General features: G+C 41.8%; 2 protein-coding genes across 3 annotated transcripts; both read right to left on the bottom strand.

Annotated features, from left to right (window-relative positions):
* Window positions 1-12,648: 12,648 nt before the first annotated feature.
* LOC147459063 (cadmium/zinc-transporting ATPase HMA3-like) lies at window positions 12,649-19,194 on the bottom strand. 2 transcript variants are annotated; one of them, XM_086510421.1, is made up of 12 exons: window positions 19,042-19,194; window positions 17,784-18,011; window positions 17,018-17,693; window positions 16,677-16,934; window positions 16,497-16,594; window positions 16,164-16,419; window positions 15,935-16,072; window positions 15,522-15,849; window positions 15,225-15,424; window positions 14,615-14,763; window positions 14,480-14,548; window positions 12,649-14,363 (listed from the first exon to the last, which is right to left on the bottom strand). In XM_086510421.1, the coding sequence occupies exons 1-12, from the start codon at window positions 19,063-19,065 to the stop codon at window positions 12,819-12,821; spliced, it is 3,969 nt and encodes a 1,322-aa protein (XP_086366547.1). In that variant the 5' UTR covers window positions 19,066-19,194; the 3' UTR covers window positions 12,649-12,818. The 2 variants fall into 2 exon arrangements, with proteins under 2 accessions (XP_086366547.1, XP_086366546.1); XM_086510420.1 differs by lacking the exon at window positions 19,042-19,194 and adding an exon at window positions 18,119-18,944.
* Window positions 19,195-29,156: 9,962 nt separating this feature from the next.
* Window positions 29,157-82,771, bottom strand: LOC147459064 (uncharacterized). The gene is made up of 5 exons (XM_086511535.1): window positions 82,508-82,771; window positions 82,283-82,429; window positions 81,685-81,811; window positions 81,553-81,605; window positions 29,157-29,318 (listed from the first exon to the last, which is right to left on the bottom strand). Exons 1-5 carry the CDS (start codon window positions 82,769-82,771, stop codon window positions 29,157-29,159), a joined length of 753 nt encoding a protein of 250 aa, XP_086367661.1.
* Between the last annotated feature and the right edge of the window lie 61,408 nt (window positions 82,772-144,179).

The following is a 144,179-nucleotide window of genomic DNA, read 5'->3' on the forward strand; positions in this document are numbered from 1 at the left end:
CTAAAGTTGCCCCTGATTCTTGGCCGTGAAAATTTTGGTTTCCGGTGAGTGATTTTCCTTCATGTACGATGGCTTCTCCTCAAAATGGGGGCCTTACAAATGTGCGCTTTTACCACAAAAAATTACAAAGGGTAAATCAGAGCTCCATACTTAACACTTCTATGGTAGGAAGAATTATAAGCAAATTCCACTAAGGGTAAATATTTGATCCAAAGATGAGGTTGTTGAATGAAATATGATCTCAACATATCTTCTATGACTTGATTAACTCTTTCAGTTTGTCCATCTGTCTCTGGATGATAGGTTGAACTCAGGTTCAATTGATTGCCTAAGGATTGGAACATGGCCTTCCAAAACTTAGAGGTAAACTTGGCATCACGATCACTGATAATCCTAGCAGGTATTCCATGTAATCTGATAATTTCTTTTACAAAAATTTGAGCAATTTCTGTTGTAGAGGCAGTGGTTTTGACTGCGACAAGGTGAGCTATTTTGGTGAGTTTATCCACCACCACAAAAATTGAATCAAAATTTCCAGCAGTCTTGGGTAACCTTGTTACAAAATCCATATGGATGCACTCCCACTTCATTGCAGGTATATTCAATGGTTGTAGCTTCCCAGGAATCTTAACTCTTTCAGCCTTCAACTTTTGGCATACCAAACACTTCTTAACATACTCTAAGGTATCCTTTTTCATCTTAGGCCAGTAGAAATTTTGTTTAAGAGAAGAAAACATTTTGTGATAACCTGGGTGAGCTACAAGGGGAGTTTCATGAGCTTCCTTTAGTATTTGCATCCTTAATCATGTAGGAATGCACAATGGATTCTTGAAGAATAAGAGTCCATCTTGAATAGAGTAGTCTTCCAAATATCTTTTCTGAACTTGAGCTTGGATTCCTTGGATCAACGGACCAAATTGCTCATCAATTTGGAGGGCATTTTGAACTTCCTCGGGTGAAGTTGAATGGACTAGCGTGATGGCAAGGGCCACTACTCGTTGGCTCAGAGCATAGAAAGCTTGATTTTCCTTGCCTGGTCTAAATTTGATCTCAAAAGCGAACTCTTGTAGGAATTCAATTCAATCCATCTCCTTTGTCGCATATTGAGATCTGGCTGGGTGAAAATCCACTTGAGGCTTTTGGGGTCAATAACAAGCTCAAACATCTGACCTAGAAGATAGTGTCTCCACTTTTTGAGGTCATGGGTAGAGTAATTCTTCTCATGAATTCTGATCTGTCGTGATTCATAGGCTATGCGATGGCCTTCTTGCTATAGGATTCCACCTATACCTTGTATCCAAGCATCCACTATCACCTCAAAGGTTTTTTTAAAATCTGGAAGTTTGAGAACAGGTTCATTGGCCTCTAAGTTTTGGAAGGCCATGTTCCAATCCTTAGGTCTAAGTTTTGGAAGGCCAATTGAGTGCCTAAGGATTGGAACATGACCAAGATCTCCTTTAATTTGTTGAAGGATCTATCTCTTTGGTTGGACCATATAAAGGGTTTTTCTTTCTTAGTGAGTTCAGTGAGAGGACCTGTGATGAGTGCATAGTTTTTTATAAATACTCCACACCAGCCTGTGAGGCCAAGGAATCCTTGTACTTCCAAAACAGTCTTGGGGATGGGCCATTGAACTACACCTTCCACCTTAGGGTTGGGTTGGGAGAAAGACCATCCTTTGAAACTATGTATCCCAAATAGGCAACCTTCTCTACAAAGAAAAAGCATTTGCTCCGCTTGGCATAGAGTTGGGTTGTAGTGAGAATCTCCAAGACATGGCGTACATGCCGTTTGTAATCTTCTATAGTCCTTGAATATATAAGGATGTCATCAAAGAAGACTAGAATAAAATCATATAACTCTGAAAGAGGTCAGTCACATGAGACGGTTAAATGTGGCAGGGGCATTAGTTAGGCCAAAAGGCATGACGGTGAACTCATACTACCCAAACCTTGTGTTGAAAGCTGTTTTTGGAATATCCTCCCTTTTTATCTCAACTTGGTAATAGCCTGACCTGAGATCAATCTTGGTGAAAAATTTGGAACCATCAAGTCGATCAAGAAGCTCATCTATGCGAGGCAAGGGATACTTGTTCTTGACAGTGCGCTGATTTAGGCCTCAAAAATATGCAAAATCTGAACGTTCCATCTTTCTTCTTTTGGAAGAGCACATGAGCACCCCAGGGAGAGACACTCGGTTTGATGAAACCTTGTTCCAAAAGCTGAGTCAACTGATTCTTCAGCTCTATGGATTTGAAAGGTGACATCTTGTAGGGAGTCCTTGCTATTAATTGGGCACCAGGAATGAGCTCGATCTTGTGCACTAATTTCCTAGGCGGTGGAAGATTTGTCAACTCCTTTAGAAAAATATCTTGATATTTATTTAGCCATTGAGGCTCTGATTCTTCTGATTTGGTCTCTGGATTATTGAGTCTTATAACACAAATTGATAGCCCTTTATTTAACCCCTTAACCAAATGACTGGCTTTGACCACCTTCAGGGGACTTTTCGCTGTTCTGCCTTGCACTAAGACTTGTTCACCCTTTGACTTTGAAAAATCAATTGATGGATGCCCCAACTCCAAAATCTTGGCATTAGAATAAAAGGTTGGGTCCTTTCTGATGTCTGGTGGAGCTTGTGTAGAGAATGAGGTACTTAGGATGTTTCTTTATCTAATGCATCCTCCAAGCTGGGTGTTGATCATCATTATACATGGCTTGATTTTGATATGTCTTTCTTTTACCTTGAGGATTTCATACTTGATTAGTGGGTAGGGGAGAGACTGATGATGCCACGTCTCTGTGATATTCTTTGAAGTGAGTTGACCCACATTGGTGGAGTGGAGGATCCACTGCTCACCATACCATACCATGACCTCTTTCCATATGTCTTCTATCTCAAACTCTATATTGGCTTTAAGGGCTTTCTCTTCCGCAACCATATTTGTGAATAATCCTAATCCATGCATGTTTTCAAACCCTTAAGAATATACTAGGTCATTCGCTCATGCAAGAAGGGGCTCATTCTTGGAGCATTATGAAAATTCAACAAAAGGGAGGTCACTAAACACTTTTATAGTGAAGAAAAATAGGTATTTTGGTGGAGTGTTTTGCATCCACTTTCACTCCGACTTTGAAGAAGTGGTCTAAATGATAAATTTAGCCCACAAGATAAATATATCCTAAATTTTTCTTGTAATATTTAGAGCTACCACCTGTGAGATATGATTTTTCGGGTGGACCCTAGTCTACCCACTTTTCTCATGTCACTTCTAATCTCCTCTCACCTCCCTTCACACTTCTGCACACACACACACACTCATTTCTCTATCCCTCACTCAAACCTACACCTTCCATGAATTCTCTCACCCTCTTGACCATTGTCATCCCCTCTCACCTCCATAGCTCTCATATGAATCTTTACATACATACACTAGCTCTATGTCTCTCTATATCACTTCTAAGTTACAATTCTATCTTACCTCTTCTCAAAAGACATAAAAATTCAAAATATAAACCATGATTATTAATACCTCTAAATATTTGTGGTTCTCATCAAGAAGAATCCTCATTTTCATCGTTGGTGATCAACCTTGTCGTGGGCGGCGTAAAGAAGAGAGAAGAAGAAGAGGATCATCACTCATTTTTGACAGTCTACACAAGGTAGGTCTAGACTTCTTCAAGGATTCACCATTGCAAGGATTACCTCACTTCATTCGCCCATCTTCCTTAACCAATGAATGAGCAAGCTCCATTTCTATCTCTTTCCCTTTTGATCTACCTTTGTTCTTGCTCGACTTGATGTGTGTCTTTATGTGATATTGCTTATTTATATTTTGTTTTATCTCTTCTTGGTTGTGGAAAAATCTCTCGTGTGTCTTTGTTTGCATCCCTTAACTAGGTGGTGCCTCTTTTCTTATTTGAGTTTGGTTGTGCGTTTGTTGTTGTGTTTTATGCTTGAGGTTTTCCCAGTCCTCATTGAGCAACATGGGAGCCTTGAGGAGTGTTTAGAGGTCTCTTCTCTCGTTGCCCACCCTGGACCGCCTCAATTTTGGTGCCCCCACTAAGGAAGGCTTTTTGTTTTTTACTAGTTCATAGTGCATGAATGCTTGGCCTTTAGTATAATCAAGTAGGTTGTATGAATCAAGAATATTTGTATGTCCCTTTGATTCCTATTGCAAGGCAAAATGTAAAGATAGAGAGAGGGGTAGAAAAAGAGAGAGGGAGAGGGACAGAAAGAGAGAGTAGAGATAGAGAGAAAGAGAGAGGGAGAGAAAGAGATAGAGAGAGGGAGAGAGGGAGAGAGGGAGGGAAAGAGAGAGTAGAGATGGAAAGAGATAGAGAGAGGGAGAGAGGGAGAGAAAGAGAGAGTAGAGATAGAGAGAAAGAGAGTGGGAGAGAAATAGAGGAAAAGGGATAGAGATGGAGAGAAAGAGTATATAAATCTCCTATTGCTCTCTCACTACTCTGTTGCCCTCCTCCTACCTCTCTCTACATCTCTATAAAGAGAGTGCAGAGATAGATAGTTAGTGATTAGAGCTTAGGTTTCTTTTTCTCTACCTAAGAAAAGATGCACTCCTCTAATCTATAAAAGGTTGGAGTATTTCATTGCAATAGGATAAGTGGGATTGAGATTTATTATCTCAATTGGCATGCCAATTTACGGGGTTTGGTAGAAAGCATCAAACTATGGTCTTAATAATGGAGTCTTTTTAGACTTTCCTATGACTTGACCATTATTGAGCTATTAGCAAGCTTGATAGGAACCAGTGCCTAGGAGCCAGTGCAAACTTAGCACTATTAAACCCACTTCACTACTCTTTGCAATAAACAATATTCTAAACCATGGGTGTAGTTACTTGAGTGCATTTTTTTGAAGGCCAAGTAGTAACCGAATCTTTAATCTTTGTCTATCTCTATCTTCTCTATACATGAGAGAGAGAGAGAGAGAGAGAGAGACAGAGAGACAGAGACAGAGAGAGAGAGAGAGAGAGAGAGAGAGAGGAAAGAAGTAGATATAGAGAGAGATATAAAGGGGTAGATGAATATGTTTGTTTAAATGTCGAGATAGGATTGGATGTAGACATGTAGAGGTATGCAAATTAGTTATATCACTAGGTCCTAATACTTAGCAATCTTTAATGTAGATGTCAGATGAGAGACCATATGGTGGGGAGAAGCCATTGCATTCTTTTTCTGATTGGTTCACATTCCACGTGGGCTCCCATCCAGGGTGGACATCGCCTCCAGTGGACCCGAGTCTTGAGGTGGTGAGTCCAAGCATTGAAATTAAGCTTATATGCGGCTAGTTTTTCATAAGTATGAGTGTAGGTTTCTCTTTATTATTTGCAGGCATGGCCCTCCTACACATACGGAGGTAATGGTCCATCCATCCAGGTTCCTCCATCGATGGTAGATCCATACCTCCAATGGGCACTCTTTTTGAGAGGACTACTTCCGTTTGATGGAAGGATTGTTTGGCCTCTACACTCTGCAGCAGCTTGCAGCCTACAGTCTTTCTCAGCAAACCACGTCCTTGGGGGGTTCACCTCTTAGACATGTAAGTTACCATGTAAGTTCAAATGAATGGGTTTTCTAATTGTCAAACTTTTAACTTTTAACAGGATTACATTAACAAAAGGGGTTTTTTTAATTAATTTTAGAGAAAAAACCCATAAGTTTTTGAAGAAAAATGGATCATTTTATTACTTAAGCATGCAAGTAAAGGGGTTTTTTAATACCCTTTGGATGCACGTTATATAAATAGTTTCTTAAAGGTGCACCCCCCAAGACTACGTCGTGGGGGACCCAGAGAGGAACTCCTTACGTCCAGAGTCTCACACCAACGACACCTTGTTCTACGGTCCCTTCTTACCGATCTACTCTTCTTCCATTGCAAGTCCCCACTCCCCTTCCATTGTAGGGCCCCACGGCACTCTATTCCACTCCTGCTTCACCCAAGCATCATCGCTGTACTAGGCTTTGAGCCATTGTCAAGGAGTGCGCAGTGCGGCTAGGAAAGCGTCGAGCCTCTTGCTGTGAGAATTCGAACAAAATCAAGCAATGCGTAGATGATTGAAGCTAAAAACATACTCAAAAAGAAAAAAACTCCAACCATGAAGTCTCCACTTTGAAAAAGAACCAAGATTAACTTGAAACTCTTGTGTGTGTGAAGATTAGGTGTAGCCTCGCTCCCAATTGCACAAATGCAGTGCTCTTTCGATCTGTTACAAACCCTAAATTGACGCTTCGATTCCGACATCGTGAACATTTCATGGAAGCTTCAGAAATTCATTGGAGAAGCCCAAGTAGGTATTTGAAGAGGGAAAACCCTAATTGGAGGCCTCACAACTTCAAACATGTAGTGGAAGCAGCACGGGACTACACTAACACCCTGGATTGGAATGTATGTATCTCCTTGATTATCTGCCCAAATGAGCTCATTCTTGGCTCTAAAAATTCCCTTTTCACTTGATCAATGATAGCACCATCGCTGATGTGGCATTTTGTGTCATTTTGTGCTTTTTTTTTATTTTATGATCATTTTTAGCTCATAAAAAGCCCCTTTGTGTCCGTAAAATGCCCAAACGAGTTATGAAAAAATCCCTGTATCTGTAGGAAATTCCCTTTCATCCCGAATTTAATGTTGAACCTCATTTTTTCACTTGGTAAGCACTTTGGACATGTCTTTTACGCCCACGTATGAAACCTGCTATTTTTTGCCAAGATCGAATGCATTGAACTTTCTATGCAAAATGAGAGTGCCACGTCAAAACACTTGACATTTGTACATTCCTAGAGCAAATTAGACATGCTTTAATGTGGTAAAACATGCAATGGTGCCATGTCCTCGGTCTCGCTTTCCCAGCAAGGTATATATACTTCTACAACCATGGCATCCGTTTTTGCATATATCACACTATGTACATTGTAGCATTTGGTCCCACGCATCAAAAAAATTAGGAGTGAGGTAAATGTTTTTATTTTCACATTATGCACGTGTCATGGCACAACAGCGCGTCGACGTTCGTCTTAGGGCAACGAGCACCAAGAGAGACGGAGCGGCACGGGATCATGTGGCTTCGCTTGTTCTGGTAGTAGGGAGGATATAGAGTCTCCTATTTGAGAGCTTTGTGCCCCAAACTTAGAGGATGAGGATATTGACGCACATGTATCATACATGCATGGACGCTATTATAGAGTAAAGTATGACGACAAAGTAGACTTTTGGTATAGCACAAGACATGGCGTTTCGATGCCATCTTCAGATTCTTATACACTCAACATATAAGAATTGTTTTGTAAATTTCAGAGACCAGCAACCCAATCATGCACGATACATCGAGGAAGCGTTACATGCTCCATTCCCAAATGTCCCCAATGAGCGTTTTTTAGCACAATGGTTGGAGGGCTATATACTTTTATTAAAAAAACAACAAGATGTATACGGTACGCAAGGGCCAACAAGGTCGTAAATCCAGACAAAAGCTATCACGGAGGCAACATAGCAGATACCGAGTGGGAGTGGGTCATGCAAAAAAAAGGGCAAACAAGCTGCAACGGGCTCATCCTATACACAATAGTGCGAAGCTCTGGCGAGACAAACTCACACACACTATGGTTCGGGAGGCAAATGAGCTTGGAAGGATAAATATGTAAGTTTTTTTAAATTGAAGTCTAAGTTGATTAAAAAAGTTTTAGTTTAAGAATTTCTTTTGTTATTGCTAACTTATGAAAATATCACTCTGAGTCGCCTGACTAAAGAGATGGTCAAGTATCCAGAGAGACACACAAAATTCGATACTTGGCAATGGTTATTGGAGAATCATCACATCTCTAGCGAGCAATTTGACTCTGCAGTCAAATCTTTACAGACGATAAGTTTAAACAAATCATATTGTGATGTGTGGTCGTGCAGGTAGAGTCCGGCCACCTAGTGTGGTCGGACATGTTATGTTTGTAACTACCTCTCATGATAATATAAGGAGGTGCCGGATGCTAGGGAGGCACACTTAGTTTGGTCTTAGTTCCGTGTACACCACATTGGTGGAGGAGGCGGGCACTTAGGGAGCCTTCTTGATTTTCTTGGGAAAGCTCGAAGGCAACGATGACGTTCCTGCTTGACACTGGATAGAGAGAAAAAGCCATAGCGTGCACCTAACCCTAGCTTTCTCCCATGCTGTCGCTCATCATATGACTGCAGACGTTGGCTACTCGACACGTACGTGTGTTCCAGCAGAAGTAGGCAAGCCCGTTGCCAAAGCTGGTGTTCTTCTCTGAGCCGGAGCCAAGCCAGCAAGTTCTTGGCTGCAAGCGGATGTGCATGAACCCTCTCATAGCTGCTGCCCACAACAGGTGGAGCCTATTCGGTCAGGCAGTAGACCCACGTCATTAGTGAATCTATTAGCCGCACGGGATCAGCTTATTCCTCAAGTCCAAGAAAGATCGACATTTGGCTGGGAAATCAATGCAGATCAGAGGCTCCTCTTGTGCATGGCATGGTGGCGTGGTCGCAGCTACCAACAAGCACAACTGCTAATGCAGACAGGGCACCGTCTGCAACAAATTCTCGGTTGAGCCTTTTTGAATTACTAAGCAGATACCTCAGCCTGGGTCTCGAGCTAGTCAAGCAACAAAAACTAGTACAACTAATCTCCTCACTGCTGCAGCTCCTCTCCCTTGGCAGAAAACGAGCAAAGAAACTTGCACAAGTGATGACGTCGACGACGACCTTTGATGACACCTGGTGGTGGTGCAGAACATCAAATTTTGGCTCTCTTTGTCGCTTCTCCCTCAGTTGTAGCAACAAGTCCTTTCTGGCAATACACGCCTAATTCAGCTTCAGCATCGTGCTCCTCAACATTGTTTTCTTCCTGCCCTTTAGAGCCTTAGGTATTCTTTTTGAGGGTGCATTAATTCTTATGCTTCTTTCTCTCTCAATTGTTCTTGCTCCAATCCTCAAGGTCGACTCCTCATCGCGGTGTCTTGAGGATGTCATCGTTCCTGACATAAAAGGGTTGCTACGAGTACTGTGGAGGGCACAAGAGTTTGCTTTCAAAGAGTTTTAGTCCTTTTTTTTCCATTTGATCTCGCAATGGGTACAAGACTTCTCTAATCATAGGTCGCCGTGTAGATCAAAGGTCCTTCACAGCAGAACTAGAACAAAATATCTCGATCGGCCGGCTCAACGCTGCAAGATTCCTATGCAGCCAGTCAAGTCGGAGATCCTGCAAGTGAGCCAAGCAAAGGGAGTTACTGCAACCACGTTGCAGAGGTGCCCAACCTTCTAGTTTTGCTGGTCATGAAGCAATGCTACATCCTGAAGCTCAAACTTTCATTATGTGTTTAGTGATAGTCTTTTCATCTTTAGTTCATGTCGCAATTTAGTTTTTGTCGAATGACCATTATCATCACACCAAGCTCCTTCGGGAAGGGATGTATGTCGCAAAAAAATTATCTCTTCGTTATGATTTAGCCCTTAGTCCTTCCTCGTCTTGTCCATTTCATTGGGATAGCGACCTAATGTTTGCATGAGCGAGATGTATGAGTTCCATGCCTTGATGATGTCGGCATGATGACGAGTCTAGTCCCCCAAGCTCAGTCCCTTAGCCCCGAAGTCGTTGTATGATCACTCCCCCTGGATGAGGCGTTGGAGTTGATCCCTTCCTGTTGAGTCTATTCTCAGCCCAAATTGTAAAAAAGATGTCCATCTTTTTTCTCCCTAAGGGGGGAGGTGTGATGTGTGGTCGTGCAGGTAGAGTCCGGCCACCTAGTGTGGTCGGACATGTTATGTTTGTAACTACCTCTCATGATAATATAAGGAGGTGCCGGAGGCACACTCAGTTTGGTCTTACTCCCGTATACACCACAATATTGTTTTGATTATTTTGAGTTGTTAATTTGTTTAATTTTTTTTTGGTTAATGTAGAGTTAGGGTGATCAAACGTATGAACCTATAGACTATGACGAGGAGGAGGAGGACTTGAGCAGATAGAAAATTATTTTTAGTTTTTTGCTTGAAAATCCATCCATTGAGCATAGACGGATACAATTTTTTACCATTTCAAACCTCGTGAAGCAAGCGGAGCATGCGAAATTGAAAAATGCATGCAATAAAAGAAAAGAAATTGAAAAATGCATGCAATAGAAGAAAAGCGAAGAGGCACAACTTTGATGTCACAATAATGGTCCCCTTACTCCATTGCCATTAAAATTAAGTGGGCTTGACCCTTCACAACTTCAGACTTGATCCCCTTTGGGAATCTTTGGCATGCCTGCTCAGGATGTTCTCGGCCAACTCGACCAGGTTTCCTCCATTTTTAATGGCAAAAATCACGATATGTGACTATTGCAGTGGAGCACCTTTGGATTGCATGTACGGCTCTATCACCTATGATTGACTGACCTTTCTTACGTCCATTGCAAAGGCGTTGATGTAATCTACACCCTTGGCTGCGCCCCTCTAGAAAATCGAACAACAAGGAAGTCGCAAGCCGCTAACGTGCCGTGGATGGAGTAATTTGGTAGTGCAGATATGAGTTAGCATCTAAATTTCTTGAAACATGGGAACCGTATGCACGCGCGCGCACGCACACACACACACACACACACACACACACACACAATGTGGATTGCGACACCTTAGTTGTCGACACAAAACAACGTCAGAACGCAATGCCTTAGCAAACTTTCCGTCTTTACATCCATGGAGCAATTACCGCTTATCTCAAGATCAAGACCTGAATATGCCTTGCACATTATTGTCATGAAAAATGGTTTACAATATTGTCAACCCTTCATTTGAGAAAAAAATCTAGGGAAAATTACCAAAACACCCCTGAAATTTGTGGAGATTCCCAAAAATACCCCTCAAATTTCAAACATTCTCAGTATGTCCTCTCGATTTTGGGAAATTCACTATTAATAGAAATCTTACGAGGATTTCGAATCATTGATCGCAGCCTCATATTAGGTCTCTTTAATCTCAAAAAAATAAAAAGCTTTTTAAAACATCTTAAGTGCATAAATAAAGGGTGAGTTTAGGAAATGAAAAGACCTACGAAGTTGGAAAGTCAAAAAACTTTTTGTGTCCATGTAAAGAGGTGGTAGACTTCAAATTGGTACATTTGTGTTTTTTTGCTTTTTTATTTTCTTTTTTTTTCGACACACCAAAGGGCCCACAGGGGAAGGTGCTTATCCCTTCCAAATGTTAGCCATGTTACATGGTCGAGCAACAGTCGCGTAGCATCGGGCAAGAGCCACGCATAGGCATCACCCATGGGCACCTAATTGATGCAACACGTGCTAGGAACGACGAAGAGAACTTGTAGCAACCAACTAGGAACCTCCTCCTCGAGTGACCCACTCCAGGAGGAGGAGGCGCTCCAGTGTCCAAGGGCAAGAGCCCTAGTAGCAACGTGAACACCAAGTGAGCACAAGGTGTCCCTCTAGAGTGTGACCGAGTGGGGGATTTGAACCCACGACCCGTAGGTTGAGAGGCCAAAGCCTTACCGTTAGACCAACTCTTTGAAAGTGCCCTTGCACTATGTAGGTAGTGAATATCTATTTTTGAAGCCATTAGGAATAAGTCCTTCATATTTGACCAAAAGTTCTCAAAATGCCATCAACTCCTCACAAATTCCCAAAATACCCCTCATAACGTGTAAACATCTCTAAAGACAAATTTTTTTATAATTTTTCGTAGGAAAATTAGTTCTCCCTCAATAGAAGATGATAGAACTAGATTTTAAATTATCATGGCCTCTTAATTTGATGTGCAAGCGAAACAGTAAAGAGCTGGAGGAAGGCGTAAGATTAGAAGGAATCCGATGTGTTAATTGAATATAATAAAAGTGAAGGCGATAGACGTAAGCATTAGGTCTCCAATCTCGGAAAAATAAAAAGCTTTTCAAAACATCTTTAAGTGCTTAAGTGAAAGGTGAGTGTAGAAAATGAAAGTCAGATAAAGGTGGAAAGTCGAAGGACTTTTTGGGTCCATACAAACAGGTGTTAGGACTTCACACTGGTACATTCGTGTTCTCTTTTATTTTTCCTTTTAGCGCTTTGTTCTCTTTAAAGTGCACTATGTAGGTAGTGAAATGGCAAAAATTATTGTTACGGATTGTTGCATGCAACACTCAGCAAAGAAAAGCATTCGACGAGTGTGTTTATAGGCTGTTGGCACCACAAGAGAAGCATTAAGTGCTGTTTATTGAAAATCTTGTAAAACCATGAAATTCTAAATGGTGGGATAGGGGGGCACGTCCAATTAGAGGCCCAAAATGAACAGACTCTAAAACTATGAACTCCGTTCTAAAACTAATCTATTTGAGCCGGTTTCAAATCCTTCTCATTGTGTCTGAGAAGAAAAATGCCACATTGGTAAATTGATAACTACGTTTCGAAAAATTTGAGACGAGGGTAGTTCCAAATTTGAGAAGGGGCTTTGGGATTACCCAATTGCACACCCAAAAAAAGCTAGAGCACCATTGTATGCTACTACATTTTATAGACAATTGTGCATCTAAAATTTCAATTCTTCCAATGGATGCAAAAAAAGATAGCAAACATAAATTATTTAATCAGCACAAGCCACAAAAGGGGTACAATCAACGCCCCCCATCATCAAAGCCATCAAAAGAAAAGGGAAAATGGCAAGAAGACTCTCAATTAGTTATGCAATCCAGTAGCTGCTCTTTCTCCCAATTTTACAATGCAGGGTGTGGTTCTTCACCCATTACAGGCCAAAATCTTTATATTGAATAAATATTACAAGTGAGCTAAAGAGCTAGTACAAACTGTGATTGGATATCATACAACTTAGTGTGCTGCGTGTGCATTAGAGCAGCATTTGTCACGAATATGTGATTGGGAGGAAACAACATGGTAACTTTTAGTGTTTTGCAAAGCATCTTGACTACCCTCATTTTGGGTGGGAATTACACCATTGTTGCAGCCTTCAGCTTTGCCCTGGCTGTCGACAACACAGCATGAGCCATGTGGATCCCTACATTGCAAGCCACTTCCACTTTCCCTCTCATCCAGATACAATATAGCTGCTGATCCACTCTCTCCTTTGCTAAAATCTGTACAGCATGCCTCTTTGCTCTCGGCATGGCAGCACTTTGGCTGAGTTGGCACTGCCATTCTCTGGCAATTTTGAGGTAGTTGTAATTCTTCTGCCTGGGACTTTCCACCTTCACAGCCACTCTTGCAGCCGACATCCTTAGCTTCAGAGCTACATGAGGTTCTTCCTCCATTACAACAGCCAGAGGTCTGTCTTTTGTCATTCTCACATGAGCCTTTGCTTGCTGCATCGATTTTTGAGTGTGGCGCCTTGGTTGACTTGTGGGCATCCTCATGTTGATCGATACCTCTCTCACACCCTCTACTTAATGTCGAATGTATCTGTTCTTGGTGGCAGTTATCTTGGTGATGATTACTATGTCCAAAGCATCTGGAGAGGCTCAAGTATGTATGTTCGTGATGGTGGTGATTAGCTTTTGTGCTGCTCAAGTTTCTGCTATTACAACAATCCTTTATGCTCTCCTCCAGACAGCAGGAATGATGGGATCTATGACCGATTAGTCCTGCCAGAAACCCGGTTTTCTTTGTGTTTGTGCATGAACTTGCATGCTGCTCGGATGTATCAGTCAAAGAGCTTGGTCCCTCTGACACATTGACTACCACTGAAGCACAATCAGCTCCTTCACAATCCTTGGTACACGTCTCTTTGTGATTCACTCTCCGCCTGATACCATGATTGACACAACAGGACTTTGAAGCACAGCAGCTTTGGGTCTGACCTTCATCTGTGGCCAAACTCTCTGTGCTGCCTACCTCACAGCAGGAACCCCCCTTGGTGCATCTCTTGTTACCCTTCAGACTCTTTTGACACTCATTGTGAGTGTGCTTATGTCGATGCATGAATCCCACACAGGATCCATCTTTGCTTTTCTCAAGAATAAGCATACTGTTGAAGATAACAATCAGGCAGGTACCCACATCTGCAAGAACTGCGCCCCAGAGAGATGCATATCCCACTACGGCGAGGACAATGACTAAGATTTTGGTCGCAAAAGATATGATGACATTCTGTAAGATTTTCCTGCGTGCCTTTCGACCCAGTTTTATGGCAGTCGCCAGCTTCCTTAAATCATTTTTCATGAGAGCAATGTCAGCTGTTTCCATGGCAATCGCTGAACCAGCAACCCCCATTGCAATACCCACATCAGCAGCAGCCAAGGCAGGGGCATCATTGATGCCATCCCCAACCATACCAGTTACACCGACCTTTTTGAGTTTCTTGAGCACCTCAACTTTGTCTTCAGGAAACAATCGAGCATGAACTTCGATATGACCAAGCTGCAACAAAATTCCAAATACATAGTAACCAAAAATTGTGTATATCATTTAGCTTTGGATTGACAACATTCGAATGCAAAACGCAAAATAGAGATTCTGTTGGGGTTTAAACTCACATTTCTGTTCACAGTATTGGCTGTGTCTAGACTATCCCCAGTAAGCATGGCTAAATGAAGACCCAGATCCTGATACATAACCAAAAGGTATTAGTTGTATATCTCTAGTCAAACTCAAGCAAATCAAGGATGTACCTTCATCTCTCTCACAGCTTCTGGAGCTTCTCCTCTAAGCTGATCACCAGCACATAAAGTTAACTCAAGCTTTCCATCGACACCAACCCAACAGATGGTAAGTCCTTGACTCTTCCAATGCTTTATCAGAGAAGACTCAGAAAACCCACCTGCATGTAATAAGACTACATTTTAATTGCCCTGGACACTTTTATCCTCTATATATCAATGAACAAAAATAAATAAATAGATAAAAAGCCAGGACATAGCTGGACTCTGACATCTTGACAATCAACAAGCTACAACAAATCAAGTGCAACAGCACTAGAGCTACTTTATGTCATTCAGCATGGTTGTTGCAACATGTTTTGCAGAAGCTTGTTCCCAAATTTCTTTTGTGATTTGTAAGGCTAGCTTTTAGACATCCTAGTGCATGGTATATATTAGTACATATTGTTTGTTGCTCAAACTGTGGTTTGTAAGTTTCCAAAGGAGATACATCAGGACATGGCAAACATGGCCATCACCAATTTCAAACACCCAAGAAGCTTGACCTGGCTTAACTTAAATAGTTTCTATGAAAAATAGAAAAGAAAATGCCAAGGCTTGAAGTGAGTTACATCAACCTTACCTTCTCTCCAATGTAGCCGGTCAGCAAGTCGATCATTACCGATGACAATTTCATGGCCATCCACAAAACCACTGATACCCTCTCCGACGAGTATTCTAAAGTCATCTACCTCACCATTAGGCTCAGCACCTTGTGACTTTGCATACTCAACGACAGCAGAAGCAATTGGGTGGCTTGCTTTGCTCTCAATGCATGATACCCTAGTTGAGGTCAGAAGTTCAAACAAAGAATCAAAGCTACTTCTCACCTAGTCGCAGTTTAGAGCTAGTGAAATTGAGAAAACTTAAAAACCCGTACCAGTGCAGCAGCTGCTGTAAATCTGCGTTCTTGTTTACAGTCTGAACTTCTACCACTTGAAAGCAACCTTCAGTTAGAGTGCCTGTCTTGTCCATCGCAACAACCTTAATTCTGCCCAGTGCCTCCAGGTACTTTCCACCCTTCACAAGGAGGCCTGTTCGAGCAGCTTGAGCGATCGCACAAGTAGTGGTGACCGGTGTGGAGATAACCAAGGCACAAGGACAAGCCACCACCAGGAGAACAAGTGCCAAATACAACCAATGTCTAACGTGATGGGAATGCATGATCACAGGGATAACGGCGATTCCAAAGGCAATAGCAACTATAGCTGCACATGTGCAAGGATTCCGCTTTAGAAGAAAATTACTATCAGCTCATCCTCAAATAATCAAACACTATCCTGCTCCACTTACTGGGCGTGTAATATTTGGCAAAGGTTTCCACGAGCTGATCCATGTGAGACCGTTGAGTCTGCGCATCTTCAACAAGCCTCACCATCCTTGCTACTGCGGATTCTTCTGCCAAGGCAGATGTCTCAATGCACAGATATCCTGGTAACATAGCAGCCAATCAGGCATGAGATCCTCCTTGTTATGAATAGCAACGGACATTAGCAGAGATTTAGTTGTGTGATCACTCTACCAGTCAAATTGATTGTGCCTGCCCAAACACTTCCTCCAACCTCCTTCTCTACGGGAAAAGATTCGCCTGTCAAACTGCTCTCATCAACAGAACTCCTGCCAGAAACGACAATGCCATCTATAGGTATTGATTCTCCAGCTTTGACAGACAGCTTAGTCCCGACCTTAACTTCTGCCACAGAAATTTTCAATCCAGTATCTGCAAGAACTGCATGTTGGGGAGCCAGATTTGCCACAGAGGATATAGCCATACGGGCCTGCATGCACAAGGTGTAAGTTAAGACGTAGGTGAATTAGAGAGAACATTGGCATCAACATGAAGAGATCTACAAACCTTGTCAGTGGACCTTGATTCTAGCCAATCAGCCAGGGTGAAAAGAAACACTATGAAGCCTGCTTCAACATAGTCTCCAAGACCAATAGAGCCAGCAACTGTTCAAAGAATTTGACGACACCACATAATCATGGTGTTCGCGTTGTGTGAAAAGAGAAAACAGGAGATTATGCTACATACCTGCTATAAGCATCAAAATGTTGATATCTAATACAAAACGCCTCAATGATACAAAACTTTTAACCAGAATTGGTTTTAAACCCACTGCTACTGCCCCTAGGGCCACCCATTTCAGGGGACCAAAGACATAGTGGAACATTGAAATAATCACCAAGAGCCCTGATAAGATTGTATAGGGAGTTGGCCACTTGTGTGCTGCTTTCCACTCTCCTCTAATGTGAATGCTAGCTTCCAGCTGGGCATCATTCAGCAGCCGCACTAGATTTGCAAAGAGAGATGTTTTTCAAAGTCCATTTTAAAAGCATAGAGAAGAGATTGAATTTAATAAAAAGAAAAATCACCTAATTTTGCAGGTGAAGCTGCTACTGAATCATGATGCACTGTCACTATCTTGGACGCAACATTGACAGATACTTCCCGAACTCCAGGAACAGGTTCAAGTATTTTCTTTATAAGTGGGACCTCTGCAGGACAGCAAATTCCAAGGACATCTAGCATGGTTTTCTGTAGCTCAAGTGGTTGGCTATCACTAGCTATGTCTATGTTGACCTCTTCGTTTAACAATGATTGCACATCATCCATCTCATGCTCTCTCGTGCAACCACTGCCACAGAGTGCCTGCTGATAGCCAACAGAAGTACTAGAGCACAATTTCCGACCAGTTACAGGGCCCCAATCCTTACAACCAGGTGTATGTGGGCCTTCATACTTAAACAGATCAAACAAGCATTTTGAATGCTTCCTAAGCCTTCCTTGTGACTCCCCAACCTTCACCAGTCTACCATGCTGGGATGCTCCATCATCATGGCTAAGCACGTAAGATCCATCACTCATTGGCACCAGCCAATCAAAGTGATCTCCGTGCGTAATTTGCTCATGGCCACACCCCTCTTGATGCACATGATTGTCTATATAATGTCCTTTATGTGTATGTTTGTCAGCGGAATGGCCGTCATCCATGCAGGAGTTTGAAAAGTCCCACAGCAAAGGAAGAGTACAGCCTGCTTCATCCATGCACTGAACCACCGCCAATCACAAGTTAGCTAAGCAAAGAATGTAGTAAGGACTGTTTTATACAGAGAGAAGAAGAGCCAAATGAGACAAGACCTGCTCCAAAAGAACATCTTCAATAGAATCATCTACATGATGGACGTGTGCATGAACATGGCCATCCTCGCGAAGGCAACATTGCTGAGCTCTTGGATCCCACTTGCCATTCCCATGATCAGTGAAGCAAAGACTGGGCTCTTTATTTTGTGATGCCAGATAAGAAGGAATTAGCACATATGAAAACTTGCTGCCCTCTTTGATCAGCAGATGGTTGGCCCCCTTGTGCTGAAAAAACACAAAAGAAGTCAGAATTTTCCGGCTAAGTCTGAAGATTTTGTAGAGAGAGATTTATTTTGTAGGGGCTCTTTTAAATTAGTTTTGGGCAAAGTAACCTGATGGAGCACCATGTCTACTGTGGTTTGGGTTTGGGAGTTCGATACAGAAGAGCTTGGTGCGTCAGTACTGTGCATGATGAGAGCCACCTCGCAAAGCTAATTATACCTTAAAATGGACGAAAGTCCCGGGGAATATAAAGAGAGGTTTAAGTAGGATACTTGTCCCCAAAAGCAGGTTGCCACAATGCCAAGGGGCCGGCTCATGCGTGATGAATAAACAAATAAACTGCAATACTCTGAACATTCTCTAAGCTGCATACTCTTTTGGGGTGTAAAGCATGAAAGCATGCGTTTGGCTTTTTCTTTTTGAGATCCTGTACTGTGCGGTTACATGTGTTTCTTGCGCCTCTCTTAACTGCTTATTATAGGTCCCCACCGGCAATTTATACTAGAATACACAAAAAAAAGTTCAAAGCTCCAAGCATCCATCTTTATTATTCCCATTCCATTCATGCGCAAAGGAGCAGCATACTTGCATCTAATTCCAAATTCTAAAAGGCCTGCTGGCAACACAGGCTCTTGGCATGAGCATTGCAGCTACCCAGGCCAGTAACCAAACGCAGTGTTTCTTCTCCTCAACAAGGCACAAAATATATTACAGAAAACTAACAATCGGTTCCTATCAGAGCTTCTTATATGCGCCATCTACAGCGATAACTTGGGAAACAGAAGAGGCATAATGTCACTAATTTCTTGCGGAAGCGGAAGCATTACAAGCGGCGATATGAACACAAAGCACAATTGTAAGCGGATGGTTCAGTGCTCGCCATGAAAGCAAAGTGCTCAGCGACAAAAAGCAAGATCAACAACTCTTCTCTCTCTTTCTCTCTCTCTCTCTCTCTCTCTCTCTCTCTCTCACACACACACACACACAAACAGTATCTTCACAGGGCCATTGCAAGCAAGGAGGCGCAGGTGACCTGCAGAAGTGTGGAAGTCGCCATCGCCGCGATCAGCGAGACGCCTCGGATTACGTTTGAAAATCAAGTACCAAAGCATGCGACAATTTTCGATGCCGTCGTTAATAACAAACAACTCCTCTTGAGACTCATGTGCGTATTGGTAGGTCAGTGTCTTGTCGTGCACTATATATCCACTCAAAAAACACCTGAGAGAGTGCTTTTACAAAACTCCTGGTTTCCTGGAGACTACTTATTCTATTCAAATTCATGTAGATTCCTCCAGCATATTACTTCACATAGAGTCCTCCCAACCATTGTGCCTCGTCTGCAATGGCGAGCAAAATAACCAGCCATGAATAGGCTTTGAACTTTTCGCGCATCAGCAGCCTGACCTTGTTGAGCTAACCAACCCAACTCGATCGGCTTTCCGTCTATGATGACCGGCACCTCCTCCTTTTAGAAAAAAACTCGTGTCGTGGCCTGCGCTACTTTGCACAGCCCTGCCCTACGTTCAATCATGTCAAAAACCTTGCCTTGCATTGAGTCATGCCGGTGTCATTGCTGCCATGCAGGTGCTCAACCTTGCCTTGCGCTCAGTCGTGTCGGTGGCGTCACTGTCACGCAGGTGCTCATTCAACAAAGGTCCTTTCCTTTTTTGCAGCTCCAGAATCGGCACCCGTTGAAGATTCCCTATGTACTTTCTTTTTTGAAGAACGTTGGCACATACTCTTCAAAAAAGAAATAGCTTTTTTTCATAATAAAGCTTGTCTCAACCAATGAGATTCTCCAACCTTGACAAGGGGTATCCCTCGCACCGCCTCCTGCGACGATGCCCCAACGATCCTTTCATGCCATTTGTAAGGATCTGAGCAATAGCGAGAGAGGTGTAAGTTGTGGCCAAGGTCAACTTTATCTCTAGGAACATGTGTAGTTCATTGAAATGTGCCTTGTGTATTTATCAAGAGCAAATCCTCCCAACCATGCCTTCCAATATGTGTTTTGTGTGTGTGTGTGTGTGTGTGTGTGTGTGTGTGTGTGTGTTTTTAGAGAGAGAGAGAGAGAGAGAGAGAGAGAGTGTGTGTGTGTGTGTGTGTGAGAGAGAGAGAGAGAGAGAAGAAGAAGAAGAAGAAGAGAGTTTTAACGTCGTAGGAAACTATCCCAAGAGACCTTAAAAATCTAGCCGACGAGGAGTTGAACTCAAGACCTATTATTCAAGAGGGAAATGGCATAACCAATCTACCTTGCACTTGGGTGATAGAGGGAGGTATTACTACTATATCTCTCTATATATTTATTAATGTATTTATTATCTCTTTATTGTCCAATATTTTGACTTGCAATCTAACACCATTTTAGATAATTTGAAAAAATCCCGTTTCCCAAATTCTAAATGTGTATGCTAGGATTGTGTTATTTAATGATTTTTAAGCTTTAGTTGCCTTTAATTTAAATAAATTATCATGATTGTATGAGTCTATTTTAATTTCTCTACTATAAAATTTAAGAATAAACCTCCAATATAGTTTTTGGAAAGAGGATTTGTATGACATCAGTGCTTTTCAAAATTCAACAAATGCTTCTAGAAGTAGCTTCTCAAAAAATGAGGTGTCAAAAAAACCAATATATTGATATGATTTTAAAGCAGCATATAGATTGATTACAGCAATTAAAAAAGATAATATGTAAAGACAAATACTATTAAACACTCTTGTCATAATTTGGTGACTTTAATCCATGTATAACAAAATACTTGGTCATGGTTTTGTAGCATGCTATCAACTTTTAAATACACGATACTTTAAACAACATTCAACTAATATTTCACACTTAAAACGTCAAAACAATACTATATAGTATCATATGGCTATAAGACCATGAGATGCCATCTATTGCACCTATGGCCTTAAGGCCATATGGTGATGTTTGTAGACATGTCTATGACTTTAATATGTCTCTTTATGACCTCAAGGCCATAGGGTTAGGATTGTTAGCTGGTCCCAACGTATAAAGAGATCCAGTCCTTCAAAGCCATATGGGACTTTATTTATGTGCCACCCTATGTCCCTAAGGCTGTAGGTTGTCTTAGGGCCACAAGATGTTGTTTATGCCAATAAAAAACCCTTCTATGCTCTATGTTGGCACTCTATGTCCCAAAGCGCACAAGGTGTGCCTCGTATGCTAGTTAGAAACCCTTTATTCTATATGTTGTCACCATATGTCCTTAGACCATAGGGTGCCCTCTATGCTAGTAAGAACTCCTCTATACTCTGTGTTTGCACCCTATGGACCTAGGGCCACAAGGTACCCTCTATGCTAGTAAGAAATCCTCTACGCTCAACATTGAGACCATGTGGCCCCAAAGCCATAAGATATCCTCTATGGTAGTGAGAAAAACCCTCTATGATCTATGTTCACAAACAATTAAAAAATCTAAACAATACTATAGAGTATCCTATGGCCCTAAGACCATAAGATGTCATCTATTGCACCTATAATTCCATTTGGTATTTTATTTAACTATACAAAGTTAGATGAGGCTCTTACTTAGATAAACTATCATAATTCTAACTTTCAAATTATTTCTTAACATAAAACTACAATATAAAAACTCCTAATATAAGTTTGTGCCAAAGAATCAATGTTAAGATGAAGATTTTGTACATCAAGTACATGCTTTAAAACTTCACTCAAAGGTTTTAGAGATGGTGTCTCAAAAAAAGGAGGTGTTTAAAAACACCATTTGATGTGAATAATACGAATTGTATACATTGATTATGTCAAAATAGTATAAAGTATAAACATAAAGATTACCACCAACTTGACAGTTTCATAAAAATGATGGTCTTTATCGCATGTACAATAAAGTACTAACTAGAAAGAGTATGATATCTCCAAGATTGAGGGTGTTCAAAAAACACCGTTTTGTAACACTACCAAATGTCAAGAACATTCTGATTGTTTGGATCACTTAATAAAGACAATTAATAAGAAGAAAAAGTTAACAATACCATAGAAGCATCAAACAATGAAACCAAAGAACTTGAATGAGAGAAGTCTCCTGACAATAGGATGCACTTCATTAAAAAAACAGTTTAAAGATGTTTCAAGATATCCCACAACATTCCATCAAGTTTAAAATTTGAAAAGTACACATTGCCAAATACTTGGTAGATGGTATTTAGAATACTTAACTAGTACACTTAAAATGGCCTCCTTCTCTTGAGATTTTGAGTCCTTTGAGACATATAACATTGCATTACATAGTGAGTCTCAGGATCATCAGGATGGAACATTACAAAATTTCTTATGGTATATACTCTCTTGTCTTTAGCATACAACCATCCACATAACCATGGAACAATTTCATCTTTTAAAAAACTTTGAAGCAATTGAGTAGGTTGGTTCCAAAACTTTGGAAAAATCATATAAGTTCCTTGCATATTCCACATCACTCGATATGGACTATCATCAAATATTATAGTGTTGCCCCCATCTAAATAATCAAATAGCTTCCATATGGTCGAAAGATTTTTGTGATAGGCTCTTTTGTAACCGATCATGAAAGTTGAATTTTGGCAGCACCGGTTATCCATAATCATCTTGAATTTGTGACTTTGTGTAGGAAAACAGGTCTTGATTATGTGTTGAGCTTTTTGTAAACGATGACAGCTCCAAATCCAAACCTCAAAGAACTCAAAGCAAAATCTTAAGAAATACTCTGCATCTGGACGCACCGCATACACCTCATTGTTATCTTCTACAATGCACATGTACTTGGTCCAAGTTGGCCTTGATTGAAGTTCAAATGTTGCAAGAAGCACACCCTCTAAATCCAAGATAAGCGTTCTTTTGTCTTGTTTGAAAGATGTTGGTAGATAATGAAACCATTGCTCTTGGTTTGAATGTGATATTTGATGTAATATGAAAGGGAGCTCCTCTATTTTGTGATAATCTAATAGCAAAACATTTTTTCTTAGAAGCTCTGAAATGATTAAAAAAGAAAAGTTAATATAGAGATCTTAAGTGTGTTGAAGACCTTAGGGACATAGGGTGCTAATTTGTGGTTACACTTAGTAAGTCCTATGCAAGAACACATGCCAAACTATGACCCTATGGCCTTAGATTCATAGGGTGTTAAGACCATAAAGTGAAATTCCCCCAAGGTTATAGAGCAAGATTTGACCTTATGAGCATGTATATTGTCCTTGATGGCACAATGAACTCAAATTTCAAAGCAAACAACATACAAGCTTTTTAAAAAACGAGCATTTGGCACATGAAACTCAGAAGTTACTTATAGTATTGAAAGACAATTTAAAAAACTATTCATCATTTACATCTTCATATATCTTGAAACCCTAAGCACTCTAACAAAGTCTCTGAGTACATAAAGATCTTTGTAAATGACAAAATGTTACAAAACATTGCTCCATCATTTCTTGATATAGGGCTATTTGAGATCATACTGAATTTTTAGATGCTTTATATAATTCCTGGCTTCATGTACTTTGATCACAGGCTCTTTGTATCCCAATTTTTGGGCAAGCATGATTGCTTCTGTACCTTTCAAGGTTGATAATGATTTGATATTCTTTAAGACCCTTACTTTTTCTCGATCACGTGCTGAAAGTTTCTTGTCTTGACTTCGAGTGGACATTCCACTAGTGCTAGATGTTGTAACTTTCTCATCGTGAAGAGGACGAGAAACTTCTGGTAGCCTTCCCATGGAGTAGGTTTTTTCTAGAAAAATTAGATTTCTCTCCTCCCACTCTACAACAACCTTGTGTATACGGTTATAAAGCTCATGACCTTAAGCAATGGGTGCTTGTCCATATAAATGAGACCCTGTAACTGTGCGAATGTCATTAACATGATTGAGAGCTTTGATATATGGTAGCAGCTCCCCAAGGAGGATATTATCCTCCTCATCATCAACATTAAATGATGGTGGAAAAATACAATTCACTGCAGGATTCACACATCCCTTTAATGGTTCATCATCTACAAGAAGCAATCTTCTTGCATCAAGCCCAAATTTTGATGATGCAATAGCCAACGGTTTGAAAAGTGCTTCTACTCCTAGATTATCTAAGCGAGTGATCCTTGATTCTACGCATGGTTGACATTGGCTTTGCCCCCAGATCATAAAGAATGGAAATTTTTCTTTCGCTTCTTTTTCTAAAATCTTGATGATGTCCATAACATGCATGTCATTAGCAGCTGACCATATCCCTACATTGAAATTGCTAAATAGAGCCTTTAAAAACTCAATGCATCCTGGACGAAGAACAATATGCTCATGTCCAAACTTTAAGCTCTTCATTTTCTTGGACTTTTGCCAGCATCTCCTCAGGAACAATCCACACAAGCTCACTATTATAGTCAGCATTGGTTTGTTGGTGGATGAAAGGTCTGACTCACCATGCACTTCGATTTCCAAATCCTGGGGTGCGCGCTAAAATATTTGTGTTGGATTCTCCTTCTTGCGTTGCACATGTTCTAGAACTTCCATTGCCTTCTACTTCCATTATGATGTCATGCAATCCAATTCCCAACTCTTGGGCTACTAGAATATTTTCATTGGATTCTTCTTCTTCCCTTGCACATGTTCTGGAACTTTCACTGTCTTCTTCCATTGGATTACTCTTTAAATTTATCTCCAGTCGTTGTAGCAGTCGACCTTCAAAGACTTGTAGATTCTTGTCATCTTCGTCAGAAACTATTTGGTTGACATGGAGATTGATAGAATCTTTCTCAGTAGGGTCAATGGCATTAGCATCCTCTATACCAACAATCTTGAGTAAAACTTTGTCAGCCGCAATATCTTGTTGAAGGACTGCAAGTTTAAAGAACACCTAATTTTAGATTCCAAAGTATCTACATTTTGATAACTCTTTTTTGTCACACTCTTAGAAAAAACTAATCGCAAATAGAAAATTTACTAACTGACAACACATCTACAATGAATTTATTTTTATGTTCCTTATTGTCTAGAGATTTTTAATCTTTATCTAGCTACATTAGTTCTTTGTCCATGATGGTGGCGCCTAGAAGTATACTTGGAGAAACATTTATGCCTTTAAGTTCTAGAGCAGAAGTCTCATTTTCTATTGCCATGATCTTCTTGCATTGGATGATTTACTTGACTAAGTTTCTTATGGCCTTCAGGCCATACTGTTCTCTTTGTAGATATCTCTATGACTTTAAGATAATCCAAAATATGTCTCTTTATGGCCTCAAGGCCATAGGGTTAGGATTGTTGGGAGGTCTCAACATATAAATAGATATATGGATTCAAAGCCATATGGTACTTTATTTATGTGTCACCCTATGGTCCTAAGGCCATGGGTTGTCATAGGGCCACAAGATGCCCTCTATGAGCACTAGTAAGAAACCATATATGCTTTATGTTGGCACCCTATGACCCGAGGGCCACAAGGTCTGCCTCGTATGCTAGTAAGAAACCCTTTATGCTACGTGTTATCACTCTATGGCGTTTGGGCCATAGGGTGCCCTATGTGCTAGTAACAAATGATCCTCTATGCTCTATGTTTTCACCCTATGGACCTAGGGCCACAAGGTACCCTCTATGATAGTAAAAAATCCTCTATTCTCTATGTTTGCACCCTATGGACCTAGGGCCACAAGGTAGCCTCTATGCTAGTAAGAAATCCTCTATGCTCAATATTGAAACCCTATGGCCCCAAGGCCGTAGGATCTTCTACAGTCGGAAGCCTGGCTGCCCTGTCGACTCGCACAAATCCATAATACGAACAAAGAGAGATAGAGAGCGGGAGAGAGCGAAAGAACACGTGCAGGCGCACCTCCTAGAGCGGAGTGCTACGCGAGCACGGTGAGAGAGGAGGGAGGAGAGAAGAGAAGAAGACACAAGCATTGGGTGCAATCTCCCCCCATGCAAGAGTGACCATTTCCCTCTTGCACGTATTTGTTATATAGATTTTTTGAATGGTCAAATTGGTTACAAACTGGCTGGCCGGTCATAAATGGCCAAAGCTCATAAAAGAGCACTTGAATAATCAAATATATATAAAATGTAATATCCTTCTGCATAGTCCATTAGCTGCTGATGTTTTTGCCACATGTCACCTGCAATAGATAATTAAATATCAATCCTATAACATACCTCTCCGTTGAAAAGCAACTGTCCTCAGTTGCGAAGATAAAATCTGCAAACAATACTTGTCAAAAACAATGATTAGAAATCCGTATCAAATAGTAAAAGAAAAAAAATCCATAAAATTAGACACATTGGTTATGCCTGCCGTCATCCACATAGTACTTATTCTAGTGTCCCATACCACTAGAATAAGCAGTATATATCATATCCTGATCAATCAGGATATCATTGGTCACACTACTCATCAATATCATAAATGTCAAGTCCCATCACATGAACACTGCCGTGACAAAATAATCATCAGATACAAAATCCCAATCCAATTCCAATTCCACAATATAATCCAAATCCAAAATATCTTTCATTTTCTATACCCGGGTAACAAAATCATACCAGTTGCAGTGGTGGCCAGCCACTGCAGCATGATTTTGTGATTGGTGTTGCCTCATCCGGCGAGTCTACACCAATAAAGTGTGCTGCCTAAATCGGCGAATCTGCACTAATGCTGCCTAAATCGGCGGATCTGCATTGGATAAAAAAATAATAAATGTGAAGTTTGTGAATGTGCTGCCTAAATCGGCGAATCTGCATTTGGTATTGTTTTAAAAATGTGAATCTGTTATTTGTTGTTGGCTGCCTAAATCGGCGAATCTGCACCCAGAGGAGTATCTACACACTGCCTAAATCGGCGAATCTATGTGTCCGTGACCAATGGACTAGGCTAGGCATAAAAATATAACATTTATCACATGTGTGAGACCAATTTGGAAAATGTTTGAGTAGGAGGGTACTTACAAACTGTTGTTTAGTATCTCAGAGCACCTTAGGTCACACGAGTAGTTGCATAGCTTATAGAAAAATCATCTCAATAAAAATTCTTTCCAATATAATTAGAAGTGATGACCTTATCAGTGCTTGAATATTCAAGTTAGAACATTGTACAATGCATAGAAATGAAATACGAAAAGAGGAATGGGTACAAGTGCTGCAACTAGCGAACTTACACCAAATTATAGCTAATAGAGCCAAAATGTGTTAGTGTGGGATTAATAATTAGTCATAAACTTGCAATGACAACTACAAAGGGGATTAGTATACAACTGAGACAAATGTGATACAACTGAGCAGAAAGAAAAAAAAATTCGCAGTTCTAACTTAATAGCATAGATAAAGTAGAGCCATGAAGAAAAAATGTACGAACCAGATTCGATTTGAGTGTATAGCTCAATGTAAGAGTCAAAATTATACTGATTACTTACAAACATCTACTATGATTAGCCTTGGATCAGTTAGAAAGTGAGATGAAATTGATATATTGTCGATTGTTTTGTTGGAATAAATGAAGCAGTCCTCTTAATTCTTATTTTATTTATTGTGTAAAAGGCATTGACTAGTGTTTAGTCATAATATCACGAGGGTACATCTTGTATATCATGTAAAGACCAAAGGACAGATAGTATTGGTCCAATAAATACCGACGCAAAAGTAATTCCTAGAAGTCTCCAGTTACGACAGGTGGTTCCAGTTAGAATAGTAGAATAGTATTTATTATCATTATTTTTTTCAAGTTAAGCTAGTCCAAGTGTAGAATAGTGGTCTCATTTGTAAAATCTTATGCATCAGTAATCCTACCTACCCAATGTATGAAAGACATGTGGTGCTTACTGTGAGAAATCCTCATACTAGGATCAGATGTTGGGCTTCTAGCACCCAGGTCACCGGGAAGGCTAAGGTTAAAGGTCCAAGATCAAAGGAAAATTTGATTATCTACCATATAATGTACCCTTAAAAAGTAACTAGCATCTAATAGAAAATTTATCATTATTCTTCATGGTTAGACCATCATCTACTATCATGAGCTATAGATGACAGGAGAATGGAACATTAACTATAGACTAAAATGTCCATGAGTGAAAAATTAATATTTATTAATGTATTTTATGAGTATCATCAGATGTAAACAATTGAAAATTGTTGACACTTTGTGTGGAGTACGAAATATTATTCAACTAATGAGTAGTCCGTGATTTGGTAGCTCAACTAATATATATAATTTATTGTATTATCCACAGATACAGCAAAGTATCATTCAAATTGGTCCTCTATTTTGAATTCTCAGCATGCGTGGAAAGAGAAAGAACATGGATGTGAGTGTATGAGGGAGGAGCGACCTAGCCATTTTAAAGAAGTGTGTATAAGCGAACCTCCCTACACAACCAGTCTTGACCATGTTCCTATGGGACCAATTAATGCAGACACATCTTATGGATCGAATACAATGTCTTGGTACAAAAATAGAATGAAGTAAATTGTGAAACGAAACCTAAAAGCCAAAAATCAACATCATCATCGTCATTAATGCCAGAGGGTGCTAGGCCGCAGCCATTGTCAAAAGAAGTATGGCAAAAGTTGTTGAAGAGCGTCATCGATGTCTGCTTCTGTAAGTAGCCGTACTAGGAGCGGGAAGGTAGAGAGAGTAGGAACAATACCACAGTTGAATTGAAACAGCAGATTGAACTTGGTAGAACACCCGAGTCAAGACATAAAGGGGCGGAATCTCCTTTTGAGAAGCACTGGCCTGTCCATAGACAATTGTAACAAAGGGTAAGTACGAAGACCAAATACTGCTGCATCGCAAGGGTGAAGGTAAACTCTGCATGATGTTGTGACTGCTCACAAAACCATTTAAAGAGAAACAGTCACCTCCCAAAACATAATTGTGCATGGTAAAAGATTTGCAAGCATCTGCAGTGTCTTGACTGTCCCTTGAAATCACACGATTCTCAGTATTATGATTTCTTAGGTTTGGATGCGGCAAGTGCTCAACATACAGAAGAGCATGACAACAAAATGATAAGGAAGTCCAATGCCTGTATCGACGAGTCAACTTGGATACTAAGAAGACTTCCCAATTTAAACATGAGATGCCAATCAGGTGACCTTTTTAGCGAAGATAGATGTGTCTATGGCACACCCAAAATATCACAAAATATAATTACAAAAATGTTGCGATGACTAATGAGGTCGTTGTAACCACCTCAACGAAAATTGATGCCAAGAAAAGCGTGCTGGGGGCATCCAACCCGTCGACAACCCAGTCCTCCTGATTACAGGAGTCAATCGTCTCGCTGGAAGCACCCCCGAAGTGTGAAGGAAGCTGCAGATTTGATTACGAAGCATGATGATTCCTCATGCAGAGCCGGCAGACACTTGGTGCCGGGAGTCTGCATGGGATACAGAGAGAGTTGAGTGCATGGCGGCCTGCTCATGGATGAGAGATGTATCCGTACATGATCATCATCACCAGATGCGCTGTGTGTCCCAGGTCTGCTGCAGGTTATGCATGGTGTGAGCAACACCAGTTGCATGCGAAAGCAAACCATTAGTCGGTTGCGGGCGTCAGTGATGGCTGCCAATGACGACGAGAGGGGGGGTGGTTGATGATGAGACAATTGAACTGCAGTCAGCGCGAGAGAAAGAGATAAAGAGAGAGAGATGAAAGTGAGAGAGAGAGAGAGAGAGAGAGAGAGAGAGAGAGAGAGAGAGAGAGAGAGAGAGAGAGAGAGAGAGAGAGAGAGAGAGAGAGAGAGAGAGAGATGGAGAGAGTGAAACTGTGTGCGGTGGCTCGTGTTCTGCATGAGACCGAAGGTGATGATCAAGGAAGCAGGCGGCTGAGGAGAGAGAGACAAAAAAGGTTATCTTTGATGGGTTCTCAGTAGAGAGAGAGAGAGAGAGAGAGAGAGAGAGAGAGAGAGAGAGAGAGAGAGAGAGAGAGAGAGAGAGAGAGATGAAAGTGACGGCGCTGCATCTGGAGCTGAGCATTGCCGTCTTTTTTTTTTTTTTGGTGGCTAATACTACTGGCTATGGACTTATACGATAAGCAGCTGGTGGGCAGAGAGAAAAAAAACCATTGATAATTGCTTTTTTGGCACAGCGGCAGAGGCTGCATGTAGCCCACCTAAAACTGTAGGTGTGGTAGGCAGTGAACAAGGAGCTGTCTTTGTAGACGTCAGGCATTGTTCTTGGTGACACAACCATTGCATGAGTGGTTTAGAAGAGCGACGACGACCACTACATGAGGAGGGAGAGTCTCGGAGAGAGATCGTGAGCCGTTACGTGTGTGTGGTGAACTATTGGTTAGCAAGGGATGCCACAAACCAATGATTTGATTGCGGCTGTCATCACTCAAGACCGCTAATAAAAAGTTGGCGCCATGAGTGGAGTGGGTGAGTGGCGATCGGTGAAAAAGTTGAGAGGGATAATGAGCGTTGTGCGAGAGCCGCCATGCGCCCATGTACTGTTCCTTATTGCTGCGACGGTGTGAGGTTGTTGGCTGGACTTTGCGAAGCATTTGAGATCGTTAGTTGGTGCATGCAAAGGGTAGAGCAGGGGAATCCATTCCAGATCGTGGTGCACAATAATCAATGGGTGGTTACAATAGTCAAGCGCAAGACTAGCTGTAGGTACTCATAGTTATAGTCTTTGACGGCTCTGAACAGCATGCACTGGCTGTTAAGCGGCACAAGCTATTGTGGCTGGTGAGCTGCATGCACCAGCAGCTGGATAGTGGCATATGCATGCAATTCTGTGGCGGTTGTGGTCATCTAAAGGGTGACGGGTCGGGTCCAGCTAGCCGCAACCATTCCGGTTGAATGTGGGGCGGAGCTAGCTCATCGTGAGCTCTACACTCTGGCTATTGATGGTGATGCAAGCTATTGACGATTCCAGTTTTGCCCAAATTGCTCCCTTCTATTACCTATGCCCACCTTGCTACTACTGCATAGTGGTAATCTTTTGCCGGCTTAAGAGGCGGAGATATCACAAGCCTAGGGAGTGAGAAAAAGCGCAAGTCCTTGGGAATGATGGGCGGCTTTTGCTAGAGAGAATGTGGACAAGGTAATTGGTCAAGGGGAGAGATTCATGGTGGTTCACAGGTGAGCACATTAATCTTTGGCATCCGTTTCCCTTTATAATGGGTAGCGTGGTGTCATTCAAAAGCACTGAAGGTTTTTTTTTTTTGTTTTCGATTTTCATTTTCCGCAAATCTTAAAAATCAATCTCCTCGAACAATTCTCTAGTTTCTTCTTTCATCTATTATAGATACATCCAAAACATGCAAATTAATTCATAGCTATTTCTTGTACATGTACTCCTCGACATCTTCTTAAACAAGAGATTTGTTGAGCCTACTAATTTGAAATATGAACACGTACTCAAGGAAATAGGCACGCACGAATCACTTGATACATGCATCAAGATTTTTCCAGTAACAAGAGAGTTCTCTTAGTAAAAACAAATAAATAAATAAAATTAAAAATTGACAAGAATCATGGAAAGCACAACTTAGCTCCGTGTGGCATAGAAGCCTTTGTTGCTACATCCACATCTCACCAGGAGCGATGATCTATGCTCTGATACCACTGCTACAGCCGGAAGCCTGGCTGCCCTGTCGACTCGCACAAATCCATAATACGAACAGAGAGAGATAGAGAGCGGGAGAGAGCGAAAGAACACGTGCAGGCGCACCTCCTAGAGCGGAGTGCTACGCGAGCACGGTGAGAGAGGAGGGAGGAGAGAAGAGAAGAAGACACAAGCATTGGGTGCAATCTCCCCCCGTGCAAGAGTGACCATTTCCCTCTTGCACGTATTTGTTATATAGATTTCTTGAATGGACAAATTGGTTACAAACTGGCCGACCGGTCATAAATGGCCAAAGCTCATAAAAGAGCACTTGAATAATCAAATATATATAAAATGTAATATCCTTCTGCATAGTCCATTATCTGCTGATGTTTTTGCCACATGTCCCCTGCAATAGATAATTAAATATCAATCCTATAACAAGGATGTCCTCTATGCTAGTAAGAAAAACCCTCTACTCTCTATGTTGGCACCCTATGGAGACTTGAGGGCCACAAGGTACCCTTTATAATGCTACTAAGAAACCTTGTATGCTCTAGGGGAGCACCAAATAGCCCCTAGGCCACAAGGTTCCCTCTATGCTAGAAAGAAAACCTCTACGGTCTACATTGGCAACCTACGGCCCTCGGGCCATAGGGTGCATCAAATGGCTCCTAGGCCACATGGTGCCCTCTATGCTAGAAAGGAAACCTCTGCGCTCTACATTGTCACTCTATGGCCCCAAGGCCATAGGGTGCCCTTTACGCCTAGTATGAAACCATTGAAACTCTATATTAGCATCTAAAGACCGTAGGCCACAAGGTGAGCTCTATGTTAGTAAGAAACCATCTAAACTCTATGTTGGTAGCCAAAGGCCATAGGATAGCCAAGGAACCCTTTAGGAGCATTCCCCACAAAGACCACCTTATGGCCCCATGGTGATTTAGTGGCCTAGGTGCCCTTCTTAAGACTCTTTTATTTTTGTATCATATGGCCCCAGGGAAATAAGCTATCCTCTATGCTATCAAAAAACCGTTTATGCTCTTTGTTGGAATCATATGGCCCCAAGTCCATAGGGTGCTCTCTATGCTATCAAGAAACCCTCCATGCTATATGCTTGCACCCTATGGCACCAAGGACACAGGGTGTCCTCCATGATAGTAAGAAACCCTCTATGCTCTAATTTTACACCCCATTTGACTATGTTGACACCCTATGGCCCTGGGGCCATAGGGTTCTCCCTAGCGCCAAAGGTGCCCTTCAACCTAGGAAGAGACCCTTTATGCCCTAAATTGGTACTCTTTGGCCTCAGGGTCATAGGGTTCCCTCTATGCTAGTAGGATACATTATATGGTCCAGGTTTCCACTCTATTGCGTAGGGCTAAAAGGTTTTCTCTATGAAGAAACCATGTATACTATATGTTGGCAGTGTATGGCCCTAGGGATAGAAGGAAACCCTAGGGCTATAGGGTGTCCTCTATGCTACTATCATATGGTCCAAGGGCCAGTTAGTGACCAAGGTATCATGTGTGTCCTAAGGGTAACAAGGTGCTAATAAAAAGCTCTCTATGCTCTATGTTGGCACCTTATGGCCCCAAGGCCATAGGGTGATCTTTATGCTAGTAAAATTCCCTCTATTCACTATGTTTACGTGTATACTTATAAGAAGCCATTTATGCACTATGTTGGCGTCTTATGACCTTAGATCCATAAGATGTCCTCTATGGTAAAAGCGAAATTGTACATGGGATATGATGCCATGCTATGGTCCTAGGGCCATAGGGTGTCCTCTATGCTAGCAAAATGTGTAAGTTAATACTCTGAAATTGAAAGAGCTTTTCAGAAAAAAAAAGAAAAAAACAAACCTTCTACTTCCATTGTGGTGTCATGCAATCCAATTCCCAACTCTTGGGCTACTAGAATATTTTCATTAGATTCTTCTTCTTCCCTTGCACATGTTCTGGAACTTTCACTGTCTTCTTCCATTGGATTACTCTTTAAATTTATCTCCAATAGTTGTAGCAGTTGACCTTCAAGGACTTGTAGATTCTTGTCATCTTCGTCAGAAACTCTTTCGTTGACATGGAGATTGATAGAATATTTCTCAGTAGGGTCAATGGCATTAGCATCCTCTATACCAACAATCTCGAGTAAAACTTTGTCAGCCGCAATATCTTGTTGAAGGACTGCAAGTTTAAAGAACACCAAATTTTAGATTCCAAAGTATCTACATTTTGATAACTCTTTTTTGTCACACGCTTAGAAAAACTAATCGCAAATAGCAAATTTACTAACTGACAACACATCTACAATGAATTTATTTTTATGCTCCTTATTGTCTAGAGATTCCTAATCTTTATCTAGCTACATTAGTTCTTTGTCCATGATGGTGGCCCTAGAAGTATACTTGGAGAAACATTTATGCCTTTAAGCTCTAGAGCAGAAGTCTCATTTTCTATTTCCATGATCTTCTTGCATTGGATGATTTCCTTGACTAAGTTTCTTATGGCCTTCAGGCCATACTGTTCTCTTTGTAGATATCTCTATGACTTTAAGATAATCCAAAATATGTCTCGTTATGGCCTCAAGGCCATAGGGTTAGGATTGTTGGGAGGTCTCAACATATAAATAGATATATGGATTCAAAGCCATATGGTACTTTATTTATGTGTCACCCTACGGCTCTAAGGCCATGGGTTGTCATAGGGCCACAAGATGCCCTCTATGAGCACTAGTAAGAAACCATATATGCTTTATGTTGGCACCGACCGAGGGCCACAAGGTCTTCCTCTTATGCTAGTAAGAAACCCTTTATGCTACATGTTGTCACTCTATGGCCTTTGGGCCATAGGGTGCCCTCTGTGCTAGTAACAAATCCTCTATGCTCTATGTTTGCACCCTATGGACCTAGGGGCACAAGGTACCCTGTATGATAGTAAGAAATCCTCTATTCTCTATGTTTGCACCCTATGGACCTAGGGCCACAAGGTAGCCTCTATGCTAGTATGAAATCCTCTATGCTCAATATTGAAACCCAATGGCCCCAAGGCCATAGGATGTCCTCTATGCTAGTAAGAAAAACCTTCTACGCTCTATGTTGGCACCCTATGGAGACTTGAGGGCCACAAGGTACCCTTTATAATGCTACTAAGAAACCTTGTCTACATTGGCAACCTACAACCCTCGGGCCATAGGGTGTATCAAATGGCTCTTAGGCCACATGGTGCCCTCTATGTTAGAAAGGAAACCTCTACGCTCTACATTGACACTCTATGGCCCCAAGGCCATCGGGTGCCCCTTACGCCTAGTATGAAACCATTGGAGCTCTATATTAGAATCTAAAGACCGTAGGCCACAAGGTGAGCTCTATGTTAGTAAGAAACCATCTAAACTCTATGTTGGTAGCCAAAGGCCATAGGATAGCCAAGGAATCCTTTAGGAGCATTCCCCATAAAGACCACCTTATGGCCCCATGGTGATTTAGTGGCCTAGGTACCCTTCTTAAGACTCTTTTATTTTTGTATCATATGGCCCCAGGGAAATAAGCTATCCTCTATGCTATCAAAAAACCGTTTATGCTCTTTGTTGGAATCATATGGCCCCAAGGCCATAGGGTGCTCTCTATGCTAGCAAGAAACCCTCCATGCTATATGTTTGCACCCTATGGCACCAAGGACATAGGGTGTCCTCCATGATAGTAAGAAACCCTCTATGCTCTAAGTTTACACCCCATTTGACTATGTTGACACCCTATGGCCCTGGGGCCATAGGGTGCTGCCTAGGCCCACAAGGTGCCCTTCAACTTAGGAAAAGACCCTTTATGCCCTAAATTGGTACTCTTTGGCCTCAGGGTCATAGGGTGCCTTCTATGCTAGTATGATACATTATAGGTCTAGGTTTACACTCTATAGTGTAGGGCTAAAAGGTTTGCTCTATGAAGAAACCATGTATACTATATGTTGGCAGTGTATGGCGCTAGGGATAGAAGGAAATTCTAGGGCTATAGGGTGTTCTCTATGCTACTATCATATGGTCCAAGGGCTAGATAGTGACCAAGGTATCATGTGTGTGAGAATTCTCTACTATATATACAAAAACCACTTTATGGCACTATGGTGTCCCAAGGGCAACAAGATTCTAATAAAAAGCCCTCTATGCTCTATGTTGGCACTCTATGGTCCCAAGGCCATAGGGCGGTCTTTATGCTAGTAAAATTCCCTCTATGCACTATGTTTACGTGTATACTTATAAGAAGCCATTTATGCACTATGTTGGCGTCTTATGACCCTAGATCCATAACATGTCCTCTATGGTAAAAGAGAAATTGTACATGGGATATGATGGCATTCTATGGTCCTAGGGCCATAGGGTGTCCTCTATGCTAGCAAAATGTGTAAGTTAATACTGCGATAAATATGCAACACGATATACAAAATTGAATCATTATCATACATCATACATTTGTTGCTTTGCCACACAGTTGAAGGGGTCTTTGCCTTCAAATATCATCATAACATTCAAACATTTAAATCAAATTTGCAAGTACTGTAATTCACAAATGCATTGATCTGTTGGTGGATGGAAGGTCCGGCTCACCATGCACTTTGATTTACAAATCCTGAGGGGCAAAAGTATTTGTGTTGGATTCTCCTTATGGCATTGCACATGTTTTGGAACTTGCATTGCCTTCTACTTCTAATTCACAAACTTAAACAATGGTTATACATTATACAATCATTTCTTTGCAATAAACCTTGATACAATGTTCCGATTGCTACATGACAAGCTAAAAAATTCTACTAGTCCTAGCTTCCCTCTATTGAAAAAAATTTCAAGATATAAATTCCAATTCTCTGCATCATCTAGAAGAGAAACAAAATCATAGTTTGGAACAAAATACTCGCACTTTATATCTTTGAATAAAATCTTGTTACAATCAAAGAAATAAATATTCACATAATCCAAAGGACAAATTCTTTAATAACCATTTATACTCGATGTTTACTATCTAAGCAATCAATTGGCATTTACAAAAAATATTGAATATATGTTTAATCTAGTTAGTTTCAATACAAAGATAATTATTTCAAAGCGAATATGTTTAATCTAGTTAGTTGCAATACAAAGATGATTATTTCAAACGCTTACACCATCAATTCACAATAGAAGGACTTACACCCAACAAAAAATGATTATACATCAATTGTTCAAACTCTCATTTTGGAATTTTGAGGACTAAATACTTTTTAGTTTTTTCTAGCTTATTTCATTCTCAATAGACACCTAGATATGGACACAAGATATAAGGCCAAAAAAAAATGTTCTTGAAACACTTAAAGAGTCTTTAGGTGACCTATAATAACCAACCTATGGTCTAAAGGTTATAGGGTGTCATGTGATGTTTTATAAGATGTGTCCATAAGAGCTAGGTGATTTGTATCCATGGGGTGATTTAAGTGCCCCTGTGGAGATTCTATGTCACCACCTTATGGCCCTAAAGCCTTAGGGTATCCCAAATTCTCTTGGATAACTTATGTTTCCTTCTAGAATATCCCAAATACTCATGTGCCCGTTTGGAGACTTTATGTAATCTCTCTATATACATAAGATTGTAGGAGAGCTGTGTTGACACCCTATGGCCTTAAGGCTGTAGACTAGCCCAAATGCTTATGTACCCTTTTAAAGACTCTATATAATCACCCTATATCCGTAAGATTGTAGGGTAGACAAATTCTTTTGGGGGATTCTATGTTGACACCCTATGGGCCTAAGGCTATAGAGTAACCCAGATGCTTATGTGCCCTTTTAGAGACTCAGTGTAATCACCCTACATCTGTAAGGTTTTAGGGTATCCCATTTTCTTTTGGGGGATTCTATGGCCCTAGGGCCATAGGGTGTCTTGTCTACAAAGAACTCTATGATCCTCAAGTCTACAAAGAACTCTATGATCCTCAAGTCATAGTGTATTCTTCCCAAACCTCATATGATCAATTAACTTTAAAGTATTACATAATATATATCTTATGACCATATATAAATGTAGAATTCTATTTACCAAAACATGTCCATATAATATCATACACTTAAGTCTAATTCATTTATCGTGAAAAAACTCAAACTCACAAGTTCACATTTTTTCAAAGAAAATAAATTGAGAAAAATAACGAGCCAAACATCAATGTTTTTAACATCATGGGTAGATTTGAGATGGTACAAATAAAATAAAATGACAACAATAATAATCTAAATATCAGTAATCTAATATCATGGGTAGCTAGCTTAACCTGTTTCCTGTAGAATTTCTAGAATGGCCTCAGCACTTGCATCCAATGGTTCTTCAATTTCTTCTTCCTCTGAATCCTTGGCATTGACTTTCTCTGTGTTATCCACACCTTCCCACCTTCTAAGATCAAGGTCTTCTTCCACTATGGAATGGCAAAGAGATTCCAATTGCGTCATTTGATCACTACTACATGCAACTGATATCACCTTTCTCTGTTGTTGTAGTGCCTCTTTAGTCCCATAGCCTAATGAGAAGATGTCTATCACTTGATCATCTTCTTTGAGACAGATGCATTTGATTGCACGACGTACAAAAAAGGATTTGGCCGTGGTCACAGCATCATACTCGTTGTCATTGATGCAGAGAGTATGCATTGGCTCCAACAATGACTCTTTAACACTAGAGTAGTTGGTGTACTGCTCTCCTTGACTGAAAAATGCCCGAACCCCGAAAATTACTTCGCGAAGAGCACATGTTTGGATGGTCTCTGATCCCATTAAGGAGCTCAAAGGTAGAACGTGCATTTCATACCATTTAGCTTTTTTCAGAAATTGCCTTCTCTAGGGAAGCAGCATGCTGATACTTGACTAAGCCGGCAATTAAAAACTCTGATGGTTGATGTGCTACCCCACATACTCCATCAATTACTTTACCAAATTGGGCAGCACTCCAACCACTAGATGTAAGACTTTTGTGTGTTGTGTCTATGATGCAAACACCAACACGAATTTTAGAGCTATTCTCACTGCAGAGAAACTCAATGCCTTCCAGATTCTTTCCAACACACTTGATTGTCCATGGTAAAATGAATTCCAAACTAGAAGTCCCATTCTTTTGTGCAATGATCCACTGCACATATCCCCTAGTGATCTCAGGAATTGGCTCTTTCTCCTTTCCTTTTTGTAGTAGGAGATTTAGCCATTGCGTACAACTCGTGAAGAGAGATTTGTGAATCTCATCTGTAATGTTATAATGAGACTTACATTGATCCCATGAAGTAACTGCTATTGCTGATGGATCTATCTCTTTAAATGCAATCAACATTTGAGGCTCAAAAACCCTGGTCTTCTTTAAGACCGTTGCACGTGCAGTGAGGTCGAGCATGCCCGCTTGACCTGGTTGCTTCACTAAGCAGATCTTCTCATCTGCCAGCTCTTGTTGTAGTAGCTGGACATCATTATCTTCTAAACCATTTAGGCATCTAAAGGTTGTTATGCTTGGCTGTCGCCCACGAGCAGTTGATGTCTGATGCTTCTCCAAGATGTGTATCCACTGATCATAGATTTCATCATCGTACATGACCATGTGTGCTTCTTTGTTGGCAAATGATTTATGGTTGAACACGATGTTCGCCACATTTACAAAGGCCTTCAAAATAAAGAAAAGAAAATTAACTTTATTTCAAGACATATTTGTAACAAAAACAAGCATAGGGAAGTGGAACTTACATCCCAACCTGCTCGACTCGGATGACCGACAGGAACACCTGCCTTGGGTTTTGTTGGTTTAGAATATGCAAGCCATTGACTACGGCCATGCTTCAAGACCTCCACATAAGGCTGGTGTTTCATTGCTGTTATTCTCTCCATGTTCTCCATTCTGGAAATTCGAACAGCAACCTCTTTTGGAGCGTCTACCACTATCCTTGCAGTTCTAAACTTGTAGAACTCTTTTCTCAAAGCATACTTAGTGCTGTTGTTACGCAAAAAAGCTCTAGCCGCTATGATGGAATGCTGACCAGCTAGAATCCAGTAGTGGTATGTTGATAGCTTGTCTCCATGCACTTCAGCTGTTTGTAAAGGCATTTTTGTAATTGGGTTATACGGCATCAAGTCTGCTGCACTGGAGACTGGCCTAGAATGCCCTGCAAATTGCTTCAAGAGATATTTCACATATACATCTGACAATGGTCTGCATCTATAGCCATCTGGTGCAAGGTTGCATTGCTCAACTGGGATCAATTGGGTAAATTGTACACCAAATTTAAAATAGTGGTCAATTCCGACGTATCCATCTAGCCCACTCTTAGAAGTTTTGGCAACTTCTTTATCAAGATCTTTTTCTTTGGGCTGTATAATAGAGTCCAACACAGCTAAGGATGCTGAGTCCACAACCACTGCCACTGAGGGGGTTCCAACTGTTAGGGTTGCAAGTCCACTAGAATCTCCTGCTTCTTGAGTCTGTAAGGGTATAACTGAAAGATTTTCTTTCGCCACATTTCCACTATTTTCTCCAAGTGAGGGAGTCTGACTCTCCTTGAGCGTCTTAGATTGATTTATTGTACCTGTGTCTTCATTCTTTCGCTTCTTATTCTTCTTTGTGCTGCTCAATTTACCTAAATATTGATTGACTTTCTTAAAGCCCTCAATATATAAGTCTATAAAGTTCTCACTTGGAGTGTTGTCTTGAAGCTCCACCCACCCTGCTTTTGTCATTGTCACTCCTTCATAATCAACCTTCATCAATTTTTGAGCAAATGCCAGAGGCTCCAACAAGTAGGAGTCACCATTGAGTAGTTTTACTCCAAGGCATGGAGACATTTCAAAATCTGAACAATCTTTCTTTATGTCCTTGACAATACCACAGTCCTTGAAGGGCAATTGCTCTTTATCTTGAAAGAACAAGTGGACTTTCTCATCACTTCCACCATTTGGTAAGTGAAAATCTAGATACCAAGAACTTGGTGTTGAGCCTGTTGCATCAACTGACTTTGACTTTCTCTTCTGAGACATTTTCTATAAAAAGAATGACATGTATTTAGACAAGATGGATATTATTACATCCATATGGACCTAGGGCCATAGAGTCACCTCTATGTTAAACCATGTGGTCCTACGTCCAAAGGATGCCAACAAAATGGTTCTACAAGTGTACCTAGGCCACTCTATGGTAGTGTGATCACATGTTCCCTTATGACATTAGAGGACCCTCAAAGAAGTATTCCTTGAATGGCCTAAATACCCCTTTAGAGCCTCTACACCAACACCATATGGCATCATGTGGCCTGAAGGCCATAGGGTCCCCTGCATGCTAGTAAGAACCTCTCTATGCTCTACATTGGCATCCTATGGCCCCAAGGCCACAAGGTGGCCACAATGTTTTAAAGAAACGCTTCATGAGGGTTTTCGGGTAACCTATGACCCCAGGGCCATATGGTGCTCTCCATGCAAGTAAAAACCACTATTTGCTCTATATTGAGGAGACCTTGTGGGATGAAGTCCATAGGGTCCCCTCTATGCTAGTAAGAACCTCTGTTTACTCTATAATGGCACCCTGTGGCCTGAAGGTCATAGGGTTCCCTCTATGCTACTAAGAATCTCTTTGTGCTCTATGATCTATCGTCTATGCTCTATGATCTATATTGAATTCCTATGGACCCAAGACCACAAGGTGCCCTCATCATTTCCAAAAACACCTCATTGTTTTGCTATGGCCCTAGGGCCATAGCTCTCTATGCCGATAGAAAGCACCATGCTCTATATTAGCTCCCTAAGGCTTGAAGGCCATAGGGTTGGCCTCAAGGGCCCCAAGGGTGCTCTGTATGCCAATGAAAAATACTATTCGCTCTATATTGAGAAGACCTTGTGGGCTGAAGGCCATAGGAACCCTTCTATGATGGATTTTTGACAACCAATACCCCTAGGTCAGGATGTTCTATATGCTAGTAAAAACACTATTTTCTCTATATTGGCAGTATGTGACTTGAAAGCCATATGGTCCCCTATATTCTAGTAAGAGCCGCTCCATGCTCTATATTGGCACCCTTTGGCCTGAAGGCCATAGGGTCCGATCTTTGCTAGTAAGAACCATCTATGCTCTATATTGGCATCCTATGGCCTGAAGGCCATAGGGTCCCCTGTATGCTAGTAAGAACCTCTCTATGCTCTACACATCCGATGATCCCAAGGAAACAAGTTGCCCTCTATGTTTTGAAGAAACCCTTCAGGAGGGTTTTTTGGCAACCTATGGACCCAGGGCCATAGGGTGTTTATCTATGCCATTGAACAACCCTCATTGTTTTGGTACCCTATGGCCCCAGGTATAAAGCATTATTTGGTCTCTCTATGCTAATAAGAACTGATCTTTGTTCTATATTGGCACCCTTTGGCCTGAAGGCCATAGGGTCCGCTCTGTGCTAGTAAGAACCGATCTATTCTCTATATTGGCACCCTTTGGCCTGAAGGCCATAGGGTCCCCTGTATGTTAGTAAGAACCTCTCTATGCTCTACACATACTATGACCCCAAGGGCACAAGGTGCCCTCTATGTTTTTAAGAAACCCTTCATGATGGTTTTTTGGCAACCTATGGACCCACGGCCATAGGGTGCTCTCTATGCTAGTAAAAACACTATTTGCTCTATATTGAGGAGACTTTGTGGGCTGAAGGCCATAGGTTCCCCTCTATGCTAGTGAGAACCTCTATTTTCTCTACGTTGACACCCTGTGGCCTAAAGGCCATAGGGTTCCTTGTATGCTAGTAAGAAGCTCTCTATGCTCTATGATCTATGCTCTATATTGACATCCTATGGCCCCAAGGCCACAAGGTGCCCTCATTGTTTTGAAAAAACCCTCATTGTTGTTTTGGAACCCTACGGCCACATGTATAAAGCACTATTTGGTCTCTCTATGTTAGTAAGAACCGATCTATGCTCTATATTGGCACCCTATGGACTGAAGGCCATAGGTTCCCCCCTATGCTAGTAAGTAACTCTCTATGTTCTACACATCCTATATGTTTTAAAGAAACCCTTCATGAGGGTTTTTTGGCAACCTATGGACCCAGGGTCATATGATTCTCTCTATGCCATTGAGAAGACCTTGTGGGCTGAAGGCCATAGGGTCCCCTCTATGCTAGTAAGAACCTTTGTTTTCTCTACGTTGACACCCTGTGGCGTGAAGGCCATAGGGTTCCCTCTATGACAATAAGAAGCTCTCTATGCTCTATGCTCTATGCTCTATATTGACATCCTATGGCCCCAAGGCCACAAGGTGCCCTCATAGTTTTGTAAAAACCCTCATTGTTTTGGCACATTATGCTCCCAGGTATAAAGCACTATTTGGTCTCTCTATGCTAGCAAGAACTGATCTATGCTCCATATTGGGACCCTGTGGCCTTCAGGCCATAGAGTTCCCTGTATTCTAGTAAGAACCTCTCTATGCTCTACACATCTTATGACCCTAAGGGCACAAGGTGCCCTGTATGTTTTAAAGAAACCATTCATGACAGTTTTTTGGCAACCTATGGACCCAGGTCCATAGGGTGCTCTCTATGCTAGTACAAAACACTATTTTCTCTATATTGAGGAGACCTCATGGGCTGAAGGCCATAGGGTCCCCTCTATGCTAGTAAGAACCTCTGTTATCTCTATATTGACACCCTGTGGCCTTAAAGCCATAGGGTTCCCTCTATGGTAGTAAGAAGCTCTCTATGCACTATGCTCTATGCTCTATATTGACATCCTATGGCCCCAAGGCCACAAGGTGCCCTCATTGTTTTGAAAAAACCCTCATTGTTTTGACACCTTATGGCCCCATGTATAAAGCACTATTTGGTCTCTCTATGCTAGTAAGAACCGATCTATGCTCCATATTGGGAGCCTGTGGCCTTCAGGCCATAGAGTCCCCTGTATTCTAGTAAGAACCTCTCTATGCTCTACACATCTTATGACCCTAAGGACACAAGGTGCCCTGTATGTTTTAAAGAAACCTATGGACCCAAGTCCATAGGGTGCTCTCTATGCCAGTAAAAAATACTATTTTCTTTATATTGAGGAGACCTTGTCGGCTGAAGGCCATAGGGTCCCCTTTGTGCTAGTAAGTACCTCTGTTATCTCTATATTGACACCCTGTGGCCTGAAGGCCATAGGGTTCCCTCTATGGTAGTAAGAAGCTCTCTATGCTCTTTGCTCTATGCTCTACATAGAGATCCTATGGCCCGAAGGCCACAAGGTGCCCTCATTGTTTCAAATGGAAATTAGGGCACCTTGTGACCCTAGGGAACATAGGGAATCCTATGGCCCTTGAGATTGTAGATTGTCACCCTATGGCCCTTGGACCACAAGGTCTTTAGATGAGACAGAGGGCATCCAAGGTCCCAAGGGTGGCCTACGTACATAGGGTACACCATGGTGCATATTAACGGGCACCATGGCAGCCCCATGCACCTAGGGCTCTAGGGCCATAGGATCTCCAAAAGGAACATAGGGAATCATATGGCCCTTTCGATTGTACATTGCCACCCTATGGCACTTGGGCCATAGGGTCTTCGGATGGAACGTAGGGCACCTTGTGACCCTAGGGAACATAGGGAATTCTATGGCCCTTCAGATTGTAGATTGTCACCCTATGGCCCTTGGGCCACAAGGTCTCTAGATGGGACATAGGGCACCCTGTGATCCTATGGATATAGGGCCATAGGATCTCCAAAAAAAACATATGGAACCCTATGGCCCTTGAGATTGTACAAATACACCCTATGCCCCTTGGGCCGCAAGGTCTCAATATGGAACATAGGGCACCTTTTGATCCTATGGCCATAGGTTCCTTATGTTCCTTTTGGAGATTCTATGGCGCTAGGGCCATAGGATCTTCAAAAGGAACATATGGAACCATATGGACCTTGAGATTGTACATTGCCATCCTATGGCCCTTGGGCCATTGTGTCTCTTGATGGGATCCTATGTCGGTAGGGCCATATGTTCATTTTGTAGATTCTATGGCCCGAGGACCATAGGATCTCCAAAAGGAACATAGGGCACCCTGTGATCCTATGTCCGTAGGGCCATATGTTCATTTTGGAGATCCTATGGCCTGAGGACCATAGGATCTCCAAAAGGAACATAGGGAACCCTGTGATCCTATGTCCGTAGGGCCATATGTTCTTTTTGGAGATCCTATGGCCCGAGGACCATAGGATCTCCAAAAGGAACATACGGAAGCCTGTGATCCTACGTCCATAGGGCCATATGTTCATTTTGGAGATCCTATGGCCCGAGGACCATAGGATCTCCAAAAGGAACATAGGGAACCCTGTGATCCTATGTCCATAGGGCCATATGTTCATTTTGGAGATCCTATGGCTCGAGGACCATAGGATCTCCAAAAGGAACATAGGGAAGCCTATGGCCCTTGAGATTGTACATTCCCACACTATAGCCCTTGGGCCACAAGGTCTCCAATAGGTCACCCTTTGATCCTATGGCCCTGGGTTCTTTATGTTGCTTTTGGAGATTCTATGGCCCTAGTGCCACCCTATATCCAAAAGGAACATAGGGAACCCTATGGCCCTTGAGATTGTACATTGCCACCCTAAGGCCCTTGGGCCACAAGGTCTCTAGATTGGACATAGAGAACCATGTGATCCTATGGCCATAGTGCCATATATACGTTTTGGAGATCCTATGGCCCTATGGCCATAGGATCTTCAATAGGAACATAGGGAACTCTATGACCCTTGAGATTGTACATTGGCACCCTATGGCCAGATGGGACATTGGTCACCCTGTAGTACGATGTGAGACCACCCTATGGCCTTATGTTGATTGGGTGCCTTAGGGCCATATGTTACTCTTTAGTATGAGGTGAAACCCTATGTAGGCACACCCTATCTACCCTTCTAAAGATTTGATGTCTAGTTTTATATTAGTGACTACAAATGAATTTAAAGAAACTATATTACACCATATCTTACAAACACATATAGTGTACACTTTCTTTCCCACCTTTTTGCCTCTTTTTTTTTCCCATCCTCTTGCAATTGAACCCTTATCCATCCTCATACAACAACGCGCTCTACTCATCCTCTTACAACGTGTGCCCAACTCCCCACAACCCAATTACAGGTATCCATAGTTTCAACATTTTGTGTAGTTATTGTCTTTTGTATTTGCAGGTTTATAATTGTTTTTGTAATTAGAGATTTTTGCAGTTAGAGTTTTACAATTTTACAGTATTAGGTCACTTATGAGGAGTTTTTTGTTTTACAGATTTAAGTCCCTAATAAGAGTTTTTCGTTTTACAAATTTAGGTCCCTAATTAGTGTCTTTTGTTTTATATTTTTAGGTCTCTAATTAGAGTATTCTGTATTATAGTTTTAGATCTCTAATTAGAGATTTTTCTGTTTTATAGTTCTACAGTCTACAGTTTTACAGTTTTAGAGAGAGGTAATTAATGATTTTTGTTTATTGTTTTAGAGAGAGGTGATTCACAACTTAGCTAAAACGTAATTAGATTAAGAACACTTAAAACCGAATTAAGCAAAAAGATTAGGGTTTCTACATGTTACCTCTGAGTAAATCTGTGTTTGATGAAAACCGGCTGCAGCAGTAGCAAGCAGTCACTTAGGTGTGTTGAGGCCGCGACGATGATGGTAACAAATGTGTGTTTGGGAGGTCGCGACAACAGTCCTTCTGTTGAAGGTTGTGGCAATGGCTTCGCGTAGATCTGTGTGCGCGTAGCAACGATGGCGTAGAACTGTATGCGTAGGGAGAGAGGGAGAGAGAGACAGAGAAAGACAAGCTCTGTGCAGGTTTCTGTGTAGGTTTGGAGCAAGAAACCAGAGAGAGAAAGAGAGCGACAGTGCGAAAAAATTTGTGGTAGAGAGAGAAAGAGAGAGATAAGGTTAGTTAGGTTAGGTTAGAAATTCAAATTTCAAATTTTGAATGTAGGGGCTGTTCTCACGGGTTTGTAGTCAAGATTACTAGAGTTCTAGGCTTTGTTCAAAAATGAGACATAGCTCGTCGGCTCCGAAATTGAAAGAGCTTTATAAAAATTAAAAAAAAAAAAGAGTATGGAAAAAAAAAAAGTTGGTGCTAGGCTTTGTCAATGTCCATATCTTTGTAGTACGAGTGGAACGACACCCATGAAGCAAAATTTGACTTCGGAATCAAAATCTGCATAGTAAAAAATACACTAAAAATAGCTAAATTTTAAAAAAATTATCCCAAAAATTGTGCGCTATTTTTTTGTCCGATATCAATAAGTGTATTTGAAAAACCATTATGACAAAGTTTGTCGTAGCGTAATTTTTTTTAAAATTATTTTTTAAATTTATGCCACTTGCGGATATCCCTTGAATGGCCGAAATTATTATGAAGATACCTCAGCCACCCCTAGGCTCACACCATAGGACGACAATGTTAGAGGTCAAGGATCAAAGCGTGAAAATCCTATGTCCTAGGGTTTTCTTCTTCTATCTTGTGAGATCCTTGTGGCCCTACGGTGGCAATGTGAAAGCTTGTGGACCTAGGGCCATAGGGTGGCAATGTATAAGCTCAAGAGCCATAAGTTGCCCTATATTCCATTTGGAAATCCTATGGCCCTAGGGTTTAGGGGCAACAATGGATAAGCTCCAATACATAGCCTTATGTTCCAGTTGGAGATCCTATGGCCCTAGGTCCACGACAATGTATAAGCTCAAGAGCCATACGTTGCCCTACTTTCTAGCTGGAGATCCTATGGCCCTAGGGTCATGGGGTGGCAATATGTAAGCTCAAGGGCCATAGCATGCCACATGTCCCATATGGAGATCCTACGGCCCTAGGGCCATGGGGTGGAAATGTATAAGCTCAATGGCCATACATTGCCTATGTTCCATTCGGAAATCCTATGGCCCTTGGGTAATGGGGTGGCAATGTATAAGCTCAAGGGCCATACATTACCCATGTTCCATTTGGAAATCCTATGGCCCTAGGGTAATGGGGTGGCAATGTATAAGCTCAAGGTCCATAGGGTGCCACATGTCCCATATAGAGATCCTATGGCCCTAGGGCCATGGGGCTGCATTGATATCTTGGCCACCCTTACACCCGCACCCTTGAGCTTGGGGACCTTAGGTTCTCTTATTGTATGTTGTGAGATCTTGTGGCCCTAGGGCCATAGGGTGGCAATGTATAAGCTCAAGGCCGCATGTTCCATATAGAGATCCTATGGCCCTAGGGCCATGGGGCTGCATTGATATCTTGGCCACCTTTGACATCTTGGCCATAGGTTGTCTTTTTGTATGTTTTGAAGTCTTGTGGCCCTAGGGCCATAGGGTGTCAATGCTCACACCCTTGGCCTTAGGGCCATAGGTTGTCTTCTTGTATGTTTTGAAGTCTTGTGGCCCTAGGGCCATAGGGTGTCAATGTATAAGCTCAAGGGCCATACGTTGCCTTATGTTCCATTGGAAATCCTATAGCCCTAGGGTCATGGGGTTGCAATGTATAAGCTCAAGGGCCATACATTGCCGTATGTTTGATATGCCAATCCTATGGCCCTAGGGTCATGGGGTTGCAATGTATAAGCTCAAGGGCCATAGATTGCCGTATGTTCCGTTTGGAGATCTTATGGCCCTAGGGTCATGGGGTGCCATAGGATGTATATATACTTGACATGAAACTCCATGAGGTGATCTTGAGGACAACCCTATGGCCTTCAGGCCTTAGGGAGCTAATATAGAGCAAATATGCTTTATACCGGTATAGAGAGCTATGGCCCTGGGGCCATAGCAAAACAATGAGGGTTTTTTGGAAACAATGAGGGTGCCTTGTGGTCTAGGGGCCATAGGAAGTCAATATAGATCATAGAGCATAGACGATAGAGCATAGAGCACAAAGAGATTCTTAGTAGCATAGAGGGAACCCTATGACCTTAAGGCCACAGGGTGCTTGTCATGAAACACCCACATACATACTTGTTATGCTTTATGCTACGTAAATCAATATACTCTGCAAGCGGTTTGTTTAACAATTATTCTTGAAAATCTTCTTGCAGGTATGGCTAATTTCAATCATGGTGATAGAGTGTGCATGTTTGTAGCGACACAAAAGGTTGCCATTGGGACTGTATTTGAAATAAATCCAAGTGCATATTGTTCTGGCATGCTTATTGGGGAAGGCAATGTATCGGTGTCAGTTGATTTGTGTTTTGAAAAGAAAGTACTCATCCCTTTTCCAACAATGGATGCATTGACAGTGGGAGATGCTTTTCATAGTATTGTGAAATGGAGTAGTGGGTTGTTGCAACATATAAATGAGATGTAGTACAAAGGGGCTTCTATGCATGAGGCTAACAAAACAGAAGGAGCATTGGATGCACAATGTAATGGAATGAGCTACAGAGAGGTTTGGAAGGATAAGAGGGTTCAACTTTGGGATGAAAGCAAAACACATGTAGTAGCCGAAGGGGTTGTCATGTATGTGTGTCCGTTTGACTTTGTAAACTTTGGTGAGCTAGGTGAAGATAACATTGGTATTGGTATCGAAACATCCTATGCAGATGAGGCTACTATTTCTGCAGAAGCTAGTGTATGCAGCATTAATCTAGTTTGTTGGCCTATCAAGAGAGTGACAACTATGGATGGAAAAGAATTGTTATGCTATGAGGATCTACATGCTATGCATGCGTTACATGACACATGCATTGAATCAGCTTATTTGGTAGAGCCTATTTCAAAAAAGCGGAAATATTGCTTTGTAAATAGGAAGCCAAAAATGTCAGTGAAAGCTTCTAAGAGATCCAATCAAGCATCTCTAGCATCTGTCCAGCTTGTTTCAACCATAGATTGTTGTTCCAAAAGGTGTTGTCAATATGCCAATCGAGATAAGGTCATGGCTATGCGCAATGAATTTTGGGGACAGAGTTTGCAAAATAGATCAAACTATGTGTATGATACAATGTTGACTGCATGGCGTGAGAACAAAACAACTACAAAGACATGCTATGTGTTTTCTTTTAATGGCACTGAGGTTTGCAGTAGAGCTTGGTACAAAATTCATGGCATTCCAAAAACTTCATTTTATCGTTACCGTGAACATTTTGAGAATGGGGTTAAACGCTCAGTGCATGGTAATGATGGTGTCATGAGAAAAGGAAGAGACCATACAGAAATGGGAAGGGAATTGATGCGCTCTTTTGTTGATGAAAACTCGGAGAGAATGCCACATAAGAGTAGAACCATGGAAGATGGTACTAGGGAGAATTTGCTTGCAATACCAAACACGTACAAGCAAGTAGACATTTTACATGATGTCAATAAAACACTTGACAGTATGAGTCTCAAGCCAATGTTTAGCACGACATTCAATAGGATTTGGAATACAGAGTTTGCTAATGTGACATTGTCAAAAACAAGTGAGTTCTCCAAATGTGTTGTGTGTAGTCGGATAAAGTTTCAACTAGAGTCAACAAAGGATGACGAGATGATTGCACGTTTGAAGGATGAACGTCGAATTCACATGTTGCAACAACAAAGTTGTAGGAATGTGTACTACACCTGGCGTAAGTTCTCCCAATTGCAAAAGGATAAGTATTTATGCATTATACATGATAAAATGGATCAAAAAAAGACAACAATACCTAGGTTGCGTGTGAACTCAAAAGATTATGCAAATGCATATCAATTGCAAGTATCATTAACCGGTATGATAACACATGGACATGGTCATGGAATGTATGGTCACTTCTCACTTAATGGTCTATGGCCTTCAGATCCCAATGCTACAATTGGTTCCCTTGCATTATGCTTACAGAATCTGGAAAGAACAGAAAACCATGGACTAGGAGATTTATGCCATGACGGTATGCCACGCAACAATGTAACGTTATTCAATGCATTGAACTCAAGGAGAGCTCTAGACCTCCAAAACAAAATGAAGCAAGAGCATGAGAGGAATGCATCAACAATGACACCACCGTTGTCCATCCAAGGAAGTAATGAAGAGATTGTACACATACAATCAACTTCCTCTCAATGTGTTGTGGATACCATATCCACTCCTGTATTTCAAAAATTTCTTGAGAATCTTTTGCTACAGCTAGATAATTGTGCAGGAGAGAATAAAAATCAATATTTGTTTGCATACTTATCCTTGTTAGTAGCAAAAGGAGTTTTCAAAACCGTGCATTTGGGATTCTTAATGGTGGGTCATACACATGAGGACATAGATGCAATGTTTAGTAGGTTCTCAGAAAGATTGCGAACAGGAATGACATTCACTTTTCCACATCTGATGGAACATTTTCAAAAATGTGAAAGCTCAGCTCCAGCACCATTTTTGATGACACAAGTTCCCGACTTTAAATCCTTTGTGCAAGGGTACATGTGTGACGGACAAGATGCTCTAGTCGGACACTCTAAGCCACTTCAATTTCGTTTCTATATGCAAGGTGAAGTCCCAGTAATGCAGTACAAAATTCATCCCAAATCACCCGATTGGATGCCAAAGGAGTCAGGAATTGAGTTGTGGAAAAAATATGACCAGGGAAAACCAAAATTACCAACAGGCTGTCCAGATGTGGTGCCTATAGCAGACTATGTGAGAGATAGTCCGCTTGTTATTCAAGGGATTAAATCATATCTTGACTTTTGGAAAAGATGTTCTCTATTAAAGGGAAAGGACCATGACTCCACAAAATATATGGAGCCTGTTATCACTTATTGGCAAAACATAATCAATGAGCTTGAACAACCAACCAATAAACACATTGGTGAATATACAACATTTTGGCCAAAGACTATAGGGAGTCATCGAATGCAAGAGATAGAGGAAGACAAAGATGAGTTTCAAGGATATGAAGAATTGAATGATCACTATGTTGGTCCTCAAAGTGCAAGGCCACAAGAGGCCTTTAGGCCTCAAATTGATGTAAGAAAAGAGGATCTTGTTCTTGTGAGACCCGCAGATCCTGAATATCCAATATGGCTAGGAGTGGCAGAGTCAAACGTTGATGTAGACAAATCATCTCCTAACTACAAGAAAGTTCTGATTCAGTATTGGGCACCAAAACATCGAAAACGAAATCCCACAATCCAAGAACAGTATGAGGATTGTTGGAAAAAGAGTTGGTGTTGCAATCTTGCTGACCCAAAGCGCTGGGAGTGTGTTGATACAATTGTATGGTCATGGACTCCAAGGGGTGGAAGAATTGCGAAAACAATCAAGATCCCATCAAATGTCATGGAGAAGGCACAGGCTAGCTTAATAGGAGAAATTGAATAGCATTTCAATATCTTGCTCATTGTTTTATTTCCCCAGCTTATGTATGATTTTATGAAGTCTTTTTAAACACCCACATAAAAATAAAAATTCTAAAAGGTGTTTCTCAACACCACCATTTTCTTGGGAATCTATCTCTTTTATGAAGTGTTTTGAAACACCCACATAAAAATAAAAATTTTAAAAGGTGTTTCTCAACACCACCATTTTCTTGAGAATCTATCTCTTTTATGAAGTGTTTTGAAACATCCACATAAAAATAAAAAATTTAAAAGGTGTTTCTCAACACCATCATTTTCTTGAGAATCTATCTCTTTGTCACATTCTCAAATTAAATGAAATTTTTCCAAATTTAATGGGAAATAGGAATCCATAGGCGTTGAAATTAGTCCCAAAGTTGTGGGATTTTCCCATTTCATCTAAAATGGTGTTATCTCCTTTTACAACAATCAATTTATACTAGTATGTGACCCGCGCGTTGCTGCGGCCAAGAAAAGCACGGTTATTGGATCTCTCTCTCTCTCTCTCTCTCTCTCTCTCTCACACACACACACACACACACACACACACACACACACACACACACACACACACACACACACACACACACACACACACACACACATGCCTTGGGATAGATGTAACATCTACAGATTCTCCAAATATGTGACGGCAATGGCTCCTAGAAACTAAAACAACATTGCTAAGCATAGAAGAAGCCCAAATGCATCCAATGCTAAGATGCTATGCATCCTTCTTTTTGTATTCACCATTGCAAGAAAAGGACCCATTTTAACTTTTTGCTTCAATTATTACATCACCATCATAACCTGTAGATAAATATCTCTCAATACGTCAGCCCCCACAGTGCTAATGTACAGAGAAGTGTTATCACTACTGAGGGGGGAGGGGGGGGGGGGTGAGAGAGAGCATGGAGAAGAATGTGTTCCCCAAGTTTGGACAATGGAATGGGCTCCTACATCTCTCTCTCTCTCTCTCTCTCTCTCTCTCTCTCTTTCTCTCACACACACACAGAGTCTGTCCGAGTTGTGGCTACAACTGCCCCCACCTAAGCCATTAGCTCTTCACTCTCTTGCTACCAGACCAAACTCTTAGTGGCTCAAGAAAACCCATGTGATAGCGGGAAAAAGAGCAGTGCAATCGGGTGGCCTCTGTACTCGTGCACACTCCACAAACCATGCCTCATGCAAGCAAGAAAAGAATAAAACAAAGGGGGCACCACCCTAAATTAAAAGTTTTAGGGACCTCACACATAGTGCACATAGGCAAGTGAGACTTCTGGCATTATGATGGCATCAAAACATATGGAAAAACACATAGAAACGAAGCTTAGGGACCTTATGTAGCATGTATATACACAAGACATCAGCTTAACAATACAAAGGCATCTGATCATACATAACAAGGATATAGAGAAGCAAGCCAAGGATGGCATAATCCCTTGTCAAAAACAATCAACCTAGCAAGTAGGTATGATCCTACTAGCAACACATCAATACCTTAGAGAATGATGGCGAGGATGGTGGCCATGGAGCATGAGAGAAGACTCCTTATTTAGGTTTTAGGGCTAGTAATGTAGCATACTAGAGGGAGAGAGAGAGTAGCTCCATCCTTATTTAGGTTTTAGGGCTAGTAATGTAGCATACTAGAGAGAGAGTAGAGCTCCATCCATAGCTCCTCGTTGTGAGCAATGTCGTCATAGCTTCGTTGCTTGGTGAAGTGGGTGAAGTGTTGGTTTTGAGTGAGAGAAGGCCTCCTTATATAGGTTTCTGAGAGGGTTTAGGATTAGGGATAAACATGCTTAAATCCGCTGATTGGGGTTACTTTTTGCTTAGGGTGGTCAACAGATTGAGGTCACCTGATATGTCACCATCAAGATATTCTCTAGAGTGATGTGAGAGGGGAGGGTAAATGCTGATTTTTCTGATTGTGACTCATGGGGATAAGGCCTTGACCAGCATTTAAGAGCAGGTAAGGTGGCTGTTGAAACTGGAGGTTCTGAACATGTCAGGGGGGGACCTGCGGGGGGGAGGTGGCAGCTGGGTCCTCCTGAATATCAAATTCTCAAAAAATCCTCAACCATGGCTTCTTTTGACATGTGTTCTTTGAAAAAATCAGCATGTCTCTTTTCAACTCAAAAGTCTTTATCCCTGTTGACTCACCTTTACCATAAGATTTTCCCCTTTTCTCCTCCTGTAACTGCATTGTTGATGCCCAATCACTGCTTCTAGTAACAGTGAACTGTTACCTACCAAATACTTATGGTGTAGTAAAAAATATTTACCATGGGTAAAAAAAGTTACTGTAGGTAAAAAGTGATTTGTATTTACCATGTAGGTGAAAAATATTTACTGTAGGTAAAAAATATTTACTGTCGGTAAAAAAGTGAAAACGGAGTATGCTCTGCTGTGAGTCCACACGAACATCCTCGTGTAAATTTCACTAGAAATTCACACCTAGAATGGGCTATTCTGTAAGATATAGGTTGTAGGCATGCATAAGAGCTCGTTCCCACGTATCTTCTGTCCATGGCACTTTTTACTCTTTGGTGCTTGTGAAGTAGATGTTTCTTCTCTTTCGAGATCCCTTGGACTAGAGTATCCTCATCTCCCCAACAACTGACTGTGCCTTTATTGCATCTTCAGAAGGGGTCCTAAAAACCATGCATCATATAGCCGTCCCCCTTAAGCTAGAGGTATTTGATGCCTCTAGCTGTAGGTTGTGCTACAATAGGGTTCTCTTGAATACTTACCCACCTGGTACCAATTGAATTTGCCATGTTACTGCTTTCTTGGCTGATGCACCCTGTTTAGTCCTGTCTGATGAATAATTGTATCCATCCATGACTAACAATTGGTCTTTTAGACCCTTGAAAGCCATACCCCATCCATTGTCAATATCCGCTTTCATTGGTAGCATTCTCTTTTTTTCTTTTTTCTTCTCTTTTTTTCCTTTTTTTTTTTTTTTTTTTGAAACGACTATGTACATGATTGTTACCTTAGTTGGAGCTCGAATATGATGAGCTCTCCTCTGAACCATCCTTAGCATTGATTTCACCAGCATATGGCTGTGAAAGACGACATTGGTAGGCCTTCAATCGCCAACCATTTACCGGGGTCTAATGTACCTTACCATCTAGGTCACCTAGTTGGTAACTACCATTTGAGAACCTCTGTATCACTACAAAAGGGCCTTCCCACTTAAGCAAGAACTTACCATCCTTCCTGCGATCAAAGCGATTATCGTATCTGAGCACTAAAGAACCTTCCTTGATACCTTTCTTGACAAGGTTGCGATTGAACTTCTTTCGTTTCTTCTTTGCCTGGGCTGCATAGTACTTCACTGCTGACTTTCGATCTAGCCTTAACCTCTCCAAATCGATGATTCTTCCTTCCACCTGCTTCTCTTGACTATCCTCTTGATGTGCTTTTAGAATTCGGAGGCTCGCTAGCTCCACTTCTATAGGCAATAGTGCCTCTTGCCCGTAAACCAAGTGAAAAGGTGTATACCCCAAGGATGTTTTAAAGGATGTTCTGTAGGCCCAAAGTGCTGCATCTAGGTGTTTGTCCCATGCCTTAGGATGTAAATGCACTTGCTTAGTGATGAATTTACATATAAGACCATTTACCTTTTCCACAAGACCATTGCACTGAGGGTAGTATGGTGTAGAGTGCGTGCGCTTGATTTTTAACTTGCTCATCAATTGCCCGACTAAATCAGCTCGAAATCCCGGTCCCCTATCCGAGAGAATCTCCAAAGGTGTGCCAAAACGGCAACAAAGGCATTCAAAAATGAAATCACTCACGTCCTTGACTGTGATGCGCTTTGTGGGATGAGCTTCTGCCCATCTGGTCATGTACTCCACCCCCATAATGATGTATTCTTTCCTTGATTGAGTGCAAGGTAGTGGCCCTATTGCATCTATCCCCCATTTTTCAAATGGCCCATAGGTTTTGATTGGATGCTGATTTTCATGGGTAAGACGCCTTGGTCCAGCTTTTTGGCAAACCTCACATGTGCGGCACCAATGTTGTACATCTCGATGGAGGCTTGGCCACGTGAACCCTGCTTGTAAAATCTTTCTGCTAGTAATCTCTTGTACAAAGTGGCCACCACACACACCTTCATGACAACTAAACAAAATATCCTTTATCTCTTGGGATGCAGGAACTCTCCTTAAGACAACATCTTTCCCTCTACAATACAAGTCCTCATTCACTAAGCTATAGCTGGTAGCCTTTTTTGCCAACCACCTACGTTCACTTTTACTCATACCAGAGGGTGCTTCACAATGCTCAAGAAAGTAAAGTAAATCATGCAGCTCCTCCTTTCCCTAGTATAAAGGACTTTTCACAAGGATAGCACCTACTATGAGAGTTTGTAGTTCTTCACCTGCTAAGGCATCTACTTCTCGATTTTGATCTCTAGGTACAAAGTGCACTCGAACTTCTTTAAAACCCTTCAACAAGGCCTTTGCTTCCCTCATCTTAACAGACAATTTGTCATTTTTACAGGCCCATACACCAACCATTTGCTTAACAATCAACATGGAGTCACCAAAAACATTTAGCCCTGAGAAAGACAACATTGCAACCCTAAAACAAGGGCATGGTACTCTGCCTCATTGTTAGAATGAACCTCTTTTAGATGAAACCCTTTTGCAAAGATCTTCTCCTTCTCTGGACCTAATATTACTATGCCTGCTGATGCCATGTCTTTGGTCCTCTTGTAAGCCCCATCAAAATACAGACAGTGTGCTCCCAGTAGAACTTCAGGCTCCGGGATAGGCGGTACCTTACTAGGTGCCTCTTTCTTGGCCTTCTCATAACACCTTTGTGTGAGGACATCTGCCAAACAAGCACGGGTGGAATCCTCTACTTGTAGTGTGTAGTCAAACTCTTGAAGCTGCACCACCCACTTTGCTATTCTTTGAGACAATTCCATGTGTTGTAGGGCATATGGAAAAACCTCCTCAGTTGTGATCACCACAAATTTTCTCGGAAGTAAGTAAGCCCGAAACTTCTCCACTGCAAACTTAAGAGCTAGCACCAATTGCTCAGTTGCGCTGAAACCCTTTTAGCAGCTGTCATCACTCTAATAGAGAAGTAGACTGGTCTCATGAGAGATGTCTTTGGGTCTTTTTGCATCAAGACAGCTCCTAGAGCTTCTGGACCTACACTAGGATTTACATAGAATAATTCACCCCATGTGGGTTGTAGGACGACAGGCAATGAGCTCAAAATGGTTTTAACTTCTTGAAAGGACCTTTCACCCTCCTCACTCCATGTCAATGTAGTGTGTTTAGTGAGCTGCTGCAAAGGATAGATTGCCTGAGAAAGGAGATGTATGAATCGTCCCATGTAGCGAACCTTTTGAATGAAGGAGACTAGTTGCTTCACGTTTGAAGGAGTAGGTAAAGCTAACAATGTCTTTACCTTTTCAGGGTCAGCCTCAATACCATCTTGAGACACAACATGGCCTAGTAGAGTGACCTTGCTCTCACCTATGTGGCACTTGTCTTTATTCAATTGCCCACCCAATTGGGCCAGACGGGTGAAACCTTCATCAACCTTGGACAGATGTACTTCCCTAGAGCTGTAAATGCAAAAATCATCAATGAAGACTCGTATGGACTTACCAAAGTAAGGTTGAAACACCAAGTTCATAAACCTCTGGAAAGTAGTTGGGGCATTAGTTAAACCAAAAGGCATAACTCTATAAGCAAAACACCCCCAAGGTGTTATGAAGGTAGTCTTTCTTTGGTCTTCATCTGCAATTCTGATTTGGAAGTAGCCTGAGTACCCATCACACACTGTGTACCTTTCATGACCAGCCACTTCATTTAGTATTTCATCTTGAAAAGGCAAAGGAAAATGGTCCCTTTTTGTGGCTGCGTTTAGAGGCTTGTAATCCACACATACCCTCCACTTCCCATTTTTCTTTGGTGCTACCACAACTGGAGACACCCACTCAGAATCTTCCACTGGGTAGATAAATCCTGCCTTGAGTAATCTTTTTACTTCTTTTAAGAGTGCATCTTGTTGCACTAGCCCTAATCTCCTTAGCCTTTGCACCACTGGTTTGGCACCTTCCTTTAATTGGATATGGTGTTGGGTTACCGTCACTCCTTTAATGTGCTCATAATCAGTTATAAAGAGGGCAGCATGCTTCTTTAGTACCTGCAAATAGGGTTCTCTCTCTTCTTCTAGTAGGTCCTTATCTAGCATCTCCTCTAAGCCTGTGGCTTCCTCCTTGTTTAGAGAGTCTTGACCACCTTCTCCTTCTGGGTTTCGCAGTATTATACCCATGACTTCCAAAGAGCTAGCATCCTCCTCAGATGACTCATCCTCAGATGAAGAGCAACTGCTTGTGCTCCATTCATCCATAGAAGTCTCCATCTCTAGGTCTTGTTGTCTACCATGCTTCATGTCATACACAATTTTTTGTTGCTTGCCACCTACCTTATGATTTGGTCGCAACTCAAGGGAACCTGTCTCCCAATCTTGCCTAGCTTTCATAGCCATAAGCCAAGGTCTTCCAAGGATTAGCGGATAGCCCTCCCCCTTAGTTGGGATCACATAAGCATCAATTGAGATTGCCACACCAAAAGCTGAAACCTTCACTCCATTAACCTTTCCCACACAAGCCACCCTTACATTATTTGCCATCTTAGCTTGTAAGGAAGTTTGCTCGTTTACTTCCAAACCCAACCTGTGCATTAATTTCTCTGTCATAACACAAATCTCGGCTCCACCATCTACGTACACATTGGAGACTCGCTGACTCTTAATCTCTGCATCAATGATTGGCACGATATCCTTCATGCCTCTTGCACTAATAGACCCAACTGACTTTGCCTTAGCCCTCCTAGTGCTGACCATCTTAGACCAGGTCCTACGCATCTTTGGGGAAAGGTGGAGGAGTTGCTGCCATGAAATCTTTGGTCCTTGCTTACTCACATCTGCTACCAGGTCGTAAGGTATGGATCCTACCCCAAGTGGAAAGTCTTCTACTCCTATGTGCCTCCTTGACCTACTCTTCCTTTTCTTGTCTCCTATCACTTGGGAGGAACCCTCATTCCCTTTATCCGGCTCTGAAGCTTCCATTTCATCAGTTCTTTGTCTCCTAACTCTCTTTATTGGCATGGCAACAGCTTCCTCCATTTTTTCTTTCCCTTTATCCTTAACATTGTCAAGACTTATGACAGAGACAGCCCTGTCCTCCCCTCCCGATGGTAGTGGAGGGATCTCTGCTGGTGCTTGTGGTGGTGGAGGAGGGGGTCTCAATATTTGGATTGGTGGAGCCACGTGTGCATTTTGTCCATTTAGTGGCCTAGCTCGAGGAGGAATGACTTGCTGGCGAGGAGGCCGCCTTTGATTACCATTTCCTTGATAGCGTCGTGAATGGGGGCAATAATACATGCCGTGACCTACCTCTCCACAGTTGTAGCAAATGTACTCACGTGCTTGCCTTTGTCCTTCTTGTCTATTTCGTTCATTTCCTGGCTGGGGAGCCCTTACACCTTGAACCAGATTGATGGACAGGCTCTCTAGTTGATTGGTGATTTGTTGAAGTAATTCTTGTTGAGAGGACTCTTGGTCTGTTGCTCCTGTCCCTGCTACTACCCTTGCCGTAGGTTGAGCTAGCGGTGGAGGCTCCATTCCCCCTTGTAGTTGAGCTTGGAATTTTAACTTCCTATCCTTCTCCCTTGCATAAGTCATAGCTTTCTCAAAGGTATCTGGGAATTTACCTTTTATCTTTTCTCGAAGGATGGGGTAAATCCCTGCCAGGAAACAGTCCTTCTTTAGGCATTCTGGCGCCCTTTCTCCTTCACCTAGTGATGCACACCATTTCTCCCACAGGTTGGAAAACTTTCCTTCATAGCTTCTATAGTCATTGGGTGATGTTTGGCGTACCTCTAAGAGCTGTCTCCATATCTCCTCTGGAGGCTCATGGCGGCGAAATTCTTCGATGAAGGCCATCTTTAAGGACTCCCAGTCTCTTCTTTCTTCAGGTGCCAAAGTTTGATACCATAATTTTGCACCTTCCCTCAAGACCAAAGGAAAGGCCCTTAACTTAGTAGCTTCGTCATCCCTTCCCGATACCAGAAAGGCCATTTCCAAATTATCCAAAAAGTCTGGAGCAACCTCCCCAGGCTTACCATAAAAATTAGGGAAGGCCATAAGTGAGAGAGTAAACAATTACACAAACAGCTCCAATTTATTTTAAAATAGAGTATGGTAATTACAATTTGGAGCTTTAGCACAACTTAGCTCAAAATAGGATGAAGATCGACACATCAAAGGAATGGTAATAGTCTAGTAAGGGTAGAATGACAGGATGAGGAGAGCGCAAGATTTCCCCAAGTCTCTCGGCTCCAAACAACAGGGCTATTCTTTGCTGATAAAAGATTTTTCTATGAATACAAATATTCACACGGATATGACGCACAAAATGGAAAGGAAACATGCGGGGATCATCATTCTCATTATTGGCATCCATACTTACACACAAGAGCCTAGCTTAGTTGCACCACTTTGGGACCAATGAGCCTGATCAGCCACAGAAGGTCAGCACCTCGGATCACTTCGACTCTTTCTGATGCATCTGTGAAGACGTAAGGCGTGATGGCAACACTTTGTACAATGCTGAGCCTTTTAGCAAGCAACAATTGGATGCTATTACCATAATTAGCATGACGAATGAAAGTGACACCATTAATGTGCAGCACATCATCAACTAAGATAGTTTCCTTAGATTGAGATAACTTCTTGAAAATTAGCAGCAAAGGTAGGGCAGGGAGGCTTTTCACCCGGTCTTCAAAGCACTTTGGACAATATCCAAAGTGATCTTCACGCGGACAGGAGGTTGGCTTGGGATTGGTGGTGTCTGGATTCACAAAGTGCACTGGGAGCACTCGCAGACGGGCGGCAATCTTGTAGGCAAGCCTTCGCCTCTTTGCTTCAGGAGGATTTAGGGGTGAGAGTCGTGGTTGCAAGTTGGAGGTTGAAGTTGGTTGCTCACTAGCCTTTTTCTTGCCTGTAGTGGTCATGTAATCCATTATTAATGAGATTAAGCCAAATGTTACCTTACGCTTGAGCACGCGCTGCGGCCTTGGGACACTTAGGTGTAGAGGTGATCTTCCTCCTCTTAGTCGGCTCCTCAGGAAAGAGAGGTCTGGTGATGCTTTCTCTTCCCTTAATGTGTGTCACAGTACCTTTGTGTATGTTGATGTAGAATATTTCAAGCTCATGTGCGTTGGAGGTTTCTGGAGCACTCATAGGTTGAGAGGAGAGGTATATCAAGCTCTTCTTCTCACTCTCCTTCGTTGGCGACGATCACGAACAAGGCATGTCGAAGAACTTACTTCTTGAATTTCAATGACACTGCAACCTGGTAACAAGACCTCGATGAAAGCTTTTAAGGCCTCTAAAGCCTCCTCCTCTTCTGTTCTCCAATTTGCAAACTCCTCACGCCATTCGTCCATGTTGTAGATTGCACACCTTCATTGCTTGTGGACTGAAGGTCTGTGTAGCCCTCCTCCGTGGGGGCACCAAAATGATAGCGGGAAAAAGAGCAGTGCAATCGGGTGGCCTCTGTACTCGTGCACACTCCACAAACCACGCCTCATGCAAACAAGCAAAGAACAAAACAAAGGGGGCACCACCCTAAATTAAGAGGTTTAGGGACCTCACACATAGTGCACATAGGCAAGTGAAACTTCTGGCATTATGATGGCATCAAAACATATGGAAAAACACATAGAAACGAAGCTTAGGGACCTTATATAGCATGTATATACACAAGACATCAGCTTAACAATACAAAGGCATCTGATCATACATAACAAGGATATAGAGAAGCAAGCCAAGGATGGCATAATCCCTTGTCAAAAACAATCAACCCAGCAAGTAGGTATGATCCTACTAGCAACACATCAATACCTTAGAGAATGATGGCAAGGATGGTGGCCATGGAGCATGAGAGAAGACTCCTTATTTAGGTTTTAGGGCTAGTAATGTAGCATACTAGAGGGAGAGAGAGTGGAGCTCCATCCATAGCTCCTCATTGTGAGCAATGTCGTCATAGCTTCGTTGCTTGGTGAAGTGGGTGAAGTGTTGGTTTTGAGTGAGAGAAGGCCTCCTTATATAGGTTTCTGAGAGGGTTTAGGATTAGGGATAAACATGCTTAAATCCGTTGATTGGGGTTACTTTTTGCTTAGGGTGGTCAACAGATTGAGGTCACCTGATATGTCACCATCAAGATATTCTCTAGAGTGATGTGAGAGGGGAGGGTAAATGCTGATTTTTTTGATTGTGACACATGGGGATAAGGCCTTGACCAGCATTTAAGAGCAGGTAGGGTGGCTGTTGAAACTGGAGGTTCTGCACATGTCAGGGGGAGACCTGCGAGGGGGAGGTGGCAGCTAGGTCCTCCTGAATATCAAATTCTCAAAAAATCCTCAACCATGGCTTCTTTTGACATGTGTTCTTTGAAAAAATCAGCATGTCACTTTTCAACTCAAAAGTCTTTATCCCTGTTGACTTACCTTTAGCATAAGATTTTCCCCTTTTCTCCTCCTGTAACTGCATTGTTGATGCCCAATCACTGCTTCGAGTAACAGTGAACTGTTACCTACCAAATACTTATGGTGCAGTAAAAAATATTTACCATGGGTAAAAAAAGTTACTGTAGGTAAAAAGTGATTTGTATTTACCATGTAGGTGAAAAATATTTACTGTCGGTAAAAAAGTGAAAACGGAGTATGCTGTGCTGTGAGTCCACACGAACATCCTCGTGTAAATTTCACTAGAAATTCAGACCTAGAATGGGCTATTCCGTAAGATATAGGTTGTAGGCATGCATAAGAGCTCGTTCCCACGTATCTTCTGTCCATGGCACTTTTTACTCTTTGGTGCTTGTGAAGTAGATTTTTCTTCTCTTTCGAGATCCCTTGGACTAGAGTATCCTCATCTCCCCAACAACTGACTGTGCCTTTATTGCATCTTCAGAAGGGGTCCTAAAAACCATGCATCACCATGCACTCCTATTGCCTTGAGCACCCATCTTCTACTACCAAGCACTCCCTACCAATGCACAATGCTTGTCCTATGTTCGCCTCTACATGATCATTAATAGCTATCTTGATCAAGGTATTGGTCTTGGTCCCAATGACCCACCTCACTCTTTCTCTTTCTCTGTCTACTTGCTAGTGACAGAGCTCTCTCTCCCTCTCTCTCTCTCTCTCTCTCTCTCTCTCTCTCTCTCTCTCTCTCTCTCACACACACACACACACACACACACACACACACATAATTTTGACTACTACAGTCTACACATTGTCAAAAAAAGGTGATTTTCACAGCCTACGTGGTCTCTCTCTCACTCTCTCTCTCTCTCTCTCTCTCTCTCACACACACACACACACACACACACACACACACACACACACACACACACACACACACACACACACACACACACACACACACACATAGACTGACAACATGTTGTCAAGCAGACAATTTTGACTATTGCAGGTCATTGGAAAGGATGGAATTGCATAGAATATGAACTACTTCACTCAATTTTCAAAGCTTTTTAATGTGTCTATGATAAGGACGACAACCCAACACGGACTCAACAACTCAAATTTGGCGTTGATCCAATATGCCAAGCAAAATCACCCAAAAAACAACACGTGGAGGCCCCACTCCTTCCTCTAATTTTTCAAACTCCATTATAAAGAGCATAGACTTTGGAATATTTAATAATAGAAAAAATATATTGTGTACCCTAGTGCTCAAGAAAAACCTAGGTTTAGTATAATCCCACCTACAAATTTTCTCAACTATATCTAATGCACCTTGGAGGCCCTTGCCACGTGACATAAGGAAAGGGCTTGGAGGGGGGGGGGAGGGATGGCAAAGAAAGAAAGAGAGTAGACTGGGTGCCAATAAAAGGGTGTCTCTCTCTCTCTCTCTCTCTCTCTCTCTCTCTCTCTCTCTCTCTCTCCATAGGAAGGGCAACACACTCGTAAGATATAATTTGAATGTTAGGACATCCACAACCATTGGAGGAAAAAACTTAGGTTTCCTATAATCTCATATTAATTTTTTGAGATTTATCTCTAATTGCGAATGCCTTTTATCAAGCAGGAGGAAGCGGCTTGCCGAGAAGAAGAAGATAGAAATATAGTGTACTTGCAAAAATGTTCAGGTATGTTTTGGGTCACAATGTGCACATGTTGTATTGGTTAGAGACCCCTGTGCAAAGAATATGCCAAGGTCTGCGTGTATTTTTTTTAGTTAATTCAAATAAAGCTCTTAATAGCATTTTTTATATAAAAACACTACAAAGGTTAGAGAACATGAATTAAAGTTTAGAGAATCTACAAAGTATGCCCAAGGTAGGAGCAAACCTCAACAAATGGCAAAGGGGGATGACGAAAAGGAACTCTGATAATTCTCGGCTAGTTTTGAAGGTTTTTATGCTAGATTTCTTTGAGCTTTGTCTGTGCTCTTGCGTTTGGGTTGACTTGGAATTCAAAGGTGAATCTCAAAATTTGTAAGTGGGATTGCACTAAATCTAGGTTTTCGCGAGCGTTTAAAGGCAAATAAGAATTTTTGAGGCAAATCTCAAAATTTTGTAAGGGGGGTTACACTAAATTGAGTTAAGGCATAGTGCTTTCTCCTAAAAACTTAGAAAACTTGCATATGACAAATTTTAGAGGCAACTTAATTATATATGAAGGCGTTTATACTCAATTTCTCTATACTTTGTAGGTTTTCTCACCTCAAATCTATAATTTAGAGATAAGTTTTAAAATATGCAAGTGGGATTACACTAAATTGAGGTTTTTTCAAGCATTTGGCTATACCATACCCTTTTTCAAACATTTTTGAGGCAAATTTACTATATTTGAAGGTTTTGACTAAAATTTTATGCTGCACACCTTCTACCTTGAATTTGTCGGATTGAACTTTCCAAATTGCGTCAACTTTCAATTTTGTCAATTCTCAATTTCGTAGATATTGATGTCGATTTTTTTTTAATTCTCGATTGTGTATTCGTGGATTGTCGCTTTGTCAATTGCTGATTGTAAAACCAATGCTTATTCTCCCTCCCCTCTTTCTGTAGTGCCGGTGTGAGAGCCCTCTCACCTCTCCCCCTCCTCCTCCTCCTCCTCCTCTCTCTCTCTCTCACACACACATACACACACACACACACACACACACTGACTCACACAAGTTGTAGTGAATGGTGCTCTCTCTCTCTCTCTCTCTCTCTCTCTCTCTCTCACACACACACACACACACACACACACACACACACACACGCGTGCGCGCGCACGCACGCACACACACACACATAATCCGTATAGGGCATCCATAACAAATTGCTGGACTCCTATCGTTGAATTGTCGAGCTCGATGCACTTCATTTATGCAATGAAAATGTGGAAAGCCTTCGTGAAATGCGACAACATCTTGAGGAACGGCACGTCGACTTTGTCTCTTATATTCATACACATCAAGAGAATGGCTCTCTCTCTCTCTCTCTCTCTCTCTCTCTCTCTCTCTCACACACACACACACACACACACACACACACACACACACACACACACACCTCCAAAGCGAGGTTCATTGAGCAACACATGGAGAAAAATTCTTTATGGCCTTCAAAATGGAAATGAAAGCCACCCCAATGTTAGAAAAAAAACCAGGGTACAATGTATTTTAACCGGCTAAAATCATAAATCCCGATTAGATTTTGAGCTTGCCTTTAAAAAAACTGGCAAATTTACACAAGTTTTAGTGTAAATACCGGCAAAAGCTTAAAATTTTGACCTCAAAACCGACAAAATTTCAAGTTTGCCCTTATTTTCTTCGGTTAGGAAAAATGTATTTTTCTAGACCTAAGCTGCCACCCTTCAAATGATTTTCAAAATAAAAGTAGTTAGTGGTCATCCTTGAAATTGAGGGCTGGAGTGGAAAAGGCCTCCCAAAAATTATAGGTTTAAGTATCATAAATTTAGATAGAGTCCTAAGGTCTTTTTGACTTTCTGCTGCCTAGACTCATGAGAAGTCTTTTCACTTCTACCATAGTAGTACTTACCCTTCACTTTTGTATTTTCAATTAGCTATTTTTTAAAGGTTCTCTTTGGAATGAAGCAGAATGTGACACGTGGAGGGTCTCTCCTTCCTTGAAAATTTTAAGCTGTGTCATATATGGTATAGATGTTCATTTATCCTTTTATCTTTCAATCTTCTTGGCTTGCCGAATCATGCCTTAGTCTAGAGACCTCAAAGGTTAAGGATCTCTCTACGTTGAATCCTTGAAACTAAGGCATGCAAATCAAGAGTTGCATGAGTTGCCTCCCAGGTTCCACTTGTGATTTTTGGACTACATATTGGCCGTAGTAAAGCATTGAATTGTTGGGAGCAATGGGGGATAGTTGGATAAGGCTTATTGATTAGTACCATTGCTAGACGTGGTGATATGCAAAGCATAGAACACAGATCAGACACAAAAGATAGAGATGGAGTCGAAGAAGACGATGCACGAAATTTGATCCAACCCACCTCCATGCATAAGTGTGTTTCTCCTTGCGCATGTATTTGATTCTATTAGTTAACTCAAAAGGTCAAATACATTCTGTTTTGAATTAAGAGGGGGGTTTCCTACAAATTAAGAGCTAAATAGATTTTCCTCTTTATTATAGAAGTAGAGGCCACCTTGTAATCATCATCTACGAACACACATCAATTACATACTAGATCATATTTCTCATCAAAAAAATATTTCAAGCAAATTGAAACTAAAATACATTATTTAATTTATGGTTTCGTAACATACCCCCAAGTTTAAAAGCAATTGTCCTCAAATTGTATAGCTTCAATCAACGACTTGTACAACTTTGTTTCAAATTGCAATCTACACTAACCTGCTCCAATCAATGATCTATATGTAATGATTGTGATGCATTAGATCAGCTATGTACACAAGATTAAGCGTTGCCAGAGTCTGCGCTCTACACTTTATAATGACAAATTGGGGAATGTAAAAGCACAAACATGTGTTGCCTCAATCAACGCTCTACACAAGAAAAATCATATACTTCCTCACTTGGTGGTTTGTGTGCTTTCTGATTTGTATGATTGTGATAGGCATATGTGAATAATGAATATTGACAAGCAAGAAGAAATGCATGAATCCATCGAGCCTTCTCACTTGAATGTTAAGACACTTTACCAAATATCTATGGTATTGTTGTCCAATACATGTGGTAGTCACATCAAGATCCAAACTTCTTTATGGGGTTAAGACTTCTAAAAGCGGATATCATGATTATGAATCAAAACCTCAACATAAACAAACCACTTTATCACAAAATTTATATTATTATAGTAAGGGAAACATTGGCATGCCCATCCTGATGTTAGTCAATAACAGTAAACCTTTCTTAATCATGCATGAGTTATTTGGCAACATCCCCGGAGAGTACACTATGTAACGATTTCATATAGCATGTGCGAACAAGTGGTATTTAAATAATCCTTTATTTGTATATTTTCAAGTATTATATGTACCCCTTATGTATGCATTTTTGTATAAAAAAAGTAACCCTTATGTATGAAAATTTTCACTTGCTCAATTGAAAAACCCTTTATGTAAGTACATTTTTCTGTAAATATACCTAATTATAAATCTCTTATTTTTGTTCATTACATATTTTTGAGTGGACACCCGGGGCAACATCTCCTATGTGCAAGCCTTCCCTTTTGAAAAATGAAAGAGAGCGAAAGAAAAAGAGTTATATATATCTTCATATATATCAGGAAGAAATTAAATACATATTCTTTTCCCAAAACCAAATTTGCAACACAATAAATTTATCCAATAAACAAAGAAACATGAGCTATAAGTTAGAATAAAATTGAAACAAAAATGCAATACGAGTACAATGCTCCATCATGAGTCAAATCTACTTATCTTATCAAGCTAAGCATGTTTGCACAAGAGGAAAACAAGTTCGGGTGTGTCACAATATAATATTCTACTTGTTGGTTAGCAATCCTTTCCTTTGAAAAGAATGGAATAAAGAACATACAAAACTTGATGATCACACGGGAACATGATTAATCAGCTAGAGAATGGGCAAAAAACTTGGCTTCCAATGGGCTCCCAATGAGAATTGCATATATGGCCAAAGGCAAGCCAAAGGCAACTTTCAAAGGTCACCTTTGTGCTTCAAGTTATTTGGTACGCTACATGGGTTGCCCCCATACTGAAGATATTGAACATGGTTTGGCCACCCTTGCACCCCATCACCGAAAACTTATCTTTGTAGATTTTCACATATAGGCATCCCTAATTAAACAAATGGAGGTAGTATTGTATAGGTAGATGCCACATAACAATCCACACCAAAATAGGAAGCTCCTATGTTTGAAGATAGCAAACAGAGAGAATGCAAGAAACTTGGCTCCCCATGGTCATTGCTTACATAGCCAAAGACAGTTTGAAAGGCCACCTTTGTGCCATCATGGACTTTTTCAAGTTAGGCAATTCCCTAGTCTAGATTCCCTAATGCTTAATGTAGTGAAATAGAGACTCGAGCACTTGATACATTCACTATTCACACCCTTGGTCCGGTCTTCCCCTCATTGAAGATAAGTGAGCATCATGTGGCCACCTTGGCACCCTCGTGTTTCATTTTTTAGTTACCCTCGTGCTTGGGCTATTCTGCTCATGGATACCGACCCTTGTGCACCCCCTTGAGGATACGTTACCATGCAAGTAAGGCACTCTATGCTCCTATGACTTCAACGAGTGATGCTAGTAACCATGGAATCAGTCACCAAGGACCTTATGTGTAAATTAAGAAATGTGGTTAATGATGATGACGTTCAACAAGCTTGTGATGAGGCTGGAACCAGCACCAAAGCCTATCAGGCTATTTTTCAACTCCTAAAGGATGCCCTCAAAGAACATGGCATTGTGGAAAACCTATTTCCCGTTCCTCACAAGGTCAAGCTCGCAAAGAAGGCCACAAACGAAGATGTGTTCTCCCGCATTGGGACATACCTACACATTGAGGACACAATGCCAACTTCCCTTTATGCTTCGTGTGCAACAAAGACAAGGGGAAAAGGTAAGAAACAATCCATAAGACCTTCGAATAAGGGCTTTCCTTACACAATGTGGAATAATATTTTCGTGGATCTTAGAAGGCTTCAAGAAGCCATGCTTAGATTTTACGAGCTACCTGAAGAAGGTGACACACTTTACTTTTTTCTTTGGTATTATTCTTTTCATAGAAGCTGAAGTTTAAGGTCTTAGCACTATTTATTTTGTAGTGCTTGGCACAAAAGTCGCTTTTGTGCTGAAACTCGATGAGTGTCAAATAGTGAAAGGCCGAAGGTTAGAGAGGCTAAGTGTCACTCTAATGAACGAGGCCCTTCTGCAAACCAAGCGAAGGGATTCAGTCGAGCCATATCCCACCCTATCTTTTAGCGTGCAATCAGAGAAAGACATTTGGTGGTTGGGTGCTATTGAGGTGCCCAAAGAGACCAATGGAGTACTTTCGTGGATTTTTGAGATAACTCCATGGATCACAGAAGTAATACACTCCCAAATTGTAGGTCAGAAGTTGGAGATTGAGGGCTTTGGTAGTTATTATGTGGAGTGGCACTTAGGTGGGGATTTGAAGACCATAAAGTGTTTGCTTGGCTGCAAACAAGGGGCTTCTTCTCTCATGCCTTGTCCATTTTGCACTCGAGGGTACAAACCTAATGGACAAAAATCACATAAGAGCACTGCAAAGGCTAGTTACATGCTTCCATGGCAAGGGCATGGAGAACAAGGGTTAGATTGTCATGATGTCGGAGATGAAGGTAGAGAATGGGAAGCGTCTATTCTGAGATGTCCCATGCTCAATGCCCCAGACCATGATCAAAAGGACCACACTTGGAATCCAATCTTTCGATTTCCTCTATCGAATGTACATTTTTGTACATTACACGCATTCATGTGTATTTTTGATAGGCTATTGAAGCTCCACATTGACTATGCTTTCACAATGAAACCGTTGGAAAAGTCCCAGGAAGCGATCGAAAGAGTGGAGGTACTCTTGAATTCCATTGGCTGTCATGGTGGAAATGTGTCTATAGTTGCTGCAAAGAACACAGGGGAGGCCCATGAAATTGCTCAACAAGTGTAATGAGTGGACAAAAAGCTAGACACTTTTTGAAGAAAGTTTCCCAAGGAAAGCCAAGTCGATATGATGCTCAAAGCAGCTCCAACCAGCAGGCAGGTAACCTTTGGGAGCTTTGGAAGGAGTTATGCAAAGCTACTACTGACAATGATTCAAATGGCGAGCTTGCAAACAAGCGCAAGCAAGTTTGGGCCCATTTTGATAAAATGGTCAAGCTTATGAGCCTTAACAGCACAACAGAAGAACAACGGCAATCATTTCAAGAAGCTTTGGCGGATTTTACCAAGGTCTTCACCCTTTCTTGGGGTGAAAATAACATCACACATTACATGGTAAGTCATTCATGGTGTATTCATTACAAGGGATTGTTTTTATTTACTAATGTGGATCGTTTGCTCATGTGAACGGCATATCTTGTTTGCGCATGGTGCATTTTTTATGCACAAGTATGGATCGCTTGAAATTTTTAGCACTCAAGGCATGGAGAAGTCCCATTATCGAGCAAGGGGAGTGTACTTCAAAAATACTCGACATGGTGGTGGAATGGTGCAATCCAATTATTTGGAGGAGATGTTCAACTGGTTTTTTTGCACAACATTTGCTCGTAAGCTCACAATGGAGCGTGCACGACAATCCAAGATTGCTATTGAAGTGCGCAAATGGAGTCGTCAAGAGCATAGCAACAAGTGGCAAATGTCGCAAGGTCCCACCAAGCATGCTGCATGGCGGCGATGCAGAGTGTGACAAGGATCAAAGTGGATACTGCGCGAGTCACTAAACGTGAACGCAGGGTCCAACTCTTAGCGACATGTTTATTTAAAAAATAATACTTCTTTAAAAAAAATTAGTATGAACAGGACCCTTTTTAAATGGGCCCTTATAAATATTGCATGCTCTCATAAATCACTCATTTCTTAAGAATAGGTGAGCTCTTACCAACGAAATGGCGCGCACCAAACAAACCGCGAAAGAACATCCACCTGCCAACAAAAACACCCTCCAAAGATGTGAGAAGCCGTCATGGCTTAAAGGCACAAGAAAACGGCCACGAACACCTGGCCGTTCCAGGAACTCTTCTGGTAGTGGGCATGGTGGTAGGGCACGAGAGTCATCAAGGACTGTTGAATCTCCACCTCCTCAAGATATAACACCTAGAAAGAGAATGAAGCAACGTGCCCAGCGCTGGAGAGAAGCAGAGGGCCAGCAAACATCAGAGTCCGATAAGGAGCAGCCGTCGCGCCCCCAATCACAAGCAGGACCATCCAGGACTCGAGTGGTCAATACAGACACCGAATCAGAGAGTGAGCCACCATGGCTGCGAGAAAACATACCACGCACACACCGAGTGGCCGTTGGGGGGAAGACATTGCCTCAAGGCAAGGGAGCTCTCCCCACACGACAAGATCGGCAAACATCAGAGTCCGATAAGGAGCAGCCGTCGCGCCCCCAATCACAAGCAGGACCATCCAGGACTCGAGTGGTCAATACAGACACCGAATCAGAGAGTGAGCCACCATGGCTGCGAGAAAACATACCGCGCACACACCGGGTGGCCGTTGGGGGGAAGACATTGCCTCAAGGCAAGGGAGCTCTCCCCACACGACAAGATCAGCAACCAAGGGAAGAGGAAGAATCAGAACAGGCTGCAGAACCAGCCCCTAAGCATGTAAACAGATGCAAGTCTAAGTTTTTCAAGAAGCCTTCACGCCGCCCGCCAGCAAATGTGCAAGTGCCCCCAAGACAACCGCAGCGGCGCCGAAAAATAACAAGGGCATTTGCAGAAATCCGTCACTACCAGAAGACGATGGAGCTCTTGATTTGACGCGCCCCCTTTGCTCCCACTGTGAAGGAAGTGCTTCAAAGCTATGGAAATCAGTATAGAATGCAAGCAATAGCGCTAGAGGCTATTCAAGAAGCTGCAGAGGCCCACATCATTTCAGTGTTGGAAGATACCAACCTATGTGCCATTCATGCAAAGCGAGTGACAATACAACCAAAAGATATGCAGCTTGCACGACGATTGCGACGAAACTTCGAGCATTAGCCGAAGTTACCCCTCTTTTTGTATTGCACACCCTTATCTTTGTAATGATTTGACTTTCCAATGACAATATGATCAACAGTTGTGTCTACTCTGTCTATTATCTTTGTAATTTCAAGTTCTGTATGTAATTGTAGTCAATTTCAGTAAATTTGTGCATTTTAAGTAACCTTAGGGGTAGATAAGCCTACAAGGGGCAGAAAAAGGCCTGGCCACAAGGGCGCGCAAATGGCCCATCCAAAACTGATGGATGGGCCATTTGCGCGCCCTTGTGGCCAGGCCTTTTTCTGCCCCTTGTAGGCTTATCTACCCCCAAGGGTACTTAAAATAACCAAATTTACTAAAACCTATTGGTTTTGCATCAATATTTTATATGGATCCTTATGGACACCTTTTTTTGGTCATTTCAAGCTTTGAATTCCTTATAGGATATTAAAACTAATAACATATTGTGAAACCAAGTGTCCAATGTAATTTGACTTTTTGGTGCAAGGGTGTAGTAGGTAGAGCTAAAGCAAGTGATAGTTTGCTGGAAACTTCATTTCATAATTGATTTGAGCTTTTCTAGTGTCCTTGAGTGTGAACATATACTGGAATTTCCATAAAAAGGTTGCATTTAAATGAATGATGCAAAACCAATCCATTGCAATAAATTTGGCTTTTTAGGTACCCTAGGGGGTAGATTGGCCTATAAGGGGCAAAAAAATGCCTGGCCACAAGGGTGCGCAAATGGCCCATCCAAAACTGATGGATGGGCCATTTGCGCGCCTTTGTGGCCAGGCCTTTTTCTGCCCCTTGTAGGCTTATCTACCCCCAAGGGTACTTAAAACAACCAAATTTACTAAAACCTATTGGTTTTGCATCAATATTTTATATGGATCCTTATGGACACCTTTTTTTGGTCATTTCAAGCTTTGAATTCCTTATAGGATATCAAAACAAATAACATATTGGGAAACCAAGTGTCCAATGTAATTTGACTTTTTGGTGCAAGGGTGTAGTAGGTAGAACTAAAGCAAGTGATAGTTTGCTGGAAACTTCATTTCATAATTTATTTGAGCTTTTCTAGTGTCCTTGAGTGTGAACATATACTGGAATTGCCATAGAAAGGTTGCATTTAAATGAATGATGCAAAACCAACCCATTGCAATAAATTTATGCTTTTTAAGTACCCTAGGGGGTAGATTGGCCTATAAGGGGCAAAAAAATGCATGGCCACAAGGGCGCGCAAATGGCCCATCCAAAACTGATGGATGGGCCATTTGCGCGCCCTTGTGGCCAGGCATTTTTTGCCCCTTATAGGCTAATCTAACCCCCTAGGGTACTTAAAAATCACAATTATACTCAAATTGACTGCAATTACATACCTTGAAATAACAAAGTCAAAAAACAATTCATATCACCAATTGAAACAATTTTCAAGATTGACAAATCAGATTGAAAAGAATTTGCAATATAGAGAGACAATTTCAAATATTTTTTATTCCTTCTAGCACGGTGATTTTACATCATGTATCTGAGGAGTTCAGAATTTTTTTGACCATTTCCTGGTGCTTATTTTGCGCGTAAGGCAACTCCACAGTCAAGAGGGACTGCGCTATGGCATTTGGGTCAGTTGAGCCAATGGAAGCAAGTATCCCTATCTGGGCAAGCACTTTACCACGAAAGCCGGTGCCAAACGCTGTGCATACAAGGGATCTACGCACTAGGAACACTTGATGCGCAGTTTGAGCAATGGTACTCAAACACAAAAACTTGCTCAAAGCTTTTAACGACCAAGTCATAAAATGGGCTTGGGGAGTAAATTCATTATGGATAATGGCCACATCGCCAGGGGGGAGTTGTCCAAGGTAATGCGCAAGGGAAGCTTGAGGTCCAAAGCCCGTCCACTTGCCACCCGTCCTTGCAGCAAAATCATCAACCTCCACAACATCCTGTCATAAACCGATGAAGGTTGAGAAAAAAGACAACGAAGGATAAAATAGTAACATGAAAATTAGGATACAGTTTACCTCCTGCTCCTTGTCATCCTCCTCCCTGTTGCCCTTTGCATCCAAGTCAATGGTCCCATGCACCACAGATACAAGCTTTGGATCATCAGATGGGAGGTTGCATAATGGCATAGGCATCCTAGCAGCCTCAACCTTGGCTTGCGTGGCTTGGAAATCTTCATCAGCCACGTGCAACTGCTCTGCTGCCAGGACCTCCGCACATACAACTGCAATAGTGTCAGCAACAGAGTGCCCATCTGGCAAGAGCTTGCTTTCTAGGGCATCTGGCGTATTGTCTAAGGGACATTTGCTGCTGTTGCATAGCACGCTCAAGCATTCATCCATGCGCAGGCCAAATGCTTTTTCCAAATCATGGAGGAACACAAACTCCTCCCTATCCACTAACACTGAGGAGAAGCGGCTAATTTCTACCTCTGGGATAGCCACATCCGTCAGTGGTAGTGGCACTGGAGTGTCACTAGGGCCAGCCGCAACTATGGATTTCTCAACCACTTCCTCAAGACCCCTAGGGTACTCGAGCTGGTGTGCTTTTCCTTCCGCTGCAGGGTTCATGGGGATAACCTGCTGCTCCTTGGTGTCCTTGATAAAGGACCCAACTTGAAGGTGTGGTAAGCAGAGCTCCTCCAAATCAGGTTCCTAGCTCACCAAGAAGATAAATGTTGCGAGCCGAGAAAGGTACTCCACCCCCAACTTGCGCTTCTTGAGCGCTGACACCCAAGGGGCTTGCTCGTCCAAGTAATGGCCTGCATTGGTTGCAATTTCTTGGAATCGTTGCAACCGCTTGGCGAATGGGCGATCACCTTTGTGTATATAGCGCAAAAGATCGCAAGGCACCCAGATCCCTGCATGTGGGGGGATAGATACAGAATATTTTATGATGTGCTCCTCCATGAACGCAGAAATCTCCTCAAATGCATCCATGTGAAGGGCAACTGTGGCGTCAAGGTCAGGGAGACGAGTAAAAAAGGTGTGGAGGTTCAACTTCCCTTTGTATTTGGTGTCCTCGAGGAAGAGGATGAAGCGTGACAAAGGGGTGGATGTGGGTAGAGATGCAGAGGCTGTGGCAGCATCCATGTTTAGCCTGGGGTGTGGATAGAGAGTGAAGGAGCTCAGGAGTTGCAAAAGTGAAAATAGTGAATGAGTTAGGTGGCCCCCCTTTTATAATGTACCCTTTTTTTAAGACATTAAAAAAAAGGCACTTTCACCAAAAAATGATTTCTCATCCCAATGCAAAAAATTATATTCAAAGGCATGATTTGCTTCGCATGATTTGCCGAAGCAAATCATGTTGATTACAGCGGGGATCAATATGAAAATTGCAAGAGTTACAAAGTTATAAGATCGATAGCATAGTTCCATCTATCCCCCAGTCCTCCTCGACCTTCAATTTGTCTTCCATTCTCTTCCCAATCTGCGGACATTCATTACAATAAGCATCTAATGATCAACAAACCATGATGTATTGAAAATGTGGTGGAAGGATTCTCACCTTGTGACCTTGTAAACGAAATTGTGCTTGTTGAAGGGCCTCAAAACCCATAATAACCAAATGTTCTCGAACATTACTGAGAGTCCAATGCTTGTTCACTTGGACTGCCTCCAAAACATCGTTGGGCATCTTCACTACAATGTCAAAGCTTGCAATAGCGCCGTCTACACTCTGTAAGGGAGTCCACACTCCAAGCTTGCACATCCAACGATCATAGTGAAATCGTATGTACAAGGAGGTGCGGGATTTCAAATAGCGCATTCCAATACCTGAAGCTCCAACCTTACAACGGTACCGGTCCTCGTTGTGCATGCCCTCCACAAAACCCCAGTCCTCTTCTAAAAGCCTTCCTAATTCCTCGTAATGCGCATCTTTACATACAAGCATTGTGGTAGTCTCCACAAATCCAAACTCTTTAAAAATGTGCACAAAACAATGAATAGGCAAACACCAGCTCAAGCCCACAGACCTAGAAGCTTTAGAGTATTTCAAAGAGTTTTGGACATCCATTATCATATTTTGCTTGAAAGATGCTACCGACCACAAATCTGGGACCGGCCACTCCATACTTAATAAGGAAGTTACTTTGATGGGTTCAAGCGTTCCAAATGCTTGTGTAGAAGTAGGGACAATATAGGAGTGAGAATAGAAGAAAATCCTTCTTTGAACAAGTTTGGTTGGGCAAAGATGCGAAAACATTATTGCTCCAATATCCGCATGTATAGCATTGAATGTGCCGGAGAGACTATGTAGTGGCTGCTCCTCCACCAACGTGGATGGAAATATGACTATAAATGCATGACAAATGTTAAGTATGAATCCATAATAACATTACACTGTGATTTCACACCTAGCTTTGTATTCTCAAAACATGTACCTACAATGTGTTGGAAATCGAGGTGGTTGTTGCAAGTGCATAGTTGACATTGAGAAAACATGTTGCACAATGGCTATGGTCCCCTTGTCTTTGCGCTTTTTGAAGCCAAGGAGCTTTCCTTTCCAATGAAGATCCAAGTTTGCACGATTCCGCACACGATGAGGGCCAACAGCAGATGGTTGCATGTATACCCAAGCACCTTTGGTGAACTCTTGTGGCACCCACTCATCATCTACACCTCTAGTGTTGTGGCATGCAAGTGCTGTGACCTCATCCTTTGGTCGCCTTTGCGAAGTAGAGTTGGCCATGGTTGAGCAAAGCAAACTAGGAGGAGGAGAAGAACCTTGCTTGTTGCTACAATGTAGGTGTGATAAAGTGATATGAGAAAATGGTCAACCCTTGTGGCAGTGGGAGGAGAAGGTGGACAACCCTTGCTTGGTGTGGCACTGGGAGGAGAAGGTGGATAAGCCTTGCTTGGTATGGCAATGGAAGGTGGTAGGGGAGGAGAGAGGAGCTTCCTTGTTGCAGCAATGGAGATGGTGTAAAGAGAGAGAGTGTTGGAGTAGAGGATGAGTGTGATGGTTGCAACCAAGGAGGGGTTGGAAAAGGGGTTCTAGAGAGAGAAAATCTCTTTTTGCCTAATAACTAATTTTGGGGGAGCTCTGGATAGCAAAAAAAGATTTTTTAAAAGTTTTTTAGAATTTTTGAATTTTAGGGTTTTTGGATGCACATTTTGACTTTTTGAGATCAAAAAATGCTTTTTTGACCATAAAATAGTTTTAGGGGGGTTTTCATAAGATGAAATATGAGTTTTGAAATTTTTAAAAAGTTTCAAATTTTTGGGATTTTTTCAAAACCGGATCAAAAAGGAGGGAAGTTGGAGGTTGCATATGCCCCCCACCCCACCTTCTCACTAGGTAAGAGCCCATTTAAAAAGTGTAAGACTACTTTGTCCCCCTACATTTTTGAGGGCACAGAGTGTGTCCACCACCCTCTTCTCATTGGCTGGCCTCTAATTAACCTTAATCCCAAAGGGCCCCTAGAGGGTTCATATTTTTCCTAATGAGTCACTTTCCATAAAAAACAGGACTAGACAACGTGCAGTTGAACAGGCCTTTATTGCTTCTCAAAGAAAGGGTGGTAACAACAATGCAGCCACTTCTTATGGTTCTGCTGCGAGTGGCAAAAATTTTGTTCCTAATGCTTCTGGTGGCAGCACTTCATCTGGCAATTTTGGTGATAAGGGAAAAAAGAAGATGCGTTGCCATTATTGTAAAGCTAATGACCACTTGATCAAGCAGTGTCCTAAGTTGAAGGCAAAAGAGGCTAAGAAGAAAGAGGGTGGTTCCACTGCAAATGCTGGTTCCACTACAAATGCAGCCATTGTCGAGTCTTCTATAAAAGGAGACTGTAATGCTGATGTTGATGCAGAATGGGCTTTTAGCGCATAGTGCACTTACAATCCTGTTGTCCATGATGCATGCTTGTCAGTTGCTGCAGATTCACATGTGTGGTATTTTGACAGTGGTGCTACAAAGCACATTACCTCACATCGTGAATTGTTTACCTCTCTCGAGTCTGTCCCTCATGGGAATTCAGTCACTTGTGCCAACAATGCCTCTTATCCATTTCAGAGAGTTGGAAAGATTGTGCTTACTGCTGCAAATGGCAGTTCCTTCACACTTGTTGATGCACTTTATGTACCAAGGATCAAGAAGAATCTCTTGTCTATATCCGCACTTGCTAGACTTGGACTTGTAGTCAAATTTGTGGATGACACATGTACAGTTCATGATCTCAATTTTGGTGATGAAATTGTTGCATCTGGCCTTTTGTGCCGTGGGCTGTATAAGCTCACTTTGTATGACAAGTGTGGACAAAATTTTGCAAATGCTGTTGTAGATTCAAGGGCTATTTCAGATGCAAAACTTTGGCATGCACATTTTGGTCATCTGAATTTTTCCAGTTTGCTGCGTTTGGAGAAATCTGATATGGTTGCTTCTTTGCCGCCTCTTGAAGCACCTGTCAAACATGTTGTGAAGGCTGTATTTTGGGTAAGATACAACGTTCTAAGTTTCCAAAGGATGGTTCAGTTCGAGCCACATGCAGGTTGCAGCTTGTGCATAGTGATGTTTGTGGGCCCATGCAAACTCCATCCTTGCGCTTCGTGACTTTCATTGATGATTGCTCCAGGCATGCATGGGTATTTCCGCTTAAAGAGAAGTCCGAAGTTTTTATGTACTTCAAAAAATTTCTGGCTATGGCTGAAAATGTCTCGAAATGTACTATGGGCACCCTCCGTTCTGATCGAGGGGGGGAGTATATGTCTCATGAATTTAATGCATTTCTGGCTAGTCGTGGGATAAAACAGCAATGTACAGTGCCTTATACACTGTAGCAAAATGGTGTTGCTGAGAGGAAAAACAGGTCACTGACAAAAATGGCATGATGTATGGTCAAAAGTCAAGCTTTGCCGCATTCTTTTTGTCTTGAGGCCATCATGTGTGCCACTTATGTACTTAGCAGGTGTCCTACAAAATCTTGCAGTCTACTACTCCATATGAAGCATGGCATGATAGAAAGCCTTCTATTGATCACATGTGTGTTTTTGGCTGTTTGGCATATGCTTTGGTGCCACAAACACAACGCAGAAAATTGGATGATAAGGCTGTCAAATGTTTTTTTTTTGTTATAGTGATGAAAGCAAAGGTTACAGGTTATATCATCCGCAAACAAAGCGTATTCTGGTTTCACGGATGTAGTGTTTGTGGAAGATTCTGTTCAGCCCTTGCTGTCGTGTACTAGAGACAGTAATGTAAGCTAACAGGACATTTATGACACTTTGTTGCCTCTTTTCAGTGGTGGAAATACGAATGTAATTTCCAATGAGGCAAATGTACAGCCTATGGGGGTTTTTGAAAATGTTACAGATCAACCTATTACTGATGCAGATGTACATGATGTACTTGATGAGGAAAGGGCTGAAAATGAGCAGGCTAGAGGTATGCCAAAATGGTTGGTTCACACTTTGCGTGACAGTAAATTGGATGCACCTTTGTGTAGTCGTACTCGTTCAGGCTCTCACCATGCATCTTATGCATCTTATTCAATGCTAGGCAAATTCACTATCGTTCATTACATCACTATATGGAGGTTTATATACCCCTAGAAGGTGAGTAGTTTTTTCTTAGCCAGTGTCACTAAGCACAATTAACAACTGTTTATTTTGGGTTTCTCTAACTAGCTTGATAGGTCAGATTGTGAATGAAAATACTTTGTTCTTGCTCTAATATTGATAGCTTTGATCTTTGGCCAAATGTGGGTGTCTTACAAAACACGTCCTTTCTGTACTTTGGTCATTCATAGTAAGCCCTACACGATGAAAATCCGTACTCATCATGTTGATCCTTGCAATCATCATAAGTTCTGAGATTCCTTCAATTTGCATCATTCTAGTGACGGTCTATTATAATCTTTGTCTTGGTCATAGTTTCCTCTTCTTGTTATGCCTCCTTTTGATTCGACCATCGTTACTCAGATCCATGTGTCTAGGGCATGTAGAATAGCTAACAGCTTTTTCTCATAAATGCCTAAGACCCGTTCATCCGTGTTGAGCCTTCGGCTCTCATATGCTATGGCATGCCCTTCTTGAAGCAAGACTGCTCCAAGGCAATCACCACAAGAATCACATTGGACCTCAAATGGCTTTGAGAGATCCGGAAGCATAAGGACTGGTTGGGAGATAAGCTTCTCTTTGAGCTTGTCAAAAGCACTTTGCTCCTTAGCATTCCATGAATACTTAACGTTTTTCTTTGTTAAGTCATGTAATGGTCCTGCTATTTGAGAGAATTTCGCTATGAAGCGTCTATAGTATGCACACATACCAATAAAGCTTCTTAGCTCATGTAGATTCCTTGGATTAGGCCATGCTTTTATTACCTCCAACTTTGATGGATCCATACGCATACCATCTCGAGAGATAATATGACCTAAGTATTGAATCTCTTAAAGGAAAAATTCGCTTTTCTTTTGATTGAGAAAAAGCTTATTCTCCCTTAATGCTTGAAAAATCACTTGGAGATGTTGCTTGTTTTCCTCCAAGGAATTGGAGTAGATGATGATATCATCAAAGAACACTCCAGTGAATTTACGGTATGGTCTAAAAATTTTCTCCATTAATCGATTGAATGTAGCTGGTGCATTAGTCAAGTGAAAAGGCATGACTAGATATTCATAAAGGCCAAACGTTGTACGAAACGCGGTCTTTAGGATATCTTCATTCACTGTAACCTCATCTACTACATGGACGAGCAAGTGCATTTGGATAGTTAGGCAGCTCGTGGGTGGATACTTCTCAATCATGCAAACTGCCTCAATGGAGTTAGCCCTTGCGACTGCAATAGATTCCTCCCGTATCTCCTTGGAAGAGATCCACCGCACTAGCTCTGAAATCTTGTATATGCAGGTCCGCACTTCCTCCGTTAAACATCCCTTGATCGCAATTGGAAGAATGAATTGCAAGAACTTATGCCAGTCGTGCGATTTTAGTCCTGACAGTTGATCGTCACGGGTGAATGCTGCCTTGAGACATCGCATATATCTTGTTGGCGTCCTGAACTCTGAAATCACCCTTTTAACTTGTCGCTCTTTGTTTTTTAGCAATACCCATGGTGCTCTTGGAAGTTTTGTTTGGCCAGCTGCATTGGTGAAAGGCCACAGCTCTCGCATCTTTCCAACTAACTGCAAATCATCTCATGAAGCTCGATTGTCTTTCATTCCCATGATTGTCTTCCAGAGGAGCTCTCCCACATTCTTGAATATATGCATTGGATCCAGCAAATGGTTAATTAGTAGATCACCCCAGTACGGCAACGTATGGAGAATGGACAAACGTTTCATTCCTGGAACAGGTTGCCCCTCATGTTGCTCCCATCAGCGACGCCATTCACATGCATAGGATGACATTCCCGGACATGACCAAGCTGACCTTCGTGCAAGTGATGGCCATTTAGAAGATAACGATGGTGGCCTTGATAAATTGTCTTTCGAAGAGAGGCAGAATAACGCACATCCAAAGATTGCCCGCAAATTGGACATGCATTGTATCCCGAAGTTGTTAGCCCTGCATATATTAAAGCATGAATTAGGCCAAGGCAAAGTGCTTGCGAATAGCGAGAATTTTGTAAATCAAGAACCATTACCAGAAGCTTCTCCGTATCCTAGCCAATCATGCATAGTCCACATAAGAAGTCCATGGATCCTTGCATGCTGTTCTCCTACTGGCTCAACCGCATCTGCTATGTTGATCCCATGCCATAACTCCTGGAGCTCGTCAACTAGTGGAGCTAGATAAACATCCATGTTTTTTACCTTGAACTTACCAGGTACAATCAAGCTTAATATCAAATGACCCTTCTTGATGGGGGCAAGCCATAGCCGGAGGTTGTAATTGATAAGGCACACAGGCCAAGTGCTCCATGATGAGCTTCTCAAGCCAAATGGATTGACTTGATCCATTGCCATGCCCAAACGCAAATTGTATGGTTCACTCTTAAAGTGTGGCCAAGTAACTTCAATGTGCCTCCAGGCCTTTGAGTCAGCGGGCACCCTAAATGTTGCGTCATTGGATCTATTCGTAGAATGCCACCGCATCAACTTTGCAATGGAACCACAACGAAACATGCTTTTTATCCTAGTTATAATAGGGAAATGCCGCAACAGTTTAGCTGGCACTGTCTCCCCAACTGCATCTTGTTTGTAGCGCATTGCTCCGCACTTAGGACACGACAGACAATCTGCGAATTCATTGCGAAAAAGAATGCAATCATTTGGACATGCATGAATCTTGTTGTAGTCCAAGCGAGCTGAGGTCAATAGTTTCTTTGCGTCTGGCCTGCAGGGGGCCATTTCATTGCCAGCAGCCGGGAGAAGTTGCTCCCGCAACAACTTGTTTAAGCCACATTAAATTAAAAAGCTCTCCAAGCACGTCACCGTTGTAATCGAAAAATCTCTTTTGTAAATTACGTACCTAAACAAAGCAGTGATGCTTGCATCTGACCACCTGTACACTGACCGAAGATTCAAAAACGCCAGACAAGTACGAAGCGTCGATATTTTGGCGCCTTCATAGATTGGTTGACGTGCCAACTTTCTCAACATGTCTTCAGGAGATAGGCACACGGCTTCTGGTGCTGCTTCGTTAGCGTTCTCCTCACTTGTCTGGAAGAAGGCATCCAGCATCTCCTCCATGCCGTCGTCTTCTGTTTGTAAGTCCTTTTCTGCTTCCATCCTTGGCTCTATATTGGTCAGACCTTCACGCATAATCCTTTTTCTCTCTCTCAGATGTAGGTGCTATGTCGCGAAAATCAATGCCCGTTCCGTAGGAGTCGTATCGTAGATTCTGTACGGTTTCTTTAGCAAACTCTCCATACTTGTGCACATGCTCATTACATATCCTACGCTTGCGGAGGATTTGATACTTGTAGAGTGTGCACGAGCATGCAATCTTTTCCTCCATGTTAGTTGATGACGTTGCCATCTACAATGATTATGAATGTTGTTTTAATATATATACTCCTCACAATGTAAACTACCTCGCATTCTCTAGTCTTGCCCAATCTCCGTACACCTCGGTCCAGAGGTGTACAGAGATCAAGACCACCGGGAATCGCGTCTTTATTGGTCAAATCCTATATGGGTAGACATATACGTGCACTCCCAGGTGTACATGGCAATGCATGTAGTGGGCAAAACCCCTTTGCCTCTTTTAGTTCCATAGTTTCTTCTAGAGGGAGAGAGAAAGAGATAGAGAGAGTTTCTATCCTTTTCACACAAGCAATTGGTCAGCCAACCTAACTCTTTATCTATCTACTATCTATCTCTCTCTCTCTCTCTATCTCTGTAGCTATCTCTAGTTAATTCTCTCACTCTCTATCTCTTTATTTCTCTCTCTGTGTGTGTGTGTGTGTGTGTGTGTGTGTGTGTGTGTCTACGTACCGTATCTCTCATTCTTTCTCTCTCGATCTCGCTCTCGCTATCTCCCTTTCTCTCTCTCTCTCTCTCTCTCTCTCTCTCTCTCTCTCTCTCTCTCTCTCTCTCTCTCTCTCTCTCGCTATCTCTCTCTATTTCCTATTTCCCTATCTCTCTCTCTGTTTCGCTCTCCACTTCTCTCTCTCTCTCTCTCTCTCTCTCTCTCTCTCTCTCTATATATATATATATATATATATATATATATATATATATATATATCACTCTCTTTATCTCTCTCCCTCTCTCTATTCCCTATCTTTCTCTCTCTCTCTATTTCCCTATCTCTCTCTCTGTCTCGCTCTCCACTTCCCTCTCTCTCTCTCTCTCTCTCTCTCTCTCTCTCTATTTCCTATCTCTTTTTTCCTATATCTCTCTCTCTCTCTCTCTCTACTTCCCTATCTCTCTCTCTCTCTCTCTCTCTCTCTCTCTCTCACACACACACACACACACACAGCCGTTTTTTGACCTAGTAGACAGCAGTTCACTCTTTTGACCATAACTTGCTCATCCGAACTCCGATTTAGGTGATCTATAGCCTCAATCGAAGAGCACGAAGCCCTCTACGCATTGATGTAAAGACAGAATTTTTCTGTGTAATGGAAGGCTTTGCTGTAACAGCATCTCAGAACTGAAAAAACTGTCAAAACTTTGCGATTTTGTTGCCGACTTGAAGGCAATGTCAGACAAAACTCGCAAGGGTGGAAAAGCCACACTCGCCATGGAGAATGATGCAAAATCTCCAAGGAATTTGGATGCTAATCCAACCACATCGTCTACAACAACGGAAGCAATGATCATGGCTTACTTGATCTCGTTACAAGAAACCGTCAACAAGCAAGGTGAAGAGTTGCGCGCACTTGCAATGGAAAATGGTACTTTAAGAGTTCTCGTTGTGGAGAATGAGCACCTCAAGAAGGTTCTTGAAATGCAAACAACGCGCTTGATGCATCTTGAGAATGAAGTTCAAGAATGTAAACGCTCTCTTGTGGACATGAATGTAGTGAAAGAGCGCTTGAGCAAAGTTGAGAGTGATCATGTATTGAAAGAGGAAACGATAGATACAATACGACATGATGTATGTGAGATGAGAAATGCATCCAAATCATGGGCTGATATATGTAAGGATAATGTGGTTTCTACATCTCCTATCACGCAAGCCGTTGTCCAAGCAAAGAATGTAGAGAATGTGGACACTCAAGAATTGCAAGAACGACAAAAACGCTCAAAGAACATCGTCATTCGTGGAATCAAGGAGGAAAGCATGGAAACACCCCAATCTCTTGTGGTTGCTATTGAAGAGTTTTTTGCTACACACTTTGGCATGTCAGGAATCATGGCTTATGGTGCACATCGAGTTGGAAAACAAGGAGTCCCTCGCTCGGGAGAAAGACCTATTGTATGTACCATGGCTGATGAGGTAAAGAGAAAGATCATCCTTGACAATGGTTGGATCTACCTCAAAGGAACGGGTTGTAATGTATATGAGGATCGCACTCTTATGCAACAAAATGTACGTCGCAAAGCATACGAGGAAAGAAGCAAGAAGGTTAAGGTATCATCTCAAGAAGAAAAGGCACTTGAGGAGGATGCAAGTCCACCCAACAAATAGGGACACATGATCTATGAGACCAACTCACGCTTGCGAATAAGCTTTTGGAATTGTAACGGGTATCCATGGAATGCGGGAATTGGCATTGATGAGCTTACCAATGACTCCGATGTGATACTTCTTGTCGAAACATGGGAGCATGATGCGCAACGAATTCTTGGATTTGACAAATACGATGTACATTCTTTGATGTGGGCCAAAAATGCAAAGCAACGAAGAGGCCAAGGAGGCATAGCATGTATGACCAAAAAGGGTTTGAAAGATGTTTCCATTGTCAAAGAAGATAAGTATAAACGCTACTTATGGCTGAAAATCAGCCCACCAAATGGTCAAGTCATGTTTGTGGCCGGCTTCTACATTCCTCACTATGACTCCAACTTTTATGCTCGCTTGAATATGGATAGAGATCAGCCCTTTGTTGAACTAGAGGAAGACATTGCTTATTACAAGGATCAAGGTGAAGTCATTGTTTTTGGAGACATGAATGCTCGCACAAATATGTTACAACATGACACACAACAAGTCGACATGCCGCATGTATCAAGAAGAGTGGATGACTCATACATGTATAATCGAAGTTCTAATGATGCAAAAGAAGTGGATCACTATGGAAAGTCACTTCTACATATGTGCAATAGTACCGGAATGCTCATTGCAAATGGTGTATCTCTATGGCAAGGCACCAATGACTTTACATGTAGAAAGCACAATGGTGCTAGCGTGATTGACTATATGTTGTTCTCAGAAGCCACTCTAGAATGCATACAAAGCTTTACACTTGGTGAATGGAATCCGGAATCGGATCATAGGATGTTATGTATTGACCTCAAGTGTGGTAAACGGCCCGAGCATGTAGCCTCCAATCATGATGTGAATCATTTGTACCTACGTCTAGACTTCAAACGAGCACTTATATATGCTGATATGGTGGACCAAATGTTAAGCATGATAGAGCATCAAGGGAGCCCAACATTAGAATGCAAGTGGAAAGTTTTCAAAGAAGTAATTTTCTCTTGTGCGAAGGAATGCTTTTCGGCGAAACACATGTCTTGCAAAAGGTCTAAGAAGGGTAGCACCAAGAAGAAATGGTTTGACATGGAATGTAGTCAAGCCCGAAAACACTTGCTAAGATTGGATGCAATCAAAGACAAGGAAGTTTACTTGGAATGTTCACACACATACAAAGCACTTGTTCAAAAGAAGAGGAGAAGGTGGGAAGTCGAAAAACAACTTCTTTTAGCACAAGAGAAAGCACATGCATGTGGCAAGTTTTGGCAAAATCTAAAAGGCAAGCGCGTTGAGAGCTTTGGTGACTTGACTCTTGAGGATATGTATATGCATTGTAAGAACCTCTATGAGCAACCCAATGTTGATAAGATGGAGGGTTGTAGCTCCCTTCCATTTATGTCTCCCTTCTTTACCATTGAAGATGTATGCCGCGCGCTTGAGAAACTTGCTACTCGCAAGGCAGGTGACCTTCAAGGTGTCAAGGCTGAAATGATTAAATGGACAAGCAAGAAAACACGATATTGGATATGTGATATGTTTAACCTTGCACTTCAGTATGGCATGCCTCATGATTGGAGTGCAAATTGGATCAAACCTTTGCACAAAGGAGGAGATGTAAACAATGTGAACAACTATCGCACTATAATGGTTGGTTCTTTGATGGCAAAGTTATTTGGATGTATCATGGAGATGAAGATAAGTGAATGGGCTGAAAAGAATGGCAAACGTGCGCTTGGCCAAGCAGGTTTTCGAAAGCATCATAGCACTATTGATCACCTTGTCACTCTTCGAGTTCTTATGGAAGCGTCTCGATTGAAAGGAAAAAAGTTGTATTGTTGCTTTGTGGATTTCAAGAAAGCTTTTGACATGGTGCCGCGAGGAAATCTTTGGAGACGTATGCAAAGCCTTCAAGTGCCGAGAGAATTTATGCATGCAGTCTTTCGCATCTACCAAAAAGTGATATGTCGATTACGTATGGGAGATGGAATTTCAGAATTTTTTGCAAGCACTATTGGTGTCAAACAAGGATGCCCACTTTCCCCAACCCTCTTTGGGCTACTCATTGATGAATTGGAATACATGGTTCTTGATTTTATGCAGCAAGAAGGCATAGAAGAGGTTAAGATTGGAAATGCGGTGATCATGCTTTTGCTTTATGCCAATGATGTAGTGCTCTTGGCACATACCTTAGAAGATGCACAAAAGCTTATGAGTGTCTTGGAACGCTTTTGCCTACATAGCGGGCTGATCGTGAATGGATCCAAAACCAAGGTTATGCTTGTAAAGACCCTCAATGATGAAAATTCCATGCATTGTATTACAACAATGAGAAAACTTGAAGTGGTAGGATCACTTCAGGTACCTTGGCCTTGAGGTTCCATCCAATCATAAATGGAAGGATTGTGCAATGCGTCGCTTGGAAGCCGGAAAGAGGGCTTATTATGCATTTGAGAACATGTGCAATGCAGGAGAGATCAAGTGTTGGGCTCTCAAAAAGTACCTCTTTGACACTTGGTGACACCGGTGCTTCTTTATGGAGTGGAGGTGTGGGGTGGAAGCATCGGGAAGTCTACTTGAAAGAGTTTTGAGAATGTCCAAAAGCGTTTTCTCACCAACTTTCTCCAAGTCAAGACACAAACACCCTACATGCTCTTACTTCTTGAGTCCGGATCGCTTCCCATTGAGGTCTTGGGCATGGAAAGGGTTGTGGAGTACATGCGTAAGACACAACGTAGCCCTTTGCATCGACTTCCTAGAATCGCATATGAAGCAAGTAAAGGTTCAAAAGACATGCAAGAGCAAAATACTAAGTTCGGGGTGGATGCTTGATATCAAGAAATGGTTTGGAAGATGGGATGCATGTCACTTGGTCAAGGATGCGTCGATCGACTCCCAGTTAATGAGGCCTTCTTACAACGCAATGTATCATGGCTTGGGAGAAATCTGGAGGTTCTCGCTTCAGCCATTACACCACACACGTTGCCAAACAAAAATCTCTCTTCTTCTCGGAACGAGGTAACGAACCCATTCCTACATCCTGAGCCCATCCCGTTGAGTGCGATCCGCCATTGCCTCCATTCGTCTTAGCTCCATTCTCTACGCTGCGAGACATGACGTTGGGGCACTGGCGAGGAGTGTCATCGACTTTGCACCTTATGCCCTCGTCAAGTGCGAGAGGAGTGAGTACCACACACTCCTTGAGTGCTCAGCTTTTGACCACATTAGGTCCTCTTTTCCCCATATATTCAGCCATGAGCTCTCCTACATACCTTCCTCTCCAACCACGATGTGGACTCTCTATTGCGACGCTCATTTCAGCATTTTTTGAGCATCGAGAGTCACTTATGAACTCCACATCACACACGTGAATGTTCATTTGGTCCCATAGGTCATATTTGACCTCCCAGGACGATAATAGAACTATCTATTATTATCTATCTCTCTCTCTCGCTGTCTCTTCTATCTCTCTACGTACTGATCGAACGAGCGCTGAGCTAGGAGGATCCAGGCCGCCCAGGACTGCAGAGGCCAGACTACACAACATTGAAGAGGCTGCATCAGAAATCCGGTCACTTTGCTTCGACATGCACAACGCCCGGTCCGACTACTGACATGGAGCAGATTGATGAGGTCCGCCAACGAGACGACAGATGCAGGATTCCTATGATACTATACCAGCTAGCTGTTTTAGCTGCTTAGTCCACACCAGCCGTTTAGGATTCCATAATATTTTTTTTGTCATTTTGTCATCTTGTTATTCTGACTTTGTATAGATTCACACATTGTAACTTTTGGTCTCATAGGTCACTTTGGCCTTTTCCAAGAGTTATATAAATTTCATTTCATTTCTTCTTTAATTTTATTTTTTACGAAACATAATTATCTCTCTCTCTCTCTCTCTCTCTGTTTTTAAATATCCTACACATACTTTTTTCTCTCTCTATCTCTCTCTTTAATTCTACACGCCACCACACTTCTCTCCTTTCTCTCTCTCTCTCTTTCTCTCTCTCTCTCTCTCTCTCTCTCTCTCTCTCTCTCTCTCTCTCTCTCTCTCTCTGTGCGCTCCTTGCCGCACTGTCGAAGCAAGGGACTTGCCAATACACCGTATGCGAGCCACAAACGGCTCCAAGCACACAACAAGCCTAAACTAGCAAGCTCAAGAAAACAAAGGGTGTGTCACTCACCGCTCTACGCTCGCCTTCGTGGTGGATTCCTCGCCGCGATGAAGAAGAAGCTGCAGTCGTGCCGCGCTCAACCGCTTCGCCGCCGTCGTGCCTTCGTAATGCTCGATCGCACACACACTCTCCCTCTCTCTCTCTCTCTCACACACAACACACAAGGAGGTGAAGAAGAAGAAGATGATGGAGATGGAGCAAGAGCACTCTTCAATTGCACAAATGAGAGAATGAGTAAAAATTAGGTTTAGTTGGCTTTTATAGGAGCTCACCCCATTCACACTTGGGCGCCCATGCTTAACCAACTAATCCCTTGAATGTCCAAGTTAAAGTGCGCCTCTCATCGGCGATCACTCTACCTTTCCCTATTGGTCCGACAAGCCCGGTACCTGACTCTACCAAATACATAATACGCGTCCATCGTAGGTGATGGGTGTCCGGTGCCGTGAGGGTTAACATGCCCCCCTTCCTGATGTAGATTCCGTCCTCGGAAGCTATTGAGTTGAAGCTGGTTCGTCGAGGTGGAAGAGCATTTGAGATGAATGTCCTTAGCCTTCTTCAGTCACTGCAAAATCAAACAACATTGGACAGTAATTGCATTCTCTTAAAAAGCATATGCAGTTTTAGGTAGACAAATTGATTGGTCAAAGAATTTCAAACAATTTGTTAGCAATGAACATTAAATTGCAATGTAATCAAATGCATAAACAGATGTAAAGGTAAAAAATTAAACAAGTCTGGGGTCGCTAATTTGACGGTCGAAAGGCACTAGAGATCGAATATTAATACCATGGGTAAGCTTCTTAATTTTTGTGGTCAATTAAGTTGTTTAATCGCGAGAGCCAAGTATTCATGTTCGAGGGCTGACTAGAGGCTATATCTAGAAAATTTGTAGTTAAGCTACATAAAAGGAATTTCTCATGAAATCATCGCCTGACTGATTACTTTTTCTTTGACCCCCCAAGTCTTTTCACATTGATTCAATTATGATGTGTGTGCTTATTTTGTATGCCTTGGGTTTTTTGCTTTTCAAGGAAAAGCCCACACTGGGAACCTCTAGGGCTCTAGTACCATAGGCAATACATGTGAGTGAAGTACCAAATCAAGCTGAGATTTCTCTTCCAGCTTAAAATTTTACATTGTGGCACTTTGATTTTTTGTTTGTTCATTTTCAGCATTTTAATTTTGTAACTTTGGGGGGTCATATAACACTGTTACCTCCCAGGCTCATCACATTAGTAAACTCCCTTTATAATACTTAAGCTAAAGGTCCTAGGGTCAAGCTAAGCCACTAGAAAGCCCTAGTACATTTCACACAATGCTGCCTAAATCGGATTAAGAACCTAAGTAACCATTGCTTATTAGGAAGGCATTCCCCATGGTATTAAGAGAAGATTTCTAATACCTAGCTTGGTCAAACTAGCTTAGTCGGACTGCTTGATTTTTAAACCTAGACAAGTGATTATGACAAAACATTACATTGAATTAAATGTTTGATACTAAGCCAATGCGCTGAATATTATGCTACCAATCACAATCAAAGCAGACAAACATGGATGCAAAAAAGATAAGGGCAATGCTAATGGACAAGAACACCTGTTTGTGTTGATGGTCGCGCTTGATTTGAAGTGTGAACGAGAGAAAGGTTCCATGAAGGTCCAAATCCTATCAATAGCAACACGCTCCTGTACACACTAGGAAACACAAAGGAATACCTCCGGAGGCACATCAGTGGGAAAAATTAAAACTCCTAAAAAACAACTCAAAACACAATCTAGACCCCTAACCTACCTATCTGTCACCCCTTTTAGAATCAAGGAAAGAGGATATTATATAAACCGGGTGGCCACCCTAAGGCTAGGCCTCTATCCTCATCATCTAGATAATAAAATCGTTGTCCGTGAGGCCATAGTCTTCCTCGGTCTCTATTAGTTCCTCTTCATCATCCTCTTGTGCAAGCATGCTAATCAAGAACCTCGTGATGCGTGGATACTCATCTTGTGCAAAAGAATAAGCATGTGCCATTGGAGACACATTCGCTACTGGGTAGGGATCACTAGTTAGCCATAGACGTATCAGCCATTCTAACTCCTCAAAATTTCTCTCACATGCAAGGCTCTCTATCAAATCCCATTCGCAAGAAAGTATAGGGTAGCATACGTAGAACACTTGTTGAAAAGACAAGGGGTACCTTTCATCAAAAATAGAAGTGCATGCCTCTGGTGAAGTAGCCATTTCTGACAAGACAGATAGATTTGGTTAGCCTTTAAAACATAAGAGTTGTTTTTGTGTGTTGCTTGAATTGACACGGTGAATTTGGACTTATATGTAAGATCTGATAGGGTGCTCTCTCATTGCTAGGCGCTCTTGCTCTTTACTATTTTTGTTTTTTGTGAGTATAAGGCTATATATATACATTCCCTAAGATCGGAGATTGAGAGGTCAGGGAAAAGGTTGAGAGGGAAGCAAGTGAATGATGATGTCAGCAAACACTCCCCCTTCCTTGGGTAGATCATACCGTTTGAAATGAGCTTGTCACCCTTTGAAACCAATTGTTCCAGTTGGTAATAGGTGAGGATTTTGCCAGTAGTTTTCTATTACCCTAGGTGCCTCGTCAAGTTGCAAGGGTGGTAAGGTACTCTCCCAGGATTTTATTTGCAACGTTGTTGTAGGTGGTGAACTTACCCCGGAGGTGCAAACTCTTTCGTGCTTGGATGGATATGTACAGTGGTAGGTGGAGGTTGTGTCGAAGCTTCTATTTGCGTATAGGAACTACATGAAGAGCAAGAAGCTTCATTTGATTTTCCTGTTCCTGAGCTAGGTGGAACAAATCGTTCTTTCTTTGGTACCCAAACTAGCTCTAGAACGGGTGTGTAACATTCCATGATTTTTTCCTTTCCGCGATTTTCAATTGTTTTGGAGCCACAGGATTGGGTTTACATGGGCCAGGTGACAGGTAAGAGTACACTTTACGTTTGGGCACCCAGATTTGATCATTTCCTTCATAGTATCCTTGGGCTTCCAATAGTCGTTTAGGAATCCAACGCAGCGTTTCTTTACATTTCTTGGAGTGAGTGGTACGGTTCTTACTAGGTTTCCGTTTTTTTGCATCAACCATGCTCACTACAGAGGTTTAGGGACCCACTTGTATGTTTTCTCTGTTATATTAGGATGGTTCTTGTGTGTCTCAAGCTTTCTTTCAACTACATCAGTTGAAGCTCTAGAGAGTTGGGCTATGGGGACGTATGGTTCAACCTCCTGGACATGCAATGTCTTGGGTTTTATTTCCTTGGGCAATATCTCAGGGACTATGGCTTGAGTGGTAGGGCTAAGAGTTGGTTTTTGCGTTGTAACACCCCCAGTCCCCCAATCAATAGTGCATTTGGTGGCTATCATCCACGTGCGGCCTAGGTTTATATTACCCTCCATAGTTCCAGTAGGCATGACCAAAAAGTCTTGAGCTACAATTCCATTGTCATAACTGACAGAAGTGTGCCAGATTCCAAAAACCGTAGTTTTTTTCTTGTTGACACCCTTGACTTGGATAATACTCTCAGATAGAGGTGGCTTCCCTAACTGACACCACACCCCATAGGATAGCAGATTGTATTTAGCACCCGTGTCCAATAAGGCGTTATATAGCACTTTTCCATAGGCACTATTTAACTCAATGGGGTATCGTAGAGGTGTGTCAGAGTCCAACCCATCCTCTTCGATTTCCACGTGGAATGCATTTGTGACCCAAGGTTAGCCTCTCGTTTTTGTCTTATACGTTGTTGTCGCTCCTTAGCCTCAGCTTGAGCTTGTATCTTGTTTAACTCGGTTTGTGCTTTGGCGGCCTTCTTTTGATGAATGGCCCGTAGTTCTTCTTGGCTTAAAGGATCATAATATCTTTTGAATTTACTCCCATTGAGGAATCCAATGGTTTCAACTCCATCAAGAGTTTCCACACGAAGGGTACCTTGTGGGGTAATTTCACATACTCTATATGGTCCTTTACCAGCATATTTCAACTTTTTCTTCTCTTTACGTACTCCATACATAAGGACTTTATCACCAACTTTGATACCTTGTCCTTCACATGGCGATCAAACCACTTCTTTCTCCTATCCTTTTCCACAAGAGCATTTTGCACAGCCAACTGTCTCTCTTCGTCTAGTTTTTCTAAGATAAACAAACGCTCGGTTAAGGGGTTACCATTCCATCCTTCTTGCGAAGCTACCCTAAGACTAGGAATGACAAACTCCCAAGGCATAACCGCTTCTTGGCCGTATACCATTTTGAATGGCGTACAATTAATAGCCACTTTATAAGCAGTACGATAAGCCCATAGAGCAGATGTCAACTTCAAATCCCAATCAGTGCGATGAGCTTCTACCGTCTTGGTTAAAATAGAGATTAGAGTCTTGTTGGTGCTCTCGGCTTGTCCATTAGCTTGCGGGTAATAAGGTGTAGACTTATGGTGGGATATCATAAAGGTCGTGGTAAGCTCTCTTATTACCTCATTTATAAAATGGGTACCATTATCACTAACAATTTCAAAAGGGCAACCAAATCTTGTGATAATGTTCTCAAAAAGAAACTTAGCTGTTGTCCTCGCGTCAGCTTTTTGTGAAGCCTTAGCTTCAGCCCACTTTGTTACATAGTCCGTAGCAACTAGAATATATCGAGATTGAGTGTTGCGAGCTGCGGGACTAATTGGACCTACAAAGTCTAAGCCCCATTTTTCAAATGGTTGGGTTACTTTAATAGGATGTAAGGGCATTCTGTCCTTGCGCTGTGTGGTCTTGTAACGTTGGCACTCATCACACCCTTTTGTAAAAAGTGATGCATCCTTAAATAAAGTTGGCCACCAATAGCCTGATTGCAGCACCTTTCTAGCAGTCAGGTCCCCTGAAAAATGTCCTCCTGCTATGCCCATATGTGCTTCTTGCAAGATATACAAATATTCATCCTCGCGGGCACAACGCCTAAGAATATCGTCCTTGCCTAATCTATACAGGGTTCCGGCAATCAAACAATAGGGTTCACATTCTTTTACTAGCCTTCGAGCGATATCCTTACGAAGTTCCTTGGGTGGAAAACCATTAACTAAAAAGTTAACAATGTTCTCACTCCATTCAGGCATAGTCTCAACTATGAATAAGTATCGGGTAATTCATCATCAACTCCTGTAGGGGCTTCACCATTGGGTATGCGAGACAAATGATCAGCCATGACGTGCCTTTTACCGGGTCTCACTACAATCGTGAAATCAAACTCCAGAAGAATTAACAACCATCGTGTGATTCTTCCTGTGGAGCATGGCTTGTTTACCAGATACAGCAACGCTTGATGATCCACATAAAATACAAACTTGTTTGCCAGAAGGTAGTAGCGAAATTTCTTTACTGCATAAACCATTGCCAAACCTTCTCGCTCTGTAGTGGTGTAGTTCCTTTCAGCATCGTTCAATTGACGGCTTGCAAAGCTAATGGGATAGTCCAATTTATGTTCTCCTGGTTGAGTGAGAACACACCCAATAGCAAAGTTTGATGCATCAATATGCACATGGAAAATGACATCCCAGTTAGGTGTCCTTAAAATCGGAGCACTTGCTAGTGTTTTCTTCAATTGTTCATAGGCCTGGTCACACTCTTCAGTCCATTTAAATTCAATGAGAAGCTTGTACAAAGGACGTGCTATCTCAGCGAAAAATAAAATAAACCGTCGATAATAACCCACGTGTCCCATGAACCTTTGAACTCCCTTGTAATTGGTTGGTGGTGGTAACTCTAGAATCACTTTAATTTTGCTCTCATCGGTTGAGATACCATTCTTGGATACTATATGCCCTAAAATAACTCCATGCTTGACCCAAAATTGGCATTTGAACGGGTTCAATGAGATACGATATAACCTACATTTTTCAAACACCTTCCGCAAACATGATAGATGTTCTTTCCAAGAAGAGTAAACACAAAGGTCGTCTAAGAAAGCTTCACAAAACTTCTACAATTATCTTTGAAAGATTTTATGTGCAGTGTTTATTAATCGTTGGATGTAAGGGGAATTTGTTAAGCCAAAAGCCATCACAACGAAATGCAAACACGCCAAATTCTGTGATGAAGGCAGTTTTAGCTTAGTCCTCTAGCGCTATCGTGATTTGGTTGTAGCCTGAGTACCCATCTAGAAAGCTATAAGCTTCCTTGCCTGCAACTCTTTCGAGTACATGTTCGGAATATGGTAGGGGTAATGGTCTCTTCTAGTAGCTGCATTAACTTTTTTGAGGTCCACGCACACCCTGAGTTTCCCATTCTTTTGGCACGATAACTATTGGCGACACCCATTCAGAGTGTTCAATAGGATATATGAACCCACATTTGATAAGCTTTTCTAGTTCTTCTTGAATGATCTTTGCGTACTTAGGATTCATCGGTAGGGTCTTTGTTGTACGGGCTTCGCAGTGCTAATCATAGGGATTGTATGTTGGACCACAGAAGGCGGAACACCTTTCATATCATGGTATGTCCAAGCAAATACGTCCTTGAATTCCTTGAGAAGCTCTTTGAGGACCGCCTCTTCAACTTCTGTGAGGTCTTGGGCAATAAAAACAGGTTTTGATTCTTCACCGGGGTCAGCTAATTCTATTTCTTTAACTATTGCCGGACCATCATAGATTCCATTATTCCCATCGATAGGTATTCTTTGGGATTTTGTGTACACAACCTTTGCTTCCCTGTGGTGTAAGATTTGAAAAGTTCTGGTGCAGGATGCAAGTCTGTGGATTCTGGTTGTGCGTTGGTCTTGTGCTTCCTTTTCTGCTTTCTTGTGTTGTCGAGCTAACTCTTGGTTTTGACGCCTCCTTGCAGTGCGCTCAACTTTGGCTTGTCTATGATCTCTAATTGGGCTATGTCATGGGGTCGTGGTCTACACCACATAACATTTTGGAGATATTCACCCCAATTGTCTACCAATTTTCGATGAGCATCACATGCTCCTATATAACTGAGCCATTCTGCTGAGGATCTCTTCTTGTTTATCCTAGCACGTACATTGGCTCGATATCGACGCCTCTTAAGGTTTTTCTTTTTCTTATTTGAGACCTGCTTTTGATTTAGATCTGGCTCACTAAAGGAGTCCTCGTTGGTGTCCTCTTCACTCTCGGAGGAGCTATCATCGGTTGATGTGCTCGGTCCTTCCGAATGTTTTGACTCTGAACTTGCCCCACTCTCTAATTCATGAGATTCAGAATCCGTTTCACTCTGGGAGTCAGTGTCCAAGTCGTGTTGGTCAAAGTCTTTTATTGAGCTATAGGTGTCACTGTCAGATTGGTCCACAATTGCCTTGCCCTTAGAAGATGCATGTATGGCACTTATCATGTTCAGAGGTGCAATTTGTGGTACCTCTTCCCCCTCTGGTGTGACCCAAGTGGTTCCTCTATTTCCCCAGGTATCTATGGTTGATGCTAGGTGGACCCAATCCACATTGTCTGATTCCGTCATACCGGTAACACATCCATATAAGGAGAATCTTGGCCAATGTCTGTATCCTTCTTACAAGTGTAACAATATTGTAGTGGGGCCGAGTGAACCTGTGGTGTCAGAGCGATGATCAATAATGGTTTTACTCCCTAAGGGGTGTACCTTACCAGTCACCAAATCCACTCTAAGGACAGAGTCTTGGAATTGCAAATAGACATGATTTTTAGACCAATCATGAACCATTTGTGCTTCCCTCATGAATGGTCGTCCTAAAATCATTTCATATGACATAAGGTGTTTAGAGAAATCCATTACAATGAACGTATGTCGTACCTTGTGTCCTAGAACTTTGATCTTAAGATCCTTGAGCATCCCCATAGGTTTGGCTATGGTACCATTTGCCATCTTTACCACAATGTTAGTAACACTGAGGCGGGGTTTTCCCATGGATTCCCAACAATCTTTTGTAACGATGCTAACTCCCGCACCACCATCAAGAATTCCCTTTATAGTTAATCCCTTGGTAGTGATGGGTAGGGTCGCATTAGACTCGTCGCCTTCAAAATACTGCCCTAATTCGTTAATGGGTACCTCGATCACAGACTCGTGTCCATCTAAGTCAAGTGATTGCACATGATTTTCCTCATCAATCATAATCGAGTCAGGCCTATTTGGTTGCGCAAACTGCGGTAATCCCGTTCGTAGCTCTCCGTTAAGGAATGCTCGAAGTGCAAGGAATAACTCAGGATCTCCATACAGCTTTGCTATGATCGTGGTTCGGACCTCAGAAGACATGAAGTCCACTAGTTTGGCAACATTCATTGGCGTTTTGCAGGGTGTAGGTCCTTGACTAGGAACTGGTGAGGATGGAATCTCATATTCCTCAATGGGATCAGGTATTCCTTCGTTAAACATCCTTTCCAACAAGAAGGGTGTATGCTCACTTTCTGATGTCCCGTCCTCACTCCCTTCTTGGATGATACTAGATATGGCTAACGGTCTATGGTTCATGTGGGGTGGATGAACTTGCGTGGGAAACACTGTGTCATGAATTTTGACATGCATGGGTTCTGGTTCTAGTTTCCTTTGAGTCTCCTCCACTAAACCTCTTAGATGTTTCACCTGCTCAATCTCGTCTACTGGGTTTGGGTACGTCCCAATCTTCTTTTTACGATTCTTCCCTTTTTGCCCCTGCGGTTTATCTTGGGGGTCTTGGATTGGATTTGGAAACACTTGTGGTGTTTTCAGAGGCTCTTTATGGTTTTCTCTTATTCGGTTTTCATTTGGTTCCATGTTACGGTTTTCTTTGTCGGTCTTTCCCTTTGTGGTATTGGTTCTAGTCTCCATTGTCTCGACTGAATCTGAATCATCCTCGAGGTCATTCATATACACGGGGTCATCTCCTGTTCCTATGTTTGTTTTGGAACTTGGCTTTGAATTTTCCGTATTCTGCGACTTCTTCCTTCGTGTCTTCTTTTTCTTTGCTTGGATAACTGACGCGGTATCTCTCTCTTCGAGGATATGTCCTGGCCCTTGAAGCATGGACCGTGTAATCGCATAAGCGGGTGCGACGGGTGGTATTGGCGATGTCACACTAGCAATTTCGACCAAATTCAGGGGTGTGATTTTAGGCGCATTTGGGTTATAGGGGCATTGGGCAATCAAGTGATCTATGCCACAACGATTACATGTGAGTATTGGCATTGCAGACGTGCTCCCTTGATTCATTTGCATCTGTGCAGCATTCTTTTGCAGCCTAATAGGGCACTCCGCTACTCGATGTGGTCCACCACACTCGTAGCATTGAAGAGGTGGCCTCCTAGCCTGGGTGTTGATATTTTGACCTCTGGATGCGAGAGCAGCAGCTTGATAAACCGGCTTGACTTGTCCCCAACAATCTTCCATGTAGTATATAGGACACTCTTCCAATGTATCAAGTCCGTAGGCAATACTAGTGTCTATTTCCTCCTCACAACCATCTGCATAAGCATTTGATGGCTCGCAACCCACTTGGTTCATAGGGGCGACTCTTGGATGCGGGGGCTGCGGTCCTAGCACAGGAGGTGGTAGCGGTGTAGCTTGTACAACATTTTGAGATCTAGGGACCATGTGTTGCGGTAGTTGCTCAACAGGTGGAGTAGGCATCAATACAGGAGCTCGAGGCGCATCCGTCCAGGCTACAGGTGGTCTATTTGCCATCATACGTTTGATCATTAAACAATCCTTAGCTTGGTGACCATACCTACCACATGCGTTGCAAGTTCCATTAAATTTTACTCTAAACGTAGGGCACTCACTAGTGCTATGTGGACCTAAGCAAATGGAACACCATTGTTGCTCCCTTCTTGGATACATGTGACTATTTTGAGGGGGTCGATTATCCTTAAGAGACTCTTGGATTGCCTTGGTGAGGTCTGTCAAGAATGTCTCAAATACCTTTGGCTCATTGGCAATGGGCTTTGCAGTCATGGGTTCATACTCAATGGCTTGTGAGCTAGTGGATCTCGTGTCAGTAGACACCCTCATGCCTGCTATCATCAAGTTGTCCTCTAATTGGATTGCATTGGCAGTGACATCTTCCCAGGTTGTGATACCTCTAATCACTAGTCCATTATAGATTCCTTCATTCCTCAACCCTCGAATGAATCGATCAAGCAGTTGGTTATTGTTGAAGCACTCATTTACAGGGCAACGAGAGTTTAAGTGCTTTAGACGACTAATGAAGTCCCTTACTGACTCTCCTTCCTTACGTTCGGCCTTCTGTAGCTGAGATGCTACACCCCAAAGCACACCTTCTCGTATGTACTCCTTTAGAAACAACCTTCGAAGGGTAGGTAGATTGTTTTCTCGTCCACCCTTAGGGTCCTATACCAATCTCCAGCCTTCCCACTTAATGTCAAGCTTAAGGCATTGCACTTATGTAGTTCGTTGCGTTCCCCTAAGGAATCACATACTTGTTCAAACACTTCAATGTGTTTCCTAGCATCTTCGTCCCCATTGAATTTTTGCGTGAGTTTGGCAATTTGTACTGCCTTACTTCTAGGCTCTCTATCAGATGCATGACACATATTTTCCGCGATAGATCGACCTATGGTTTGAGCAAACGCTGCCAAGTCACCTATGTGAGGAGGTAGGGCCGGTGGAGGTACTCTTGGAATCATATGTGGGAGAGGAACGGGTACCGGTCTTGGCATATGTGTGGATGATGCAGGATATGGAACATAACCGGGCATAGGTCCACTCGGATAAGAGCTAGGGAGCGGCACTCGAGGAGCATAAGCAAGTGGTACAATTGGAGGTGTGGGGGCCATGTGTGCATAAGGGGATAGAGGCACATATAGTCGAGGCCCCATATTAGGTACTACGACACTAGGTAGTGGCACTGCGCTAACCGTAGATGTCATCGGTACATTCTCTGTCAGGCTTATCCCTGGAGTGAGCACTGTGTTTTCCTTAATAGAGGGTTGAGCCAAGTTAGGGAAGCTAAAGTTTTCGCTCGGAGGCTCAGATTGCATAGAGACCCCAGGTGAAATGACGTAAGATGGGTCCATGGGACTCATTAGAGGAGTCTCCATTTGTGATAGAGTAGGCTGTTGAGCCTTGCTCGTATCCAGAAATCTCATGGGGCCAGTTGAGAGTATATTTACCCCTCGGTTTTGCCTTTCTGATTGAATAATGCCATGGATAACATTACATATCATTTTCTGTTGATCTTCGATGCTCGTGGCACTAGAGGTGGATTGTACAATCTCTATCCATCCTACATGGTAGGCGTGGCCAGAGTGTAGATCCGTCAACACCTCAGTGTGGAGGTCGTATGTCCAATGATCATTAATGAACAATCCTTCTAGAGTCGACGTGTTAACGGTTTCTTGTGAGGTAGTAGCAATGTTGCTCCCCGTGGTTTTACTTGTCACCAACGGTACTCTAGAGGGAACTTCTGAAGGAGGCAGCTCAACAGGGCCTTCTTGGTAAGAAGTTGGCAGGATATCCACATGGACACTCTTTGGGGGTGTGGGGTCCACGTGCGATGTGAAAGGAGAGTCCACTTCCCCACCCCCTTCGTGTGCTTCATTTGCATCAGGTTCCGAGCGAGTAGCTCTACCTAATGTTTCCATGAAACGGCTAAACATACTAGTACTAGGCTGTGGAGCTTCGGGAGGTGCATGGCCTTCTCTCTCAGTGTTTTGGTTAGGGTATGCTTCCATGATTTCTGAGTCGGAGGAGGAATCACTAGCGGCTATTTTAGGGTCTTGGGTGGTGCTACCTTGTGTCCCCGCTGAGGGTCTAGAGCTTATCGTGGATGGGTAATGGGTGTCCGTATGAACAGAGGCACCCTCAATATGCTTGTGTTCTAGCACCCGCCCAGAGCGTAAGTGCATGTGCTTTTGATACCCTAAGGTGTCAAAAAGCTGCTCTAGGAGGCCTTGTGACTAGTTTTTAGCGTGTTTTTTGTTTGTCTTTTTGCTAGATTTTTTAGAGCGTGTCGTGGAATGGGCTGTGTGATAGCTCGAAACGAGCGTATCGGTCAGAGGGTCGTGCCGTGCTTTACAGCCCTCCGTTTGGTCACTCTATGCCCTCGGAATCCCTAAAACTGTCAATTTCCAGTAGGGAACTAGGCCCAAACTAGAAAGTCTAAGGGTGCAAGTGGGAAGAGAAAGGAGGAGAGTGGAGGACTTGTCCCACATGCTCTCATTCTCTCTTGAGGGAGTAGGGTATATATATAAGAGTGAGTCTAGTATATATCATAAGACTGAGGACTGAGGCCTGGGCCTGGGCTTGGGCTTGGGCTTGGGAAAATCATCCCGATCTATCTTTTATACAAACCAACCCGTCCGTTTTAAGAGTCACGTTTTTTATTTTCGAAAAATTTCGCCGCCCGCTCGCTCGCGTTTTTAATTTCCGAATTTTTTTCCTTTTTAATTTTTTTTTTTTTCAACATTATTTTTTTTTTCTCAAAAAACTTTTTTTTTTCCATTTTTTTTAATTTTTTTTTGTTGATGCAGAAAATACAGAAATTGAAAAAAATGCAGAAAAAACGCAGAAAATGCAGAAAATGCAGAAAAAACGCAGAAATTGCAGCAAATTGACAAAAATGCAGAAAATTGCAGAAATTGAAAACGCCGAACTTGAAAATGCAGAAATTGAAAAAACGCAGACAATAGCAGAAATTGAAACTTGACAGCAATTGCAGAAAACGCAAAAAACAGAAATCTTCCACACACTCCTTCCCTGTCTTTCCTATGATAGAAATTGCACCACAAGGAAGCGTAAAGTGCTAACCGAGCTTAGTGTAGGGCATATCCCCGGCAGCGGCGCCAAAAATGTGCGCTCCTTGCCGCACTGTCGAAGCAAGGGACTTGCCAATACACCGTATGCGAGCCACAAACGGCTCCAAGCACACAACAAGCCTAAACTAGCAAGCTCAAGAAAACAAAGGGTGTGTCACTCAGCGCTCTACGCTCGCCTTCGTGGTGGATTCCTCGCCGCGATGAAGAAGAAGCTGCAGTCGTGCCGCGCTCAACCGCTTCGCCGCCGTCGTGCCTTCGTAATGCTCGATCGCACACACACTCTCCCTCTCTCTCTCTCTCTCACACACACACACAAGGAGGTGAAGAAGAAGAAGATGGAGATGGAGCAAGAGCACTCTTCAATTGCACAAATGAGAGAATGAGTAAAAATTAGGTTTAGTTGGCTTTTATAGGAGCTCACCCCATTCACACTTGGGCGCCCATGCTTAACCAACTAATCCCTTGAATGTCCAAGTTAAAGTGCGCCTCTCATCGGCGATCACTCTACCTTTCCCTATTGGTCCGACAAGCCCGGTACCTGACTCTACCAAATACATAATACGCGTCCATCGTAGGTGATGGGTGTCCGTGTGCCGTGAGGGTTAACACTCTCTTTCCTACACACACACACACACCCTTCTCTCTCTCTCTCTCTCTCTCTCTCTCTCTCTCTCTATCTTTCCTACACACACACACACACACCTCTCTCTCTCTCTCTCTCTCGCTCTCTCTCTCTCTCTCTCTCTCTCTCTCTCTCTCTTTCCTACATATGCACACACACACACACACCGCTTTGTCTCTCTCTCTCTCTCTCTCTCTCTCCTACACACACACACACACACGATGTGGAGAGCTCTCTTTCCTACACACACACACACACGATGTGGAGAGAGAGAGAGAGAGAGAGAGAGAGAGAGAGAGAGAGAGAGAGAGTCTCTTTCCTACACACACACACACACACACGATGTGGAGAGCTCTCTTTCCTACACACACACACACACGATGTGGAGAGAGAGAGAGAGAGAGAGAGAGAGAGAGAGAGAGAGAGAGAGAGAGAGAGAGAGAGAGAGAGAAAGCGGTGTGTGTGTGTGTGTGCATATGTAGGAAAGAGAGAAAGAGAGAGAGAGAGAGAGAGAGAGGTGTTGGGGGGGGGGTGGGGGGGGGGGGGGAGGGGGGAAGGGTGCCATAATACCTGCTGCGCAGGTTCGGCCAAGATTTGAGCGCATGCATTGAGGGCAAAAATGGCCCCTGCACGCGGGTTCCCCTTTCCCCCCCCCAATTTTTTAGCATTGATATGCGCGTCGATATGTGCGTTGATATACTCCTAGAAAAGTTTGCCTTTCCACGCGTATTTCCACATCCATATCGATGCACTTATCGACACGCATATCGACGGAGTGTAAGAACGTCGATATCCGCGTGGAAAGGTACTGGCGTCGATAACTTTGGGTTATGTTGTAGTGGTAAAAGACCTTGTATTCAAATGTGTTTTGAGTAATTACACCGCAAAATATTCTCGATAGTACATAGTTTGTCACGATATTACATAGTTTTTCGATCTCAATTGTGTTGCCTTGAAGCAGCATCTTGCTCATCAAACAGATTTCTAATTGTGCTAGGGGTATCTGGGCGTGATTGCTTGAATTTATATTCGTTTGCCATGCCAAACATAATATATATATACCTTGTGGAATATCTTGTGAACATATTGTGCATCGCCTATTGTTTTGCATCAAACGAATAAGACAAACTAAATGATAATAGTGACCACATGTCAATGTATAGTACCCACTCCATCCATCAAAATTCTTGTAGCACACTGGACATTGGGAAGATGAGGATGCATCTGAAGTAGATGAGGGGACCAACTCCGGATGCAAGACAAGGTGGCTGATGTGTGTCCCTTGTACAGGTGTTGGATTCACTCGGTGTGTTACGGTTTGAACGTCCTGACTTAAGCAGGGAATGCTTTTCTCCATCCGGACTTGTGAGGGTTGCGGTGTCTGGGTGGCTATAGAAAGACGTGTCATTTTTTCATCTTTCTCTGCCAACTCTGTCATGTAAATATCCTTCTCTCTCTTTAATTGTAAGTCGGCGCCTTCCACTATCAATGCCAGCTCATCTCGAGTGAAAGTGACACAACTCTCCCTTAAATCATGAGTGGCAACAATTGTCTCCTTTGACGAGAAGTCTACTGATCGCTGTTGCACAAAGTGAACATATAACCTTTTGGCAAAATATAGCGCACAATCTGCATTGTGTAGGGGATGGCCATAAACCTCCAAATAAATCCTCTCAGCATTATCTTTGATACCATCATGGGCGCACTTCGAAACCTTCCACCTTCCTTTCTTGATCTCTGCGTCCTCACATGGCCATATTGTCTTGATCACGTCCTTTGTCACTTCTTTATTGATCTCTTTCCACTACATATGGTTTGGATTTGCCCACTTTGAGAGTCGGCGAGCAGTACGCGTCGCTTGTTGTGCCGACATGCCATGTGCGAGAGACTTCATGCATTGAAATGCATTAACAACCGCTTGTTATTGATCATCAGGCAATGATTGGGTGCCAATATCTTGTTCTTGATTGGCCATTTTCTGTTAGAGTTGCAGTCAACAGAGTTGCAAATATTTAATATCATTGGCAAATATATATTCTCACTCATTGGGACACTGCGCAGAATCCACTAAAAACCACCACTTCAAATGCGACTAATTGAACCACAAGGCAAATTTGAAATATTGACAGTTAAATGAAAAATTTGAAATGATTAAAGATAATTGACTAAAGATAATTGACTCAATTAGGTGAACCACTTCAAACCAGATAAATTGATAATACACTTCAATAAGAAAAAGAATACACTTGACAAGACATGTATATCATAGAAATGTTTAAATCGGATAAAATGATGGCGCAAGTTCAACAAGTGGACGTTGCACAAGGTTAGGGTCTGTCTTTAAATGTTTTTTGAAAAATATCAACACGTCAGAAGCATTCCTTCTTTGGTCCCGCTCTTTTAACTTCATCCAACAATCTACTTTAATTCGAATAGCCCTCATAACATCTTCGTCCGGGTGGTGAAAAACTTCGTATGGAAAATAATTTTTTTTGGCTACACTCCAAAAGTCTGCCAGCATGTCGAACATGTAGCCCAATGCATAAATGTCGCTGGCTTTAGTGTATGCATCTGCGCACCGTGGATCGTATAGTTCGAGAGCAATCCACGGTCACTTAGCCATCTCGACGTTCCCTGCTCTCTGTGCATTCAAAACTGCTTCGTTCAACTGTGCGCTTGGAGACAAATAATTATTTGCTACACGCTTAGCAGGTGTTCTCAGCATCATACCCCAATCAATGATATCGACGCGAGTAAAGTCCAACATTACGTTGAACGGGTGCAGGTCACTGTGCACTATACCAATCGAGTGGGCAGTTGCAACGCCGTCCATTAAGGCATGACAAATTGCCGGCATCTGCTCGACCGGTGCTTTGATCCGCACCGTGCCTATCTTGCTTAGAGGGTTGTTTTCTAGAGGCAATGACCTCCAGCCGTGTTGACATAGCCTGTGCATGTGTCGTTTGAATAATCCATGAGCGAACGATAAGCGACACATCATGTCGCCCACGGTACCCCCATTGTAGTATGGGAATATCGTGATCCAAAGAGCTTCTGTAGTAAACCCAATGCACCTTACAATGGAGGAGTGAAGCGTTTGTATTCCTTGCTCTGTCAGAAAGCTGTCAAATTTTGCCTCACTCCCTCCCTTGTAACATTTTCCCACATATGAAATGTGGTCTGGAAGAAATGAGATGCCTTTGATAGTATACAATGTACACACACTGAAGGAGCCTACTCAATTCTCATACCTTCTACCAAGGCTTTGTGATGGATGCCGACAAGATGAGCGCACTTTGCATTCAAAGCAGTGCGCATGATTGTGCCGGTGCCGCTGGCATCGGATCGACCTCTCAAAGCTGCTTGAACATCTTGGGCCATCTTCAATCTCTTGGGTAAAGCTGCTTGGTCCTGTGCTTTCACACGCTTCATCTTTACCTTTTGTTCTTCCCACAATTTATCCCATAGCTCTAATTTTGACATGTCGCAAGCAGGTGGGATATCTTCCTTTAAGTCTCTGTAACATACTTTCATATTGCCCAATACTGTCTAGACCTTGTGGTGGGGGTCAAATTCTCATATCCCAGTTGGACTCAACAACTCGTATTGTCCTTCAAGTCACAACCTGCACTCTATGTTCTTCCATATAGCGCTAGTGATGTCTTTGATGTAGACATCGCTTTCACTAATCTGCTCTATGCGATCAGCTACACATGATGAGATTGCCAAAATACATTCTTTACGAATGGCATGCATGATACATTTCTTTTGATTTGGCGTCATATTTGCACTGGACAATACAAAAACAGCATATCAAACAGAAATTCATGGTTGCGAATGACACTAACACTCTCACACTATCTCAGGTAAACTCTTAACCACCACTTGAAGACTTTAACAAATGTTTTGGAAATATTGATAAACATTGAATATAATCTTCACTTAAAATTGTAATCCGTTACACGTGTAAAGTGCAGTTCAAACGAATGGTTTATAAGAACTTAATTCATACCAAACAATACATTTTTCTCCGTGCGCACATACTAATTCAAACAAAGCACACACCGACTTAAAATCTTCAAAAACATTTAAAACATTGGAAGTATACAAATTGGACTAGCAAATTGTGTTCAAACACTTTTTTACACAGAATTTATGTAAATGTAGCAATCAAAAGCGATGATAATTGATGCTCTTTAAAAGTTACAAAAGAATATTTAACATGCAAATTGTATGTATTTAGATTTTTTGAAGAGAATTTATGTAAATGAAGCATTAAAACTAGGGATAATGCTTGAGAGTCCTTTAAAAAGATTAAAAACAAATATTAAACATGCAATTTGTGTGCAAATATTTTTTTACATGTAATTTATATAAATGGACATTTAAAATAGCGATGATTGATAAATAAAGTATTCTATATAAATGAAACATTTAAAATAGCGATAATTGATGAATAAAGTATTCTATATAAATGGAACATTTAAAATAGTGATGATTGATGAATAAAGTATTTTATATAAATGGAACATTTAAAATAGCAATAATTGATGAATAAAGTATTCTTTTGAATATGATTAGCTAGTATATAATTTCAAATGGACAGTTAAAAAATACGAAATCAAACAATTCATACATTTTGTATATGAAATACTCTTCACAGCCGCGTTACCGACCAAGTATTTCATATACTTAATACTTAAAAAATTAACTGCACATGCACATACAAATTATATGACGTTCGTACGGTCGGGTTAACGACCTGAATGCCACATTTATGCAAAAACATATGCTTCTAACAAACGACACTCTATTAGCCACGTTACCGACCGAGTGCCGCCTGAATCTAAGGAAAAACAATGGCCTACATACGAACATCATATAGCCGCGTTACAACCGATGCCCATATGTTTTTTGGGAACGGGGAATGTAAGTTGACTTACCATCAAGATACTAGATTTGTCATAAAATGTAATATCTAATATCTAACCAACCCAAATTATTTTCTCATATTAAATTGATCACTTAATGTGGGAGAATAAACGGGAACAAGTGTTAAGATATAGACATGTGCTTATAGATCTATCTCAACACGGGGCCAATGATAAAGGGGCCCAAACGAGAGATGGTCTATCAAAGAGCAAGGCTAACAAATGGAGCATAAGACCTTAGGGTTAGCTTCATTGAAGACCTCCAATAATGTGTGTAAAAGGACTTTGACCTTAGGTAAGCTAGGGCTGAGCTTGAGGCGCGGGAACCCGACCCAGCTCGAGGTGCTTGTCTTGCTTGTCATGCTTGAGGTGCTTGATGATTGAGGTGCTTGAGATGCTTGAAGTGCTTAATTATTGAGATACTTGAGGTGCTTGTGCATGCTTGAGATGCTAGGGTTGCACTTGAGGTGAGAACCCAGCCCAAGCTTAAAGTGCTTATGAGCCAAGCTTGTGGTGGGAACTGGGCCTATGCATGAGGGGCTTGAGGTGTCAAAACGTCAAAGATTCAATCCCTACAAGAAGGGGGCAATCCCTACATGAGGGGGGATGAGAGAGAACACCCACACACTCACACAAGGCATGCATGGTACAAAGAAAGAAAAAGGGACACTTGTCAAGTTCCTCCTCATGTTGCCCTCATGGTGTGCCTGAAGCCTATTGGTTGGCCACCCAAGGGGTCCAATAATAATTTAGGAGATTGAATTAATTGATTTAGCATTTATCTAGCCCTCTCTCTCAAAGGGGAAAGGGGGACACTTGTCTCAAGGCTACCCTTGTTGCTTGTAATGCCTCCTGTTTGTGATTGGCTAGGCCTGGAGGGGTCCAATGAGCTTCAAGCATGAGCTACAAGGGGGGGGTCGACCCAAGCAAGCTAGGGGGTTGCTTAGGGGGTATACTCACCCACACACACTCACAAACACTCTCATTGTGTGCTATGCAAAGTGCAAGAGCTCCCTCTCCTTCTCCAAGCAAGTAGAGGTTGACAGGCTACACCAACACTCTTGGATATGGAGTGCAAATCCAACCAAGAGCCATTCTTCAATGCTTAATCTTGTCATATACTTCTTCTTCATTACTATGTTATTATGTATGTTAGCAACAAGAGTTATGATAAGTGAGGAACTAATTCTTTCTCCTACGAAATGTTTCTTCTTCCTGTTCCCTACCCTCATTCCCTGCTAGCTCTCTCCACCTTCGAAGGTGTTTGAGGTCTTGGGATTGAGGCTTGGGATAGTTAAAGCTTTCTTCAAGTTTATGTTATGTTTGTGATGCATGAAGCTTTCCATGTTCATTGCATCGCCTAGGTCACAAGGAACACAAAGATTGTATTGTAACAAGTCTCTCTTAATGGGAGAAATCATAATACAAATGCCTATTGGAGGAGGGACCGGCTCCACATAAATCCGGTCCTCAACTGTTGTCATGTTCTCTAAATTATCTCTCTTGCAAAAGTATTGTTCATGCCAAGTTAAATAATTGCTATGATTATGTTGCTATCTTCACCTATGTTCACCCGCTATGCTCACAAAGTCATTTCTCAAAAGTACTTTCATTAATTTCCGCTACTCTCAAGTTAAATAGGCCAATTCCATTACATTGGTATCAGAGCATTTGGTTTCTCATTTCTTGCTTAAGAAGAGATGTCCTTAAGTAGCCTATAAATGGTTGATGTTGTTAATTATATTAGGGTATTTGGAACTCGGATCTATTATCAGTTTTGTTGAGCCCACTATGTGGGGGATGGTGCACACCTCGGGAGCTTTGGACTTAATAACGGAGTCTTTTTAGACTTGCCTATGGCTTTACCATTATTGAGCCATAAGAAGTCTGAAAGGAGCTAGCCCTTGGCAACTTTGCTATGTTAGACCTACTCTTCTACTCTCTATAATTAACCACTTCGAGCTATGGGTGTAGATACTTAAGAGCCGATTTTCAAAGGCTAAAAGGAGTGGCAACTAAGGTTTTGAATTGCCAAAGCATACACTAAGTACATACATAAATTTTGTTAAGATGGCTGACAATAATCAAGAGAGTAGAATGAACGTTGATAGCTTTGATTTTGCACATGAAGGTGCTAATGATGATGCTCCCATGTTTGTGAATTATCTCATCACTAGGTTACAGCAAGCTATGGGCAACCCTACTTTGCAAGCCGAAGTTACTCAACAACTTCGTGCTTATGGAATTTCCATTCCTCTCCAAGAGGAGAGAGAGCTTAGGAGACCTCTTGAAGAGACCCCCAAAAGAAGACTCTCTCCCATTCGAGAGGAGGAATCCAAAGAGCAAGAAAGCAATGAAAGTTTAAGTTCCTCTAAAGATGTGGCTCCATGAAGACGGCGGTCTAGACAATCTCCCACTCCCCTGAAGAGGAAAAGATCAACACATAGTCCTTCTCCTCATCACTCTGAAAGGCAAGGGAGGAAACAAAGGAAGAAAAGGACTAGGAAGAGCTGACCCTCTTCTCCTTCTTCTTCACCTTCCTCCTCTTCTGACGAAAGTTATGGTTATTCTCTTAGAGAATACAAGAGAAGAGGACATCGCAAATCATTTCCTGCATGGCGAAGGTCACAAAAGCTAAAGAAGTTCAAGGAGGGAGGAAAGAGTATCTCTTTTCTCACCTATGATGGCACCTTCGGTGCTACTGACAAAGTGTTGGCCTTCATCCAACAATTTGATGCGGCCTTTGGAGATGAGGGCTTCACAGAGTCCTCTAAGCTACGCCATGTAGATATGCACTTCCAAAAATCATCTCGTCAATGGTGGGCTAGCCTTCGTGGAAATGGTGAAGCCCCAAAGACATGGAAAACTCTACGAGTTTCCATCATGAAGCAATTCCTTGCAAGCGATGCAAAGGACAAAGTGCTTACGGAATGGCGCAGCTTGAAGCTCCTCTCCCATGAGTCTATCCACAAATATGTAGATAAGTTTTGGGATTTACATCTCAAGGCTACTGTCTTTCAAAAAATAGACTTTGCCAAGCAAAGGCAGCAATTCTGTGCGGGATTACCTGAAAAGATGGCCGAATACATCAACTCTCAACGGCCTAGTACTATTAACAAAGTAATCCATCACACAATGGTTTCTTCATGCATCAATTTCCATCAAGGGGCTAGACGTAATGTCAAACCCATGGAAAACAAAGACAAAAATGATGCAAAGGGGAAAACCAATGTTCAAAATACTTCCCAAGTCAATTCCAACAACAACAACAATCGTTCCAAGGAGAAGGGAGTTTACAAAGGTAAAAACAGACTCTCTCCTGAAGAGCTTGAAGACTTTCACAAGGACCATAAGTGTTTCAAGTGTGGGGAGCAAGGACATGGCTATTGTTCTTTCCCCAAGAAGAATACTCGCAATGAGACTCCTAGGGCTTCCACCATCGAAGCTCCAAAAGAGGATGCTCATTGCAAAGGATCATCACTTTCCTATGCTTGGGGAAAGGTAAGAGAGCATGATGTCTTCATCTTGTTTGACCCTGGCTCTACTCTTAACTTCATATCAATGGAGTTGGCCACCAAGTTGGGCATTCAAGCTTTTGAGATGGGAGATATAGTAGTGGGTTGATGCATCTTTCAAGGGACACCAAGCCTCCGTTACTCCCTTGATTGGGAAGTTGAGGCTTCATGTCCAAAGCTATGTCAACAAGGAAGACTTCTTCATCTCTCCTCTCCAACATGAGGATGTTATCCTAGGGGCACCATGGTTTGATCGCATGGCTGCCAACATGAAGTTCCCTGAAAGGAGGATCTACTTCACCTACAAGGGAAAGAACATGTATATAGATGCTAGTGAGCGTGGTCTCACTATTCCACTTGTAAATCCTCTTGCTTTTGATAAGTCAATGAAGAGCTCAGTTTCTGCGTACATGATTTTTGTCAAAGAGTTTCTAAAAGATACTAATGTTTCATCAAATGTAAATGGTAGGAATCAAGAAGAGTTAGACTTGTCTAATTTTCTAAAAGGATTCCAAGATGTGTTCATCTATGATATCCCTATGGACTTACCTCCAAAACGAGGGGATGATGACCATCGTATTGAGCTCCTTCCTGGAAGCTCACCACCTAACAAGCCTCCTTATCGTGTCTCACAAGCTCAACAAGAGGAGATAATGAGGCAAGTACAAGAGTTGGTAGACAAAGGGACGATGAGGCCTAGTTCCTCTCCCTTTTGTTCTCCAGTCCTTTTAGTGCAAAAGAAAGATGGTACATACCGTATGTGTGTGGACTATCGAGCACTAAACCATATCACTATCAAAAACAGATTTCCCGTACCTCGGGTAGAAGATCTATTTGATAAGCTACAAGGCTCGACCTACTTCAGTATGATTGACCTTAAGAGTGGCTATCATCAAATAAGGATAGTGGATGAAGATACGTTAAAGACCGCGTTTCGCACAACGTTTGGTCTTTATGAATATCTAGTCATGCCTTTTGGCTTGACTAATGCACCAGCTACGTTCAATCGTTTGATGGAGAAAATTTTTAGACCATACCGCAAATTCACTGGAGTGTTCTTTGATGATATCATCATCTACTCCATGTCTTTGGAGGAACATAAGAAACATCTCCAAGTGATTTTTCAAGCATTGAGGGAGAACAAGCTTTTTCTCAACCAAAAGAAAAGTGAATTCTTCCTACAAGAGATTCAATACCTAGGTCATATTATCTCTAAAGATGGTATCCAAATGGATCCATCAAAGTTAGAGGTAATAAAAGCATGGCCTAACCCAAGAAATCTACATGAGCTAAGAAGCTTTGTTGGTATGTGCGCATACTATAGACACTTCATAGCAAAATTCTCTCAAGTAGTAGGACCACTACACGACTTAACTAAGAAGAACGTTAAGTTTGTGTGGACTGCTAAGGAGCAAAATGCTTTTGAAAAGCTCAAAGAGAAGCTTAGTTCCCAACCAGTCCTCGTGCTTCCGGATCTCTCAAAGCCATTTGAGGTCCAATGTGATGCTTGTGGTGATTGCCTTGGAGTAGTTTTGCTTCAAGAATGGCATGGCATAGCATATGAGAGCCGAAGGCTCAATATTGATGAATGAGTCTTGGGCATTTATGAGAAAGAGATTTTAGCTTAAAATTATTTGATTGCTTAATGCATGTCAAAACGTTGCTAGGAGTTTTTTGGAAGAAGTGATTGCACATATGTACATACACATGCATGGTGCATCAAATAAAGGATTGCCCATTTTCTAGAGTCAGGTGGTTGCGTGGGGCCCACATGTGTACAGGTAGGACAACGTGTACATAGTGCATCGATTTTCATCGTCACCAGTACTAGTGTGGTTTTTCTATAATAATGAGGAGTTGGTAGCTTGTAAAACTTCTCAAGGAAGCTATCCACGGGCCGACGACATGAGGTAAGCAAGTGCATCAGATGGCATCTAGTGGTGTCAGGAGGTCAAATGGGATCAAGTCTTGCACGTCGATAAGTGAAGACACAACGAGGCTGTTTTTTTGTGATGATTTATGCAAAATGTCATCATGAGTAGCATATTTTGGGTCTACTTCACGTGGTTGAGGGACCAAAGCTATGGCCTTATTGAGAAAAGTTGAGTGCCAGGTGTGCGGATGGATGTAGAAGGGTGACAAAAATGCACTGCATGGCCAGTTTTTGGCATGTTCAGGCTCCGTTTGAGGTCAACTAAAAGGCCAAAAGGTGCCCAAGGGATAAAGTGGAGGGTGGAAAACCTGAGAAAAAGAATAGAAAAAACGTGGAGAAGAGAAGCAATACCCGCAGCTCAGTTTTTGCTCATTTTGGAGCTTTTTTTGGCCCTAAACAGCTCATCCAAGGTCTGATTTGAGCACTGTGACATTATAGGGTGGGGTTTTTGGCCATTCCGGACGTAATGGCTCTGTCCATTTTGCCAAATTCCTCACTTTTTACTGCTGTTTTGGCTGTGTAAGTTTCTCTTGTGAGCGAAGTCTCTATTCAAATTTGTGATTGTATCTGGCATATTTCATCCAAATTATGTGAGCTATTTGCCCCATTGGTATTGGACCAAGTTCAATTGTATCTAAACATCAAGAATTCTCCTCTTTTGAGTTGAGTTTTTTGGGTGCTTGTGTGTGTCTCTGTGTTGAGTGAGCAAATGGATAGTCTTTCTTCTCTCACTCCATCGGTGTGTTCCTTGTCTTGGCCAGGTGGGCTGTGTAAGCCGAGTAGTGCCCCATAGTGTGTGTGTGTGTGTGTGTGTGTGTGTTTGTATCATTCCAAGAGTGTGTGTCGGGTGATCATAGAGGCATTGTGTGTGTTTCCATCCTGCTCACATTCTTTTGGTGCCCCCACTGAGGATCTTCTTCAAGTACCTTCAGCTTCGGGATTACAAGTTGTAGATCAGAGATTATAGGTACATGTGATTCACATAGGTACAGGCAGCTCAAGTAGAGTGATATATTGATAGCGGAGTCACTTGCAGTCGCTGTGGGTATGCATCATTTGGTGCCTGTTTGAGCGCATTGTCTTGTATTGTACGTTACTTGTGGATATTGCCATTGTACGAATTTCTGGAGCCATACTTGGTTTTATTTGGCAGTCCCAGCCATTTCTCAGACGTGGTCTGGAACATAGTCATTTTTGAGACTTGACTATATGATATTTGCATAAGCTTTCATGAGAGGGTCGATAGCGTGAGGTTTTATTGAGCTGGGGGATTCTCAAATGTGAGATCCTTTCGGTGATACAGGTGGCTTGAGCACCCTTTTCATGACCTCACCATAGACTATGTACTAGTGATTCGTACTTGATGCTCGGGTTCTATTGTTGACAGGTTATAAATACATATATAGTCTATATTTTGATTTCTTATTGCTCTACTTCTAGGGAAACTCTGCCAAAATTTTTCCAAGTTGTGATGGCTAGTTTTTTGATCTTTTGAGCTATTTATGCTGTTATGCTGCTAAAATTCTGGCAAAATCAGAGGATAAGTCAGGTGTCCCTTCTTGGGAGCTGCATGGTTGGCTTTAATGGATGATCAAAACGGACCTCAATTCACTCCTTTTTGTATAACACAAAGTATCCAAATAAATGTTCATGTGTCCAGGAAGATTTTTTTTCCAGCAGCGCATAGTCTTTATGTTCGGGCCAAGAAGATTAAGAGAGATATTGGAATGCCCTTTGCCTGTTGTAATTCCGATGATTAACTATGAAAACTCATTTGATGTGCATGTGTTTGTCCTTATCTAAAGTTGAGCTCCATTGAAGTTTTTGGGGATTCGGTTAGTAAAAAATTTGGGTTCTTGCACGTGTGTTAGAAGGGGATCTCAACGCATTAAAACTTGGGTAGCCATGGCTTTCTCTTATCCGGAGTTTCATGGAAGAAGTGATGAAGATGTGGAAGACTTTTTGGAGAATATGGAGGTTGCTTGCATTAGCAATCAGATTCACGATCCTGCACAAAAATTACGTCGTCTCCAAATCTGTTTGAAGAGTGATGCACGAGTGTGGTTTAAAGCATTTGATAGGAGTTTCCTGCAACGGATCCACCTGTGAGATTAAGTTGGGACAATCTAAGGCATGGTTTGGAAGTGAATTTTGTGAAGACAAAAGATCCTAACAAAGTGTAGCAAGAAGTACAGGGTTTGGTGCAAAGGGAAGGTGAGCCAGTAGATGCATACATACGTAAGTTTTCAATGGCATGGGAGAGGATGGGCGAGGTCTTAGCACCACAGGTACCGCCACCTGACATGATGAAGAAGGGCAGGTTCTTGGCTGGTCTTTGGGAGAATATACGTTGGAGAGTGGAGCTAAAGAAGCCTAGAACATATGAAGATGCATTGGAGGTGGCAAGGAACAAAAAGTGGAAGATGAGGAAAATGAGTCAGTTAGGGGTGGAATCTTTGCCCAAGAGTTCTGAGTTTCAGCCTATGGACTCTTTACAAGGTCGCATGCTAGGGGTTCATCATGAACCAGTGGTTTCTATTACTCCTCAAGTCATGCCAGCAGTGGTCACTACAACAGTGCAAGATGATGGGCTAAGGCAAGACATGAGGCAAGTGGTAAATTTTATGAAGAATCTCAACCTAAACATGCTAGGTAATGTGGGAAATAATCGAGGTCAGGTGAGGTTTGCAAATCAACCAGGAGGTGAAGAAAGACCAAGAAATGGTGTTGGACAAAGCAATGGTAGAGTCTAGAGGTAGACACCCACATGTTATAATTGTGGAGAGTTGGGACACATCAACCCGCAATGTGATAAGCCACCAAGGATGGGGGAGACATGTATCCATCGCCAAGACAGGTGCTAACTAGGTCCAATGATTATGGCATTGAAATTAAGGGAGAAGAAGGAACCAGTGGATTAACCCAAGAGGAAAACGGAAAGACAAAAGTGATAAATCTGGTCACTTTGGAGAAGACAACAAAGTTAGAGGATACATTAGTGATGCCTATTGGGATGAGGACCACACAGGATAAGGAAGGAAGACGTGCCCCATGTCCTAGCAAGAAGAAGGGAAAGAGCCATGAAGACGAAGATGTCAAGGCCAAAAGGAAAGAAGGGCTCGTCAGAAGTTTCATGTTTCAGATTTTCCACTAGGGGATGGGCAATTAAGCTATTACTTGAAGGAGGATCTGACAAGCAGGAAAGCAAATGTTACTTTTGGGCAGCTTATAGAGATGGTGCTTAAGCTAAAGCGACAGTGAAAGAGGATGGTTAACCCAATTGAGAAAGAGACAGAGAGAGATTCAACGAAGGTGTTGGCAATGGATGAGCTACTAGACATTGGCACAAAACAAAAAAATTGGGACAAGGTTATGTTGATGGCGGAGCCCAAATATATGTCATAACACATTCATGTGTTGAGAAGATGGGTCTTACAGTGACCGGGGTGTCAGGCATTCAGATTAGATTGGAAAACCATCAAAAAGTAAAATGTTTGGGTGTTGTAAAAAAATTAGAAGTGGAGGCGTATGATGCAAAGGCAGTGGTTGATTTTCATGTGATGCTAGCGGGGTTGGGAGCATATCCTATTATACTGGGTAGACCATGGTTACGTTGTCGAGAAATTTGCAGTCTTGCCAGGAAAGCACCAGGCTATGGATGTGAGAGTTTGTGAGAGAACTCAACAAAAACTATATGAAGGAGTTAAACCATAGATGCCATGAAGACTAGGGTTTGGAAAAAAGTGAAATCAAAGAAGACTCACTCTTTCTCTCTTGCACTCACACACACAAAGAAAGAACACAAAAGAGAATGTCAAAACAATACGAAGATGAAAACATCAAGGCTATGGTCATATCGTATCATGGGTAATATGAAAGGGTTAATGGATGAGTTAATGGCATTCAATCTTGGCTGACCAAATAGGCTACGAATTGTTCTTTGGAATTGTAGTTTTGTGCTTACCATAATATATATATTTTGTCTAGTGATTGGGATTAATTGTGTGTACAAATCCTCTTGGTTCATAGCAAGATAACTACGCTTACATCAAAACAAAAATTATCTTCTATGAGAGGTAGAATGATGGGATCCGGTGATAGAAGTATTTCATTGAGCCTTTCAGGGCCGAAGAGAAACACTATACGTTGTTGAAAGTGTATTTTACGGCTAATCCATACGTTAATTCTAATAGATCGTACAGAGTGAAAGCGATAGAAATGATCATCATGTGGGTTATTCATCTAGGATAGTATGTGAGAAATGTAGATATGAGAGAAGTGAAGAGATGAGAAGTTTCCCTCCCAAGCCCTATTCTTGCCCGTAGGCAATAAGGATACTACGGGGAGAGATGTACCTGTAGCAAAGAGAACCTAGAGAGGATGAATTACTAAGAATGACTGAGATAGGTTTGGTTAAGGAGAAGAGATTAGATACATATATATATGTTGGATTAGAGATGTAAATGAAAACAACAAGAAATCAAGAAAACATCAATGTAGAACACATCTTACTTGAAACCCTTCGGCACCATTATTGATGGGAGAGAGAAGAAGAGGGGAGAATTCAACGTTGATTGATACGCCAAGTACAACACCTTCTTTGATTAGAGTTGATCTTCCAAGGATAGCATACAAGAATGGCTAGTCTTCCTCTAGGAGAAAGTGTAGGCTTGGGCTTATGTTAATGGGGCTAAGTACAATTAGGCATTACTACTCACTCCCTCAAGAATTCCTCTCATCAATGGCTTGAATGCTTGAGTTCCTTTTCAAGGAAGAAGAGGTCCCCTTTTATAGGTGAAGGGAACCCCCAAGGGTTTACAAAAGAAGAGAGAAGCCAGTGTGAATAGGAATTGGAAAAGTTGAAAATGAGCTGTCCCTGCATGCTGTGGGTAGGCTGGGGTCCAGTATTTTCATCATATCTCCTCAACCGTGGCTCCAAATAAAAAAGTAAAAATATGGGCAAAAACTTCAGCTCATTAGCTACGATTTTCATTTTAAAATTATTTTCCAATTCAGATTGGAACCTTGTGTAAAAAATTCATCAAAATAGGGTCCATTTCTGGCAGCAAAAGTCTTCCCGTGGTCCCCTTAGCCTAGACTTTCATTTAATTTCAAAGGACACCTCATACCATATGAAAGCATGACATTGCTCCTTGACAAAGTTTTGTAATCATGCTTGCAATAATGCATTAAAATAAGTGTATCTTTGAAATCATGCCACCTAGTGTCCCACTAGGATTTGATTCCCTCCTAGTAGCTATTTAAAAAGAAAAATAAGAAAAGTATAAAAAATACATAGAATATATATATATATATATATTGGAGTTTACCCTAGATATAGGATCTAGCTAGGGTGTGAGATGATAATGAGATAGTAGAAATAAAGAATCAATGCTTTTTGCCCCAAGTTAAAGAGGCGGAACTATTGAGCTTTTCCCATAGTATTTTCTGATGGTAAAGTAAGGATAGGTTACCCTTGAGAAAAATAATAGGATGAGATAGAAGGCTTATTATTATACTTAAATATGCATATGTACATTATAGGAAAGAAAATTATGTATCTAAAAAGTTACAAGATAGATCTTGTAGCATGCGTTCCCACTATGTACATGTCACAGCACGACATCCACCCCCTCTAAACCTGCACATCCTCCGGTATGTGCCACATTATTTCTTTGTAAGATCAGCCCTCTTGTACATCTTCCTTGCTTTCTTCTTCACTGGATGATTCCAAATCTTCATCTTCACTTTGATCTTTACCTGTGGTTTGCTCTTCTTCCTCATCAACATCTTCTTGATCATTGTCTCCTCTTCTCTTAAACATTTTGATCCTTTTTCCTGCAATGGGAATCTTTACTTCTGTACCATCTAGTTCAGACAAGCTGTAAGTAGCATTTTCTTGCACATGATTTACAACATACGGTCCAAACCATCTTTTTGAAAACTTACGCATGATTGTGTGTTGGTTATCAAGGCTACTATCATACACTAAAACCCAGTCACCTTTGTCAATTGCTTTGCCCCTGAGTCGATGTCGCTTATCAAAGTAGTACTTGTTTTTCAACCTTTCATTTTTGAGTCGTTCTTTTGCAGCTTCAATGTCTCCAGGTCTTCTCTGTAGTTGCCTTATACGCAGTGCAAGGAGATCTTCCCTGCTAAGCCCCTCTTGCCAAGGTAGTACATTCCATGTGGGAATTGTATCTTCAATCGGCATCACTGGCTTTTGACCATACATTAGCTCCGCAGGCATGTAGCCAGTTACTGAGCTATGTGTTGTACGATCAACCCATAAAGCCTATGGTAACAGTTTTGGCCAATCACCAACTCTTCCTTCACAAGCCTTGGCCAAAGCTTTGATGATAGGAGGATGCCCTCTTTCACTCTTTCCATTGCCTTCAGGGTTGTAAGTTGTGGTAAGAGAAAGCTTGATTCCTAATCTAGAAAAGAACTCCCTTGCTTCTTCGGCATCCAACTCACCTCTATCTGCAGTGATCTTTCCCACACAACCATAACGGCAAATCACCTCATCAAGAAGGAATCTGCACACAGCTTTTGTGGTTTTAGCTCTTAATGCTCTTCCTTCAACCTGATTAGTTAGGTCTTCTCATGCAAGAACCAAGTATCTCATCTGCCAGAGTTCTAAAGGCATTGTGACTAGATCCACAACCCATTTATAGTGCATGGCTAGTGGATATGTAGGGTGCAATCCATCACGATGTCGAACATTTGAATACATTTGACAAGTTACACATGACTCTACAAACTGAGATACATCTTTATACATACCCTTCCACCAGTATTTTTCTTTCAACTTGGAGAAGGTTGCCCACACACCCCTGTGTCCAGCCCATAGACTCTTATGAAACTCTTGCATGAGCTTTACTTGAGTCTCTTTTTTGCATATAACCCGTTGTGGTGTAGCACCCTTTTGTTTAGGATGCTTCCACAAGTAACCATCCCTCAAAAAGTACCCATATGCTATCCTGCGTATCCTCTTGAATTCTTGTTCAGACCAATCATCCTGTTTTGTTAGAGTACTCAAGTAGCTTCCATTAAGAAGCCAATCACCTTCATAAAGCTCTTTCAAGAATGATTCAAGTAGATTAGTCATGCAGACATTGTTACCTTTGACATGAGAGATAGAATAGAACTTTGTACCTACATCATCTCCCTCAAATCATTTGTGACTCATCTTCATACCTTGCCCTTGATAGCATATCTGCCACTGTATTGTCTTTACCTGCAATGTGCTTAAACTCGAGATTTAAGGACTTAATGTAGGCAATTCACCGCAACATAGCAATGTCAAGTGTTGAGCAGCTTGTAATCATCCCAAGAAGTGGTAGACAATCTGTTTTTACAACCACACATGCACCAATTAGGTACTCTTTCCCACTGAGTAGCGTTAAATGGTAACCTTGCATTTGCACTACATTTCTACTTAAATGTATATATTTTTGATCAAAGTTTTAACCTAGTGTTCATTCTCTCTTTCCGTAATAGCCTTTTTCCATACAAACACCTTACCCTTCTCAGATCTTTAAGCATTTACATCATATTTCTCTCTTCATGCTAAATGTAAATAGTAAACTTAATTCTACTCTCCTAGTTTTTTACTGCACATTATTTTAACTAATTACCTTTACTAATTTAAATATCTATCTACATCCCATAACTTGTAAATAAATAATTTATGGGCACTTATCTTACCCATCTTCTCTCAAGGGTAGGGTTAACCTTGTAGGCCTTCCCTTCCCCACCACTATGTGACCCAAGTCTTGGATCATTTACTTGTGTTGATCAAAAAATCTTAAATATAATGTATATCCCCAATAAAGTAAACTTTATTGGAGCCTACCTCATTTGTTTAAGGTGGATTCTCTTTTGAAAAAGCATGCTACACCTTGGATGCATGCTAAAGGGCCCCCTACAAGGAGACTTGGTTCAAAAGGTGTTTTGGATGCATCTTGAACGCCTTAGCTCGTGGGTATACTTGAGGAACACTCCAAAATCAGCTTAAAAAATTTGAGAAGGTCATCTTTGCTTTTTACAGCACCCAATTCTGAGTTACAGGCTGAAAGTTATGGTGAAAACAAGGTGATGCGGACACTGTTACTGCAGGTCAAAGTTACAATCAGGTAAACCACAAAGGTGAAAAGTTTTCTTGACTTCTCCAACATTCTAAAATACCAATGGGGAGTTAAAAACCACTTGCATGTGGAGGGGTCGGCTCAAGATGCTTCCAGAGACACAACAAACAGGATGGGGACACTCTGCAGGAGCCACTAGAGGGACATCATGGTGGAGCCCACATACATTATCAACCCTTATGGAGCCTCCACGACCTAAAAGGCTATTTTTAATGAAAAAATAAGTCCCTTATTTGCATAATTTAAGGAATGGTCAAAAGGGAACCTAACTATGGTTAATCACCTACCCTAGTCAAGTTTAACCTAACCCAAGGTCTGGTACAACTATAAAAAGGCCCTTTGGCAAGCACAAAAATACACACACCTACTCCATTGCTGCAAATAAGCTCCTCTAAGGCTAGGGAAGCCCTAATATCTCTCTCCTCTTGTCTCCCTATCCATTTCCTAAGTTCGCTATCATAAGCGGCACCATAGAGAGAGCATCAATATGCTATTGCTACCATTTTCTTGCAAACATTTCTCTTACCATACTCATCCCTAAATAAGGATTTAAGATTCTATATGAGAGCAAGGATATCAAGTTCAATGATCTATCTCATGGTTTGATCAACAAATTGTTGCAATTGGGGTGTCGTCGTCACACTTTTGCTCTAAACTCATGTAAAGTTGGTAAGCATATCTTGGTAGCTTCTCATATTTTGTGCTCATTGGGTTGCTTGTTTGTTGAGAAAGTTTTTGTGCACCATGGTGTCTATTTGCTTGGCTTCTCTCTTTATGTTGTGTGTAAGTAAGTCTTGGGGCTGCATAGATGGAGAAGAGCTCTCTATGCATGCCGCCTTATGTGTGTAAGTAGTCTCTTCTTTTGGGAAAGGAAAGGAGTTGTCAAGTATTTGTGCATTATGGTGTTTTTAGTTTTGAGGTTTTGTGCTTGCTTTTCTTAGAAGTATATGAGCACTAATATGGTGAAGGTCAATCTTTGCATGAGAGTTTGTGCAGTGTTCAAAGGGATTGCTTAAGGAGTGTGTGTTGAATGGTTGAAGGGCATTTTGTGTTGAAGCACATAAGGAAGGTGTGTGTGTGTGTGTGTGTTGTATATGGTTTGTTTTGGTTTTCTTCTTTCTCCATAAAAGAGGGTGGTGCCCCTAAGAAATATGCGTGTGTAGGGTCTCACGGAGTGGTTGTTTGGTGGGAGCCTTGAGTTGAGCCCCATCTCAAAAAATCCGCTCTCATAAAAGTGGTGCCCCCACTGAGGAACTTTCCTAATTGCCTTCTATTCTCCGCATGAACAATAGAGTTGCACCATATGCTTTTCATTTTTCACAACGCATCAGAATTAACATTTGTGTAGATCGCAAATTTTTTTACCAACAACGCATTGTTTTTATGTTTGGAGCAGAAAGACTTGGTGAAATCTTGGCATCTCCAAATCGCATCATTCTTCCATTCATTAATTATGATGATTCATTTGATGTCCATGTTTTTATTTTGTTTTGAGGCAGGGACAAGAGGCGCTTAGATAGCGATCCACTCAAAGGAAACTTTCTTCAAGAGAAAGAAAAAGGAGAACACATTGTCAAATGAACCAACTTGGAGCTCCTTCTTCTTTTACACCCATAGCTCGTCAATCTGTGCACATCATAATTGCTACAAAATTTAGATTTCAAGCAACCATTAGGAGAATTTTTGGACCCACTCGCCTTATTGAAATTAATGCCTCAATCAACCCTTTTATTTTGCCTATGATAAATTATGAACTAACACTTGATGTATATATTTTCATTTTGATGTGATCACTCATCGTAGTCAAAACTTTGTGGTACACAAACCTCCTTGTATTGTAAAAATGTCAAGCACTTTTCCTACCTTTCATTCTAAAAATGGTGAGGATGCACAAGAATTTCTAGATAATTTGGAGATGGCACACCTCATCTCTGGGAGAGATCAAGAAGAGGTAAAGCTGCGTGCTTTTCCACTCGTTCTCAAAGGGGAGGCTAAGGCATGGTACGAGGCCTTGCAACCTCAAAACAAAACCAATTGGGAGAGGCTACGTACAATTTTTCTTGCCAAATTTGGACAAGGAGATACTCCAGAGGGTCTTTGGAATTGTCTACTTCAACATAAACAGGTATTCCTTGAAGACTACCCATCTTATGAGGCCGTTTTCCTTAACCTATGGGATAGATGGGAGGCTACCTTACAAAACCAAGGTGGTGCACCAAACTTTCTAAACAAAGATAGGTTCATGGCTAGCTTGTATCCAATTTTTAAGACCAAGGTAGAGTTAAAATTCCCATCAACATTTGAGGAAGCACATGAGGTGGCCATGGTCAAATTCAAGAAGTTAAATTTTCAAGCACATAGAACAAGGGACCTAAATGAAGTCATTGAGAGGGATTCTTCACCAAGCATGGGAGCACAAGTTAGGGGCTCTCTTGCCCAAACTTCACAAATAGGAGAAGGATCACAACAAGAGATCTTGCAAAGATTAACTCAACAACTAGAGAGTCTCACCTTGAATCTAGTACAGGGCCTACCCCAACAACGACAACCAAGAGAAGGGAATCGCAATCAACGACGTCAAGCACAAGAGTTGAGATGCTGGAATTGCAACGAAGTTGGTCATGGCATGTATAATTTCCCTCACCCTCGAAGGCTTCCAGGGGACATATACCCTCCTAGACCCCCTGCGCTCATGGTGCAGCAAGAGCATGCTCAAGCCCCGCAAATTCTTCGTCGACCACCACCGCCTCCAGTGGCAAACATCCCTCCTGTCCCACCAGTGGAGGAAGAGAGAGGAGTAAACGTCATAAAGCTGGAAGAGGAGATAGAGGTGAGCCCTATACATTTTGATGTTATGCCAGCAGAAAAGCGCACAAGAGCACACAACAAGGATGAAGACACAAGGAATGAAGAGTCAGAACCTGCAAGGAAGGAGAGGAAGAAAAAGTCAAAGAAGGAGGAAGGAGGAAAGAAGCAGAGGTCAAGGCGAAGGGAGATCGGCATCAACGATTTTCCACTAGGAAAGAATATGGAACCCTACAACATCTTAGAAGATCTGCAAACTCAAAAGCCCAATATTTCTTGGCCTCAACTCCTACATCTATCACCCAAGGTGAGAAAGCACTGGTCCAAACTTGTAAGCACAAGACTCCCAAGAAAGAAAGAAGAGGTGACAGTAAAGGCATTGACTTCAAAGCCACAACAAGATGTGGAACCTATTGTAGATGCTTATGTAAGGGGTAGGAAGGTATCCAATGTGTATGTTGATGGTGGAGCACAAATGTGTGTGATCACGGAAAGACCCATGAATAGACTAGGGCTTGAAATCACTAAATCCTCTAATTGTCAAGCTAGGCTGGCCAACAATGCAAATGTGAAGTGTCTAGGGATCATCGAGAATGTAAAAGTTTCTGTATGTAATATAGATGCACGTGTGGACATGTATGTTATGCCAGCCAAGGGGGAGGGCTATCCCATCATCCTTGGGAGGCCTTGGCTCATTGCTGTGAATGCAGATCAAAAATGGGGACGAGGACAATTGATTCTCAAAAAGGGGCAACATGTAGTATATGATTGGCATGAAGGAAAGCAGCTCGACATCAACTATGAGACCATGGCTGATGAAGAAAGTGAAGAGAGTTTTGGCTCAAGGGACGAGGAAGGTTCAACCACTACATCCAATAGCGAAGAAGAATCATCTTTGGAGGTAATGGGAATCATCTTCAACACATCAAAAACTCCATCAATAGAGATTGACCCAACAAAGGAGCAAACAAAGGATGACAAAGGTGACCACAAGCACTTTGAAGACTTTGAGAGGATGCTTGCAAAAGATCTTACCCCTGAGGAGAAGCGGTCCTACATCGATATGCTCAAGAGGTATCCCAATTTGTTTATCACTGATTACTCACAAATTAGAGGTGTGGATGTTATAGAGCATGGCATAGAATTAAAACCAGATACTAAACCTGTGGCTCGAAAGCTAAGGCGCCTAGGAAAAATACAACAAGAGGCACTTTTGACAGAGGTTAACCGACTCCTCAAAGCTGGTTTCATTTACCCTGTGTCTAACTCTGAGTGGGTGTCCCCAATTGTAGTAACCCCTAAAAAGAACGGAAAATGGAGGGTCTGTGTTGACTACAAACCGCTCAATGCTGCAACAAAGAGGGATCATTTTCCTCTTCCTTTCCAAGATGAAATCTTAAACGAAGTAGCCGGCTATGAATGTTACACAGTGTGTGATGGGTATTCAGGGTATTTTCAAATCAGAATAGCAGAAGAAGATCAGTTAAAAACCACTTTCATCACACCTTGGGGTTGCTTTGCCTATAGAGTGATGCCATTTGGGCTCACAAATGCTCATAGTACCTTTATAAGGTTTACAACTCTTGTCTTTCAGCCCTTCTTTGGAAAGTCAATTAGGGTTTTTATGGATGACTTCTGTATCTATAGTAGCCAAAGACTTCATTGCCAAAAAGTTGAGGAGGGGCTTAGGAGGCTTCATCAATTTGGGGGGCAGCTTAATCATGAGAAGTGTCACATTGCAGAGTCACAAGTGGTATTGCTAGGTCATGTGGTTTCTTTGCAAGGAATTCAAGTGGATCCATCAAAAGTAAATGCTCTCTTGTCACTACAACCACCAACGACAACCAAGGAGCTCATGACTTTCAACCACAAAGTAAGGTACATGTCTCGTTTCATTCACCTTGTAGCGGAAGCTATTGCACCTTTGCACAAGCTATCAAACAAACCCACATTTGAATGGAAAGAGGAACACGAATTATGCTTTACTGAAGTAAAGGGTATTCTCAACTCTCTTCCAACAATAATGCCACCAAATCCAAAGGATACATATTGCATCACGCCAAGTGTAGGAATGGAGGCCATCGGTGTAGTTCTCATGCAAAAAGACCCAAAAACATGCTACATGAGGCCAGTATACTTTGCAAGCAAAGTCATGACTGCTGCAGAGAAGGGCTACACCGATATGGAGAAGGTGGTATTCACAATTATGTTTGCGGTAAGAAAGTTCCGATCATATCTCTTACCTGCACCATTTGTCATTCTCACCATGGAAAACAATTTACCATATGTTGTGCAACACATGAGCCTCTCATCTAGGATAGCCAAATGGGTTCTAGAACTTCAAGAGTTCGAATACACTTTTCTTGTGGAAGATAGCACAAGGGCAGGTCTTGTAGACATTCTCACATACAAAGTGAGAGAAAGGAAGGAGTCACCAAAGGCAGGAGACAAAGCTACACCACAAAATAATGAGGAGGAGATGGACAATGCACACATTTTGTGCTTTGATGGAGCTTATCGACGACAACACGATCAGGCAGCAAGGGGGGTTCTTATTCTAAGTCCACAAAGGGAAGTTCTTGTTAAGAAAGGTATCACCTTGGAAAATGTTCATTCTAATAATGAGGCTGAGTATGTCACCTTAAAGTTGGGGCTTGAAGAATGCAGAAAACTTGGCATCGAAAGACTTATAATAAGAGGTGATTCCTTACTAGTTATTAGGCAAATCCAAGGGATATGGAAGGGCAAGAACCCTACTCTAGTGGAGTGGCTTAGACAGGTGAAGTCTTTGATAAAGAACTTTGAAGCTACACAGGTACAGCATGTTGTGAGAACCCTCAACAAGGAAGCAGATTATCTCGCCAATGAGAAACTTCAGATCATGGTGGGAGGTGTGAAGCTCTACGAACCAAAGTACCAAGGCCAAGAGGAATTGAAGGACATCATATTTTTCCTCCAAACTGGTGAGTGCCCTAAACACTTGGATAAAGTGCAAAGGCATAGGTTGGTAAAAAAGGCAACTCCTTACCAACTCATAGGAGATGATCTGTATCATAAAGGGAAAGATTTTGTGCTAAGAAGGGTGCCCTCTGTTCAAGAAATAGAGAGAATCCTCTTTTCATGCCATGATGATGTCTGTGGGGGTCATTTTTCTCATGATATTACAAACATGAAGATTTTGCAAGCAGGGTTTGTTTGGCCAAGTCTACATTGTGATGTCCAGTATTGGTGTAAGTCATGCAAAGGTTGTCAGATTGCTGGATATCGACGACTCACTTATGAGCCTCGAGTTCCAATAATTTCGTATGGTCCTTTTGAGAAGTGGGGTGTGGATGCAATAGGCCCCTTACCTCGCACATCTACCGGGAAGGTCTTCATCATTGTGGGAGTAGATTACATGACACGATGGGCGGAGGCAGCAAGTACAACACGAATTACAGCCAAGGAGGTATCAAAATTTATCTTTGATCACATATGAAGTAGATTCGGCACACCATTAGAGATTTTGTCAGATCGTGGTCCAGGGTTTAGAGCAGAGCTCCTAGATAATCTTTTGACAAAGTTAAAAGTCAAACATTTGCATTCTACACCTTACTACCCTCAGTGCAATGGGTTGGTTGAAAAGGTGAATGGAATGATATGTAAAATCATTTCTAAGCAGGTTGCAGATCGACCAAACGACTGGGATCTCCATTTGACCGCAGCTCTATGGGCATACAGAACATCTTTCAAGGTATCCACTCAATTCCCTCCTTTTCATTTGGTATATGGATAGGAGGCACTCCTTCCTATTGAGGTGGAGATTGCAAGCCTACGCATTCTCTCACGGGGAGAAAATAGGCCAAAAGAAGCTTTGCAGGAAATAATTTTAGATCTTCAACGACTTGAGCTTGATAGAGAAGAGTCCATCGACTATTACATTGCCCAAGCCACAAGCCAAAGGGACAAAATCAACAAGAAGCTCAAGGGGAAAGGATTGAAGGAAGGTATGTTGGTTCTTCGCTATAATAACCGACTTGATACTCGACTTGACAAAAAGTTTTTGCAAAGATGGGAGGGACCTTTCATGATAAAAACAAAGTTTGGAAATGGTAGTTACAAATTAGCAGATTTATCAGGAAAACTCCACAAGACCAGAGTCAATGGATGGAGATTAAAGCCCTACTTTCAACGTATCAATCCGTTGATAGGAAGTCATCTACCTACATCGTCTAAGCTCCAAATTGGCATGGCTCCCTTCGGCTTGGCAAATGCTCCACCTATTTTTAAAGCTTTGATGTGCAAAGAAGAACCTGCCTTGGAATCTCAACATACCCAAGGCAACCCTCCCATCTCCGATTTATGGGATTGAGGTAATGAAAAGCAGGTCTAATGGAGTAAAAGAGTGTATATCACTTCTCTTGTTTTTAAAAAAAAAAAAAAAAAGAAGAAAAAAAGAAAAAACTCTTTTGTTTCATCTAGGAGCATGAATGATCCTAGATGAAGGGGGAGGGCTAATATGAGTAGCGTTAAATGGTAACCTTGCATTTGCACTACATTTCTACTTAAATGTATATATTTTTGATCAAAGTTTTAACCTAGTGTTCATTCTCTCTTTCCGTAATAGCCTTTTTCCATACAAACACCTTCCCCTTCTCAGATCTTTATGCATTTACATCATATTTCTCTCTTCATGCTAAATGTAAATAGTAAACTTAATTCTACTCTCCTAGTTTTTTACTGCACATTCTTTTAACTAATTACCTTTACTAATTTAAATAGCTATCTACATCCCATATTTGTAAATAAATAATTTATGGGCACTTATCTTACCCATCTTCTCTCAAGGGTAGGGTTAACCTTGTAGGCCTTCCCTTCCCCACCACTATGTGACCCAAGTCTTGGATCATTTACTTGTGTTGGTCAAAAAATCTTAAATATAATGTATATCCCCAATAAATCAAACTTTATTGGAGCCTACCTCATTTGTTTAAGGTGGATTCTCTTTTGAAAAAGCATGCTACACCTTGGATGCATGCTAAAGAGCCCCCTACAAGGAGACTTGGTTCAAAAGGTGTTTTGGATGCATCTTGAACGCCTTAGCTCGTGGGTATACTTGAGGAACACTCCAAAATTAGCTTAAACACTTTGAGAAGGTCAACTTTGCCTTTTACAGCACCCAATTCTGAGTTACAGGCTGAAAGTTATGGTGAAAACAAGGTGATGCGGACACTGTTACTGCAGGTCAAAGTTACAATCAGGTAAACCACAAAGGTGAAAAGTTTTCTTGACTTCTCCAACATTCTAAAATACCAATGGGGAGATAAAAACCACTTGCATGTGGAGGGGTCAGCTCAAGATGCTTCCAGAGACACAACAAACAGGATAGGGACACTCTGCAGGAGCCACTGGAGGGACATCATGGTGGGGCCCACATACATTATCAACCCTTATGGAGCCTCCACGACCTAAAAGGCTATTTTTAATGAAAAAATAAGTCCCTTATTTGCATAATTGAAGGAATGGTCAAAAGGGAACCTAACTATGGTTAATCACCTACCCTAGTCAAGTTTAACCTAACCCAAGGTCTTGTACAACTATAAAAAGGCCCTTTGGCAAGCACAAAAATACACACACCTACTCCATTGCTGCAAATAAGCTCCTCTAAGGTTAGGGAAGCCCTAATATCTCTCTCCTCTTGTCTCCCTATCCATTTCCTAAGCTCGCTATCATAAGCGGCACCATAGAGAGAGCGTCAATATGCTATTGCTACCATTTTCTTGCAAACATTTCTCTTACCATACTCATCCCTAAATAAGGATTTTAAATTCTATATGAGAGCAAGGATATCAAGTTCAATGATCTATCTCATGGTTTGATCAACAAATTGTTGCAATTGGGGTGTCGTCGTCACACTTTTGCTCTAAACTCATGTAAAATTGGTAAGCATATCTTGGCAGCTTCTCATATTTTGTGCTCATTGGGTTGCTTGTTTGTTGAGAAAGTTTTTGTGCACCATGGTGTCTATTTGCTTGGCTTCTCTCTTTATGTTGTGTGTAAGTAAGTCTTGGGGCTGCATAGATGGAGAAGAGCTCTCTATGCATGCCGCCTTATGTGTGTAAGTAGTCTCTTCTTTTGGGAAAGGAAAGGAGTTGTCAAGTATTTGTGCATTATGGTGTTTTTAGTTTTGAGGTTTTGTGCTTGCTTTTCTTAGAAGTATATGAGCACTAATATGGTGAAGGTCAATCTTTGCATGAGAGTTTGTGCAGTGTTCAAAGGGATTGCTTAAGGAGTGTGTGTTGAATGGTTGAAGGGCATTTTGTGTTGAAGCACATAAGGAAGGTGTGAGTGTGTGTGTGTGTGTGTGTGTTGTATATGGTTTTTTTGGTTTCCTTCTTTCTCCATAAAAGAGGGTGGTGCCCCTAAGAAATATGCGTGTGTAGGGTCTCACGGAGTGGTTGTTTGCTGGGAGCCTTGAGTTGAGTCCCATCTCAAAAAATCCTCTCTCACCACTTTTCAAGGCTGTAACCATACCCCATAACTCTCTCTTTATCTGTGGATAGTTTCTTTTGCGAGCACTTAGTACCTTTGCTCCAAATCTTACCACATACCCGTGTCCTTCTTTGTCATCTTTCCCTATTGCCCATCCAATCCCTGTAGGACTGGTATCTACTGTCACAATCACTGGCCTTTGACACTCATAGTCTACCTTTCTCAAAGTCGTTGCTGACTGGAGTAACTCCTTTAGCTTTTTCATGGATTTTACATGTGCTTCTGTCCATTTAAACTTCTGATTCTTTCTAAGCAGCTGATAAAGAGGATCAGCTACATGTGCATAATGTGGAATCCAAATAACATAGAAGACACATGCTCCCAGAAACCTTCTAACCTCAGTGATGCTAGTGCACGTTTCTTTCATTCTTTGGATGGCATCTACCTTTGATGGACAAGGTTTCCTACCATATGGTCCACACATGTGCCCCACAATAAGCACTTCATTGACACCAACCATAGACTTTTTCCCTGACAATGTAAGATTCACTTCTTCCAACCTAGACAAAATTTTATCACAATCATTTATATGATTTATCACAAACTTGCGACATCCCTTGAGATCCAAAGCTTCATCTTTGTCACTTTCTTCAAATCCTTTGATAGGCAAATCATCAATGAAAGGCATTGTGATTTGAGGAATAAATTCACGTAAGACCTTATTCATCCCATTCATCATATGTGCAACCGAGCTGGTTGCTCCCTGTGGCAAGGTACACATCCTTACCAAACCCAAAGGTGTCCTCATGGTTGTCAAGTTTCTGCTTTCGATTGCAAGCTAAAATTGATCATACCCTGAGTAGAGATCCCCCATTGAGTAGATTTCTCTCCTTGCAAATGCCTCTGCAAACTCATCCACAATTGGACCTGTACCCACATTTCTAATTGTCACCTTGTTCACTAGTTGCATATCTTGGATGAAGCGTAGAGAACCATTCTTCTTCGGAACTGTGAACCACCTGTTTGAGTATGGAGCACAAGAAGGCTCCAAGATTCCCATTTTGATTTTCTCATTCAGTAGCTCTACTAACTTTGCTAAATGAGCCTTTGGAACCGGAATAGGCCGCAGATTCCAAGGCACATGAGGTATTGTGAAAATTACCATAGGAGCTACAATAGAAGGATCAACACATCCTATCTCATGTGGCTCAAATGAAAAAGCCTTACCATGCTTTGAAAGAATTTCTTTGAAGCACTTTGTCTCCTCCTGTGTTAGAAACTCCTCGCAACCAATCTGCAACTCTTGAAAAGACTCCTTTGTGAAGGTATGCCCGATATTTTTAAGATTACTCAAACTTGGTTGTAAAGAAGCCTGCTCAATCTTTTCCCTGTTGTTGGATGGTAAGGGTGAAGCTACTGGTTTCACCTTCTTTGCTACACTCTTGTATTTAGTTTCAACATGGACTTCTGGGCCAACTGTTTGTCTTTCTTTAAAGGATTCTATTACTTGATACATTTCCATAGAGCAAACTTCCACAACTTCATTTTCAAGATGCAAACTAGACCCTATTATAGCATCAAGCTCACCCATAGTATCTACAAAAGAAACTTGTTCACACAAACCCAAAACATTTTCAGTAGGCTCTAGCAACCCACTCTTTTTCATGCCTATTTGTACATTATGCACATATTGCCTCTCACATCTCTTCAAATCTTCAAGTTTTGTAAAACATACTGATCCATTCCTTGTTACCAAGGAGCTCATCGAGAAAGTTTCACCTATTTTTGGATCAGGCGAGATCCTTTTTCTTTATGTACCACTGCAATCCCGCTTTACAATGGTACTTGGCCAAAACCCATCATTTCTCTATGATCATGAAACTCTTTGCTTACCTCTGGTAGAGGATGTTCTCTGAGGTTGTCACAATTTCTTTCATGGTTTACACAGACTGTGAGAAATTGGACAGCTCGTTTACCATCTTTGCTGCGTATTCTAACATATGCTGAACCATCGTCCATTACCTTTGTTTCAATTTGAACTCACACAATGTAGGGTTGTCCAAGGATGAGATGATATGAAGATGTATCCTGTACAAAGAAGTTTTGGTCAATCTTTACATCACCTATTGTTACCTTCACACGTGGACATGCTGCATAGAATTCACTAGATGAATTGTTTGCCACTTTTACCATCCAGCCATGATCTGTGTCCATCGGCCATTTGCACTTGTTGTAGAGACTCTTTGACATTATATTTATTTCTGAACCATGGTCAATCAAGGCAACAAATGGCTCTTCAAGATCACCTACCTTGACCAAAGTTTCTGTAGTAGCCCTTGCCCAGTGACTTCGTGAATAGTAGCTCCTAGGAATATCTTCAACTTCTTCATCATCATTTGAGAAATTCACTTGCTTCACTCTCCCACTAGATTGGTAGCATCCTACCACAACTCCATCATTCTCCTTATTTTGCAGTTGCATCCCTTGTGTCTTTGAGGTTTCCCCTTCAACCTGTGGACGAGAAACATGAGCAAGGGTTTGCCTCTTCCTCTTGATGATGTCAATGATCTCCTCATGGAATTCACGCTTTGCAATGCCAAGAACTTCTCCCATAGTAAACTTAATCTTGCTATTCAAGATCCTTTCCTCCAAGACTTTCTTTAAATTTGTAGCAACCTCAATATCAGATTGTAGTTTATAAGTTGGGCCTTTTGTCTTACCTTTCGTTGGCTCTTTCTTCTTTCTTGTTGTAGACTCCTCCATGAGTACTTCAGGTGGAGATGCTCCTTGTGTTGAGGGTGTTTGCGAAGGCATTGAGTCGCTTCTTCCCCCACTTCTAGAAGCTCTTTTTGATGGTCCTTCATCAACATTCTCACGTCTGCGCTTCTCTTCTACAATTGCCTCATTTTGTTGGCATTTTGTAATGTAGGCATGCACTGACAATGAGTCCACTGGATCATTCCATCCTCTTTCTAGACGTATGCAATCACCTGCTTCATGTAGAATTTCTTTTGTAAGCTTTCCCTTTTTAGCTAATTGCATGACATTTGGCCAAATTTGACCATGATGGTCACTCACCTCTTCATCACAAAAATGTTCAATTTTTACTCTATAAGTAGCTGCCTCAACTGAAGAGGTGGCATGCTTGGTTGCCATATCTTCAACTAAGGCTTGCATTCCCCCCTTCCCAAAGTTAGTTCTCAAGGGTAGACTTGTCTCTCTTAAGTGAATTTTACCATCCTTAAAAAAGACAACATCTTTTGACAAAGCATCACGAAAATCATCACAATCCCTTCTTACATGGTCTGTACTATCAAAGAAAACTCACTCTTTCTCTCTTGCACTCACATACACAAAGAAAGAACACAAAAGAGAATGTCAAAACAATACGAAGATGAAAACATCAAGGCTATGGTCATATCGTATCATGGGTAATATGAAAGGGTTAATGGCATTCAATCTTGACTAACCAAATAGGCTACGAATTGTTCTTTGGAATTGTAGTTTTGTGCTTACCATAATATATATATTTTGTCTAGTGATTGGGATTAATTGTGTGTACAAATCCTCTTGGTTCATAGCAAGATAACTACGCTTACATCAAAACAAAAATTATAGTCTATGAGAGGTAGTATGATGGGATCCGGTGATAGAAGTATTTCATTGAGCTTTTCAGGGCCGAAGAGAAACACTATACGTTGTTGAAAGTGTATTTTACGGCTAATCCATACGTTAATTCTAATAGATCGTACAGAGTGAAAGCGATAGAAATGATCATCATGTGGATTATTCATCTAGGATAGTATGTGAGAAATGTAGATATGAGAGAAGTGAAGAGATGAGAAGTTTCCCTCCCAAGCCCTATTCTTGCCCGTAGGCAATAAGGATACTACGGGGAGAGATGTACCTGTAGCAAAGAGAACCTAGAGAGGATGAATTACTAAGAATGAGAGAGATAGATTTGGTTAAGAAGAAGAGATTAGATACATATGTATATGCTGGATTAGAGATGAAAATGAAAACAACAAGAAATCAAGAAAACATTGAGGGCGAGCTTTTTGAAATGGGGCCTCTAAACCCAAACCAATGGGCCTACCCTCACAAAATGTTCGTAAAGAGGTACGCACACTACTTGGGGCACCACCTTCTTTTGGGAGTGGAGAAGGAAACCAATCAAAATGACACTTGCACTCACCCACTCAAGCAACACACTTTGAAAACCCCCTTACTCTATATACACTTTGGACACTTGAACACCATCAACGATTATGCAACCCAATGCCGTGCATCAAAATGAAATATGCAATTTGTGGATTAGCATTCACCTTCTCCCCATAAGAATACCCATAATAAATCCAAACTCTTCCTCTCTCAAGCACTCATCAAAAAATCATGCACACAAGACTTGCCTCTCAAACACACAAGAGAATCACTTACATCAAACTAACACACTTTGCATAGAGAGCTCATCTCCATCTATGCAATGCCGTGACACAAATAAAATCACCATGAGAGGTAGCCACATGCATATGTAATGAAGCAAAAGAGATTTGGAGTGAGAAATTTCTTTAGACCAATTGAATAAGTGGTGGAGAAACAAACCAATGGTAAATTGAGAATAGAACACTTACTTGATTTCTCGCACACCTTTTAAGGGGAGGACCGACGCTTGCTAACCATCACGAATTGCGACACTTGAAAGTTTTGAAGATGATTTCATGATCATTAACATAACCATGAGAGATATCATGATGTATTTACAAGTTATTGAGGTGCTACAAATGATTTATTGGGTTGATGGAGTAAGAGATTGTAGAATGGAAAGAGTGGAGAATAGAGTTGCACTTCCTCCAAAGAGGAAGGTTAGGAGGGAGGATGTGAAAGAGGGAGAGTTGGGGTTTTCTCTACTATTGATCAAGAAACAACATGAAGTTGAAAATATAGGTGTGTGTCCTTGAGTCTCTCCAAGGGGGGCTATTTATAGTTGTGTAGGAGTGGGATTATGCTACACTTAATTAGAGTAAGTGATTAGACCTAATTAAGTGTCCTTTGACCACTCATTGAATATTGGACATAAAAGGGACTATTTATTCACCAAAAATATCATTTTAGACCGTGAAGGATCCATAGGGGTGCATAATGTAGGTGGGCCCCACCATGATGCCCTACGGGTGGCTCCTGCGGGGTATTTCAACTTGTCTGTCTTGGCATTTAGAAAGCATCTTTAGGTTGGTCCCATCACATGCAAGTGACTTTGAACACTCATTGCTCTTCTAGAAGATGAGTAGGGGAAAAATAAGATCTCACCCTCTTGATTTACTTGATTTACAGTTCCCTTTTGCTGCGAATCTGACAGATTTACACTATTTTGACCATAACTTTTTACCTGTAGCTCGGAATGACATGCTTCAAAAGGCAAAATTGACCTTCTCAACATGTTTGATATGAATTTGGACTACTCTTCATGCCCATGCACCAAGGAATTCGGTTTGGGAGGTCCACACTAGGCTAGGGAACCTTTTGCTTCCAAGTCTTCTTGTATGGACCCTTTGCTTGTATGCATCCAAGGGGAATCATGCTTTTTCAAAAGGCTATGATGCTAAAACAAATAGAGGAGGGCCCAATATTATTTGCTTGTGAAAAGAATATACAATTGGAGTCTTTTTTGAAAGGAGAGAAACTATATGTATATTCTTAAGAGATATTGGGCCACCTATGTAGGGGACATAGAAGACTTGTAGAGAGGGACCATAATCTTTGGTAAAGACAAGTGGAGAGTTGATTTCCATGGGAATTTATCTATATGGAGTGGAAGATGGATATATTATTTTCACTACTACTAATTCACAAGAGGTAAGAAAGTTTGGGGGTATATAGTTGGTTATTGTATGCTTACTTTTATTTACAAAGCAAAAAGAAAAGGGTGGTAATATAAATATATGACTAAGGTGGCATTCTTGGGAAGAGTACAATGTATGTGTCGCCGCAAAGGTTAAACGAAGAGAGGGAATTTACTCTAGATAACTTAATAGCGTAGAAAAATATATACACATATGAGGAAGAGGACGTTGAGTAGGCTGAGAAATGTTGCAAAAAGATGCTTACCATTTTATGCCACTCATATTAGCCCTCCACTAAGCCTAGAGATATTCATATCTTTAGGAGGACGGTGTTGCTTCTTTTTCTTCTTTTTTTTTTCCTCTTTTTTTGTCATTTTTCCTTTTTCACTTTTTTTTTTTCCGATAGGAGGAGTGTCATGCACTCTTTTACTCCATTAGACCTGCTTTTCATTACCTCAATCCCATAAATCGGAGATGGGAGGGTTGCCTTGGGTATGTTCAGATTCCAAGGCTGGTTCTTCTTTGCACATCAAAGCTTTAAAAATAGGTGGAGCATTTGCCAAGCCGAAGGGAGCCATGTCAATTTGGAGCTTAGACGATGTAGACAGATGACTGCCTATCAACGGATTGATACGTTGAAAGTAGGGCTTTAATCTCCATCCATTGACTCTGGTCTTGTGGAGTTTTCCTGATAAATCTGCTAATCTGTAACTACGATTCCCAAACTTTGTTTTTATCATGAAAGGTCCCTCCCATCTTTGCAAAAACTTTTTGTCAAGTCGAGTATCAAGTCGGTTATCATAGCGAAGAACCAACATACCTTCCTTCAATCCTTTCCCCTTGAGCTTCTTGTTGATTTTATCCCTTTGGCTTGTCGCTTTGGTGATGTAGTGATCAATGGACTCTTCTCTATCTAGCTCAAGTCGTTGGAGATCTAAGATCCTTTCATGTAGAACCTCTTTTGGTTTTTTTGCCACTCTTGCAAGAACGCGCAAGCTTGAGAGCTCTACCTCAATGGGGAGAAGTGCCTCCTGTCCATAAACTAGATGAAAAGGGGTGAATTGGGTAGATACCTTGAAAGATGTCCTATACGCCCAAAGAGCAGCCGTCAAATGGCGATCCCAATCATTAGGACGGTCCACAACCTGCTTAGAAATGATCTTACATATCATTCCATTTAATTTTTCCACCAATCCATTGCATTGAGGATAGTAGGGTGTGGAATGCAGGTGTTTCACTTTTAACCTCCTCAAGAGATCATTCAGAAGGTCAGCCCTAAAACCCGGGCCTGGGTCTGATAAGATTTCTAGGGGTGTTCCAAACCTACTACAAATATGATCAAAAATAAACTTTGATACCCTTTCAGCTGTGATTCGGGTTGTGCTTGTTGCTTCCGCCCATCGTGTCATGTAGTCAACACCCATGATGATGAAAACCTTCCCTGTAGAAGTACGAGGTAGGGGACCTATTGCATCCACACCCCACTTTTCAAAAGGGCCATAAGATATTATTGGGACTCGAGGCTCATATGTTAGTCGTCTATCCCCAGCAATTTGGCATGGCTTACATGCCTTACACCAATATTGGACATCACGATGTAAGCTCGGCCAAATAAACCCTGCTTGTAAAATCTTCCTACTTGTAATATCTTGAGAAAAGTGACCACCACAGACATCATCATGACATGAAAGAAGAATTTTCTCTATCTCTTGCACACCTGGTACTCTCCTCAAGACCAAATCTTTCCCTTTGTGATATAAATCATCCCCGATCAACTGGTAAGGTGTGGCCTTCTTAACTAGTCTATGTCTTTGCACCTTGTCTAAGTGTTTGGGACACTCACCTGCTTGTAGAAATAAGATAATGTCTTTTAGCTCCTCTTGACCTTGATATTTGGGTTCATATAGTCTCACACCTCCTACCGCCATTTGAAGCTTTTCATTTGCGAGTAAGTCTGCTTCCTTGTTATGAGTCCTCACAATGTGTTGTACTTGTGTTGCTTTAAAACCCTTCATCAAAGCTCTTACACTACTAAGCCACTCAAACAATGTACGATTCTTGCACCTCCAAGTCCCTTGGATTTTCTTGACCACTAGCAAAGAATCACCTTTTATAATAAGTCTTTGTATGCCTAATTCTTTGCATTCTTCTAACCCAAGGGTTAGAGCAGCATACTCAACCTCATTGTTAGAGTGAACACTGGGTAGAGTGATACCTTTTCTAACCATTACCTCCTTTTGTGGGTTCAAAATGATGATTCCCCCTGCTGCTTTGTCTTGTTGGCGTTGATAAGCTCCGTCAAAGCATAAAGTATGGGCATTATCAATCTCCTTCACTTTGAACTGTTTTGAGCCTTCCTCTCTTTGTAGTCGTGATCCTTCCCTTTCTCTCACTTTGTAGGTGAGAATGTCTGCAAGTCCTGCTCTTGTGCTATCTTCTACAAGGAAAGTGTATTCAAATTCTTGGAGTTCAAGCACCCACTTTGCTATTCTAGATGAGAGGCTCATGTGTTGTACTACATATGGTAGATTGTGCTCTAAGGTGAGAAAAACAAATGGCACAGGGAGAAGATACGATCTAAACTTCCTTACCGCAAACAAGATTGCAAAGACCACTTTCTCCATTTCAGTGTATCCCTTCTCGGACGGAGTCATCACCTTGCTTGCAAAATAGATCGGCCTCATGTATGATGTTTTAGGATCTTTTTGCATCAAAACAACACCAATTGCTTCGAAACCTACACTTGGAGTGACATAGTAGGTCTCCTTTGGATCTGGTGGCATTAGGATTGGGAGAGAGCTAAGAATGCCCTTCACTTCCTCAAAACATTTTGCATGTTCCCTCCCCCATTCAAATGTAGATTGGCTTGCCAACCTATGCAAAGGGGCGATGGCTTCTGCTAGGAGATGGATGAAGCGAGACATGTACCTCACTTTGTGGTTGAAGGTCATTAGCTCCTTAGTTGTTGTTGGTGGAGATAATGACAAAAGGGCCTCTACTTTAGAGGGATCCACTTGAATTCCTTGTGAAGAAACCACATGGCCTAGCAAAACCACCTGAGATTCACCGATATGACACTTCTCTGGGTTGAGTTGTCCCCCAAATTGATGGAGCCTCTTAAGCCCCTCTTCAACCTTTTGGCAGTGAAGTGATCTACAACTATAAATACAGAAATCATCCATAAAGACTCTTATAGATTTTCCAAAGAATGGCTGAAATACAAATATTGTGAATCTCAGGAAGGTGCTAGGAGCATTGGTGAGCCCAAAAGGCATTACCCTGAATGCAAAACATCCCCAAGGTGTGATGAAGGTGGTTTTTGGTTGGTCCTCTTCTGCTATTCTAATTTGAAAATATCCTGAATACCCATCACACACAGTGTAGCATTTGTGACCTGCTACTTCATTCAAAATTTCATCTTGGAAAGGGAGAGGGAAGTGGTCCCTCTTTGTCGCAGCGTTGAGGGGTTTGTAATCCACGCAGACCCTCCACTTACCATTCTTCTTGGGAGTGACTACAATAGGTGATACCCATTCAGAGTTGGATACTGGATAGATGAAGCCAGCCTTCAAGAGTCGATTCACTTCTTGTAGGAGAGCCTTTTGTTGCACAGATCCTAGTCGCCTTAACTTTTGAGCCACGGGTTTGGTCCCTGGTTTCAATTCAATTCGATGCTCTATTACATCTACACCTCTTATTGGTGAGTAGTCAGTGATAAACAAATTGGGATACCTCCTCAACATATTGATGTAGGACCTCTTCTCCTCACAAGTAAGATCTTTTGCAAGCATCTTCTCAAATCCTTCTTCAAGGTGGTGGCATCTTTCATCCCCTCGTGTGTGATTGTCTGTTGGCTTTTCTTCTACTAGAACATCTTGAGTGTTGGCGTTGAATACAATTCCCATTACCTCCAAAGAAGACTCCTCTTCACTGGTTGATGCACTGGTTGATGCTTCCTCATCACTTGAGTAAGGACTCTCCTCCTCGCTCTCTTCATCTGCCGTGGTTTCATAGTTGATATCTAGTTGCTTTCCTTCTCGCCAATCATACACCACCGGTTGACCCTTCTTAAGAATCAAACGACCACTTCCTCATTTTTGATCTGCATTCACAGCAATGAGCCAAGGCCTCCCTAGGATGATGGGATAGCCCTCCCCCTTAGCTGGCATAACATACATATCCACTCGTGCATCTATGTTACATACATAGACTTTTACATTTTCAATGATCCCCAAACACTTCACACTTGAGTTGTTGGCTAGCCTAGCTTGACAATTAGAGGACTTTGTAATTTCAAGCCCTAACTTGTTCATTGATTTTTCCGTGATCACACACATTTGAGCTCCACCATCAACATATACATTAGACACCTTTTTACCCCTTATGTAAGCATCCACAATGGGTTCCACATCTTTTTGTAGCTTTGAGGCCACAACCTTAATGGAAAGATTTGCTTTATTTTTTGGAATTCTTGTACTTACCAACTTTGGCCATTGCCTTCTTACTTTGGCTGATAGGTGTAGAAGTTGAGGCCATGAAATGTTTGGCCTTTGGGTTTGTAAATCCTCCAGGATGTTGTAGGGCTCTAGCTCCTTTCCCAATGGGAAGTCGTTGATACCAATTTCCCTTCGCCTTGATCTTTTCTTCCTACTACTTTCAGCTTCTTCCATCTTTGACTTATTCTTCTTGTCCCTTCTGGCTGAATTTGTTCCTTCACTTCTCATGTCTTCATCCTTATCATGTGCTCTTGTGCATTTTTCTGCCGGCATAACATCAAAGTTTAGAGTATGCTCATCTATTACCTCTTCTAGCTTGATGATGTTGACTCCTCTTTCTTCCTCCTCATGTGGGACGGGAGGTATATTTGCTGGTGGTGGTGGTCGACGAAGGATTTGTGGGCCTTGAGCTTGTTCTTGTTGCACAGTGAGAGGAGGCGGTCTGGGGGGATATATGTCTCCCGGAAGTCGCCTTGGATGTGGACAATTGTACATGCCATGGCCCATTTCATTGCAATTCCAACATCGCAACTCTTGAGCTTGTCTTGGTTGATTGCGATTCCCTTCTCTTGGTTGTCGTTGTTGAGGTAGGCCTTGTACTAGATTCAGAGTGAGGTTCTCAAGCGGTTGAGTTAGCCTTTGTAAAACCTCTTGTTGAGAGTTATCTCCTATTTGTGAAGATTGTGCAAGAGGGGCCCGAATTGGTGCTTCCATGGTTTGTGAAGACTCCCTCTCACTCACTTCATTCAAACCCCTTGCTCTATGTGCTTGGAAGTGTAGTTTTCTAAACTGGATGATGGCTACCTCACGTGCTTCTTCGAAGGTGGATGGGAATTTTAGCTCTACTTTAGCCTTTAAAAGTGGATACAAGCCAACCATGAATCTCTCTTTTTTTAGAAAGTTAGGTGCACCACCATGATTTTCTAATGTAGCCTCCCACCTACCCCATAGATTGACAAAGGTTGCTTCATAAGAGGGATAGTCTTCAAGTGATACCTGCTTATGTCCAATAAGACATTTCCATAGTCCTTCAGAAGTATCACCTTGCCCGAACTTGGAGAGGAAACTTGCTCGCAGTCTCCCGATTGGACTTGATTTGGGGTTGCAAGGTCTCATACCATGCTTTAGCTTCTGCTTTTAGAACCAGCGGGAAGGATCGTAGCTTTACTTCCTCTTCATCTCTCCCGGATATGAGATGTGCCATCTCCAAGTTGTCAAGAGACTCTTGCGCATCTTCCCCACTTCTTGCATAGAACGTGGGAAAAGAACTTGACATTTTGTTTAGACTTTTTTGAAATCTCTTTTTTTAAAAAGAAACTTTTCTCTTACGGGCCGCACAAGATTATTGACACTATAAATCTGATTACATTAAAATGAAGATGTACACATCCATTGTTAATTCGTACTTTATCATAGGTAGAATAAATGGATTAATTGAAGCATTGATTTCATTGAGGCGAGTGGATCCAAAGATCCTCCTTATGATAGATTGAAACCTAAACTTAGTTGCAATGATTATATGAATGGATTGCCGAGCAATAGGCCTAAAAGGTTCATTGTTTTGATCGTGATTCATGTGCTACTCCTCGTTGTTGGTTTGAAGACCTCGTTCCTTCATATGGCCATTGAGCACCCCTTCACCACTCCTTGTTCCTGCCTTTAAATAAAAATGAAAACGTGAACATCAAAACAAGTTTCATAATTGATGATTGGTAGTATAATTGGATTGAGTGATGCCAGTATTTCTCTAAGTCTTTCTGCACCAAACATAAAAACAATGCGTTGCTGGCAAAAGACTTTTCTATCTATGTGAACATTTACTCTAATGTGTTGTGCAAAATGAAATGGATAGATGGGAACTCCATTGTTCATCACTAAAAAATTTAAAGGTAACTTGGAAATATGTTCCTCAGTGGGGGCACCACTTTATGAGGGCGAGCTTTTTGAAATGGGGCCTCTAAACCCAAACCAATGGGCCTACCCTCACAAAATGTTCGTAAAGAGGTACGCACACTACTTGGGGCACCACCTTCTTTTGGGAGTGGAGAAGGAAACCAATCAAAATGACACTTGCACTCACCCACTCAAGCAACACACTTTGAAAACCCCCTTACTCTATATACACTTTGGACACTTGAACACCATCAACGATTATGCAACCCAATGCCGTGCATCAAAATGAAATATGCAATTCGTGGAATAGCATTCACCTTCTCCCCATAAGAATACCCATAATACATCCAAACTCTTCCTCTCTCAAGCACTCATCAAAAAATCATGCACACAAGACTTGCCTCTCAAACACACAAGAGAATCACTTACATCAAACTAACACACTTTGCATAGAGAGCTCATCTCCATCTATGCAATGCCGTGACACAAATAAAATCACCATGAGAGGTAGCCACATGCATATGTAATGAAGCAAAAGAGAGTTGGAGTGAGAAATTTCTTTAGACCAATTGAATAAGTGGTGGAGAAACAAACCAATGGTAAATTGAGAATAGAACACTTACTTGATTTCTCGCACACCTTTTAAGGGGAGGACCGACTCTTGCTAACCATCACGAATTGCGACACTTGAAAGTTTTGAAGATGATTTCATGATCATTAACATAACCATGAGAGATATCATGATGTATTTACAAGTTATTGAGGTGCTACAAATGATTTATTGGGTTGATGGAGTAAGAGATTGTAGAATGGAAAGAGTGGAGAATAGAGTTGCACTTCCTCTAAAGAGGAAGGTTAGGAGGGAGGATGTGAAAGAGGGAGAGTTGGGGTTTTCTCTACTATTGATCAAGAAACAACATGAAGTTGAAAATATAGGTGTGTGTCCTTGAGTCTCTCCAAGGGGGGCTATTTATAGTTGTGTAGGAGTGGGATTATGCTACACTTAATTAGAGTAAGTGATTAGACCTAATTAAGTGTCCTTTGACCACTCATTGAATATTGGACATAAAAGGGACTATTTATTCACCAAAAATATCATTTTAGACCGTGAAGGATCCATAGGGGTGCATAATGTAGGTGGGCCCCACCATGATGCCCTACGGGTGGCTCCTGCGGGGTATCTCAACTTGTTTGTCTTGGCATTTAGAAAGCATCTTTAGGTTGGTCCCATCACATGCAAGTGACTTTGAACACTCATTGCTCTTCTAGAAGATGAGTAGGGGAAAAATAAGATCTCACCCTCTTGATTTACTTGATTTACAGTTCCCTTTTGCTGCGAATCTGACAGATTTACACTATTTTGACCATAACTTTTTACCTGTAGCTCGGAATGACATGCTTCAAAAGGCAAAATTGACCTTCTCAACATGTTTGATATGAATTTGGAGTACTCTTCACGCCCAT

This window comes from Adiantum capillus-veneris, chromosome 4 (assembly GCF_014529385.1).
Source record: "Adiantum capillus-veneris isolate H3 chromosome 4, ASM1452938v2, whole genome shotgun sequence".
Taxonomy (NCBI): Eukaryota; Viridiplantae; Streptophyta; class Polypodiopsida; order Polypodiales; family Pteridaceae; genus Adiantum; species Adiantum capillus-veneris.

Bases quoted from the DNA above. Each gene is read 5' to 3' on its own strand.
- LOC147459063 (XM_086510420.1), bottom strand. From the start codon at position 18,196: ATGCACAGTACTGACGCACCAAGCTCTTCTGTATCGAACTCCCAAACC. The intron at 16,420-16,496 runs GTTTGTAGATCT...TTGTGCATGCAG, and splicing joins AATCAAGGTCCACTGACAAG to GCCCGTATGGCTATATCCTC. The intron at 14,764-15,224 runs GTAAGGTTGATG...TATTACATGCAG, and splicing joins CCGGCTACATTGGAGAGAAG to GTGGGTTTTCTGAGTCTTCT.
- LOC147459064 (XM_086511535.1), bottom strand. From the start codon at position 82,771: ATGGAAGCAGAAAAGGACTTACAAACAGAAGACGACGGCATGGAGGAG. The intron at 82,430-82,507 runs GTAATTTACAAA...GGCTTAAACAAG, and splicing joins TCACTGCTTTGTTTAGGTAC to TTGTTGCGGGAGCAACTTCT. The intron at 81,606-81,684 runs GTAATGGTTCTT...TAATATATGCAG, and splicing joins AGGATACGGAGAAGCTTCTG to GGCTAACAACTTCGGGATAC.